The 144,179-nt window shown below is 44.8% G+C and overlaps 3 protein-coding genes across 6 annotated transcripts; 2 read left to right on the top strand and 1 right to left on the bottom strand.

The window, feature by feature from the left end:
* Nucleotides 1-73,111: 73,111 nt before the first annotated feature.
* Nucleotides 73,112-77,575, top strand: PCBD1 (pterin-4 alpha-carbinolamine dehydratase 1). The gene is made up of 4 exons (XM_061447571.1): nucleotides 73,112-73,273; nucleotides 76,239-76,370; nucleotides 76,718-76,798; nucleotides 77,346-77,575. Exons 1-4 carry the CDS (start codon nucleotides 73,127-73,129, stop codon nucleotides 77,442-77,444), a joined length of 459 nt encoding a protein of 152 aa, XP_061303555.1. The 5' UTR covers nucleotides 73,112-73,126; the 3' UTR covers nucleotides 77,445-77,575.
* A 1,275-nt stretch (nucleotides 77,576-78,850) lies between these two features.
* On the bottom strand, nucleotides 78,851-124,319 carry SGPL1 (sphingosine-1-phosphate lyase 1). Of its 4 annotated transcripts, none has more exons than XM_061447547.1 (14): nucleotides 124,099-124,319; nucleotides 101,537-101,702; nucleotides 99,501-99,568; nucleotides 97,519-97,666; nucleotides 95,859-95,938; nucleotides 94,236-94,364; nucleotides 87,239-87,327; nucleotides 86,264-86,369; nucleotides 85,686-85,784; nucleotides 84,450-84,599; nucleotides 83,955-84,193; nucleotides 83,191-83,337; nucleotides 82,025-82,145; nucleotides 78,851-81,924 (listed from the first exon to the last, which is right to left on the bottom strand). In XM_061447547.1, the coding sequence occupies exons 1-14, from the start codon at nucleotides 124,174-124,176 to the stop codon at nucleotides 81,784-81,786; spliced, it is 1,761 nt and encodes a 586-aa protein (XP_061303531.1). In that variant the 5' UTR covers nucleotides 124,177-124,319; the 3' UTR covers nucleotides 78,851-81,783. The 4 variants fall into 4 exon arrangements, with proteins under 4 accessions (XP_061303531.1, XP_061303543.1, XP_061303549.1 ...); XM_061447559.1 differs by lacking the exon at nucleotides 124,099-124,319 and adding an exon at nucleotides 110,232-110,343; XM_061447565.1 differs by lacking the exon at nucleotides 124,099-124,319 and adding an exon at nucleotides 107,270-107,597.
* A 5,082-nt stretch (nucleotides 124,320-129,401) lies between these two features.
* Nucleotides 129,402-142,188, top strand: LOC133266334 (microsomal triglyceride transfer protein-like). Its single transcript, XM_061447543.1, has 18 exons — nucleotides 129,402-129,754; nucleotides 130,907-131,088; nucleotides 131,290-131,430; nucleotides 131,933-132,040; nucleotides 132,626-132,742; nucleotides 134,357-134,496; nucleotides 134,792-134,945; nucleotides 135,613-135,770; nucleotides 136,325-136,490; nucleotides 136,951-137,058; nucleotides 137,179-137,391; nucleotides 137,507-137,724; nucleotides 138,357-138,454; nucleotides 139,518-139,639; nucleotides 140,076-140,303; nucleotides 140,641-140,765; nucleotides 141,023-141,193; nucleotides 141,474-142,188. Exons 1-18 carry the CDS (start codon nucleotides 129,688-129,690, stop codon nucleotides 141,616-141,618), a joined length of 2,661 nt encoding a protein of 886 aa, XP_061303527.1. The 5' UTR covers nucleotides 129,402-129,687; the 3' UTR covers nucleotides 141,619-142,188.
* Nucleotides 142,189-144,179: the final 1,991 nt, after the last annotated feature.

The following is a 144,179-nucleotide window of genomic DNA, read 5'->3' as shown; positions in this document are numbered from 1 at the left end:
TGACATCATTTGGAAGGAAATGATGAGTTTGAGAATCAGAATGATAGACGTGGAATGACATTCAACAGTAAAAAATCCAAGGCCATGTTTAAAAGGTCGGTGGCAAGGATGAAAACTCAGTGGACATGACAAACAAAAAAAAGACTGTGTGGTTTAGGTGTCCTGCAACAGACTTGGGGGGAAGATGACACATAAAAAGGCATCTACAATTCAAAAGTATTTCCAGGAGACAAAGAGAAAAACCTATTAACTGCTAATGAAGAACATCTCTGAGCAATCATATCCTGAGTACTGTGGTGAGGTTGGAGAGAGCAGATATAAACCACTCATCAGCACATTTAGGTTGGCTAATTAGTATTCACTATCATATGAGCCAGGGCCTGAAACAGCCTCCATGGGAACAGCAAGAGCAAAAACCCACCTGCTATTGAGATAGCTCTCAATAAAGTTTATGACAAAGGGGTATGGTGAGTGGCTCCTTGTTATAGCAAGAAACTGGAAACAGTGAGCCATGAGATCCTGCCAGTATCATGTTCCTGTAAAACACCAGTAATTATCAGGGCAGCAAGGATATTCCCCAGCTGGCCCCATGCCCATAATCATCAGCATGCTCACCAAATCCCTGTGGTGTGACACAGGGACACAGAGAGGCAGTAGCATGATTAAGCTTATAATTAATTTCTGGTGGCACCAGTTCGCAGGCATCTCATTGCCCACTTCACCAGAAGCAGGTGAGACCCTTTGCAGCTTGAAGATGCACTTCTCATCCCTCAGCAGTGCTTTTCCAAGAGTTCAACATGCTTTCCAAAACATCATTGAAGGGCTTCTGGGCTTTGCTCTTTCAAGGTGTTCAGAAATAGCCCCCCCAGTGTTTTCCTAGATCCAAAACAGATAAACTTGAGGCTTACTCAGGGGTTGATGGTCCTTACTGCAGCTGAGCCAGCCAAATTTAGTCTGGAGTTAAGTACCTCTCACTCAATATAGGAAGACTTTACAAGAATAAAGATATCAATAGCTATCTCAAAAAGCAAAACACTAAGAAACAGCTGCAGTACAAGCTTGGTCTTATGCCCTGCCAGCATCAGAAGGCACACAACACAGCATCTCCAAAGTTCATGTCTTCACCAGCCCTCTCCAAATGCAACAATCACCTTTGGAGACACCCAAAACTGCAGTTTCTCCTTCCTCAGGCAGCCCTACAAAGTCTTTGGAAAGCAGTAAGGGATGAAGCAATGGAATTTCAGCAGAAATTAAACTAAATATACTCTGGTGAATTCTCACAAGATACTTTGTGCAAACATTATTAAGCCTCCCTCAGTAATGTAATTGGAAGTTCTGTCCCTTGTATCTAAAGGTTGCCCACAAGAACAAACAAACAAAACAAAAAAAAAAACAAGAAAAAAAAACTAAAATAACTCCACAAAACCAAAACACTGCGTTAAGTGGTAAAAATGGCTTTTTTCCTTCTTACTAAAGGTTTCTTTTTAAAGCCTTCTTTAGGCAAGTGAACATTTCATGAGGAATCCTGGGCTTGTTCTGAGTATACTTGGATCTCTCCCAAGTATATCTAAAGCCACATCCAGGTTTTACATCAAAATATGTGACAATAAGCCTCAAAATTCAGGTGGCTATTTGAGGGAAGAGAATGCAGCAGCAAAGGCCTCTAAAAGGAGAATTACTCAGGTTTACCCAGCAATATCTGTGTTTCTGGGCAAAACCCACTCACTGTGATTTAACGATGGTCAGAAATTGAGACAAAAATGGGATTTAGTTGAGAATGCCAACTTGCCAAACCCAAGATCTCACACAGAGCAGGAAGAAAGGCTGTTTCAAATGACAAATTTATTTACCTAGGTCAGGGATTTTTCAGCATCATCGCAGAGTTGTCTGCAGTTGAAAAAAATCTAAAAAAGCAAAACAAAAAAACCCAAAACACACACAAAAAAAAAACCAAAACAAACAAACAAACAAAACCCTAAAAAAAAAAACAAAAAACAAGAAAACAAGAAAAAAGTAGCTTCACAGAGCACAAATAACTTAGTGCATTGGGTGCTGGCCAGGGATGCAGATGGCTCTGATTCAAGCCCTTCAAAGCAGGCATTTGTACCTCTGTCTCCAACATTACCACCAAGGCCCCAGCCACAAAACAGTCCTGGGAGTTTCACCCTCATCTTCTGGTTAAAAAAAAAGTAATAAAAAAGTATCTTGTATTCATCTTGATGTAGAATAAGCACCTCTTTCAAAATCTCTGGAAGGGCTATGGGATGAGAAAGGTCCCCTCCCTCCCTCCCTGTTTTTGATTACAGCTTATTAGCATCATTGTTTGGCTTAGGGTTTCCCATAAAAATTCCATTCCCAGAAAAAAACTCAACCAAAAATGTAAGCAAGCATTAGTAGGAGCTGCCTCTCATTAAGACCAGCCTCCTATGAAACGGGAGCTCCTATGTGTCTGTGCACACATGTCCGTCTCAGTGAAGCCACTGTTTAATAACTTCCAGTTTTGACATAGGGTAGAAATAGCGAACTATTATGCTTCTGAAAGCTTAATGAAAATAAATAGCTGGACAAAGGAGACTGGGATAGCCCCATAAAGAGGGCTGTCCATAAAGGACAGCCTGCTCAACCTCACTGTTAGCCATCAGAGAACCCACACCAAGGAAAGTCATAGGAAATTAAGCTCTGCACCTTCTCCTGCCAGAAACAGCACTTGGCTCTTAAAAAACCCTAATAAATTACTGTCAATAATAACCTGGACTAGGAGGCAAGGGGAAGAAAAGAGGCTTTTCTGATGAGCTTGTCCTTGTGAGAACGGCTGGTTCTCACAGCCGGTCCCCGCTCCTGGTGGGGTTGAGGGCTTTGCCACCACCAGCTCCAAGCAGATGGCGTGGACACACCTGAGCTGGAGGAATCTTTTGTAATAAAATGCCTCTCTCTGAAATCGACTTTAATTAAGGCATGAGTGCTTAATATCTATATTTGAGGTACTAAACCTTCAGTGGAGAGGCCGTTCCCAGCCTCTTGTCTCACACATTCCCCAGCATCTCCTTCTGTCCTGAGTGCTGTGACCCAGCCTCATGCCCTCCTTGAAGAAGGTGGCCCCACCTGCTAATCTGCAGGGAGCTGTACAGGAACTTCACATCTTGAAGCTCTCTATCCATCCTGGTAAATTTGACAAGAGGTTCAAAACTCATTAAGAGGAGGGTGGTGGGAGGAAAAGCACTGACAGACAGTACAATCACATAAGCTAGCTTCTTTTCCTCAGGAAACCAGGCTAAAAATAATACCCTGCAATTTGACAGCCTCAGCCCAGGAGAGCCACCAGTGTGCAAGCAAGGATGCAGGAGCAGAGCCTGACCAGGTGCTGGCTCCAGGCTCCCGCAGCACCGAGCTGGCTCAAGTAAGGCACAAGGACAGCACCCATGAGTCAAGATTGCGTCTTCAACCTGCGATGGCACCCACTGCCACTCCAGACACCATGGCCCACCAAACCCAGAATTCTGCAAGCAAAAGGGCTCCTGCAAGATTCCCTGGTTACTTACCTACAGCTTGCACAGTTTCACTGTGCTGCTGCTGCATTAGACTTAAAAAAGCTTTTGTACTGCCCAAAACCACGTTCCCCCAATACAAGAGGGAAATCTTGCTGTCACAGACACTCTCCACATCCTGCTCCGGTGACAGAGGAGAAAACTCTTTGGTAGTAATTGCTATGCAAGGAGAGGGGGAAGAGATTCTGATAGCTTTTATTATCAGGGTATCCAGACGTTAAACAAATGCCTGCAATATTTATATATGTCATCACTTATAATAAGTAGCCTGGTTTGTCAAACAGAGACAAGATTCAAAGATGTCAATTAGGAGGAGATGGAGGCCAAGGCAGGGGAGAAACAGTGCGTGGGATTTATCAGCGTTGCAGATGCTGTATCCCAATGTCAGACACAAGTTTGCGAGTTTGTGTCTGACAGGTGAAGGCACAGACAGAAACCCAAAACAAGGCAGCGAGGGCAAGGCAAAGGCTGCGGCTGGGTTCCACTTTGGAGTCAACCCTCTGCTCCCGGGATGGGTGCAGGCACTGGCTGGCAGCCTGCAGAGCCGGAAAAGAGGCAAGGTTTCCTTTGACTGCCCTCTAACGCCAGGTAGAGCAAAAAGTGATGGATGCTGGAGGACATGTCAGGGGCCTGCCGGGAGTGAGCACGTCTGGAAGCAATCCCCACAAGGACGTGAGAGATGCTGCCATAAACCTCATGGAGCCCAAGAGCAGACCAAAGAATGAATTGCTTCTCTGGAGGAGAAACCAGCACCACTGCACTGTATGCTGTTATGGGGTATTTTAGGCCACTGTTACTGTAGGGATGCTCCTTTTCCCTCAGAAATCATTAGCCTTGCAGAGAAGCTATGGACAAAAGTCTTGCTGAGGGATGGGGTAAATGCTTTCTCCACTCCAGCTGCTGGAAGCTTCACCCATGCTTGTGCTCACTTTTGGCCAGACAAACTCCCCTGCATTGGAAAGTAAGACTCTTCAAGTCTTACCACCAGCAAGACCACCAAGGCTGAAGAGTGCAAGAATTCATTTAGAAGTTAGCAAGCCCTGGTCTCCAAAACCCTCCTAGAAATTCACTGCCAGCCTTAAAACCTGCTTTCTGTAATGCCCTTCACTGGTGGCACCAGGCACCAGAAAGTCCCTCGTGGAGCAGGGCAATGGAGAGTGATAGTCCCACATTGAGGTCATAGCTTTGGGGAGATTTATACTCCAATGCTTGTGTAAGCTTTGAGCAATGGTCCTCAGGTATTTTCACCTTCGACTTCTGCAGTCAAGCCCTGCTTCTTCCCCCCACCCAGCAATAGGTGGCAGCAATGAACTGAGCTGGCCTCGCTCTGCAGGACCACTGCCCCTTGCACCCCAGCACCAGGGTCCTTCCCTCAAGCGGAAGCTTCTTCTGCACAGATGGAAACAGCTTGTGCACTTTTGTTGGAGGCCTGAGGCTGGAGCCATGGAGAACATGGGTGACAAGGGAACTGGGGTTAAGTGGCCCCACTTGTACCATTATAGCAGTATTGGTGTAGCAGGGATGAGGGATGGGGGCAGAGAAAGAGAGGAGACCTCCATGGAATTTCATCTTCCAGCCTGACAAAGCAGAATCACCCCAAAGCACCTCAGCCAACAGCAACATTAAAGATAAATCAGATACAAATGTCTAGTTGAAATTCCCCTAGAGATGCAATTACGTGTGATGTTTGCTCATCAAGGCAAAGGAAGGACACTGCAAGAAACACCTCCAAAAAGCAAAAGCTTGCTCCTCAGTCCCAAAATTGGTAGGGAATGAAATAACTAAGGTGTTTTGTGACTGAAAATTGTGACCCAGTCAAGTTTTGTTCATCACCCTCTCAGAGACTCAGGACAGGCAACAATCTGAAATGCCAACACCCTACATGCTGTTTGAATAACATTTAAAAACACATCCTGTGGCAAAGAGCTATACAGGAGGAAGCTGCAGTGTGGGGCTGCTACAGAAATATGGCCTGAGAGCGTGCCTCCTTCCCCCAGGAAGCTATGTCACATCTTAGGCAGCAAATATCTAGCAAGTTTCAAGACTCCCAAGAATGTCACTCTGCATCAAAGTCACCACGAGGAATCCCTACAGGAGAGGGAGCAAACCCCTAAGCAAAGTCAAGGGAGATGCTGACACCAGGATTTGTCTTGCTTAACTTAATAACTGCAGACACCTACATCTGAGCTACTCATTCTGCACACCTGTCTCTCTGTAATGAAGAGAAATAGGCACTTTTAGGATACAAATAGATTTTAAGCATCCATTCGTGGATAAAACCTGAGCTGAAAGCACTTGCACCAGTTAAGTCACAGCCGTCAACATACAAGCTGTATGTGGAGTAAAACCCTCCCAACCACACAACAGGGAACAACAGAAGAAATCAGCCCAAGAGCAAGACACATCTTCGCAAGATGGGAGCTGATGTCTGGAGACAGCTGTGGCTGATGAGTGAAGGATGCTGAGCAGAGATGCCCTCTCCTCCACTGGAGACGGAGCACTCAGGCTTCCACCTCTGAGGACTGGCCAAGAGGGATGACAGACACATTAGCACCTTCTTCTTGTTGACAGCTTGTTTTTGTCCAAGCTTTCTTGTCCTCAGCTAATTATTTCCCTTTGATTTGGAAACTTCTGAAGAAAAGATGCAGTGGTGGCCTCCAGCTACCCCTCTTGGGGCTGAAGAAGGGCAAAATAAGCCCTGAATGACAGAGGACTTGGAGAAGAGGGAAGCTCACTCTTGTCTTTGCATAAAAAAAAACCAAAAAACAAAAAACAGGAGTTTCTCTTTAGAGGCATTTGGTGCACATGAAAACTAGAGGCCAGACCTGAGAGCTACAGTATGTTGCACTGAGATTTAGGGCAGATGTGAGGAAACCAGAAAGAATTGAGGTCCTCAAGCAAGGAGCACTGACCAGGTTACCCAGGCTGGGGCAAGGAGGACAACATCTAGAGGTGTTCAAAAAAGGATATGATGGGTAATCTAAAGAGTACATTTTCAAACTTGGAGGGACACTCTACACACTCAGGCCCCATGCTGGGTACAAAGCATAAATCTCTGCAATGCTTCTTCAAATTAATCCATGGGAAGAGACATGGCATAAGGTCAGCACGGATGATTCAGACCAGTGGTTTGGAGAATTCTTGTTTTGACTGATAACCAAAGATCAGAAAGGAAAAGGGCACACACGCTCACAGCAGAGGGAGGAGATGGTCTCCACTGGAAAATAGAACAGTCTGCATGCAACCACAGCCTCTGTGGTGATTCGGAGAAGACTCCAGGAACAAACTCGCCTGCAGAGTTTCAAGTTGACAAGCAGGTATTCTTTACTGCGGCGCCGGGAGACACGGGGGATAGCGCCTCCTAACGTGTGTCCCCGAATTGCTGTACAGGTCATCCTTATATGGCCACTGAGCGTATTACATCATTTTCCAAAAAGTTTCCGGCATGCATACTCTGCCTTGGTGAGGCCGCATCTGGTTACCCTGCTCTTGCAGGAGGGGTGGAGTGGACTAGATGATCTTTTGAGGTCCCTTCCAACCCTTAGGATTCTGTGATACAAAAATGTGGTGGTCTTTCAGGGTCGTTTACTTTTCCCAACAAGCTTAATTAACATTACAGACATAGCGATCATCCTGCCCTTCTACTTACCAGTTAGTTTAACTGCTCTCATCCTGGACATCTGCTAGTCCGGGATACTCCCTAGTAGATGCTTACACCAGTTTAAGGGGTTTATTAACACCCCAAGCATAGCAATCATCCTGTCCTTTTACTTACCAGTTAGTTTATCTGTGCCCACCCTGGACATCTGCTAGTCCGGGATACTCCCCATCCCCAGGTCCTGTCCTTCTATTCTGCTTTTCTCACACCTTTTGTACTGAGGTCCTGAGGGCCTGAAACTATGTCAACTACCTTCAAGCACCGCAGTTATTTTCCATTACAAAGCCATCAAACTTAACATTACTTAGAACTGATTACATTTTGTATTTTTGTGCCTTGTTTCAGTGAGTTCACTGAACCATTCCAGTGCTGCCACCGGCATCACCCACACTGATGCTCATAGCTTCGGGGTACTGCAAGCAAGAAGCCGTGAAGATCAACTTCCCACCCACCCCAAAACAATCACAGCACACAGAAGTGGTAAGAAAGCACCCAAAGGAAATGAGAGCAGCCCAAAGTCCATTCCATTGCTCTCCTTGTATGTTGTAATACAGGTTGAAAGGCCTCTTTGCTCTGCATCCTCCTGACCAGCAGAGCCACAGTGACCTGAGACATCAGTGCCCTCCCAGCATTTGGGACCAATGTGGGACTGGCCAGGGATTTGCATGCAGAAGTCTTAAACCAGCTTGGAGCTTTTCCAGGCCCATGCGTTTGTATTAAATGGTCTGTTAGAGATTTGCCGGTACTTTTCAAGCTCTGACAGGCCTGTTTTTATTTCAGTTGCCTTTAAGCCACTTTGTGGGATTTTCATATATAAATATGGAAATATGCAAAAGCCCTCAGATTTATAGGATCTGACACTACAGTTTAAATGAATCCATAATGATATTGTCTTCTGCTCATTCCCCCTCCTGCAGCACCCTTTTTTCCAGGCTCCAGCATGCCCAATCCACAAGAGCAGCAATTCTTCCCAGGCAAGCCAGGAGACATATCCATGCCCCCCTCTGGCTCCCAGCCTGGCAATCTCCCATCATTTATGCTAGCTGGACCACTGCTTTGCTGTTCCTCTGATGCAAACAGGGGTTGTGCTTTATGGCAGTGGTTCAGTTTTGAACCAGGCAGGGCGAGGCAGCCCAGGGGATACAACAGTAGTAGGCAGTGGAGAATTTACACCTGTGGCTGCAGGAAAAGCCGTGGTCACATCCTGCATGTTTTCAGAAAAGATAGTCCAAAGACAAAAATTTGGGCATGCAGCTCCCAAAGGGGAAAGCTCCTCACCCTACAGCCCCCACCATAGGAAAGCCCTGTCATCGCTTTGGAGTTATATCAGAAACAAAACCTGTCTCTCACCACATTTTCTCTTCCTGCCCATCTCTGTCAGAGGATCACAAGGAAAGAAGGAAATGGGTTTCCTAGCTGTGATGGGAGCCAAGGGCAAGCTGAGGTTTCTTTCCCCTCTGAGAACAGGACAGGAAAATGCAGCATGCCCCTGGGGAGGCAGGCAGCTGACACTTGTGGCTCCCAGTGATGCTTTCAGACTGGAATCCCCGCAGTGCCTGCTTGGAAAAATGCCTTTCCTCTATTTCAAATCACTCCTGAGCAGCTGAGCACAACGTAAACCAACCCTGAGCTCACAATGGCAGAAAAACTACCCTGAAACCTTAATCCCCTTCAGCAGGGGCACGGAGTTCACCCAGCAAGGGGCACAACCAGGGGCTCATCCAAGCTACATGGCCATTGCTATCCCACGCATGCTTAAAAAGAATTTTAAAAAACTTGTAAAATATACAAAACAAGATTAGAGTAATGATAGACTATATGAGGTTTACGCTTACCCTTGTTTAAACCAGTGCAAGTCAACTGAAAAAAGGAAGAAGAAATACACATTCACTAGTCGAGGGTTAAAGAAAGTCAAATCGACAACCTAGAGAAAATCACTAGCCCGGTATGTGCAACAAGAACTGGTTAAAATAACCTTCCGGCAGCCATATATTTCTCTACAGGTGCCCCACGTTCTACCTGAATACTAACTTGTTTAATCAGCTTGCTGCAGTCCAGGAGGTTGTTCCTTCCTGGCTCAGATAGCAGCTGGAAAGTGGCTGTGGCATTCTGTCGACCTCCGCCTCTCACACTTGTTTTGAGAGAAACTGGAAGTTTGGCTTTGCAACAGAGCTTGGTTTGTAAGCTTTGAGGACACACAAGAAGGAAAGCCCAGAGGAGATGGGGCTGATTTACTAAGCACAAGCAATACTGCCTTTGTTTAATGAACTGGGTAGCTGAAAACACAAAACATCTTTGACTAGGAGAAGGCAGCCCCACCTACTCAGGGAATCTAGAATTTCTCCTGGACTATTTTATTTTTTTTAGGGTTTTTGTTTTGTTTTTTTTTTTTGTGGCCTATTTTCTGCATCAAAAGAATTTCAGTTTCCACCCAAAACCAACATGATACAGATCATGAGAAGGAAAAAAAAAGTGGGGAAAAAGTGTCAGTGCAGCTTTTACTGAGGGAGATGCCTATAAACATCTGTACTGAAGCTTGTAATTCTTTCAGATAAAGCATATTTATTATTTTCTAAGAGATTTTTAATTTAAACCTGTACGTTTGGTTTAGGCCTACACTCAGTTATCAGATTGACACATCCTGATTAACCAAGGAGCATTAACCTCTCAAGAGGACAGGAAAAGTTGATTATTTAAAATAAACCAAAGATTCTTATCCAGTTCAGATCACAGGGACAGTCAGTTGTTTTATGTCAATCCACACAAATACGTTTGTGGCTGCACATGTTCTGGCATCCACAAGCTTGCTAAGGTGCTCCACCAGCAAATCCCTGCACACCCTGGGCTTTCCTGCAGCCAGGGTGGCCACCTGTAGCCAGAGCGTTTCCCCCTGCCAGGATTTACTGGGGTAGGCTAACAAAGGGCAAAGCACCTCATCCTGACTTGTCAGTTTCCAGCAAGGTGTGCCCAAACCTCCACCGCCACGTCTCCTTCACTCCTTTCCAAAACTCTTCCACAATCTCCCCCTTCATCCCTCAGGATGAATCATACCGCTATTAGCTCGCAACACCATGAGCTTTGCTGTCACCAGAGCTGGCAATTCAAAAGGCCCTCCAGAGCTGTCTGCAGAGACACAATAAATGAGATCTCTTAATTAACACCTCCCTTAACTAAATAAATTAATTTTATGCAGCTGGTAGTCTCATCTTCACAGCTTGAGGGTGACTGAGTAGCTGAAAGCATCTCACTCCTCAGAGCTGGTGAAAAGACTTTTTGCTTGACAGTGTTTCTATAAACAAACCTGGCTCTGAGGTGGCTGTAGGTGCATGACAGGCAGCGAAGGGAAGGAGAGAGACCGATGGAAGCAAGCCAGTTGGCATCCTTCTGCTCCAGCATCCCTCAGCACCTAGGCTTCCAAGAGAAACACCTCACCCAGACCAAGGAGGGAATGAAACCCCTCTGCAAAGACAAGGATATGGGACATATACACTTGCATCCTTAGCCAGCTGCAGAGACCCACCTCTTTTTCTTCTCCAGAGCAAAACCAGCTGCAGCTATGCCAAAGCATGGAGGAAAAAGTCAGGATGCTTCACCACCCCAGTGTAGGCTCATGAACCCAGTCTTGCAGTGAGTGTTATAAAACCTAGATCATAAAGATTAAAAATAAAAAAAAGGTGGGGGAGAAGACTCTGGCACACGAGTTAGGATTTCAACCCTTGACCTATAGGCATCTAACGGTCAAAGCAGATTGCACACCCCCAGCTAAATGCAAACAGCTCAACACACTGAGACTTCACATCCAGCATGCAGCTCCTGATGGACTGTTCACCCAAAACACTAAGTGCAGCATACCTTAGGTTTTATACACACAAACACCTTTCCAAAGTAATCTAACTTTTTTTACAGGGCAGATGGCATACACACATGCATGCTTCTCTCCAAAACACCTCTTAAAGTTTAGCCTTTTCTTTCACTTCCCTCCCCTATCTACCCACTTTTTAACCCAACAAGCAGGTTCCTCACTGTGAAAGAAGGAGACTGGGCTCCGGTCAGCATGCCAGCAACCTGTTTTGTATAAAGCAGCCACTGGTAACGTGATAAAAGCTTCCACTATAGGCTTTGATGGCTGGGGGAAAGAAAAAAAAAATAAATGGACGCTTACCACTAAAAAAGACATTCTCCTCCAGGTCTGAATCACTAGTGCAGCGTTTGGTCCTTGAAGAGATGTGATAATCCAAGGGAACAGACTCAAGGCCAAAATCAGATTGTATTATCCAGGTTATCAACAGGGCACCCTGCAGAGATGTAGCCAAGAATTATTTCCTCCTCCTTCTCTTTTGCCTGGTGGAGCATGACAGAGAGACAGACTCTTCCTATTTTTATTTTTTTTTTTAAGGAAATTAATTAGATTTTTAAAGAGGGTAGGATTTAAAATCAATTTCTCAATTAAAAAGCATAAGGTTTATAGTTGGTGCAGGATTTAAGATGGGTCTGTTTGTTTGCATTATGGGATCAATGCACAAACCCCAAGTGCCACGGCTGTCACTATTTTGACAAGAACTTTTTAAGTAACCTTTGGGGGAACTGTTTTCCTACTCAAAACTGGTTTAAAGGAGAGACAGCAAAAAAGACTATGCTACTGTCAAGTAAAACAGCACCAGGCAGCTGATATTGAAAGGTATTACAAAGCAATGCCCATGTTCTTAGCAGGAGCTAGGAAAACAGTCTCCAGTAAATCAGAGACTGGTGTAGGTGGATTCTCTGATGTGTTCTAAGGGTTGGATGACTTCAAATTTCTCCCCTGATAGGCCACCAACAGCACCTCCTCTTTGCCCAGCTCCTTCTGCTCACCTCCAAAGGAACTGGTTCAAAGCTAGACTCCCTTATCTCCTACAAACAGAGCTTGACCTCTGCCATATTATCAGCAAGACCTATTACTTTGGGGTGATTCAGAGCTAGAAGCTGATTATTACCAGCCAGGAAGGAGCATTCTGGCTTCTTTGGCATTTACTGCTTTTATCACAGGAAAATCCACCTGTGCTAGCTGTAAAAATAGATAAAATCTCCCAACAAAGCCTTCTCTACTCAAGATCCCATGTCATTAACAAGTCCCTGTATGCTCTGGGAATACCCCTTTTTTCTCCCCCAAGACAGCAGAAGCTCTGCAAAAAGCTATAAGGTTTTCCTCCAATTCAATCTGGCCTGTGATCCTGGCTTACAGAAGCTTTTAAGAGACAACCTTAATGCTGACAGTACAGCACATCACTGTGTTGAGCAGGGTCACGCAGCAAGTTGGATCAATGCCTCCATCATCTTGACACAGCTGACACAGCAGCCACAAACAAGCACTGGTAGCAAAGAGCACACAATGCAACAGAGAGAAGGAAGAAAAGCAGGTTAAAGGAAAAATATATATATTCCTTTTTGTGCACCAGTGGAGTTACTTTCACGCCCAGAACACAGGAAGCTTGCTCATGGTGGTATTTTCACTTGCTTCCAAGGCTTCAGGGAGATTTTGTCCTCTGCCACTACAACATAGTGTAAATGGTAGATGTTGGTCGGCAAGGCCAATGGTAATCAACAGTAGGACATTCATTCAAGCACATTTCTGCAGTGTGCGATATTTACTGTTATAAGAAAATGGTGACTGCTTCCTGGTGACTGGAAAGGGGCTGGGCAGTGGGGAACTGGGCCATACACCGGCATGGAGGTACCTGCACCTCCATACGGGGAGGAGGTGTGGGGAAAGGAGAAGAAACATTTGAAGAGCTGCAAAGCCAAGACATGTGTTGAAGAACAGTCTGAAAGAAAAGCCAGGAGATGAAACAAAGACAGCTTGGAGGGAGGAAAGGGATTGGAGTAAGTAGCAGCAAGCAGTGCTGAGGGACCTGCAGTAGCGAAAAGGTGAAGAGATGTTGGAAAACCATCACAATAAAGTAAGGTTGTTGGAGCAGGGAATGCTGGAGATTGGTATCTGAACAAAATGACACTGCACACAACCAGCCCCAAAGTCCTTTAGTGTTTCTCAGAGCCTTGGCACCACCAGAGAGGATTAACACAAAACCAACCAAACTCACCTTGCATGGAAAAAAGTGTAAATATCCCATACAAACTGCAAGGGAAGGAAGGAATCAGGAGATATACAGAACCCCAAGCTTGACTCATGTCTACTGATAGAAATAACATGAGTTTGCCTGTAACTGCCTCCTTGCCACACTTATATCCAACCCATTAATTGTTTTTTCTCACTCAGAGAGCCCCTAATTCTAGCTAACCCATTCCACCACAGCTTGAGAAGACAATGGGGCTCCCTAGGATACACAGTTCTTACCAGCTTTCGTGAAAATCTACATCTAGACTAGTACAGACCCAGACAAGGACATCAGCAGAGCTGTGATATTGTGCAAAGGGTATCTAAAGGCTCTTGACATGGTCAGACAGACCAGAGGAGTGTGGTACAAGAAAGGTCCACAAGGGTGATGGAGAAGATCAGTTTTGTTATTTATTACCTTCCCCTCTTGCTATTCCTGCTGCTCACAACACAGCTTGCGTTCTTCCTCCTGCCTCTCTCAAGGAAAATCATCCCCCTTTTTATTACCCTCTTGAGTGAAGGGCTTGCCTTGGTCCCGCCTAAATCCCAGGGCTAGAAGTTGCGATAAGCCCAATTGCCAGCACTCAGCTCAGGTTTTTGATCAAGAATGTCCCTCCAAACACAGGGAGGGAAGATGCTCCAGCTGCTGAAGAAGGAAGAGTTTCTGGTTTTAAATTTTTATGGAGTTAGTGCTTCCACAGGAGGAGATAATAATTAAAGTTCATTTCTCAGTGAAAAAAATCCCCAAGATAACCTGGAGTCCCAAGGCAAATAAGTCAAAGCACAAAGCTGCATGGGACTGCTGGAGGGGACAGGAGCTCCTGCAGCACACTGTCATCACCACTGTTTCAATGCCCTGAGATGACATCACTTCTGTTCTCATCTCTCCTTTCCAGTTCCCAGAGCTAAGTGAAAAAATAAGTTTTCAGAGAGGCAGGCAAGCACAAGTGCACCTTAACAGTGCTACCGTTGCCTGTAGCCACTGTTGCAGCTAAAAGCAGCAGTGACAACCTTAAGAGAAGCACAGTACAACCTTAGCTCAGGCAAGACTGCTGGACACACAATGTCTGGGCCCCCAAACCTATTGACATGGTGCTGCTTGCTGTCTCCACACTAGATGAAGATGAAATGTATCCTCTTCATTTGAGGATTTACAAGAAAAAGCAAAAACCCATTTTCTGCCCCAGTGCCATCCTCTTTCTTTCTCCATAAGTTGTTCTCAGGTCTCAGCCTTACTGGGTGCTTGAGGACCATGTTTAGAAGCTCTCAAATTCATTATGCTGTTTCAATGACATATCATTCATCCAAGGCCAGAGATGGAGCAAAGAAATTGTTCGTTCACCTCACAAACAAGCACAGGAAAGCCAATATTCCCTCCCATTCCTGCTATTTCATTAAACTAATTTTATGCATGAGGTGAGATTGCATCTTTTCTAAAAATAGTAATAATAAGAGTAATGAATACATTTTTCTCCAAAGACACTGATGAGGTCTTGCTTTAACACAAAGACATTTCAAGAGAGCATATCTAGAAGCCACCGGGTTAAAAATGCACCATGAAGCCAGAATTAGTATCTGAAGGAAATTATGAGGGTTCTCTTGGTTATTCTGGAGCAGAAAGGTTAAGGAATCACACCATGTAGAAGATATACACAAACCTTTTTCCAAAGCAATGCTCTTCTGAGGGTGAATCAATACCCCTAGGGTCCACCCATGCAACATGAACAAGCAAACTAAGACCACCAAAGCAGAGATTCATAGGTACTAACTCTGGGAAAGCATAATCCTTCACAAGTCTATAATGTGACACCAGACACAGGATGCCAGACAGCACCCTGCTGAAGAAATGCAACATCCAAAGAGACCAGGGAACCTCTAATCCCCACATCACCTGCAGAAAGGTCAAAGATGACTCTACCCTGTCTTCTTCCCAAGCTCCAAACCCCAGTTATAATGAAGAAGGTGGCATAGAAAGATAAATAGATAAATCAAGTCCCTGCAGAAATGGCAAGAAACACAGAATGAGCTTTGGGCGGAAAAGAGCATCTCAGGAGAGAGTCTAACTGTGCAGCACAAGGAGAAGTGCAGAGGATGGAGCTGGGGGAGAGAAGCTTTTAGCACCTGTTGGCTTGCACTTAAAAATAAGAGGCAACTGCAGTTATAAAGGACAGTAGACACCCATTTCCCCTTGAATCTTGGTTGCTGTCCCCTCTGTGAACTCCACACTTATTCAGAGCTGCAGCCAGAAAAGCTGCATCTGTGAGAAGGGAAAAAGGCAAGGGGAATCACATTCTGCTTCCTAACAAAGGCGGGCATGGAGGAGGCACAGCCCTAATCACACATGCAGACAAGTTTCCCAGAAAGGGAAACTGAGAAATGTATCGCCTATAATTAGAAGGCAAGAGTCATAAATACAATAGCTGAATTAAAAGCATGGATAAGTCTAGAGCAGAGCAGCAGAGCTTGAGCACAGTCATCTATGTGCCCAGCTGCAGCTTTTGACCAGTCCTTGAACCTGGTTTGCACTGCCACAGCTCTCAGTATTTCCAGCTGAAGGACTCAAAGGAGATGACAAGGGCTTAGCTGACAGAGTAACTCTGAGCACACAGTCCCCCACGCCAGCAAGACGTAGGAAGAGCCCCTTTTCCACAAACAGGGAGGGAGATGTCTCCCCATATCATTAGTTTCCAGGGCTGAATATGTTTAGCATGGATGATGAAGTGCAGCCATTTCAGAAAGCTGTTAGAAGCAAGGTTACTGACATCACTATCACTGATTAAAGAAGTGAAGGAGCTTTGCTAAGGTAGGGCATCTTGTTATCTGCAACCCAGGACACAAGTTCATGGAGCACAGGTCCCTTCAGATGGAGGCCAGAATAAAACAACTCTTTAACAAAGAAGGGTGTCCAGACTACCTCTTCCACCTGACACAGGGCACCCTGAGCACCCAAGGCTTTTTATTAGGTGGTTATACCCCACAACTGCACCAGAGCAAACCTGCAGCTGTAAATTCCAGACCTCACCACCAAAGCAGCCCAGCTGAATCTGCAAGATCCACATCAGCTCACCCATCCTACTTGGAGTCCTGTATCACTTGTCTTCAAACCATCTAGCAGCAAAGGCCAGCGAACAGAACAATTTCCTGAATGACAACAAGTAACAAATAAAGATACAGAGAGGGAGAAAAGCATCAAAGGGATTTGCAAGCCCAGTTCTCTGGTTACGCAATGGACAGAAGACCACTGCAGCACACACAGCAAGCTCTTGGTTTCTCCTCTCCTGTGGGGCACTCCAGAAATTCTGTCTTGTCCTGTAGGAGAAAATTAAGGGTGTTTGCACACATCATCAGTTCACAGATAAGGAGAAGGAGAGCTGTACTTTAGACTACAGATACTCCAGACACCAGATCCTCACTCCCACTTGAGGATGAGGAGAGCAACAAAGCTGGAAGACTTCAGTCCCTCTGGTGTGAATTAAATCCATAGCCTCCTCATCCAGAGGCTCAAACAAAGCTGTGCCTGCAAAAGGCAATAAATGCCTGTCAATGCCCGGTTTCATAGCATAAGAGGAAAACCACCTCTGACAACCTACCAAGCCTGGCAGTGAAGCCATGGAGCGATGCCAAGGTGCTTTGACTTCCAAGTCCTGTTATGGAGACCAGCAGACTCCTGTCCTTGCCCAGCAGGACCCAGGAGCAGCCAGCCACAGGGAGCAGTGGTCCTGGCTGGAATCAGCCTCCTGGTTAATTCCACTAATACACTGAGAGAAGACACACCATCAGCTATTTCCCAGTTATTTTTAGTATCCAATGACTTTCCTGGAAGCATGCCACAGGGACGACTGCAGAAGGGACTAGCATGGCCCCTTTGCCAGGACAACACCAGCAGCAACAGATGCCAGCCCGGGTTTGAAGGGGTTGCTGGTAAATACGTGACTGTATCAAGTACAAGCCTCGGTTGCTTCTCCTTCATCTTCCTCCTCTCTTTCCCCATTCACATGCAGAGTGGCAGCCAGTGCCACACCTAGGGCTCCCCACCACCCACTCTCTCACCAGGCAGCTCCAGAGGGGATGCAGAGTTGGTAGTGCTGGCATTAAGAGGCAGGCTCATCTCAAGACCATGGACAAGAGTCAGTAATTATTACTGAACAGGGATACATTGCTCCTAAAATGAGATAAATGCAACTGCAAAAAGCCTCCTATGTCTGGTCCCAGTGCAAACTAGCAGCTGCATTGCAGCATCTGTGAGCAAATCGCACCTGCCAGGCAGGGTGACCACTTCCCACAGCTCTGACCAACACTTAAGATGTCCTGGCACCTCCTACACTGCTGCTGGCCATCAGAAGGAGCTCAACGCTTCAGTAGGGATTAGGCTGAAAATTAATGACATTTTCCTTTATGCTACCAGATAGATGCACCAGAGAGGCATGAAGGGAGGCAGCTGAGAGCTCCAACAAGGAATTCAGCCCAGTTTTCCACCCTATCTAACATATTCCCCCAAAAGAGTCTTTTAGGACAGTATCTCAGAAGCAGTGCATTAGGGCAATGGCAGTTGGAGGAGATGAGAATGGACTGGCCATGTATGGAAGGGCAGCTGGGGTTGTGCACAACGTTGCCTTTGGGTTTGAGTTACTGAAGAACTATCAATTTACACCTGCACTCAGGGGGCTGCAAGTAGAAATGCTCCCATGCACTGTACAGCAATGCTCAAATGGTAAAACTTTAATGTTGACACACCGTGACTGAGCAGAGCCAAGGTAATGCTATATAAATAAAGAGAAAGCGTGAGAATTTCAATCCTTATTTTGCTGGTTTAGAACCCAAATCAACAAAGGCAGGAATTGAGAAAAAATAGGAAACACAACACTCTGAAGTCCTTCTACAGATGCACAAGGCAAGGAGCTTGACGTGGGGGGAGCACAAGACACAGCCCAACCACTTCATGCTTGGCATATAAGGTTTGATTTGTTTTGGATCAGAATATGTATAGTTCTGACAACAATAAAGCTGCCTTGGGGACATATCCTATGGGCCCATACAAAAAAAAAAAATGGGGTGGCAAAGAGTTTAAAGGAGCAGACATAAGTTTTGCAAATTAAGTTCTTACCAGTTCTTCCCCCACAAAAAAGGAGTTTGACCAGTCCCACCTCAACGTTGTCCCCATGGCATCACCCCACTGTTGGGATTTGTCCCAGGTAGTGTCCCAGAGCTTGAGATCTCACAGCCCAAATTCCTCCCTGGTACTGCTAGGGAGGCAAACTGAGGCTTCTGCAGGGCTAGCTCATCTCAACTGGGAGAAGACAGCTTCAAAGTCCTTCCTCAGTGATCCATCCACGAGGTTTCAGCACTCTGTTGCCCCTCAGCATGGAGGGAAGCCCAGCAAGGCCTAATGAACAGAGGATTTCCTTTGCTGAGAAAGACCACATTTTTATCCTTCTGTAAATGGTTATTCAACTTTACATTCAGCACAACTATATTTAAGGAATAAAAAACTTTGATGTGTGTAAACTTGCTTTCCTAGGTTAGTTTAGTTGGTTGTATTGTTTAGGATTATTTTTTTAATGCATCCCAATCAGATTTCTATTTTGCTTTATGAAAAAAAGAATTTCTAAGAATGAATCTAAAACCTGCAATAAAGACAGGGAAGGGGAACAGAATTGTACAAAAGGTAGGCGTTATTGGGGTTAGAAATGAATGCTTCAGAGACGTGAGGCAGTACATTAGGAAATGAGGTGAAGTGTCACAGCGAAGGGGTTTTATTTTGTCTGCCTGAGAACTTCCACATCCCCCCTCTCCAACTTCCCCATGTGATAAAATTGATAATGATAACTAAATATATAATGGAAATGAAATTAAGGCAGTGTAAAGTTCAAACAGATGCACTTGCTAGTCTTTGCAAGAGCGTGTGCATGCAGAATAGAAACATTAGCACAAAGCTTTGCTCCCTCATCAAGAGGAATTGTTTGAGTATATGATGTAGCACACGTGCAGTTAAGGCTAGTTAAGTGGTGACACTTGAAGAATATGAATGAAGGCAGGTGTTTCTAAAGGCCTTAGAGAAAATAGGTGCCCAAAACACCCACAGGCAGCCATTTGATTCCACTGAAAACACAGTATTTCAACTATCTTGCTGAAAAGATTTCTTTAGATAATCCAGAAAGCTTTCATAGTACCTTACAGAGATTTCTTTTTTCCTTTCTCCTCTTAGGGACGCTTGGGATTCAACACTGTGATTTGGTTACAGGAGGAATTTGATCTTGCCCCTCTCCTCACAGGCCTCCAGCTTTTGGGCAGGTTTCCTAGTTATTATGGTAATAAATGAAGGCTCCAGCCTCGTGTAATGGGTGCAACCTACAAGCAAAGAAATCCCTTCCTCACACCTGCTTGCATCGATCTACTGCCCATATTTTTAGCAAAAGGGCAACTTAAACATATAAACTTCATTGCTGCATTAAACCAAATAGAAGCATCCAATCTCATGACTCAAGAGCATCACTGAGGCCATCCTTGAAACATGCCTGCAGACAAAGTGAGCTCAGTGACCTCGCTGCCTGCATCCCCTCACAGCGGTTTGAGGGAAACATGAGCAAAGGCACCCAAAAAGGTGATCAGGGTATTACAAAGCATCTCTCATTTCCCAGACCTAGAAAGAGCTGTGTAAACAGGGCATCTCCCAGAACCCAGACTGCAAATTACTGCCATGTCTCCTGAGGCTGTTCAGCATCCAAAGCTCCCAGGCGTGCAAATAGGAGCATTTTGGATTTCCAAAAAGCCCTTCTCCATCAGTGGCATGAGTTATTTTCAGGGTCATACTGTGCAAGGGCTGGAAATAGGTTCCAACCACTATTTTGTGCCTATTTAAACCAAGCAGGAAATAGCAGAGTCCCTTCCAGGGGCTCTTACTCGTGTGGGTTTTGGCAGAGCCACCTTGATTAGAGGACACTGTGTGTCCCCTGTCTGGCTTTCTCCATGCAAGAAAGGCAAATGGACAAAGAGGGACTGGACACATAGATAAAAAATTAACAAGCACCAAGAATACTGCAGGCTCCTGACCACGTGGGCAAGTTATTACAGTTAGAAGAAAGCCACCTGCATCAGAAGGAAGTGAAGCCAGGAACCAAGACACATACGAGGGGGCAGGGAGGAGGGTGCGTTGTGATGAGAATTGGCATAAATATGAAGCTAAGGAAGAAATCATAGGAAAATAAGGAAATGAGAAGGAATGTGGGGCTACACAGCATCCCTGATTCATCAGATCTGGCCCTCCTGCAAGCTCTCACTAAAAGCAGGAAGGGTTTTATCCCTTCTATTCCTGGGGGAAGGCTGGTCCAGAGTCTGATTGCTCTCTAATTGTCAGAAAAGATCTTCCAATTTCCAGGCTGAATTTATTCTAGGCCAGTTTACATACATTTGTTCTTGTGCTGACACTGTCCTCAGGCATAAATAGTTCTCTTTTGCTGATGCCCTCCCCTCCCCATCTTCTGCCAATGTATTTATAAGCAGCTATCTTCCTCAGCTTTCATTTTGTTAATTTAATTAAGTCAGGCTTTCCTCACCTTACCTCTGAACATGAACTTCATTTCTTTTATCATGTTAGCAGCCCTTTTCCAGCCCTGGTTCGTTGGTCCAGCCCCGGTGACCTTTCGAGGAAAACATGAGCCACACAATCGCCAGCAGTGATCTCTCCTAGAAAACAGAGACTTGTGAGCTGAGTGCCTAATTGCAAACTAACAGAGACAGGCTCATCTTTTATCCTGTCAGCTATTTTGAGTCAGTTAAAGATCATAAATAGAGTTCTGGAGCACAAGCAGGTCCTGTAGTACTCAGTTTACATTTTGGCTGAGTCGTGTTACCTTAATCCTGAACCGTTCTTCTTTTTCCAATTACACTACACCACTTTGTGAAACCATATGATGTCCATCAGATTAAATATTATCCTATTTGGTGTTAGACAGCAGCTCATATTGCAAAAGGAGAAAGCTTTGTCCAGTGAAGTGGAAGACAATAAGAGGTTTCATTTCTGCTTTCTTTTGTGAAAAGAGAGAACTTGTCAGCAGACTGCATGGGATGTAAATATTGCTGTTTCACTTAGCATTTGGGGAATAAGTCAGATCCATGCACTTTGTAACAACTAAAGATACTGTAAAAGTGGCAAAATGTGGCAACTACAACAGCATGATATATTTAAGTGATCACAGCTGGGGAACTTGGATTCAAGAATTTAAAGACAGCCAGCCAAGGAGCTATTTGGACCATTTAATGCTAATTTTATTAAGAGCCATAATACCAGAAAAGCTTTCAAAAGATGGGAAAACTTAACATCACCTCAGTATACATACATAGTGTATGGTCAGCAAACCCACAGAGCTTTAACAAAACTAGCTTTTACACTATTTTCTTTCAATATTTGATGAACAATGTTAATAACGTTAGATTTTTCCTGCCACTAGTATTTCTCATTTTCTAACTACATGCTGGTACTTAGCCCGGCCTTCCTTCAATATGAGTGAAAAAGGGACACATTAATGAATACAGCCAACTGCTTGAGGACTCACCCAGAGTATGGCTTAAACCCAGCTATGAGGCAATCGCCACCCTAGCTATTTCTGGGAGGTGGTTAGGTCCTGGATATGACACGTTAAGAAAAGCGGAGGCACAAAAAAATTCAGTGTCTTTGCAGCTGGTATTAGGCTGACACTAAAAAAAAAAAAAGGCTCTGTCAAAGAGCAAGTTCTTTTCAACCTATCTAAAAGTGTTTGTTAACCCAGCAAAGACTGCTTTCTGCCTTCTGTAAGCGTAATTTTCTCCCCTGCTCACTGATGATCTAGACCAGCTCTCCAGCTCAAAACAGCTTCATTGCACTCCATACAGAGTAACAAACTTCCCACGTTCCATCTGTCTCCTCTTGAGAGCAACCAGTGCAAGCTGTCCTTCCTGTCACCAAAAGCTGAGGTGAAGGGGTACATGACTGTTTCAGTGGCCATTAACCCCGGGGAGTTGCCAGCACTATAAGGCAGTGCAGAGGAACATGATATTGTCCCCACACTCCATTGCATCACTGCTGACTAAGGTATTATTTTAATACTATAACCCCCAACAGGTCATTGCAGGACTGGGTACCATTTCGTGGGATGATTCTTGATCACCCAGCAAGCAAGTTAGGCTCCCTCCAGCCAAAACGGAGGAGAAAAAGTGCAGCTGAAGACCAATTTGCTGTAGCACAACAGCTAGAAATAGCAGAGAAAAATGGAAATATCCTCAAAGAATCCCTCGTCTTTCAATAAATAAGGAAAGCTGTTGTCAAGATTTAAAATAGGCAGGTGTTATTCATAGGAGAGCAAATCATAGTGGAGTGCAATAGGGCCAGAAGAACAGTTACCTACAGGCACTCACTCTCATTTCTCTGCAGAAATCGCATTTGGTGCCGGCACAAAGACACAAAAGCCATAACCATTTCCAGCAGCATTAGAAATATAAGAAACACCTCAACTATTTGTCAGAATAACAAAACTACCAGGAAAACAGAAGAGGAAATAGGTTCTTTTCAAGCACCTCCACAGGGGATTTGCAAAAATTGGGTGTTAAAAATAAAGCAAATGTCTAGTGTCCTCCAACACAACTCACTTCGTTTGTGACTTTACACTTCTGGGTTGCTGGGGTTACTCAGACCCAACAATTTCTGCTAAAAGAGAGAAATGCAGGCTACAGAGGATTCAAGATGGTCTTGTAATGGGTTTTCTTTCAGCTAGAAACAAGCAGATCTAGCACAAACATCTCTTAGGTAAAAGGAGATTATTAATACTATGAGAGCAATTGCAAAGCATCCAGTGCTTTTGAAATATTAACTTTCAATTGCAGTGCTGCAATTCCCTACAACCTGCACCCTTCTCCTGCAAGATGCTCGTGAGGAACCTAAGCTCAGGTTGTCCACTGTGCCACAGGGGTGGCCAAGCTTCCCCCCACTCCTGTAATGCAGCCGAGGACAGGGCAATGCTGGCAGAGATGGATGTCCAGCCCCAGGTGGCATGATTGATTTCTCTGGTTAGCCTGAGCAGTTAAGTGGGACGGAAGGGTGGTCACACAGCCAACAGCGGCCCAGGGACTGTGTACGGGGAGAGCAGTTTGTCTTGTTCAACATGAGCAATATGTTCCCAAGCGTGACAGTGGGCAGGAGGAGGTACAGAAGAGCATAAAGCCCCTGCAGCTTCTAGCATGGAGCTTTAGCACATTTATGGCAAGGGTTATGTGTTGCATCACAACTGGGAAGCCAGGTAGGATAAGCCCTTCCTCATAGGGTAAATTTGATTTTATTGTTACTTCTGTAGTGAGCTTTCCCCTTTCCATATATGAAGCCCAGGTGGAATAAAGGCTCAAACAGCTGATGCTGGCCAGGTGTGGCACAGCAAAAGGACCTCTTGGTGATGAAGCAAGACATGCCTCCGAGTTGACTCCAACCGTCCTGAGTTAACGCTTACACAGCTTGGCCCAAAGGAAAATGTTCCCAAAAAAGTTTATTTCTAACTTACACTGCTCAGTTTAGCTTGTGAGGTTGATCCTTACTTTTCATGTTCAGATTGCTCTATCACTCCAAAATAAAGCATTGCCTGAGAACTCAATGCCCATAATGTTGCAAACAAATAGTACAGTGAAGCCACAAAGGGGAAGAGTAAGAAATCACTAAAAATGTCTCCACTTCCCATGGAAAATTCTCCTGCAATCTCAGCTTTAAAGGTAGGTCAAAACTGTTTTTTCTTGGCTTTTGGTGGTTTAGGGGGAGGATTTTTAGAAATCAAACAAAGGCACTAGCCATCATGCTGTGACGCCCACAGCATGATGAATGTGTGAAGGAATCACTAAACGTGGCTGCCGTGGGCCATAATAGAAATTAAATATGGGAAATGGTAAATCAGCATGGACAGGAGGAGGAAAGGGCAGCAGAGGGGTACCAGCCCTTTTGCCTTCATGGTGGGTTGCTAGTGAAGACCCCCTCACTCAGTGGGCATTAATGGATGTGCAGAGGGGAGACTGGCTTGAATTTTCATTGCTTCCTCCAAACTGCCTGCATTCCTCACTCCAAAGGCAAATAAACAGAAGCTCGGCTAAACACATCACTCCAACCCCACTGAGCTTCTGCCGAGCCCTTGCCCTCTGCTCACATCCCTGAATCCAGAGTGTTTGTCAGGAAAAAATCTGTGCTGGCTATTTTTCTTGCTGGCACACAGCTGCACCGGGCTCAGCCCCTTGCTATGAGGTGGGGAAGTGGGCATCTGCCTGTGTGTATAATTGTGCATGTATATAGGTCAGTGCTGGCTCGTGGGTCTGGTGGAGACACATATGCATTTTTCTTGCATCCTTAGGCAAGCTGGAAAATGTCACTTGCTTGCTAGGCAATCACTAAACATTTTGCTGCCCTAAGTGACCACCTGCTCTGCATATGCAGCTCTGCGGCTGTGGGAGCAAGCTGCAAGCACGTGTCTGTATGACTGAGAACAGGTTTCTCCTTTTTTATACATTGTGATTGATTTTTTAATTTATTTTTTTTTTAAGGAACACAGAGTGATTTAGAGCCCAAAACTGGGGCAAAAGTCCCTACGCACATACTCATCCCCGTTCTCATCTGTGCCGCTGCAGTATCCTTCACCTCTCCTTATTTTAACCCTGTAAAGGAAACCCTGCCTGCTGCCTGGCTTCCTAACAGCAGCACCATAAAGATTTTATCTGAAGCAGGGCTGATGCCCAAGTAAAGTCCACCAAGCAGAGAAATGACTGCAAAGGGCTGAGAAGCTGCTCAACACCTTGAAGGCGAAGTCCTGATGAAGGAGCTGGTGTTCCCCATGTAGCCCATATCTGTATGCAGAGTGAGTCGCACGCATGCATGCCAGAGGGGCTGCTTTTCCTTAGTCCTGGCTTCTCCATCATTGGAGAGGAACACAAGCATCCGGCACAGGAGTTCAGTTCACAGGCTGGTGTCTGCTGCTGAATCCCATGTTAATTAAGCAGGTTTGGGGAGAGGGCTAGCAGCACTTGGAGCAAGCACCTTTCAGCAAGCACAGTGCCACATTACAGCAGGAGGGCACAATTAGTCCTTCCTGACCAGTACACAGAGGCAAGGGGAGAAAGATAAAGGGAGAGGAAGAAAGGAGGAAGGAGACTGTGCAAAACTGAAGCTCTCCAGGAAGGCAGCGGGCAGTTGAAGATGCTTCAAAAGGAACTGTGCTTTCTATCTCCTAGCAACAGATGCCAGCAAAGAGGCAAGGGATATGGTCAGAAGATAGTCTTGGTTGAGGAAATAGGTGCTTTGCCAAGTCTCACCCTGATGGATCCCTACCCCTCCCCTCCTTGGGCTCCTGATGGACACCAACACCACTGCTCTCACCCAGCCATGCTGCTTTTTACTCGCAGTGGCCCGAGTAAGATGTTTGGGTATTTTCAGCCCGGTTCATATAATCTCTCTTGCTCTCCTCCCTTCAGGATGTACCCAGATCAACTCGAGGCAATAGGACCACAATTTGGGCTGTAGCCATGCACAGGTGACAAAGCTTGGTAGCTAAAAGGGAGACCCCAATATTATACATAGGATGGTGCTTAGCTGGGAGAGAGCCCTCAGGGCCTTCTGTTGCTCTGTATTTTGGGTTCCATCTGCTTCCCTGCAAGTGTATTAATCTATGAGCAGCAAACAGGGAAATATTTACAGACCTCCAAAGCATCTGGCATCAATACATTTAGCCAATCAGTAAATGGCTGGAGGACACCACACTTAGTGCTTTTAAAGACATTGGGTGGGGAGGGAGAACCCAGCATCTACAGGAAAAAACACTCCTCACATTGCTGTATCAATTACAGAAGATGCATTAAAAGGTTTTAGTAATGATTTCTTGTCAATAATATGGATCTTCAAGTCCCAGTGTCCTTATTCAAATTCTCCTGGGAGCAAGATGTCCCAGCAAAAAGCGACACACCACAGATCTGACAGCAAAGGCAGAGGAAAGATAATAGAAGAGATATTGAGCAGAGAAGAAAAGATCAGAGACAGCAATCTGTACGAACACAGACAGATCGCAAGTTTAAAGGAAGGTGATTCTTCACTCTACGCCTATACAAATTATTTCCTTTCCTCTGCAGCTCCCTCCTCCCCTTCTCCCCTGTTGATGTGAAGGCTTTGGGAGCTGCAGTGTGTCTTTTTCCATGCGAGTCAGCCAAAGATTTAAATAGGCAGGAGGAAAACATTCTCTTTTTCCACCAGTGTTCAATAGAGAGACAGTGAAAAAAAAAAAAAAAAGAAAACTCAGGGAATTAATCCAAGCAAGGACATAAAAACCAGAGATGATGGAGTGGAAAAACACATTCAGGTGATCCTTCCAGCACTAAGCCACCCCCTGACACCTTTCAGGTATGTAAGGTCTTAACTCGGAGATTAATCTGCAAACTGCTGAGCCAGAGATGGGCAAGTTGGCCTGGGAGGAGCCTTCACCACACCAAGCAAGATCTTCTGATAATTCCCAGTAGAGAGCTAAGGAGGAAAGTTGGCCAACACATTTGCTCAGTCCTTGGGCGATAAAGCCAGGGGGAGCAGAGGGCTGCTGCTGGTTATGATAAGGCTGCTCTATGAATGCTGATTATCAGCCTGGATGCAGCTTGCTAATCCAGACCTCCAAGTCCATAACCCTTTTCCTGACCCCATAAGGCCCTCATATGGGGCCCAGGTTTTTTGAGGCAGGCATTCTTGTTGTGGATGCTTTGTGACACATCCAGGCACACTTGCTAGCCTGGTTTCCTAAGGAAACTGGGTACACACAGTCACAGCACCCATCTATCCATCCCTTCACAAATTATTTCCAAATTTGTTAATCCATTTCACATTCAAAAGGAACAGAAGAGATCCCCTCCAAAAAAATCACTGGGTACCACAATGTCATCTTCCCTGATGAAAGCAGACAGGGGAGACTTTTTTCTGACTCAGAGGAATAGCGAGCAACTGGAATTTCTCCCTTGTTAAACTCTGGAGAAACCACACAGATAAGAAACTCCATGATGACCCCAAACACAAGGAAAAAGTAGGGGTTTAGTCTTGCAGGTCATGGGATGGGCTTATTTTCACTACACCAGGAAAATTCAATAGGGTGGAACAGAAGCAGCTATTCTTGATGCAATCAAAACTCACCCTCAGACACATGATGTTGCAGGAATGCATTTTTTCTGTCCTTCTCATGCTCCAATGACATTCCCAGCTCACAGGAACAGGAATATTGTGGGATGAGGGCTATGCTGATATTTTTATTTCTCTCCAAGACGTTCATCCTTCTTCGCCACCAAACATTGCCTGGAGACCATCCAAAGCTTTCCAGGAGCAGTGTCTTGAGTATGCATGCCTTGCAGCTTTTCCATTCTTCTTGATGTTATAAAACTGTCTTGTAAAAGCAAAATTAAATGTTTGAGTACTGGCCACAAAGCCCTTACCATGGACATGCTTTCTGTTGTATGCAACTCCAAGACAGAGGAAGGAGGGTGGAAGGGGGGGAAGAGAGCTTTATGGATTAACCTTCCTCATAAATCTATTAAAGGTATTTCATCACTTCCCGATATTCCTCTATAAAACCCACTCAGCTACATTTACAAATTATAAAATTAGTTTTATGTGCAAGGTCCAGCTAACAGCACAGCTAAATCTAGGGAGCAGGAAGATTTGATGCTTCTCCCTTCCTCACGGTGGAATTTATTTTGCAGCATCCCTGTGCAGGAAGCAGCGTCCATCCTGGGGTAAAATATTTTCCCTCCCAAGCCAAAGCTTTCAAAGGTCAAAAGAGATTTCACCACAAACTAGAGAGTTTTGGAGAAGCCATGCCTGCAGGGAGCAAACAGACCTGGGTGGCTCAGAGGGACATTTGTGATCCACAGAAATTGTTTCTGGTAAATTAGGGAATGCACGCTGGAGAACTTAAATTCCATGCAAGATACTTTAAGCATGTGTTATGGAGGGACAAGTGTGCAATACTGAGAATTTTCAAGAAAAGGGGACAGTTTTCATTATTTTCCTTGTTTTTGTAAAACCGGCGTATGCCCCACGCTGTGCTTTCAGCAGAAGACTGTGACGGTGGTAACCAATTAACCGGGTCTTAATATTACAGAGGTGCATTCTGCTATGCACCGAGGATGTAAGATACCTGGCAGCTGTATTACATGTACTTGGTACCCTGCCACATTGTTCAGAGAAACGTTGGGCAGCACCAACCTTGTTCCCAGTGGTCTCCCATTGCTTGGCTACAGCCTAAGGCACTACTCACTACAGCTATCTGGAAGAGTGCTAAAAGACCCATTACAGAAACAGGACCAGCATAAATATTAATCCAGCACAGCACAACTGCCAGGGAGGGAGTGAGGGAGTGATGTACTTGAGGCATTCCTGCCCAGGGCCAGCATCCCTCCTGGCCAGCTCTGTGCTTCATCCCTGCTCACATTCCCTCCTCAGACCCAGTCCCTCTCCAGACACCCCAGGCATTGCATGGGGTGCAGAAAGAGGCTTGATGTTGCTTACCTGGTCCATGGGGATGCTGCCTGCTTCTGCATGGCAGCCCAGCAGTACAGGCATGCAAGGAGGGATCTTACAGCAGAGCAAGGTCAACCCCTCATGAATGTGGCCCCTTGCTAATCCTCACAGTACTGGGGATCAGCATTGCAGGGGAGGGAGAAAAAAACCCACAGCAGTTCTCTCATTTAATGCCGGGGGAAGAAACAAAAGCTAATCAGCATCGAGCACAGGGGACATGAATGGAACAAGCTTCTTTAAAGCACGTTCTCAGCTTTAGTTCTTTGCTGCCTTTAAAAAACGTAAATAATTTCCCTCTATAGCATATTAATCACCACAAGTCAGCCTCAGGAAGAGTTATCCATGGAGCTGTGCAGGGGGCGCGAGACACTGTGTTATAGCAGGATTATTTACTTTTATAACCCTTAAAGAAACAAGAGATAACCACAGTAGAAAAACTTACTCGCACACATCAGCAGCGACTGCCTGATTCCTTCCTGTGCCCTCCCATTTGTGCACATGTACTGAAAGAGCTGATGCTTTGGTTGCTACTATGAGAGCCTCACAAAACAGCACTGGCACCACATAGGGGTGGCTTTGGAGGCAGCCAGATTTGGAGGGTGGGTTTTCGTGGGTTTGCCTTTCAGAGGACCAAGGGGTATCTGTGCACTGGGCAGTGTCACTCAAGGGCTCACGACTGGAGGCCACCCATGGTTGCCCTGTGCTTCCAGGGATGTCCATGATATTGCTTGGTGGCACAAGACAAAGTGGCTTGTGCAGCAGGACTCTCAGAGCCTCCCCATTGCTCCTGTTGGGTTTTCCTCTCCAACAGGCATCAGCCACAAGTAGAAAGCCTCCTAAGCAGTTCTCAGCAGCAAGCTTTCCAACGATTCAAGTCATTGCAGGCCAAGAGCAAGCCTGCAATAAACTGAGAGCCCTCAGCTAACAACCACCCCCATATGACCCACAGCTCTAGGCATGATACATCCCTTGAGCAAACAAATGAACAAGCTCTCTTCTGCACTGCCCTTTTCTTCTTCTCCCTGCCCCCTGATGCATGGCTGAAGTTAGCTCTGACTGGGGTATTTATTTCCCTGGTTTCTGGCACTGGGACCATACCCAGAGTCCAAGCACCAGAGGCAGCTATTGCACCTCTCTGCCTTTTGAGTAAGGCACTGCAAGTTTCCAACCAATTCACCAGCAACAATCGTGCCAGCAGTGGCTTCACCCCATCAAGTCCTACAGTGCAGTCTGGAACATCTTCAACAAATCAAAATGGAACATAGGGAAAACAAAGCAGTTCCTCCATCTCTACTGTGGTGAGCCAAACCTTGACATCAAAGTGCTTTACATGCAGGACTTCCATTTGACCCTGAACCTGTGGTCTTGCACCCTCCAGAGCCATCTTACATTTCCGCAGCGCTTCGTGGGCAACATGATGATCTACAGATGTATAAAGAAGTCTTTATTTACAACATAATAGTCACAAAATACAAATCAAAAGCCCCAAATAATGCAAGATCAACCATGGTCCATATCTACCTAATCAAAGGCATCCAGTCTGCAAAGCTCCCTATAAGCACTGGTTTTGTTTGGAACATTAAATATGATATTAAAAGCATCTTATGTGCAAAACCAACATGAATGTGAGTTTGTTATAACTCAAATCTTTCCAATAATAGGTCTTTAAAGTTCATTTTAGGCTGAAAAAATAATACTGAGTTATGAATTAAGGTGCACTGGGTTTGCATTACTAGGTTTTGGTAGTGGGGGAGCCACAGGGGTGGCTTCTGTGGGAAGCTGCTAAAAGCACCCATGATGTCCAACAGGGCCAATGGCAGCAGCTTCACAGCAGACCTGCTGCTGGACAAGGCAGAGCCCAACAGTGATGGTGGTAGTGCCTCTGGGGTACCATGTTTAGGAAGAGGGGTGGGAGAACAAAAACTTCAGCCAGAGGCAGGAGTGAGAATATGTAAGAGAAACAGCTCTGCAGGCACCAGGGTCAGTGGAGGAGCAGGGCAAGAGGTGCTCCAGAACACGGTGAGGCAGGCTGTTCCCTTGCAGCCCGTGGAGGTCAATGGCAGAACAGAGCCAGTCAGGGTCAACCCACCACACAAGGCCTTAAGAGGCTGATAAGGAACAAGGAATCATTGCAGAGAGTGTGCTCCTCATTTAAAGTCTTAAACATACTCCAAGAAACAAAATCTATCCACCCATCAATATGATTAAAAGACTGCAAGTTCCCTTAAACTCACCCAGCCACCTCATGAATCTCCTGGTTGGAAAAGCGAGGAAAACTGCGGTCTTTTATCACTTAATTCTTCAAACCAGCATTTAAAAATAAGCATAAGCCCTTTTGCTGCTCCTGGGACATGGTAATGGGAGGTGTATCTGTGCAGTGAACAGGGAGGAAACTTCAAAGCCTTCTTGCAGCAGGGGTGCTGAAAAGCCCAGGTCCGTAGTACCTATCCTGTAGCCCACAGGCTATGTGTCACCTCCCTTCCAGATGCAATTCCTCCAGAAGCCCCTGTGCCATCAGTTTTCTTGTGTCCCCTGTCATGCAAAAAGGGATCGAAGATACCTCCAGGATCTGTCACACTGTCAGGAGTTACTGTAGGACACTCCTCTTCTGTACTAGGACAGCCTGGGGACTGCTCTGATGTTGTTATCTTTCCCACTTCTCCTGGCTTTCACCAGCTTATTCTCCATTTTCAGAGCAGCAAAAATTCAAGTAATGTTCCATGGACACATCCTGCACCCCAACAGATGGTTACAGCTCAGATGCCTGAGATGGGAGGACTTCCCCAGCTGGACCTCACCTCTGAGTCTGCAGGTACTCCAGCAGACTGCAGGTTTAAATGGTCTCCATGAAGGAGCCTTTTAGCATTCCCAGGTCAGGGGGTAGAAATGGCCTGACTCACCTGAAAGGAGAGAAGCCAGAAGGATTTAAGCACATACTTACCATTAGGCATGCACGTGATGTTTTCCTGCATTAGAGCTTGGTTGACCAAATGAAAAAAAGCAAATATTTACTACAGTGAAAACGTCAAATGCTTGGTGGCTTCGCTTCTGCCTTTTTGCCTTGTTTTTTTGTTCATGGGGGTTTCAACCAATTAATAACCATGTAATTTTACTTTCTGGTTTTTGTCAGGGAGGTGGGGACATTCTGAGGCAGCTCCAGACAAAGCTTTGATTTTTCTTCCATAAAAGAAAAAAAACTTAAAGCAGGGAGGAAATGAGGAAAAACCGTTCACCAGGGAAGTGCCAAACATATTTTTAAAGTTAGCATTAGCTTCACTTTGGCTCCAAACTTGCTTGAAAAGATGTCAGAGCATCTTATTTCAAAAACGCACAAAGAAGTGGTTTGATTTTTTTTAAAATTGCTACTTTCTGTTATAATTTTTTGTTGACTTCACCACAAATAATTTCAGCTGACCTGAAACCCAATTTTTCAACAAATGTGTTTATGTAAGCTTAAAAAAAGAAAGGAAGTCTAGTTCTTTAGCTTGTATTTGTGCAAAACCACCGATTTTTAGTGGTTGGCTTTCTTCTAGAGATAATCACACTAAATAAAAGGTTGAATAAGATGATTCTTCTCACAGGTGTATCAAAAGACAAGAAAGAACAATATAACAAGACAGTGTATCAGAAAAGGAAAAATATAAAGTCTGTATAGATACAACCCACCAAAAATATTTGTAGAAACAGCACTGGCATCAAGACTGGAATGGTGGCGTTACCAAATCCCTTTTTGCATTTAGGTTTCACATCTCTTGGCATTGCATAGATCCTCCCTGTAATTGAAAAGCCTCAAAATAAGGAGCCTAATTTTATCTGGAAGAGCTTGGAGTGACCTCAAGAACAAGCACTCTTCTCTTGGAGCCAGTGTTTGAGCTTCTTTCTCTCTTAGTCCCCTGGGTAACCCGTCTCCAAGGCCTGAGGGACGGCTGCTTTAAATAATCCTGACTCAAGATCACATCAGAAAACTTGCTTTGTGGCCTTTGACAGTTCACCTCTATAAAGGCAAATTTTATCGAAGAAATCATTTTCTGCAAATCATTCACATGGCATTACTCATGTTCGTCCCTTCCTCCCAGCCTCACAGAGGCAGCTCCAGTAATCTGTATTATTTTCATTGCCTTCCCCTGATACCTCCATCTATCTTGACTGAGTGAACTTGTAACTTTATCTCATCTTCCTGCAGCGGCAGATCAAGACAGAACTGCTTGTCCTGGCCAAGAGAAATGGGTTTACATATAATTTTCATCTTTTTCTCTTGCAGACAACCTAAATGCCACTAATACCCCAGCCTGGGCTGGCTCTTGGTTTTCAGAGGGGTCTGATCAACAAAGAATAATGGACATGAGCACATGATTGGAAGGTTGAACCTTATTGATTATATTCACCTCCATTGCTTTTATTTGTATAACTCTGACTGGCCTCCCCTTCCATTCTGATCCTATTTTTAAACCAACCAAACTACTTACAGGCATCTCTGATGCCCATGCATGTGACTCTGTAAGCCACATGCAAAGCAGAGCACTGAAAAGAGATGAGTGTGATAAAAATGCTCTTAAAGGTAATTTTTAAGTTGCTCAAACTTGCACACTTCTGGGCCCATGAGCACATCTTTCTTGGGTTACATCCTAAGGTGAGAAAACAGTTTTTGAGGAACATTTCCATGCAAGAGATAAATGTCCAAACACCTGGTATTGCACTCCTCTACTCCCCCCAAACCCTGGTGTATTTCTGTACATTTATATCTGGCTGCTTAGCAGGGAAATGCTCTTTCTGAGCTATCTACACTGTCTATTTTCTTCTGACATAAATATGAATTAAAGTAATGGCCCAGTATGATCTTCCCAGGAAAAAGTGCAGATTACATCAATGTGACCCATTAAAGCAATCTTAAATACCCGCTGATGGTTCATTATTGCAAGTTACTTTCCTTCCTGATGTGGAATTTATTCAATATATTGGAGGAAAAAAAAAGTCTCCAGGAAGGCATTGCCTGTGCACTGCATTAATAAGAAGGGACAATACAAGGGATGGGTTTGACAAGTTGGAAGAGGAGTCTCTATTTTCCCAACCCCACTGGATGAATTAAAATACCCCTCCTGAAGGGCATATAGGCCAAAGGGAGGATTTTGACTAGCAAACTTTCAAAGGAGAAGTACATTCTTACCCCACATGGCAACAGGTCATGCTGTGTGATATATGAGAAGACAACATAGGTAAAATACAATGCCTGCCCGAAAATGCTCAGACACCCAAGAAACCTGAGAGCAAACCCATCACCTGTTGTGTGCAGTCCATATAGCAGCCTGCCTGGGACTGTATTTGCAAGCAGTGGATAATCACTTATGGGAAAGGAATGGTGCTCCCACGCCCCAGCAGCAAAGGGACTTCACAGACAGAAGTGGCCAGTGGCTCACCTGTGACTCATACATGATATCAAATGTTACCACCTATTTAGCCAGTCGGTTTGTGGCTGCATTTTTAATACTTTTACCCCACTGCAAGGCAAGAAACAGCATGCTGAGCTGCAAACTGGATTTAGTTGCAGAAGAGAGGGTGGAGGGCTCCCCAAAGCATTGCTGTTCATTCCTTCCCCATCCCCTGAGCAGAAAGCAGTAACAGAAGAAAGCTGTGAGGCTTTTCCAGCTCAGGGGAGATGGGACTTCATGAGCTGTAAAAAAAACCTCTCTCTCCCTTTATTTTACGCTTTGCCTCTGCAACCTGAATCTGAGTTTATAAACATTTTGCTGTGAATCAAGTCTAGAGGGATTTTTCTTCTTTGCACTTATATGATTCAATAATAATAATAAAAACAAACAATCAAACAAAAAAACAACCCAAACAAAACAAAAAAGTAAACAAACAAGAAAGAAAACCACAACTGTCTGGAGAAAGAGGAGCTTGTGCTGTGGAAATTAAACCTTCCCAAATTCAAGGCTGAGAGAACACATACGCTTAACAGCTTTTTTCCCTTGCAGAGAGCACAGGGCCAAAGATACATACCAATAGTTGACTGCCAGCTGATGGCTCTGAGATATGCTGGCTCACCATCCTACAAATTGTCCCCCCAAAGGCTGATTTTAGCTAACCTCCAGTTCATGCCACCTTGTGCTCAGGAGCTCTCAGTGCCCACCACAGCCAAGGAAACCAATGCAGGGAAGAAGTGAGGAGGCTGCAAGCTTGCCACCAGGTCCTGCCACAGTGCAAAGTCCAGAGGCATCACTGGGGCTCAGCAAACTCTAAAGGGCCAAGCAGAGCACAGGAACCAAAGGTATCATGTACCCCTCCCACATGCCCTCTATCTCCTCTGCCTTCAACTGGGGAGGGCAAGGCAGCAAACAGCACTGCCAGCTTAGCGTGGGAATACTCTGTTCACAGCCTGGCACATCACCTTGCCCATTACAGCAGGCTAATTGTCTCCTACACTCCCAGGGATCCACAGACCTCCCAGAGACAACCCTGCATTCATAAGGTTGAGAGTGAGACATGCTACAAAGCCTGTGCTGCACAAACCCTTCGCCTAATAAGATGGCCCTTGCACACCAAAATCTGCCCCAAAGGGCCAACAAGAATCCTGTGGGTACCTCTCATGATACATGTATCAGAGGGTCCCCAGGGAAGAGCACCCTGAATCATTCAGAGGAGTCCAGGCAGCTTGTGGGCTGCAACTGCAAGGTGAGATGTGGCACATCTTCCATTCCGTTAATTCATAATATTGACAAAACATAAAATATTAACGCCAGAGAATACAGAGTTCTCTTTAAAGAGACGGATTTGCAAAGGTTGGCAGTGGGTCCTCTGCCGTACAGAACAGGTCAGGCAGAAAGCCTTCAGCATCAGGCAGAGGGTTTTGTGCCAAGAGGCAAGGCTTGCCTTCTCCCTCCTCAGTCTACGGGCTCCTGCTTGCTGGGGCTTTGCACAGTGCCTGCCCCAAGGCTTCAACAGGCTCCCAGAACATCTTGACTTGGAGGGGTCTCAGAATGTCATCTCCTCCCACTGGCCCAAAGCAGACGATCCTTTTCAGGCCAATCTGCCAACACCTCCCTCAGATGACACCCCATGCTGTCACACTCTTCCTCCCCATCAGCACCCACTGGGAAACAGGGGACACCTGCCCATGGGGAAAGAGTGTAGGGAGCCAAGATCAAATTGAAGCCTTCCTTTTTCCCAAAAACAATCCCAGTTGCATCAGCTGCTTTATTTGGTCCAGCTTCCTTCCAACTTTCTGTATTCTTCATGCATCTAATTAATGATTCATTAATATTCTTGGAGCAGAATCCTCTTCCCATCTATAAAGTGGACTTGCCAATTCTTAGCCCTAATTTTAAACAATATATTTTGTTTAAGCTTTCTGCAGAGAAAACAGCTTGATACCAAAGACTTTTCTGTCTCTTCACAAGACAATTACTCAGAAAGTTATCAGCAAATCTTAACGCACCTTCATCTGTGAGGAGGATTTCTCACACCACTGCTACACAGCCCACCCACCTATAGATGCACACAGGACTACAATCAATACATGTTAATTAAGCTGTAGCCCACTCCAATTAAAATTATAGGATCTGAAGGACAGACATTTATTTTTGTCAGTAAATTAATTTAAGCATTCATTAATTTTAACTTTAATTTTTAAATTATATAGCACTTTAATGATAAATAATTCCTCTCATTACAGGGGAAACATATGGAAGAGAAAGATAAAATGGGAGAGACTTGGACCCAGTGAGGAATATGTTCTACTGCGCTTCCTTCTCTTTCGACACATCAGCAACCCCATTTATGTCAGCAAACTGGGCTCTTTTGAAAATTTGGCTGGCAAGTGCAGTGCTGAAATAAGAACAGAGATTCTTTGAGTATCTCACCTCCTTCTCTGCTGGGAACATGAAAGCTCAGCTGTGAAATCTCAGTGTTTTAGAATAGCTAAAACTTTGTACATGCTACCAAAATAAACACTTTCTATGGAAATAAAAATATTACCATGTTAACAGTTTCTTTAATTTATATCCAAAAGGGGAGGTTGTTTGATAGCTTAACCGTTTCTGCACTTACCCCAGGCAGAGAACACTGACTTTTTTAAAGTGAGGTTTGTGCAGTGTCCTGCACCCAGAGTTAAACTTTCCCTGGCTTGGGTACGGCAGTTAATTAAATACCGAGCAGACCAGCAATATGTTGGGCCTCATTTTCCCAGCAGATTCTGCATGGCAAATGATGTGGGCTGATCCAAAGAAGGGCTTTTTCTTAACCTCCAACGTCTTCATCCCAAAGGATGGCCCAACAGCTCACCTGTCAGTGTCTGTCACATCTGTGCTGTGAATTTTCTCTGCCCTATCTCAGTGCAAAACTAAGCAAACATCCCAGTCTTTTCCTTCTGTATGGAGCAGAATGCAAGAGTGTCTTGCATCCTAAAATGGTCTCTCTGAGAGCTTTTCACCCTGCCAAGCACATCCACAGAGTATTTCCCATAGCTGGGATGCTGTATAAATAGCAGCACCGCGTACCAAGACTCCTCCACACAGACATACAGTGTCCTGCCTGGGACCTGTCAAATGCCAAAAATCAAAATAGATTAACTGAATAAATTATTCAATGGAGAGTGTCTTTACTCCTCAAGGGCTGTACTGGACTGGTAAGAATTGATCAGCTTCACAGCCGATGGCAGCAAACAAATAGCAAAACAAAGCTGTTCAGTGAATAGACTAACTGGCAAAAAAAAAGAGCTACAAAAGCACCAGGTATAAGCCCCTGGGGAGCTTTAGACCTGCAGTGCAATTACAGCCTCTTCCTACCATATTTCTTCCCTTGAAACAACTACTTAGTCCTCTTCACAGCCTGGTTTTGCAGCTATCATCGCAAACCATTGATGCTGTTTTTTAAGGATACTGTACCTGTTACAAACTCCTGGGAGACAGACAGCCCCTCTACTGAGCCCCATCACAGAGGGCGCATTGCAAGTGCGATTCACAGGCACCATTAGGACAAACACCTCTCCGGTGCCTTTTAGCCAAGACAGTAGCACCAAAACAGGAACAAGTCAGTGGCACAGCCCAACAAGGACCTCCAGAGATAACGCAGGACTCCCCAAAACCAGGGAAATTATAACTACTCACACACACTAAGCAGAGCAGAGCATCCCAGCCTTTTCAGAGCCAAAATTCACTTTTTTTTCAGCTCCTCTGCCTTTTGAGATACCCTGTCTCACACTGTGTCACCCTCCCACAGTGCCAAAATTAACTGCATTCCCTTTACATGATCCATACCCTTCCCTCCCCATGGAGAACCATCCTTAGCACAGTGGCTTTGCTGAAGCTGAAGGGATTTCTCCTGCAAGGAGGAGCCCTGCCACCTGCATTTCCATGTACCGGTATAAAAGCAAGCAGCAGATAACCCAGTGTTTGAGCAGGTAGGGATGCAAATCAACAACTTGGAAAACCTCTTTAGCAGGGACATGAAGTACCTATGTAACAGAGAAGGTTCAGTCGAAAGGGGAATGAGGCAGCAAGAGAGAAATGATGCAAAATATTGCTTTACTAGCAATCTTCTGTTTACTTAACTACTGTACATATTTGAGCATTTAAAAAAAAGTATTTCTCCCCTTTTGTCTATTAGTTCTTCTTCCATCCAGCTGTGCTGCTGAATTCCCATATTTATGACATCAGTGTATGTTGCTATAGAGATAATTAATTAATGCAACATAATAAAGTCAGCTATTTTATTACTTTGCAAGTTAACACAGGACTGGAAATAGAATGGGGAGGATAGAAAACCATACATCTAAAAAGCAGTATTTTTAATGATCCTTCAAGCACTGAAAGAATGAGCTGGGCCTGAAAATGATTTCCAAAGTACATGAAATGTGCTGCATTTGGTATAATCACTGTCATTAGGAACCCAGACAAGAATGAGAAAAACAGCAATAAAGATGAATGAAGGTTCAAGTGAACAATTGCAGATGGAGGAAAGAGCTCCCCAAGCACCCAGCAAAACTCTTCCTCTCAACCTGGCAAAAATGTACCAGCTCACCAGGTATTTGGCCAAAGATGATACAAGCTGTGATGTCCTCTAGGACATCTGGCTAGTCGCAGGTGCACAGGACCTTTTTCCAAGAGCTCTCCAATACTGGCCACCCCAAAAATCATCTTTCTAGAGGCATCTGTCTTCTATAGAAGGGAAGCTGAAGGCAGCTTAAGAGCAGCTCCTACTTTTTGGGACCATCTGAGCAAGGTTGTTATGATAAGAGGGTGGAAACAACCCCTTTGTATCCCAGAAGACTTGATGCCATGCTCAGCCACAAGCCAGTGGCCTTCCCAACTGCTCACCTAAGCAAGATTTTCCTGCCTGTCACAGGTGGGCCACACAAGGAAGCAGAAGGTGAGACCAGACGCTTTCACCTCTCTTATACATAGCTGCCTCTTGACAGTTAGGTTGACATTTACAGCTGACAAGGACATCGGTGACTTGTCAAGGTGTCCAAACAAAACAACTCTTTGATGAGAGCTGTAATTCCAACCAGCCCCTTGCCCTCCTACCAAGAACTAGGCCAAAAAAAAAAAAAACAAGATGTTGCAGAGCATTCAAGTAGGTGCCACAATTGTAGTTTCGTCTAACTCTACCCTTTTGTTAATTTAGAAAATGAAACCCAATCCCCTTATTTTATTATTTGTCCTGTCCTAATTAGACTCTTCTTATATAATTTGCAGTTCAGGGTCTCTGCTTCTGAGGTTAGAAATTAGAAAGCAGCAGATGAAATGAGGTCTCTTAACCCTCAGGACGCTACCATTCTTCAGCAAAGGTTGCACCACACAGAATGGAGCAACGGGGGAAATGTTTTAAAATAAAGACATGCGGAATAAGTGAGCAAAAGACTGTGTTCGGGGACAAAAGTGACATTATCAAGCAATGTTTGCCATCCATAACTGTGAAGGCTTTATCATGTTGTGATATTCTCATGTTAATCTTCACGGTCATGTCATAGCTGAAGACACCTGCACTTCTCCAAGAACTGCCCAATGAACAAACAACTGACCAAATTATTAAAAAAGTTAAAAAGATCATTTAACAGAAAAGTCAGAAGGATGGAAAATACTGTTCCCCAATTCATGAGCCATCTCCATAATACAGCATTTCAATGAAAGCACAGAAAAGCGTGCAGCTTTTATGTCGCATTCATGTGTAACACAGTTGAGGAAAATTAGAACAAAAACAAACCCCCAAGTATTAAATGCATTATAATCTTTTTGGAGACTTCAGCATCAGCTACAAATTCTTTATGGGCTCAGCTACTTTCAATAGGATAAATTGCATGGAGTCACTAAAATCCAGAGCTTATTGCATACCATCTGCAGACAGAGATAGTTTCTCTATTCACCAGTCATAGCTGTTTTCCTGGCTGGCTGCTGCTTTGACCTGTTGAAAGACTACTTCACATCTGCCTGCAACACACTCCCCTAGGAGAAGTGTCCACCCTAAAGGGTCAGTTTAGCTGCAGAAAGAAACTGGCAGAAGTCTGTTAGACCATTTTCATGAGACAATTTAAATGGCAACATCCAAGCCACTGAAATACTTGCTTGATCTGCACAAAAAATGGAGCAAAACCCACTCTTGCAACAACCAGCTGCTGCTGCATAGGTTTATAACTGGAATAAAAGAGAACACATTTTCCCTAAATCCAGACAACAACCCAGCTCATATAGCAGAGGCAAGAAATCATCTATAGCAAGAGTAACAATGGGCAATTTAGCTTGATTATGTCCTTGCAGATCTTCCTATTTATAACAGTTTGCATTATTTTGAATGGAAACTGTTTTTTTCCTGTGCATCGGCTCTTGCAAACAAAAGTTGTCATTAGCTCCTGATTAAAAGAGGCTTTAAATAAAGAGTGGAAACAAGCCCAAACAAAGAAGTGCTGCTGCATCCCAGTCCTGTTGTATCAGACTGACTGCTGCAAATGTCATTTTTACTGTTTTACACATTTACATATTTACTGTTTTGAGTCCCCTAAGCTTTTTTCTTGTGTAAGAGGTAAAACTGGGAATACTGGGCAGATGGGAGAAAAGAACAACAGAGGAGAAGAGGTAAACAAAAAAGCAACCATGGGCCCATGTGTCCAGGAGGGTCCTGATAGTTCATACCAGCAACATACATGCAAAGTTGCCCACAGACACAGCAAACAAATTAAATAAGCTTCACTAGTGAAAGCCTGACCTTTTCCATCTTCCCCGCAGCAGAAATCAGGCTTCGATGGGGACCAAAAGAGGGTTAGAAATAGCAAAGATAATAAAATCAGTCATCAGAAGCACAGAAGACTGAAGGGCAGAGACAGGCAGGTGAAAGGACAACCTCAGGAAAACCTGAAATATTGTAAAACATCCTTTATTGCCAGAATACCATGAGACATAACCTATCCCACTAAAATACTGGTAACAGAGGATATGAGCAGGTGAAGCCAGGAGGCCCATTTCGATGCTGAGAGAAGGAGCCTGTTCTGCTTTATACGTTAAATGGCTCATTTTGGCACACGTTTGCTGTGTATTCTTTTAGCGGAACAGAAGTCCCCTCTAGCAAGGTGCAGGCAGGCACCAAACAAGATTACTCTGAATTTTCCAGTCTTGATGGCATCCAGACCACAGGAAATGGCACTGATTATTTTAAGTCATAGGTTCCTAACCCCAGTGATGGCTGAGCCACAGCCTTTAGGGGATGTCTGCACTGCACAGCCACCGATTCCTCTGACTGATGGAGAACCCAATCCAACACCAAGCTTTGCCAGCCACATCAGCACAGGGCATTGTCTGGGTTATTTAGCTCCTCCTTTATTAGCTAGGATGAGCACCACTGGAACATAACATAGCAGGACCTGAGCATAGGATGACACTTGGCTCTGCAGATGCACCAGCTTGGTTAGTTCAGTCTCCAGCAGATTCCAGTTTCATAGACTTCTAGTTAAAATGATGGGAAAAGGAGTAGACAGGAGGGGACCCTCCACATTAGCATCCTTCCTCACTGTACATATAGTAGACTGCCTACGCTGGCAGGCTAATGGCTTGCTGGTGAGCAAAAAACACTGCTCAGAGTTGCTCACAGCTACTCCTTCAAACCCCACCACCAAGCCCACACTAATGCACCACTCCAGACTGCCTTCCCAACCCAAACAGCACAGGTACTCAATCCTCGTCCAACTCTCAAGTGTGGAAAAAGCTAACTTCAATAAATGCAAAGCAATTCTGTTCGATTCCACCTTTTAAATGCAATACTTAATTAACTCTACTGGGGCTTCCTTCACTCTAAACTGCTTGCGTTTCCATGCCATCAAGGTTAGGAAAACACCTTCTCCTTTGCACAGAGGTCCCTGCTTCACATTGGCACTATATTAACCAGAGACTGGACCCTCAGGTGCAGAGCCTGGCCTCAGACATAAACAGCTTGTCGTTCAGAAACCTGCACCCATCCAGTAAATTTTTTACTGCTCTGGCTGATCCTCACTTGGACTCCAACCCAGTACCCTGGCAGAGTTCTAGCACTTGAGTAGAAGAGGAGAAACCAAGTTCCCACCCCAGTAGAACCAACATTTAGAGTCAGTAATGCTAAAGTCTCCAAAAACAGAGAAAGAACACAAAAAAGGTGGGGGCAGAGGGAGTACAACTAAAACCAGATGTTTCCAAGCAGCTGGCATCTCTGTTTCTCCCAAGATGCTAATGAACTCAAACTCTGCGGCTTGACAGACCCCCATTGGCCGCCCTCTTCCTCTTAACAGAAAATTCGAATCAGCTCTGCTGGATTTAATCATCTTCTCCCCTTTTAAATAAGAAACTATGGGAAGGAGAGGAAAAGGATTTATTCATGTCACTAACTGTCAAAAAAAAAATGTTTACTGTGCTAAAAAATAATGTGGGCTCTTGAAATGCAAGAAATGAAAAATAAGTAAAAAAGAAAACATCCAGGGGAGAGGGAACTGTGAGAACATCAGGTCTGCACACAAGGAGCATGGGCATGCTCAGGTAGACATTGAGATGGGACATACATGAGGTCTTGCAGCAGATACTCGTAGGGAAACATTGTGAAAGCAGAGCAGCAGGGAAAAGGGGAGTGCCTTGTTGGTTTAGCTCAGCTGTTTGAGCTGAGCTCTGCTTTTTGGACAGAGCTGAGAACATACATTTTACCAAGCAGAGTCTTGTGAGACTTGCACCAAACCCCAGCACTAGGCTCAACAGTCCGCACAGCAGCTCCCCAGCCCTGGCCTGCGGCCCTCCACGGGGAAGCAGACCTCCCTGTTCAAGACTGTACACAGAGGAAAGAAAACACTTCAGAAGCAGGACTACAAGGTGCTTCTCCTGCCAGAGACAGGTCAGGGGATCCAAGAGGCCCTGGAAGTAACAGAACCTCAACATACCATTAAAAACAAAGACTTTGGAGCATTACTGAAACGTATCTCCAACCCTGTCGCACAACGCATGACACATTACATCCCATCCTTCAAGACACATCACAATTATAGCACTGCAACTGTGCATTACAAGTGATAGTGTTACAAGTCTGCACAGAAGTAAGGATCACTTTGCTGGAGCACGGATTTCAACAGCCTTTCCGGAGTGGACATACTGGATTCTTTCAGGATGGTGAACGACTTGCAGTGAAAATATCCCAGCCCCCTTACAACTTATTTCAGTCTTCTCATGCAACCCAGCCTGCCTCCTTTCTCTCCCACAAGTTTCCAGTCTTTCATACTAATGGCCACAGCTGGAATCTTGTACAGGATATTTTCTGGTGTTTTCAGCACGTTCCCAACCTTTTGAAGCTCTCCTGTGCTTTAGCTGTTATTTCTCAGCCTGGGAGACACTCTGCTGGTGGGATCTAACAGCACAGTGGAGGTGCAGCGGGAGCCAAACCAGCCTCTCTAGATAAATCAGTGCAAAGCCACAGTGAGGACAATCTTATCATGGGTAATATTTACACAGCTGAATCCGGTAACAAATTGTTTTCCACTATAGACCGTGCCTTTCATTGCAGTTCTTAGGGGACAAGGATGGAAGGAGATTCTCTCCTGTCAGAATTAAATCAGGACACCTATTACAAGAAAATGAACTGAACTGCTTCACAGTATCGTTTGATATTCCAGGTTTGAGATGTGGAGGTGGCTGAACCACCACAATTCAGCAAGAGCTGAAGGGCAGGCTGGCCTCCCACTGCTCAGACTGCTTGCAGACCACAAGGACGCTGGGCACGCAGGATGCTCAGTCTGGGCAGCTGCACGCACAAGCATATCAAGAGCAAGCATGAGAACTGGGAACCACAGGGAAGCAATTACTCTGTGACAACCGATGCCTCATAACTTATTCCAGCAGCAGGACGTCATTCCAGCTCCACCTGCAGGAATTTCTGCAGGTGAGAAAGCCTTGAAGGTTAGGTGAGAAAGGCATTGCTCAGGGAGGTGTGGGGACTAGGCTGAGGTTGGTGGGGAGAAGCAGGCTACAGGTTAGAAAAGTGAAGAAGGTGGTGAGTTTTGGGGCTGCATAAAAATACTTTTAAATAGCTTGGAGGCTCAAGAGGCTTGGGTTCCTTGGTATAACCCCATAAGGAATTCCAGCTTCTCAAGAGTGCCTTCTAGCAACCTTCAGTAATTCTCTGCTCTAGCTGATACTCTTTCAGTGTTCAGTCTCTCTGCATGGTTCAGAAGCCAAAGTTCCCAGAAGGAATATTTGCTGAAACTGAATTCTACAGGAATATTAGAGAACATTTTCAAAATGCAATCTGAATTGGCAGAAGGGGGCATTAATGATACAAATGCCATTCCAAAAAAAGTTACTCCTCTAAACCAAAGAACACATGATTGGTATGTCCTTGCAAAATTAGTCACCTCTCTACTTACAGGTCTTGAGTATCAGAAGCTGACAGTGCTTTGGAATCTACAAGCAAAAATCACTGTTTTGCAAATAATCACAAATGAGAGCATGTGGAAACTGCGGTCATCTTCAGAATGTTTCATCTAGAGAGAGTAAAAAAAAATTTATCACATAAATTGAAACAAGGTACGTGCTCTACAAACACACCAACACCCTAAAGGAACAAACTAACTGCAGGAAGTGCTCGTCTGGTTCTCACCACCCACATAGAGCAACCTTCCCTTTTTTCCCAACACAGAAGAAACCAGACTGGAATTCATCGCCCAGTAGAAACAGCTCCTGCAAAAGGCTTCTTCCCATCACACAAGAGCACAGCTCCAGAAGAAGTAGGTTCCCATGGCAGAGCTACAAATCTCTATCTTCAGAATGCCTCAGAGGTGGCAGATAAGCTTTTGGCTTCAAACTGGAGTCAAAACCCAAAGAGGTAAGTGAGCAGCCCATGGTGAGCTTGGGCATCATCAGTTAAGCCTCAAGCAACCTGACGTGTTTTGGGTATCAAGCTCAGGCTAAAAGAAGGAGCAACGCAACTGGTTTCATAAGTAACCCATCCCATTGAATGGGGAACACTGTTAAGAGGTACAAAAAAGACTTTCAGTGCTTCCCCACCAACAGAAAAGCCTCAAACTTATTTGATGATGGGGGCAGGGGAAGGATGGATAATACAGGGACCCTTCAAATCTGCACAATTAAAAATATATATATATTTAAATGTTAGCTATGCAGCACCAACAGCAACAAGGAAATGCATAAGTACATTATGGCTCTCAGGATAAATCCCTCCAGGTAAAAGACAGCAAAACAGGACCTGAAGTATGAGAGACAGGAGAGTTCATAGCATGGATCGCCAGTCCCAAAGCAAGCATAAGGCATGGAGAGAAGCAGCAAATGAGCTACATGCAAGAAACGAAGAAAACTGTGACCTTGAGCTGAGAACACGTTTGTAATAGATCTATAAAGATGTCAATCTCCTATTTATATAGTGGATAAATACCTGTACAGCTACCCAGGAAGCCATGCATAAAAATTCTGCACCAAGCTCTGTAGAAAACCCCACACCAGAGACTTCTCCGTTTCCATCTCCATATCAATCCACTGCAAAGCTGTACTAAACGCCTCTTTTCATCCCCACAGCTAACAATAGAAGGCCTAAATGCTGTGCATTTTATCTGAATTATCACACTTGCTGCGCCTGGCTTTACCTATGTGGACAGCAGTCAGGGAAGTAAAAAAAAAGGAAAAATCCCATACAGCTTATTCAAAGGCTGGAAATGTCTCACAGACCTGATTGCTGTGGGGTGATTTTCTTGCATCTTTCTTCAAACAGAAGAACTAGAGATCTGAAGTGGCAGCCAGACTGACCAAGAAAAATGTTTGTTGGAACAGCAAAAAAGACTGAGGGCCAGGGTAGTACACACTGAGCAAAACCAATAGCATCCTAAATTGGATCGTTTTTACCAGATTTATAAAACAAATTTAGGCTTGTAAAGAGACTCCAGAGAGCACTGGTGATTCAGACTTAAAAACAAGCCTTTTACCATACACTGGCTTTGCAGGGGTCTCAAAGAAAAAATGGCAGTAGCAAGAACATATAGAAGGACAGGATGAAGAGGATTTCCACAGATGCTGCCATCACAGGTTGTCCATAGTGTTGGTCTTTCAATGAAGAGGGAGGTGCATTTTCCTCTTCCCACTTTGGAAATGACCAACTGTTCTGGTGTTCCCATTAAGAGAAGCCAGTGAAGCATGAAGAGCTAACCTTTTCCCTCTGATGCCAATATACCAACAAATTGATATTATCCTCCTTAAGTAATGAAGTACCCTTAAGTAGCCAGGATTAATGCAGGCTCAGCTCAAAAGGCCAAGCAGGCTTTAGACCAAACAGTACTCATGAAAATTAAGGCATAGGCTGAGATGGTTTAAATTTCCTCTGGGAACCTGTGCCAAACCATTCCTGTTAGACAGGCTCCTCTGAATGTCCTTGAAAAGCCAACAGGGAGCATCAGGCACAGACACAAGCTCAGATTCATGCAGTCTGCATTTCATGCCCCTGCCTTCCCAGCTTGCTGCTTGCTTCCTGGTGCTTTCCATTCTCCAGCCCCCAGGAGGGGATAGGGGGACCCCTCCAGCTGAATCACTGCCCACAACCACTGGGACAGCTCTGAAAAACGACTGCATTACTGACATGAGTTTTGAGAAAGCATCAGCTCAATGCCACAAAAAGCCCTGAGAGACCTTACCCCACATTTACCCCTTTAGTGTTTCAGGGGCATTGACTGGTGACAGATGCAAAAAAAAAAGAGAAAAATAGCCAAAAGGTACTTTACAAGGGCAGAACCTGTTCTCAGAGAGCCTTCTGGGGTAAACAACCCAACCAAACACACAAGAAACTACCTGCTCCCTGCTAAGTTCCAGCACAGATCCACCAAGAGCTTAGTTCCCCTTTGGATGGGTTCAGAGAGGTATAGATGTCTGCCAGAACAGCAGTTCACAAACTCCCGTCACCCTCCTTGGGCCTCCCCATCCAAATGAATACACACAATTACAAAGAATCAATTAAAACCTGCAGGAGTGAAGGAGAAGGTGCAATTCCATCCAGTATTAAACTTCTCTATCCCAAGGCACTTTTTTTTTGGTGTGTGGATCAGTACCTATTGCCTGGGAGCAATGGTAAAACTACTTATTAAACTTTAAAGGGGGAGTGTCTTTGAACCGGAGGAGAGGCACAGCAGGGAAGAGATGCATTATTTAAAGGAGGGTTTGTGTTTTCCACCCCAGCAGCCACCATGAGATTGCCAGGCAAAGCACGGTAGCACAGAGTCAAAATCCAAGTGCCCCGAGACGAACATTATATGGTAATGTATGCTGAAATAATCCATTTATTACATCTTCTGATTGTAACTTTAACAAGGAACAAGTTTTACAGCGAATATTTTGGAGAACTGGAGAATGAGGGGTTTTTTTATGGCATTCCAAGAATTCACTGGAGACTGAGCCTCACCTAAGTTTACTTCTTCCATCAGGGAACTAAATAGATTTTTCACATAAAATTACCTATCACATGGTGCCTATAAAAAGATGCAGCTGTAAACATCCCAGTTTCAACCTCGCAGCTGGAAGACAGTATCAGAAGGAGCAAAACAATCCTACGGAAAATGGCTAACCACAATACATTTTACACCTGTCTGGAAAGCTTTTCCTTCAGTGCTGTGTTATCACGTATGCTCCAGCCCCCTGCGAGATGCTCGAGCAGGGCTGCGCTGTTGATGTGGAGTATGCACTGCCAAGGAGGCACTATGTGTATCTGCCTATCATTTAAAGTCAACGTTTCACACTTTCCTTTATGTCAAAGAAGAATCAACCTTGCAGGCAGGGGACTGAGGGGAATAGGGGATGACACCAAAACCAAACCCTCCCCTATTTGCCCTCTCAGGCATTTTTCTGTTTTGCCTTTAAGTGGGCTCACGAGTGTATGTGTAGAGCCACTTTTGTTCCCTGGATTACCCTCTGAACTCCTCTGACCCACCAGTTGTTCCCTGTGACGGGGTGCCTGTTCTAGACAACACTATATATATAAAAAAAAAAAAAAATAGAATTGGACTTTTAAAAAGGCTCCCATTCAGGGAAATCCATTATCATTAAGGGCAAGCCTCCCAGAATCTGTTCTTCATTTCTTTTTTATTTTAAAATGTCAATGCATGTTGTCAGAATGCAATTGTTTTCCTTTATAATCCACAGCAGTGAAGTAGAAAGTACTCATCTTTGTGGTGTGGAAAAGTCACTTGCTTTATTCAAACCACACTCAATTTCAAAAGGATGCTTTCCAGACTGGTTTTACCCTCATGAATCAAGGCTTATACACTCATCTTCTGTACGAGCCTGTGTGAGCAATAAGGATCCATCCTGAGACAAGGAGGCACAAAAGTACAAAATGTAATCAGTTCTAAGTAATGTTAAGTTTGATGGCTTTGTAATGGAAAATAACTGCGGTGCTTGAAGGTAGCTGACATAGTTTCAGGCCCTCAGGACCTCAGTACAAAAGGTGTGAGAAAAGCAGAATAGAAGGACAGGACCTGGGGATGGGGAGTATCCCGGACTAGCAGATGTCCAGGATGAGAGCAGTTAAACTAACTGGTAAGTAGAAGGGCAGGATGATCGCTATGTCTGTAATGTTAATTAAGCTTGTTGGGAAAAGTAAACGACCCTGAAAGACCACCACATTTTTGTATCACAGAATCACAGAATCCTAAGGGTTGGAAGGGACCTCAAAAGATCATCTAGTCCACTCCACCCCTCCTGCAAGAGCAGGGTAACCAGATGCGGCCTCACCACGGCAGAGGATGCATGCCGGAAACTTTTTGGAAAATGATGTAATACGCTCAGTGGCCATATAAGGATGACCTGTACAGCAATTCGGGGACACACGTTAGGAGGCGCTATCCCCCGTGTCTCCCGGCGCCGCAGTAAAGAATACCTGCTTGTCAACTTGAAACTCTGCTGGCGAGTTTGTTCCTGGCGTTTTCTCCGAATCAATCCACAGGGAAATTAGGTTTCTTTGCTAGGGTTGCCTCTAAAAGAAAAGCAGGTATGAGGATACGTGTTAGAAGGTGTCAGAGAACCCTTAAGGGAAAGTCATCTAGAAAACCTGGTATCCTCTTGCTGTAAGCTTGAGAACTAGAAAAAGAACTGGAGCATTGTTGTCATCTCAATTTTCAACAAAGCCGGAAAGGCGAATGCAGAACACGGGTCAGGTCCATTATCACTTCTCGAGAGTTGTTACTCAGTGTAACAGCTACACACAATCTTTTTGGTAATTGTTGGGTTTTTTTATTCCCCAGCAATCACGAAGAAAAGCTGCTGAAAGGTGAGGGCAATAGACTTCATAAAGAGCTGTTGACAACTCCCAGGAAACTTTTACATTTCAAATGCATTCTGCCCACATTTCCTATATTTTGTGGTTCTTAAGTTCCTCGATTTAGCGCACAAAGCTATTTGCATGAAAATAGCATCTTGAGAGTTTCTTATGGAAGACTTACAATGCCTCTCTTTAAAAAACACTACATAATTGTAGAATTGTGTGTTGAACATCTCAGGTAGCTGGGGTAATAGGAGAATGAAGCACAAAACTGATTGCAAACATTTTTCTTTCATTTTAGATCCCATCAAGTTCTCATTCTCCGGCTGTCACTCACAATGGCACTCCTGGATACATTAATCTAGTGCCATTATCATTCTCTAAAGGCAAGGAGTGTTTTTATTAAAGCAAAGACACATTAATTCAATAGTGTGGCTGTCCGTGTTTCTAAAAATACGTGTAGGTTTCCTCTTGACCTGCAGATAGAAGATTCCATAATATTTTTGGACTAAACCCATTCCCAAAGAAACATAAAACATCCCACCTGGTAAGCACCCCTTTCCCAAAGTCCCAGAGAAATGGCTAAAAGCTACAACGCACTTGACAGGCCAGCAGAGTGCTAGCCAAGAGATTAAATCTATTTCTAAATAAGATGGCCCTACACAAATCCATCAGGCTATGAACTCTACCAAGACTTAGATTTGCCATGGAGAAGTGTTATGTAAGCAAAGAGATAATCTTTTGGGTAGCTAGCAACCATCTCATTTAAGACACTGAACTTCCAGTCAACATCTAAAATTGCACAAGACAGTAAACAGGACAGTTAGCATTTCAACGTGCTCCGGAGGAATAAAAGCCAAAGTGATGTGTTTACCCAATTTTATACTTGCTGGTGTCTCGGAATGTGTTGTGAGTAGTCTCACAAAGAGATTGCTCCCAGTGCCGAAGGTTGGGATAAACAGAGACAGGTCACAGCTAGCAGCCAGTATAAGTTTCTGTGCCTGTGCAATGGCTTTGGACAACAAAAGCTCCCTGGACCCTCCTGGACTCAACATTTTCTCAGATTGCCCACAGATACAAGGGGTTGGAGCAAACAACTTGGACCTGTCAGCCCCACCTGTCTAAATCTAAAAGCAAGGACTTTCTAGCCAATTCTGTATCACACAGATGATTCTACTGATTAAATCATCTGGTTGCATCGGGTAGTTGAAACAGCAGAACTGAAGGAGAAATACCAACTATGTGCCTTAGACAGCTATAAACTCCAAAGACGACTGAAGTCATTTCCCTATACATGGCTCTATCACTGTCAGGAACTGGGTGAACCATTTGTGTGGTGTCAGAGCAGTTACAGGAGGTGAGAGGAGACAGAGCATGATGTAGTTTACCTAGCTGAAGCCTATCTAGCTTTTATCATCCATGAAGCAGATGATGGTGTTATTTCAATTGCCCATGACTCACAGAATCACAATGTTGGATTTCCACAAAAATGCCAAGGAAGACAAAGGCAAACACTATAGATGTGGGACTACATTATGGAGAAGCTCTGGAGACACCCTGTAGTCTATTTCATGTCTCAGGCAGGTCACAAGCACCTTTCTACAGCAGCCTGCTTAGAGAGATCCTCATGCACTCCCACTTACCTGGACCTGGGTCTTAGAGCCATTCAGACACCCAGACACAGAAGCCACTCTAGCAAGTGTCGTACCAATTTTGGGTATTTTATACGCATTTTGCTTGCTGAATTGAGCAGATTTCTGCTTCAAAATTACTAGTAAAGGAGGCATTTCTTGCATAGAAAACTTGAAGTTAAATGGAAAAATCACTGCAGGAAGGTTAATAAACCGTTTACTCACTTGACCAGATGCTTTGAGAGAATTTGTGAGAAATTAACAGCATGTTTTGGATATCCATTGGAATGTGACCTGCCACAGGCTTGGAGAGATCCTAGTAAGGGAGAACTGACAATTAAGAGAGTAATCAATGTTCTTTCTTTCAAAATGCAACCATCGCCCTCAAGATCATTAGAAAGGTATAAGAAAGGATTACTGCAGCCACCTTTTAGGTCAGGCCACAGGAACTGAGTATGTTTTTAGGTATCAGTAAAGGAAAAGGAATCAAAAAAGAAAGAGCTCAAGAAGGAAGTATAAATAGCATTTACTCCAAAACTGGAATTGCAATAGGGTTAGTATTGCAATTTATTAGTTAATATTGCTAGAGTATTCAAAATCCTTAAAGGATTTTAATATCTGGCCTTACTGTCCTTTGATCTGCAAGATGTCCTTTGATCTATAAATTTTGCTCTACACAAATACCTCTGAACAAGACCCTGGAGTTTGTTCTGAACAGGTACCAGAGGCTTTACAGATCACTATGAGTGCTCAAACCCTCTGTTTCATTCCTCACGCAAACTCATATACACATCTTCAACAGCATAGAACAGCAGAAACATGGGGTAAAAAAAAATATAAATGTAAAAATAGCAAATCATTTGAAATAAAGCCAGGTAGCCTCCTGGCTTTTCTTAATGGACATCCCAGCTTCAACACTGCTTTTCTTCAAGAACATTACCAAGATCATCTCCTAAAATGGCACATAGGAAGAATCAATTTTTGTGTGGACAAATGGCAAATTCTCTTGCTGGCTGGGACTATTCAGCACATCATCACAGAACGTAATTTGAAAAATTACAAGGTCACCTCTAAGCAACTCTTAAGTAGCTATTCTCATGCAAATGTTTGTGCAAATGTAAGAAAAACACCAACAACAAGAAATATACTGAAATGTTAAAAGAAATAATAATTTAAAAATCACTGCAAGTAGAGGAGCTCTCCCATGAGACAGCAGGTTATTTTTTTTTTAAACACTTCTGACTGTTATTTCAAAGGCAGGAAGAAAAGTCGTATTAGAAAGATGAGAAGGTACCAAAACACAAGGTCAGCAATAATGTGACTCCAAGGTATTATTGAATTCAGTCAAGGTTAATCAGAGAAACCAAGTTTTTACCTCGGTGCCTTCAGCAGGTGCCTAAAAATGATGTAAGGATCCAGCCAAAGAAACATTAGATTCTCTCATTTCTTCCTTACAAAGAAGTCTTTGTAAGACCCTGGTTAATTAAACTGATAAACCACAAGTGAAAGCCTCGTGCCACAATTTTACTAGCACGTTGTGCAGGGGTACTGCATTAACAACTGTTACTGTGTCACAGGGGCACTGGGGAGACGAGAGTGGGGAACAGAGAAGGAGAAGCAGCAGTAGCAGAAAGAAAAAGACAAACCAACTGATTTTCAATTAACAGCTGAAATAAAAATGAAGTGCTTTTAGCGCTCGGCCTTCAAAGTGCCAATACTCTTAAATAACACAGATACCTGGCTGTTCTATAGCCGTATTAAATCAACTTCATTTGTTTTAAGCAAAGCTGAGCAGTACTTATTGAACAAGTACTGCTTCAAGCATGACTCAACATGCAGGGAGAAATCCTTTCAGAGCAAAGAAAAGTGTCTCAGAGGAATGCTGGGAAAAGAAATTTCCCTTTGGAAGAGAAATCACGCACCACAGCAGCTTCTGGCCAGGCTGGGAGTATTTGAAGATGGCTTGGATCATCTGCTTCTGCTCAGGCTGGGGTACAACTTACATTGTCCCATAAAGGTATGTTGATGTCCCCAGACATTAAGCAGCTGGTAAAGGGGTGAGGTTATGATCACAGACTCCTGGAGGAAGAAGCAGACACCTCAAAAGGTGGCCTCAGTCAGGACAACTTAAATATCCTCATCAATTACCCCATTCTCCCTAGCATCATCTGAAACCTTCTACCACCCTGGTTTTAATTGAATGATGTAAGTATTGTATCATATTATATAATATTATGTTACATTCTGATTCATTGGATACAACATCCACAGGATACACGGTGCTGTGCATCTGACCTCAGGTGTGAGGAAAACTGAGCAAGTGATAATAGCAACAGCCTCGATGACTGCTTGGAGGCTCACTACACACCAAGCTTGCCTGGGAGTCCTAGCCTTCCTTTTTCTTGGAAAAGAACCCAGCAACTTCACTTACCAAATGGGTCTGAGGAGGTCTGAGGAATTCTGCATCCATGCTATATGCAACCAAATCCTTTCAAATACCGTTGCAATCCTTAGCCACTTAGACCATCACCCTGTCCAGCCTAGGAGCACATCACAGGTCACTTCTCACCTATCTTGGTTATTTAGGGCTGAGTGAAGTTCTTGGGGCTTCTTCACCACATTTTAAGTACTCAGGGCTTCAAGTTTCATTAGTGGTAACTCCTACCTTTCATTATCTTTTGCTTTAGTTTCTGTGTCCTGTTTCTTTGATCCATTGACCATAAGATCCACTTTACCCCAATCCCCACCCCCTCATCTTTGCTACAACACACAACCAATTCTTAGTTGGAGCCTCTTTCCTTCTGCCAAAGAGCACTCCAGCAACAGCTTTGTGTTACAGCCAAATCCATTCAAAAACCCCTTCATACACTTAGCCTGAAACTCTTTTTCAATCAGTTGTCGATTCTCCACATGCAAGTAACTCTTGTCCACACGTGACCAAGGCTCTCATGCTCTCAATACAAAGCCTCTCAGCGCATTCAGAGTGGTGTTTATGAGCCAACGTGCATTAACCTTTCCTCTCAGAAACCTGAATACGGAGAGTGATGGTTATCCAAAAGGCCTAATAACCAGTTGAGAGCATGAGGCACAGATAAGCCTTGCAGAGTGTTGAATTGTCTTCCCGGATGGTTTGATGAGGGACATAATCACAGAAGTATTTTGAAAGAGTGCATCTTCATCTCTCTTAAAAGTACCCATAATCAGTAGCTAATTTTCTCTGTCCTGTTAGAGGTTGTTTTACTTGAGAAATTAATACCTGTCCTTAAGGTTAGGCTGATACAAGCACCACTGATTTTTCAATGGTTCAACTTCAGGGCTGCTAGAACAGCAAAATTATCATCATTTAGAGGTATCATTACTTAAAGCCATAGTTTTCTTATATAAAAGGAAAAAAAAAAACAACCAACAATGCATGAATATTGTTTGTGATACATGCACACCTCACTTCATGCTTTTGGGTAACTACATTTTGGAAAACAGCCCCAGCTCACCAGTACTATCAATGTAATCCAAAATACAGATTAAACTGAAGACGTGGGGAAAGAGCAGCACCACACTGGGAACACAAATAGTTTACTTCTCACCTGCCCCCATGCATCTAATTTTAGATCCTCCTCTACACCTTGCCTGCAGGGCACTCTGAAACTCAGATCCTGGGTTTAAAGCTTCCATTGTCCACACTACATGGTCCTCTCCCTAGTGATGTACCCATGCTCCAGGGACAAACAAAAAACAACAATAAGAAAAAGTATTGGTGAAGGCATCAAATGCATTAGAGCTAAGAGCACTCCACTTCTCCACACACAGCAGCCCAAAGGGTAGAATGATGCCAAAACCGCTGCCCCGCTGGCCACCACCGGCTTTCCATTTCACTGATGAGCTCCAGACCACAAAGATCAAGGTCATGCAAAGGCACCGCCTCTGTTCCCCCTGCCATGAGCTGTTGTTACAGCACCACAGCAGACTGGGCACACATACAGCCTTGAGAGGCAAATGCCTCCCCTGCTTGCCCAGCTTGAGGCTGACCACATCTGTGCGAACAGGAAGGGGGGTCTCGCCTCATCTCCCCTCTGTTTCAGAAGCAATAAGTAGAAAAGGGGAAAAGGCTGTGATTATTATTCAAGGTTTTGAATCCGGAAGGGATGGGGGAGGCTAGAAAATGTCACAGGTTTCTTGCAGACGTGACACAGTCTGGCTCGTGGGCAAATTAACACAACCGGGAGAATTCACTCAGGCTCATCAGGGTAATGAAATGTGATATCCACTGGAGAAAGCAGGGGCAGGGACACGCTCCACTTTGCTATAGCAGCGATGCCCTTTAGACAAAAAAATTCCCTGGTGAAATGCAAAACAACTCTGGGATGGGGTATATTCAAACAGGATCCAAACAAACCCATAACCACATAAATAGATCCCTTCCGCTTATTTCTGTGCTGCCAATGTGTATTTGGAGAGGGGATACTCTCAAAACATTACCATTTTGCTTTTTACCTGCTGCCTGCTCTCTAATAGTCTTCTTGTGCAGGGTGCAGATAGAAAGGTCTCACCCAAAAAAGCCTAGATGACTATATCTACAAGACACGTTCATCAGTCACAACTTCTTTGAGATTGACTTAAAGCAACTGCTGCACCATATAGGGAGGCAAATTAACCTGGCAAAACACCTCTTCCCATCCAGACTCCTCTTTTCTCCTGCCGATCAACCTAAACTTGCCAGCACTCCTTTCCTTTAAAGACAGATATATTCCAGCTCTTTTTAAACCCTCCTGTTCCAGACTGCTGACTGCTAAGATGGTCTGTGTCATCTCAAGACCAAGTAAGAAAATCTTTCTTGATAATGTACAGGGTGACCAGCAGTTCCATCTCTTCAAAAATGCTTTTTGGTGGTGTCCCTTGCTTTCATTCCATTGCACATCCTCCTAACACATTCCATCTCCTACAACTGACTCTCTTCATCTTACAGGTGAAGACTTGCTATTTGACCTGTTACTGTCTTGCTGCAAATCAACTTTATTTCAGGGCCCTCTGCCTTGTATGTACATCCCCATCTTCTGTTGTTAAAGACATTAGATTTATTTTTGCATAAGCAGGACTCCTGGAGAGCTCTTTTCAGAGGAACTTCAAGGGGGTCCTAGAAAAGGTTCTCCAAATCAGTAACTACTCTTGTCCTAGCATCATTTGAGTGTTATTAAGTATACATACAGAGTAGGAAAATTACCCCATAGATAACATTACCTGAGAGCTCCTTTATGCAAATCTGTTATAGCTCTGAGCAAAAGGGAGACACCAGTCCTAAGGGGGGCGGGGGGGGGGGGAAAGACATCACAACTTTAACTTTACTTTTCACACCTTCCCTCAGCAAAGGAAATGTTGCATTAAGATGTTGGGTGAAGCATAACACATCCCACACTCCCCATCTCAGTTTGAAACATGTAGCCTTCCAATACAAAATTGCAAATTGTTGCGCTCAGGGCAGGTCAAAATAAGGCAATTCATTTGTTCATTTGGTATTGCCTGGACTTGAACTAATTTTAAGGAGCACTTTACCAAAGATGCCAATGTTTGTCCATCTAAGACCAGGCTGTACTGACACCTCGACATTGGCTTTCTCTGACATGGGCAGCCCCAAAACCATCTCCTGGACCTTGATACCAGCAACATACAAATAGTTTTTCCCCCTACAGTTTGTTTGGGGGTTTTTAAGGACTTTTAAAAGGCTGTTGGAAAAACGTTGACTTTGCAAAGGTTTTACACAGAGCAATTTATCTGACAAGTGACATCTTAATTTGGATATGTGTTTTAAGAATGCTTCTGCAGGCAGCGAGTAGCTAAGCTTTAGGAAGTTACATAAATCAGTACATTGGCATTTGTATGCACTAACAAGAAATGAATGTCTCTTTCCCTTCCAGTTAGCATTTGCATGTGTCATGGGTGCTGCTCCCTCTCCTCACCTTTTCCACTGTCTTCAGGATATGACCACAGAAATTGTCATATTGAATTACACTGATAATGTGTCTAATTTAATGCCCTCTCTACAGTAATACCCCACACCAGCTGCTACAGAGGAACTTTTAACACGCTTTATAATTGACAATGATGGAAAAGCACCACCACAAGGGACATGTTTCCTTTGCATTGGGGACCCCCTCCTTTCCTTAAGCATTTTGTCATGCATATTTTTATCCCAGCTCGCATACCCGCGAATGTTACACATTAAGTAAGTCTGCTATGGTTTTTGGGGGGTTCTTTGGGAATATCTTCTGCCAAGGAGTTTTGCAGGTTAGCATATTAATGGGTATGTAATGTATTGACCCCTATACTGCCACTCAGTTGCAAGTGGCCATCTCTTAGGTCTTCCAGAAAGGGCCACAAGAGGGCATGGGGTGTCTTGTGTCATTTAGCGACTTGCACATCATGGTCATGTTCTTTCTCTTCTGCAAATGGAAACAGTCCTAGCAACCAAAGCAACCTCAGAAAGGACAGCTTTAAAAAACATTGATGCTTGCTGTAGCAGGGAAGCCTTCACCTGCCTCTAATCACTGTCAGAGCCTATCTTCCAAAACCTTCTGTTTGTGCTGGATCAACCTGCCTGCCTGCTGGAGGCCTCCAGGCATCACACCAGCTCCCACAGGTACATACACCAATGGCTTTAAGACCTCCTTTCACCCTGTGGCAAAAAAAGGACTAGCCAGGCCAGACTCAGCCCAGCTGGATGTCTTCCTCCTGTGGGAGAGACGTGCACCATGCTAACATACAGCCCTGTGACTTGGATGAACAAAAGACATGGGTAATTGGATATTGCAGTGCTCCCATGGCAAGGAGGGGAAGGGGCTGGGCTGCCTTGCAGAGTTCAGCTTTCTTCCTTGACAGGGAAATTTGCAGTGTAATTAAAATGAAATGTTGGTGTCTGTGTTGTATGTTGAAATATTGATGGAGGGAGGTATAAAGCATTTTATAAATGCATGCTTTCATTTTGTGATTTACTGCCCCCAAACACCATTTTCATAGAACCTACTCAGGAAGGAAAAGGGGAGAGATGAAAGAGCAATAGTAGTTTTATCACTGCAGAAAAAGAGAACAGAATTGGACAGAGTTAAATACAATGTATTGAAAGATAGCATTTTTCTCTGAGCTTTAAATACAGCAGGAGCTCCCTCACACCTGGAAAGGGTCCACTGAAGTCCATGGAGGATTTTTCCTTTTCCTCGTGCCAAACCAAATAATGCTGAGAAGCAGCTATTCTGCTTTTAACTGTGGTTAAAAAGAGGTCAAACCCCTATTTATAACAAGGCTTGGAGTCAAGTACTTAACAGCTGTGTGAGAAGACACAGAGGTAAGACTCTCCATCACCTGTATTTACTTGCCACTGTCTCTTTATTACTCAGCCCCACTAAATACCCTTGGGCCAAATGGAAGTCTGACTCCATCCATATTTCAGAAAAGGGGGAGAGGAAATATTCACTGTTTTTTAATTAATGACCTAAGTACAGCTCAAATTAGAACCGAGGCCCTTGCTGCTGTTATGGCATAAACTAACTCTTCCTGAAGTTTGTTTGCCATGGGAATTGGTGGAAAATTTGCCACTAGGATGAGTGAAATTCCAATTCTTGGCCAAAGACAAGACCTCAGCATCCATCAAACCTTGGGCAAGAAGAACGCAGAACAGCAAGGTACTGACACAATAAACAGCTCCAAAGAGGGTAAAGAAAATCTTGCTGAGATCCAAGAGGACAGTTTAAAATCTGTGGTTTCACTTTACTTAGTCACTACTGTTTTCCCTTTTGCTCTGCCAAATCAGTTAATGAACTGCAATGAGCACTCGGGATTCAGAGAAAATATTATTAGCCCTGGTGAGGCTCAGGTGGGGAGATGTCCCATGACCCAACCATTCGCACTGCCCATCAAGAGCCCTCTTCTACCATTCCCCAACCTCGGCTTCTCCTTTTATTCCCTCCCCTTCCTCTCCTCTGCTCCCTATAACCAGGTTAAAGGAGGAAAAATTAGTGCTGGCCACGTATTTGGGCTGGGAAGGGGCTGTGCCAAGGTGAGGCTGTGCCTGCACTCCAGTGCAAGGCGAGACCCTGTGACCACTGATGTCCCCTGTTTGGCACCAGACTCACAAGCAACTTTCTCTTTCCTTTCCATTGAACCCCACAAGCAGATGGGGCTCCAAATTTGCCAGCTGTTTCCCAGAAATTGACACACCAGCCTGTCACTCCCCATCTCTGTACTTGTTTTAGGGTTTGCATTGCTCACTACCAAACAGATTGCAGGTTCCAACTGGAAGAGCAAGGATGCACGTGATGTTCTATTTATATAGAGTAACTGTGGGACTATCCAGGCAGCTCTGCAACAGCAGGGAAGGCTGACAGGTCCCCATCAAAGCACACAGAGCTGAAGCTCATACCTTTTCCCCTTCAGTGCCCCTGGCTGCCTCCTCTCCTTACCAACCCTATAGAAATCTACAGAAAGGGAGAGACTTGTTCACTCCAAGCTGCCTAAGCCAGTCACAACCTTGTTATGCAGACATACTGCAACATTTTACTCCAGACTAACTGAACTACAAACATTAGATGCACAGCAGAATATACCAGCAAATTCTAAGCTGAGGACACACAAATCAAGCATGGCTCTCCAAACTGACCTGCACACCTGAAAAGGAGGATTTGCATTGTACATGCACAGAATTATTTGAATCTCCAGGTTGGCATCCAGCCTATCCAGTTCCAGGCTCCTAGATCACAGTCCCAGCCACTGTAACCTAAACTGTAGTCATGAACAGACCTTTATGGAGCAGTTCAATGCACCCAGGATCTGAATCATCCCTTCAGACTCATTCAGGCCACCTCTCTTGATCTCAAGGTGAGATTAGGTACCCAGATGCTTCACTTTAGGGTCTATGCTGGTTTTCAGGGCTGGAACATACTCCTACTTCACTTGAAGATGCAGGCATAATCTTGTTTCACTTCTTTTAATTACTACTTGTTCAAAAAATGAAGTTCATTCGGCTTCAGCTTCACATTTTCTACCGTTTTTCTTCCAAGTTTCATTTCCTTCGATAAGCTCAAGAAATCTGCTTTCTGATCCAACTTGAAAGTATTAAATTTGGACTGTATCTTTGAATTCAAGCATTTACATGTACAGTTTTGAACCCCTAGTACAAAACAGATGTTGTCCTATAAGCACAGTATAAACTGAGGCAGAAGAGGCAAAAACCAGAAGCAAACCAAACAGGGTTGAATATTTAAAGCTGTCTGGTTGGAAGAGTCCTTACTAACTGCATATGCTGTGAAAATACATTTCATTTTATGGTTTGAATCTGTTTTAACTTGGAGAGATGGGATTTATACAGCAGGGCAATATTTTTGCAGGATGTCTTTTTGTATTGTGTTCCCTTTACAAGTAATTCATCCACTGTAGTGCCACAAAACACTTTTTGAAGTCTTTCAATTTACTATTTACTCAGCAGAAAATATCAGCAAGAGAGGTCTGTAGAAAATATATATGCATACATTGCATACATAGAAATATATGCACACGTTGAGAAAAACAGTAAGGGATGGATACCGCTCAATGAAATTTTATGCAACCAATAGCTATTGATGGATATGTGATTTAAAGGCTGCATTAAATACCTGAAGCTTTAACTAATCACTGTATAAATAACTTACAGTGGTGGCTTCAGGCAGATGCAGACACATACCAATGGAGGTGACTCCAAGCTCTCCAGAAAGAGGGGAAAAATAGAATCCTAGAAACACCACTAAAAAACAGAGAGGAAAACACAGAAGCCCAAGCAGTGCCTACACACAGCAGCCTGGAAGGAGCAAGATGCAAAAATAACACTTCACCCACAGTGCCGGAATGAGCGAGGCCCAAACTGGCCTGTGAGAGGCAATGCAATTGTCCACTGCATGATCCCTCCCTCTGCCACCACATCAATGTGCAAAAGGTCAAAGGAGCACACAGAAATTTCCTTGTGCTCAAAATGCACCTTTCTGCTGTTCTGCCTCCTCAGATTTCCAGAAGTCTCTTCTCTGGGGAGCTCTCACTTTCAAGCTAGTGAAACAGCCTGAGCCCACGAAACACCCTCAAGTAAACACTCTCAAGTGATTTATTTGAGCAACTCACCCTGTAAGTACTGCAGCCAAGTACAAGCTGACTCCTCTTGGTTTGGTAAGCCTCGTACAAAGCCCACTTCACATTTCTGCAGTTCTTACTGAAAACAGATGGATAGGGGCTCCCAGCCCCACAGACTGCCACCATTCGCAATGGCCAATGGGTCTTTGGACAGCACAGAGTACCCCTCCTCATGGTGCACAACACGTGACGGCAACAGCAAAGCTGCTCAGCCAGCTTGGCTCTTCAAAGCTCGGCCTTTACTGTCTTTTTTTATCTCCACAGCCAACAGGAAAGGATGTGCTTTAAAAGAAAGAGAAGTTAATGAGGCCAAACCCACCACCCCTACACCATTCATGGAGGACTACATCATATAATCCAATAGCAGGGGAGAAACTTCGCCATCTCAAGAGGCCTGAGTCCTTTTAGTCATTTTAACACGTTCACCTTAGAAAAGGAAGAATCGTTTCAGGGCATATTCAACTAGGAGGAAGGAAGTTACATGACTCCACAGCACGACCGAATATTTGCCATCTTACACCAGTGTTCAGGAAATAACCTCGCAGATGAGCGAGGACAGTGATGCCCTGTCATTCTGGACAGCAAGGTTGAGCACACAGCAGTGGCTTCTCATCGCTTCCAGGAAAAAAAAACAGATGTTAGGTGAGATCAGGAAACACTTCAAAGAAGTATAGCTCCTTCCTGGTTTTGAGGTTGTGCATACAATTTTAGCCAATTTAGTGTTACCAGTGTGCAGATGCAGCTACACCACTAGCAATGTTGTATTTTAGAATGGAAGAAGGTAATTCAGACATCAAAAAGCATTGGCTTTCATTTTCTTTCCTTTGTGACCTGAGAGACATTCTCAGATTACTTACAAAGTTAGGATAATCATACATTATTTATTCACCTTTAAAGAAGAGTCTGTCCACTTTTTTCCCCAAGGATGGTCACTTGGGGTACGAAGGAGAGAAGCTGAAGTTACCATGTATCTTTTCCTTTCAACAGCATACAACCAACAGCGGGGAGAGGAAGAGAGAGAAAAATATCAGCAAGGTCAGTTTTCACCAGGATGCAGAAGGGACTAGATGGGAAACTGCCCTTTTGATGTCACTTTTGGCTCCTGTTCTGGTGTTGAAATGCGAGAGCTAATGAAGATAGATGGGTTCATCCATGCTCTTGGGGTCTGGATAGTAATGAGAATTATTTGATGGTCAAGAGCTGTCGTGGGGTGCATTGATTAATTAGCAGAGTAAGGAGGAGAATGACTGTACTGCATGTCAGCTACTAATAATAGAGCCCCAATCAGGCGGGGAATGTATCCAAGCGATGAGGTAACTGTAGGCTCACAGCTCACCTTCACAGCAAACAACAAAGGCAAAAACTCTCCCAGTGGGCTTTTCTGACCTCACACCTCCTGCTAAAAAACGGATGTGTCCAGGATGAGCTGCTACAGGGCCAGGTGTCCTCAGCGAGGAACAGTGCCCTCAAGGTGGAGGTGGCCCCTCTCTGCCAACCCAATCATGTGGCTCTAGATAGGCAATGGATAAGGTCAGCAGACAGGCACTCTGTTTCTCAAAGGATCTGTTATTTTAAGCACTTTCTGCAAGACCTGCAACCCTTAAAAGACCTGCCCAACAGACCTCACCACAGCTGCCCTATACAATTTTCTGACTTCTGAGGATAAGCTTTCTTTTGCTAAGAATTGAATCTTAAACACCTCCGAGGTCTTGATTTCTCCTTGCTTCAGTTTCCTACCTGTATAAATAAAACCTCCCTACACCCATTTCAAGCATAACCTACTCAGAACATGAAATCTTTCTCCCTATGTGTCTACAGAACCTGGGGAAAAAAAAAAAAACCAGGAAGCTTGTTCTAGGGCTTTTCTGCACTACTGGAAAACAAACAAACGCAAAAAAAAGAATTAACAAAGTGACCCCTGGGAGAGGAGGGCTGCACTTAAGATGAGCTTCTCAGGTGTTTGGCGGAATGCTGGGAATGAGGATGAAATAGCTATATCATAGATATAGAGCGCATACTGACACAGCTGTGAGGCACTGACAGCTCTGCAGAGTAAGACTAATTTCCAAGCACTGGAAGTCATCTTGGTGGAAAGCTTAGGAGTAAGAATTGTCCAGCCAATCCGACAGAGTGGTCATAATGTCAGCATCTAACATCTTGGTAATGCCCGAGCCACAGATTATCATTCTGCATCAGTGGAATGCAGAGGTCTTGCTACTTTTTGTTGACATAGAATCATAGAATCATGGAATCATTAGGGTTGGAAAGGACCTTAAGATCATCTAGTCCCAACCCCCCTGCCTTGGGCCGGAACACCTTACGCTAAATCATATCACCCAAGGCCTCGTCCAACCTGGACTTGAACACTGCCAGGGATGGAGCATTCACAACCTCCCTGGGCAGCCCATTCCAGTGCCTCACCACCCTAACAGGAAAGAATTTCCTTCTTATATCCAACCTAAACTTCCCCTGTTTAAGTTTTAACCCATTACCCCTTGTCCTGTCACTACAGTCTCTAATGAAGAGTCCCTCCCCAGCATCCCTATAGGCCCCCTTCAGATACTGGAAGGCTGCTATGAGGCCTCCATGCAGCCTTCTCTTCTCCAGCCTGAACAGCCCCAACTTCCTCAGCCTGTCTTCATACGGGAGGTGCTCCAGTCCCCTGATCATCCTCGTGGCCCTTCTCTGGACTTGTTCCAACAGTTCCATGTCCTTTTTATGTTGAGGACACCAGAACTGCACACAATACTCCAGGTGAGGTCGCACAAGAGCAGAGTAGAGGGGCAGGATCACCCCCTTCAACCTGCTGGTCACGCTGCTTTCGATGCAGCCCAGGATACAGTTGGCTTTCTGGGCTGCGAGTGCACACTGAAGCCGGCTCATGTTCATTTTCTCATCAACCAACACCCCCAAGTCCTTCTCCGCAGGGCTGCTCTGAATCTCTTCTCTGCCCAACCTGTAGCTGTGCCTGAGATTGCTCCGACCCAGGTGTAGGACCTCGCACTTAGCATGGTTAAACCTCATGAGGTTGGCATCAGCCCACCTCACAAGCGTGTCAAGGTCCCTCTGGATGGCATTCCTTCCCTCCAGGGTATCAACCGAACCACACAGCTTGGTGTCATCGGCAAACTTGCTGAGGGTGCACTCAATCCCACTGTCCATGTCAGCGATGAAGATGTTAAACAAGACCGGTCCCAACACCGATCCCTGAGGGACACCACTTGTTACTGGTCTCCAGCCGGACATTGAGCCATTGACCACAACTCTTTGTGTGCGGCCATCCAGCCAGTTCTTTATCCACCGAGTGGTCCATCCATCAAATTGATGTCTCTCCAGTTTAGAGACAAGGATGTCATGCGGGACAGTGTCGAACGCTTTGCACAAGTCCAGGTAGATGACTTCAGCTGCTCTACCCCTGTCCATCAGTTCTGTAGCCCCATCATAGAAGGCCACCAAATTGGTCAGGCAGGATTTCCCCTTAGTGAAGCCATGCTGGCTGTCACCAAGCACCTTGTCGATTTTCATGTGCCTTAGCATGCCATCCAGGAGAATCTGCTCCAAGATTTTGCCAGGCACAGAGGTGACACTGACTGGTCTGTAATTCCCTGGCTCATCCATTTTCCCCTTCTTGAAAATGGGGGTTATATTTCCCTTTTTCCAGTCATCAGGAACTTCACCTGACTGCCATGACTTCTCAAATATGATGCCAGTGGCTTCGCAACTTCATTCGCCAGCTCCTTCAGGACCCGCGGATGGATCTCATCAGGACCCATGGACTTGTGCACGTTCAGATTTTTAAGATGGTCTCGAACCAGTTCCTCTCCCCCAGTGGGCCCAAGGTCTTCATTCTCACAGTCCCTGCATCTGCCTTTCAAGACTTGGGTGGTCTGGTCAGAACCTTTGCCAGTGAAGACCGAGGCAAAGAAGTCATTCAGAACCTCAGCCTTCTCCAAATCCTGTGTAGCCAGTTCTCCTGAGAGCTTCCTGAGGGGGCCTACATTCTCCCTAGTCTGTTTTTTATTTGCTATGTACCTGTAGAATCCCTTCCTGTTATCTTTAATACCTCTAGCTAAGTTTAATTCTAACTGGGCCTTAGCTTTCCTAACCTGGTCCCTAGCTTCCCGGACATCCCTGTACTCTTCCCATGCCACCTGTCCTTGCTTCCACTTATTATAAGCCTCTTTTTTCAATTGAATTTTCCTCAGGAGCTCCTTATCCATCCAAGGAGGTCTCCTGGCCCTCCTGCTGCACTTCCTTCTGGTTGGGATGCAACACTCCTGAGCTTGCAGCAGGTGATCCTTGAATATCAACCAACAGTCTTGGGCCCCTCTGCCCTCTAGGGCTGTATCCCATGGAACCTTCCAAAGCAGGTTCCTGAAGAGGCCAAAGTCTGCTCTCTTGAAGTCCAGGGCAGCGAGCTTGCTGCACACTCTTCTCACTGTCCCGAGGATCTCAAATTCGAGCATCTCATGATCGCTGCATCCAAGGCTGCCCTGGAACGTCACATTTCCAACCAGCCCTTCCCTGTTGGTGAGCACCAGGTCAAGCATGGCACCTCTCCTTGTCAGCTCCTCTATTACTTGCAGAAGGAAGTTGTCTTCTACACAATCGAGGAACCTCCTGGATTGCTTGTGCCGGGCCGTACCGTCCTTCCAACAGATGTCAGGGTGGTTGAAGTCACCCATGAGAACAAGGGCCTGTGAGCGTGAGGCTTTTCCTATCTGTCTATGGAGTATGTCATGGCAGACTTGATCCCTGGCTGTAGTGATTTAGAAAATAAGACAGGTGCTTTCTGTGCCATGCTTACCGCCAATGAAAATACAGGCACAAGGCAAAGAGGGGAATGATCCAGACCTTTTCTCCTGCTTGTTGAAGCATTCTTCAGGCTCTAAAATACTCTTTCTGGGGCTCTGTAAAGAAAAAACCACAATTCTATGCTCCAAAGTGCAGCTAAGCCTTCCAGCAGTGTCACATCTCCCAGTTGCACTGGACCTGTTGATCCTTTTATTAACGCAACTTCCTTGATCCATGAATAGGAGTCTGGGGAGAAAATGTCCTGGTTTGTTTTCCCTGTTCTGCAGCTTGGACAAAGCCATAGCCACCACCTTGGCTGAGGAAGTGAAAGCACCAGTAGATGATAAAGCATGTGAGCCTGATAATGTCAGATGTGGATCCCCCAATTCACCCTTGCACTGGAAACCCTTCCATCCCATGAACAAACATTGTCCCCCCATTATGGGGCACACTTCTGCTCCTCACCTTCCTTTTGTATGACCAGCATGAGGACCAAGCTCTCAGAAAGACCCTTTGGAGGGCTCATGGTTGAAAGCAGTCCTACAAGACATCCTCCTTTCTGTAGAAGTGAGGTCACTTTCCCGGCCAAATCCTCCTTCCCAGCACTACAGCACTGTCACCAGCACCTTGAGTCTTCATTGTGCCTCAAGCAGGCTGCGGCAGCACTCAGTGAAAGCTCTCTTGCCACAGGACATTAGCTGTGAGGTAACAACACAGGGCAGTTGGTGCCACCAAGCAATGTCCCATCGGAGTTCACAGCACCAGGGATTTTCCACTTGTGGTCAGAACTGACCACCTCCCTTTCTCCTTCCTTCCTTCCCACCAGCTTCAACACTTTCAAGGTCATAAAGCCAACCTACACCAAGCAACAATTTCCAAGACCACCTCAAGGTACTACTCAGACAACCTTCAACAGCACTTCATAAGGATTTAAGTAGACGTACAGGAGCTGAGGGCAAACCATTATGAGTAACAGGGCTTTTGAGCCCAAAGGCGCTCCGAGATACAGCTGTTGCAGGAAGGAGCGGCAGTGGATGTAATGAAGCACAGCTCCATTTTGCTGTGGCACATCAGCAAACTTGCCAGCCTATGCTGTGAGTCACTGATAGTTCGTAGCATTTCATCTCTCCCCTCCTTGCCATGCCTGCCACAGGAAAAAGAGTGTGTTTAATGCTAACAAGGAAAAAAAACAGCACTATACCTGACACGGATTTCACACATTAGTTTCTGTTATCAGATTCTGCACTGTTTCCAGTAGTGTAATCCACTTCAGCCAGCTCACCTACCGCCCTTCTGGGAAGGCTGGAGATGAAGCTGAGCACCCGCTGAACACTCAGACAGACTTCCACAGAAAATCTGCAAGAGACAAGCACACCCTGCAGCCAGTGGAGGACCCTGTATCACAAACAAATGTAAATCACTCCCTCTACTCTATCAGCCCCAATCTGAAATAACACCCAAAGGTAGGCCCAGGAAATAAAAATCACGATGCTACCATAGAGAAAAGCTGCTCCTGCAGTTGGCCACTGACCCCTCTAGCAGCCTCACCGTATGCCATGGCCAATTACCCATCCCTGTCTCCAAGGAAATCACTGGTTGGCACGTTTTTTTTTCTCCACTCACCTGTCATCATTTCCTGTACATTACAGTCACTCTTTCCTCATAAAGCAACCACACGTGGTAAATACTTCACTAGTCTCTGAGCAAGTGTTTTCAGCTCATTTGGCTCTGAAGCCTCCTGTTTCTAGTTTTGATCAGAAGGGCTTGTATGCCCATAAGCTTCTCTACCTTCTCTAAGCCTGTCTTCTAATCCTGTCCAATAAAACATCTGTATGGACTTTTTACAGCTGTTTTACAGACGTTTTTTTCTGTACATCGCTCCCAGGGCCCCACTCCTGTCCCTACATCAGGGCAGCTCACTCCAAGACCTGCAGTTAGGAAGCTGGACCTAAAAGAGGAGGACTTCCAGGCCTTGAAAACAGCCACGATAACCAAAGACCTCTAGCAATCTAACTGAACAGACATCCTCAATGCTTACATATCTGCAGGCGAGCACATCACATCCCAGGAGTGGCACTAATGCTTTGGTGCACACCAAAGGATCTGGAGGTGCTTCTCATGAGAAACAGTTTGATCATGAAGGCCAGCTGAAGAGCCGTTTTGCTGAGCACTACCACTCCTCAGCAGAGCTGATCATGTCAGCAATCACTCCTGGATTTTAGGATCAGACGGGTTTCCGAGACCCTCAAACCATGTGCCCTCCTGCCAGGAGCTCTGGTTTCAGGGAACTGTCCCATTTATCAGCATTTTCCTGACCCCTAGTGACAAGACGTGGCTGTACAGCAGCCTCTGAATGCAGAACCAAACTCTTCTGCACAAACAAGGAGCAAAACTGGCTCTTTAAGATGGGAGAAAGGCTTTCAAATCTGTCAAGATACTTACCCTCAGCAACCCTTGCAAATTTGCCAGAAAATCCAACCTGTTTAGCAGAGAAACTCAAATTTGGACTGAAAGTCAGGAAACAAACTGAATACATTAAGCTTCCCTTGCACCAGGCTCCAGCTGTGCCCAGGGAAGCCGAGTTACAGGATTAATCCATCAACAGACTGGACAAAACAAGGGGTGGGGAGAAGGCAGTTTTGACACATTACCCTCCCACAAGGGCGAATGCATCCTGTTGCAGGGAACTGAGCAGCCTTGTCAGGGCAGCAAACTGCATGATCTCACCACCATCTGCAACGGACCATGGAGCAAACTCCCGGGGACCTGAAGGACATCACTTGTGACAGAGGAGTACATTAGCTGCCAGCACCTCTGGCCCTTGTTTTTGTCATGCCACTTGGTTTCAAGGACAACCACTGAGTCAAAACAGGATTATTCTGGTCCAGCTCTGGAGTTTTCAAATTTAATTCATGCCAGGCTTCTTTGTGCATTAGTTAGCAAAGGGCTGTCTCTTCCTGCACCAGTATGACACAGGCACCCATGGCAATGCGCGCTCAGGTACTTTGGACTCCTCTGGGAAACATCCCTTCAGCACAACATTTCTCCACTCCTAGATACTATGATATTCCACCATCTTGCACACAGTCATCTTCTACTTTGATATCCACGTTTTCTACACATTTAAAATGGTTATGCCACTGCACATTACCTGACATCAAGGCTCTTTATCTGAGCAGACCACAGAAGCTCCAATTTCTACCAGCCTCCAATTTATTTTGTTCACTGTGTTGAGGCCAATTCCCAGCCCTCAGTGACTGTGATAAAATGATGCTACAAGAGGAAGCCTCACACAGGAATAATTAACAATTCATCTCTCTTTATGGGCCCTTTTGTCAACTTAAACTTGTCACAACTGCCATAAATCCCTTCCAGTGCTAAACAAACTCTTTAATTAAATCTATTGTGCCACAAGAGCAATGCTTCAGATAGCAGCAAGTAGTCAATGATGAAAGAGTTTGGCCCACCCTGGCTTAAAAAAACCCTTTGTGGGGGCTGAGGTTCACCAGGGGATTGTGACCCTGTCCCCAAGCTAGTTGTTCAAATGCATTTAGTATGGATGCAAACTCTGAAAACATATTCCTGGTGAATTCCTGGGGCACGGCAGCTGGTTAATTGTTTTCCTGCTGACTCTGCAGTTGTTCCCCCCTAGCCTACAACATGAGATTCAGTCTCATCAGAGGAGCAACCTCAAAGCCATAAATACATGGACAATTCAGTACCCACCAGGCAAAAATCTGTTCCCACATCTCATGGGTTACTAACAATTCTCTGGCCCTGCATCTCCCCATTAAGGGAAGAGAGGTGAAGCATAGGAAGCCCTTCTCCCTCCTGAATGGAGGGAATAGGGAATGGCAGAATGTGCCAGACCTGAAGAAGAGCCAAACACAGTAGTTAAATGGAAAAAAAAAAAAACAAAAACAGTACACCCAGGGTTTCCCAAAGGTCTTTAAGGAGCAGGGACATACTGACATAGGATCTAGTTCACACCCTGTCCCCAGATGCAACCAGAAGTGGAGCTGGGAAATGCAAGAACAGAGCAAGCACAAAAGCAGCTCCTCCCTTTTCCTACCTTCACCTACTTTCACAGCCCAGATCTTCACATGATGTGCTTTCTACTTAGCAACCCCCTGCTGGGTTGCTCCCAGACATGACAGACAAGCCTCTCCCATGCAGTGCTGGAGGACACCCACCTTTCTTCCAAAGCACAACATAAACCAAACACATAGCCCTGTAACGCACCTTGCTTGTGATAAAGACTCCTTCTGCCAGTGTCATAAGCAAACATCCTGCTGCCGAGGCAGCAGCTCTGCTAACAGTTGCTCCAACGCAAACTTGCATTGCAGCAGAAGAGATGTCAGGAGCTACCACTTTGCTGGTTAATCCCATTAGCCTCGTGAGAGGGTGCAGGAAGCAAACTCAAGAGTGAATTTACCATGACTTGAACCATGCTAATGCTAAACCCCATGGGTTTCCAGGGATGCCTGGAAAAGCACACTTGTGGGATGATGGCACTGAGCACGTTTTTAATACTTTCAAGTGAGGAGCCAGCACAGACTATGGAGAGGGCGGGGGGGTAGGAGAAGCGGGAAAGGAGAATAAAACCAAACCCAAGCAACACTTCTTGCTGTGTTGCAGAATCATGGGCTCCTGCAGGTAGCTTCCCTCCCCCTGCAGCAAGGCCCATGCTCTCCACATCTCTTCAGTGATTGCAAGCAGTCACCCGTTGCAGTCAGCACTCTCACGGAAGGAAGCTAGCGTCCCTGTTCCCTCAAAGGGACCATCAAAATGTTTCAGGGAGCGTGAAATGAGAAAGGAGGTGGAATTCAAAAGGCAGATCTTGAGATGGGAGACAGTACACAGCTCTTAACCAAAGCAGCCTTCAGGGTCAGATACGTTTTGTTGAAAATTTACTGGCTAAATAAAAATAATAGTAAGCTAGTCATATGAGAGCTCCCTTCAAACACACAGGAGCCCTTGCAGGTATGTAACAGTAATGCATGCATGTCAGTTTGACCTTGCCAAAAGAAGCACAGCTCTTGACTAGACAAAAAAGGATGTTAAAAAAGAGCAAAAATCTGCTCCTAGGAAATACATGCCCCTTACAGAGGGGCTGCAACCTGCCCTGAGTAAACACCTTGACCAACATCACTCAGTTATTCACTAAAAGCACATCTAAAGGGTCCCATCTCAAAAAGAGAAATTAAAGCTGGGCAGAGGGGGAGTTTGTGCACTTAGAGAGAAGTTCAGGAGTTATGTCAGCGAAAGAATCCCCTCGACACAATTTCACACCACAGTCCAAGGAAAAATCTCAACTGCCCTGTTGACACTCTCAGCAAAAGCACACCAGAGATCTCTCACATGTACGGTTGGCAGTTAAGGCTTGATTTATAACCTAGGAAAGCAAATGCCATTAACAAAGGAGCTAAGTAATCAGTATAATTAATCGCTTTTCTCCCGGTGTTCTTCAACCACAGAAATTCTTACCTCTAATGAGCTGAGGTGTCTGTCAGTTGTTCTGTACTGGCAGCACATGTATCGGCAAGGTAAGCAGGACTGGCTCCCAGCTGTGCTGGAACAAAATCCAGCAGAGAGAAAGCAGGATACCATGAGAGATGGAGCATTTGCTTCCTCCCTGGTCTCAAGGGAGAGGAGGAGGCCAGCAGCAGCACTGTCATCTAGCCAAGGTGCATTCGAGGCCCTGACACGTCACCACCAAAACTCTCACTGCGCTTTCTTGAGAGAACTGCAGCTCAGAGCCCCTGACCATGGCTGTTATGTGCAACCCCCGTATCTCCACCTGCAACTTTACAGCAACACTGCCTTCCTTTACCTCTGCTTATTCCATTATTTACAAGGGCACTTCTGCTGAGTTGTGTTGATGAAAGTGCCAGGCCTGGCAATTTAAACTTATGCCAAGGAAATATTCTGCTGGCCTTTCCCACCATTACAAACAAACCCACTTCCCAATTTCGTTGCTGGCAACCATGTAGTACACCTTTCTTTTCATCCATATCAAAGCTTCCAGCTTCATATCTGCACACAATTATTTTCTTCCCAGGTGATGCATTGCTCTCCAAGTCTTTTCTCCCTGGACAGACACTCATGGTCTCCCAGGATACAAAAGATGCTCATTTTCCTTTTCATTACCATCACAAGCAAATCTATAGAGGGGAAAAAAAGGAAAGGAGTAATTTCCTTCCCTCCAACTCACCTGCTGGAGAAACAAATCATCTCAGTGGCACACGTGAACCCGAACAGTAGAAAACAAAATGTGCACTGGAGTATATACAAGGCATGCATGTCACACTATATTAAAAAAAAAAATCCAGAATCAGTTGCTTCAAGGGTAAAAAAAAAAAAAAAAAAAGCCATGAGGGTATAGCAAGATGCTGAATTTTTAGGTACCATGTATATCAGCACAGTACAGAATTGTTGACAACACTAGAAAATGGCCTGTCACACAAGTGGGTTTAGCACATGATGAGCTATGGGACATGGGCACAAATCCACAGAAACAGGCCAGGGAGCAGCGCACGGCATCCACGCAGACATGGTTCCGTCAGTAACAGCAGAAAGCACCTTAAAAATGCTCAGGAGTGCTGTCCTGCACACACACCCCCCATTACCCTAGCTCTGAAACACAAACCAGGCTGTCCTCAATCAATGCAGCCGACAGCCTGTGATTACCACCGCACAGACCTCAAAGGGCGGGGAGGCACACATGTATGCTCAGGCAGGACGCTTGTCACATTCACCACGTGTTGCCAGCAGCATCCAGCGGTGCCCCAGTTCTCACTGCCCCTCTCCACCCCGTTCCGCCTTTTCCTCGTTCAACAGGTGAAAACAGTGACCCTGCAGGAGAAGGGCGGGTGGCTCGGGGTGGACACATCCCCGCTCCAGAGAGACCTAGGTTTACCCCCGCCCAAGCCCCACGGCCCCGCCGGCGGGTGACGGCTGCAGGGCAGCGCTTGGGAAGGCATGGGCAGCGGTTCGGCGTGGGTAGACCCGGCCCCCTCGCCACGCCTCCCGCCACCCCGGAGAAGCCGCGGCACCACCGGGCTACGGCTCTGCGTGCAGCACCCAGCCCGGACCGCGGACGGAGGCCGCAGACACCCACGGGCCATGGTAAGTCGATGCTGGGAACTCCGGCCGGTGCTTTGCAGGCAGCGGGAAAGGACGGGGCAGGAAGGTTCGAGCAGCAGCTGCGGCCTCTGAGAAGAGGCAGGAGGAAAGGGAGAAGGGAGCAGAGCTCTGCGCTGTGGTTAATAAGTAACAGCTCCGCCGGCTGCTGCTGTTGAATGACCGAAGCCAGCGCTCTCCAGGCTCCGTGCCTCTGCAAGAGGGAGGGAAAGGGTTCGCCAGCAAGGCAGCTCTGCCAGTGTGACCCCTGCTCAAATTCTGCATGGCATGTGCTGCATCTGCACAGCCTGTCCAATCCACCCTGGACAGCTGGAAACCAGCTTCTTCACAGCAGTGGAGAGGGGACAAGAGCAAAAGACATTGGGCCTTGTGGCATACCTTGTTCCAGCCCGGCCTGCAGCTCCTGCTCGCACCAGGGCTGCCCCCTTTACCTTCTTCTAGGTGACAAGTCACCCTTAAAAGGGAAGATACTAGTTTGGGCAGAGAGGGTTGTTTCATCTCCAGAAAACCCAAAGCTCTCCCAGTTTCCAGTGCTGGTTCCTTTCCATCAGTTGCACAATCCATCTACTGGTTTTCTGCTGGTAAAAAAACAAAACAAAAAATCCCAATGCCTTGGCAGTTAAGAGCCAGCAAAAGAAAACAAAATAATTAAATTTCCCTAATGAGGATAGCGTGTTTTAAAGGAGTACATGCACATGCAAGCAGTTAAATGCCACACCGATAAAACCAGCAGGCTGGCCAATGGGGTGCTGGGGCAAGGAAGAGGGGAAGGGGAAGGGGATGGGATGGAGGGTGCTCCAGGCAGTTTGTCATCAGAAGACACAGCCAGAGGAGGTGGCTTTTTTGTGGTCTGTTGGCCAAACCTCAGCTTGGCCCCGCCTCCCACTGGTGCTAGGCTCTCAGAGAGGAGCTGGACCTGGAAAAAGCCCCGGGGCCTGTCCTCCCATGTAGTCGCAACCGCAGAAAAGGGTTCAGAGGACAATTAAACCACGTCCCTCCCAAGCAGCCTGGTTTCTTGCTCTGTCTGGGAAAGGCTGGCTTGGAACCCAGCCACCTGCATCCATATCCATCGACTTCAGGCAAGCAACAGCTCTGGCTTTACATAGCCTTTCCTCTCTTCAGTACCAATACACAAGCAGGAGGTCTCAGCCCCTGGTTCCAAAACCTGGCATAGTCCCTACACCATTCCCAGCACAGTCCCCCAGAGCAGCCCCCACGGGTGCCCCCCTGCCAGTGGCCCCATGCAGAGCCAGCCTTCTTCCCCACGTTATCCAGTTGCTAAGCTACCTGCGCCCGGCTTATCACACCATCAGCACAGAAGGGCAACGGCTGAGAGTTTATTGCACTAAGCCATGTTTACTCACTACCTTCCCTCCAAACCCAGAGCTCGGGAAGGGACGGGATTGACATTAGTGGGGAGGTGGTGAACCTGGGTCTGGCAGGGGGCCATCCAAAACACTGCACAAACTGAAGGGCAGCACAGGGTGGTTTGAATGCTACCAGCAAGGCCAGAGTATGAGCAGGTGAGGAAGGCTTTCCCCAGACATTATGCAAGAGAACAGGCATGCAGCTACGATGCCAGGGGGACAGGAACCATCCCACCTCCAGCCACTCCTGAGCTAAGGTTCAGCGTACACCTTGGCACTTCCCATTTCATGACGTGCTCTGCAGCTCACAGCTTTAAGCATAGGGGTCACAGCTATGCAGACAGTTAGGCACCCACACAGCCTGATCCATGTCTTAGCAGATCCAATAACACTGGAATAGGACATAATCTTTCCAGTCTTCCCCAAAACATGCAAAACCAAAAAACCACCCACAAAAACATCAGCTCCGTGGCTGCCTCTGGTTTTGTACAGCCTACGAGTAGGCATACTATAGGAAAGGACTATTTGCCTTAATTGCTCAGCTGCTTAAGATGCTACTTCTGAGCACCAATGCCCAAGCAAGCATCTCAAGGGGCTGCTGACCAAACACTCACCAGAAACAGTGTGTTGGTCATTGTCACTGAGAAACAACAATCCTCACCAACTTGAAAGATCAGATCACCCACTAGGAAAGAATTTTAATTATCAGAACATAACCTGTCACGTAGAGCAACAGCCCTCTGTGCTCACTCCTTCCCTACTGAGCTGAAAGATACACTGGCTCGGTTAGCTCCCATCACCAAGAACTCTATTTTAGTTTCATCTTTGCTTATATTCACTTCCCAAGACGAAGAACTGAACTTTCCTTATCCCCCCCTTCCCTTTAAAAAAAAACAAATAACAGCAGTTCTGCCCAAGAGCAGAAGACAATGCTAAATCACAATCCTTCCCTCTGCCCTTTGTTACTTATAGACAGAAACAGCCTCTTAAACTCCATCGTAATGTAAGGGAGATTGAAAAGGAAAAGGAGCTGAACTCCAATTTAGCGTGACTCATCTCTGATTCACACCACTTCTTTCTCCTCTAAAGCAAGCTTCCAGTGCAGATGACCTGCAAATAAAGCCCTCCTGCTTTAAGAAGGTACTTCACAAACCTTAAATGCAAACCATTCTTAGTTCTTGAACCATTGCAGTTTCAGGTTTTCTTTTCATAAAATTCTATGTAATGTATTTGGGAGCTTAACCTTACACAGCTATCATTCTTATTACCTCAGGTTATAATGAATCCACATTTATACTGGTAAAGTGGTAGGTGTTGCAGGTTAGAGGACAAAAGTGGCAAGTCGGACTGCCCTTGACCTGTGTGCCCAGGGTAGGGAACAGAGGACAGCACTGATATCCCCTGTCATGAGTACCCACCAGTTCAGGTCTACACAGACACTAACCCACCCACCCAGCCTGCAGCTGCCTCCATGGACCCGTAACTCCCTGACCAATGGGATGCCTTGCTGCTTTGAACATTCACTTCATCCTACCTCTGCCACACTGATCTTCTCCTCTTCCCTTTCCTTTCTATGGTGTCAGGCAGGAAAAGCCCACAGGCTGAGCACAGAGGAGAGGGAGCAGCTGCTGCCAAACCTGAGAGCTGTGGGGTGGAACGAGGTGGAAGGCAGAGACGCCATCTTCAAAGAGTTTCACTTCAAGGACTTCAACCGGGTATGAGCATCAGTTGTATGCAGATTTCACAAAGTGGGACACCTGGTTTGCAGAGCAGGGAGTTCCATCTGCAAGGCTCAGCAAAAGAAACCCCTCTGTGTTTCTCCTGAAATGTAATGACTGAGCAATATAAGACACCAAAGTGCTTGACCAGCACGATTTCTCTGGGAAAAGCTTCCCCAAAAGGGGAAAATCCATAGAAAACACTAGCAAAGATACAGAAAATCCCAGGCCTTCTATTTGGTTAGGTTGCCTAGAAACATGTGGTGTAAAATTAACAGTAATGGGGTGAAAAACAATATATTGCCAGGTTCAGAGCTAGCTTTTCTTCTTACTCCACTGGGCAGGCCTTTGGCTTCATGACCAGAGTGGCTCTACAGGCAGAAAAACTCGATCACCACCCTGAATGGTTCAACGTGTACAATAAGGTAAGAAACAGGGATGGTGAGGGAAATGGAGATCTGCAGGGAGCACATCCTTTTTTGCGGCATAAACCAGCAGCAAGTCCTCTTCAATGGGACCTTTTCTGTCAGATGCTATTCCCTTCACATATCACAGACAGCCTACAGCTGTCACTTAACAGATCCTTTCCTCCTCCTCTTTTTATGTGTCCAGCTGAGCAGTAGCTGCCTCGGTGCCAGCACCAAGGTTATGGTTTTTAAATCAGTATCAGAAGCAGCAGCAAGGGGAAATGTTTTTGAAGAAAGAGTGAGTTGTAAAGTGGGCATAGGCGGGTGCTGTGACCAAGGCAGGGGTGGCAGTGACAGCTTGTGGCCAGGATGAGCTGTAGGAAGGAGAAAACCAGGCAAAGTGCCAGACCACCTCTTTCTATCTACCCCAGGAAATTCTGCAAACAAGCCTAGAGAAAGTAATAGCCCTACGTGCCTTATCAGGTGCAAACTGTTTCTAGTGCTGGGGAAAACCATTCCTGCTCTTTCTGCCAGCAACACTTGTCGGTCTGTCTGTCTGGTTTAGGTTCACATCACCTTGAGCACCCACGAGTGTGGAGGCTTATCGGAGCGAGACATCAACTTGGCCAGCTTCATTGAGCAGGTTGCAGCATCCCTCTCCTGACCAGAGAGAGACACACAAAGCCAAAAATCAACTGTGCCGCTGCCACAACCCGTATCTCACCTAGACAACTGCACCTAGAGCTTTCCCCCACTTCCAAGCTAGTTCCTGGATCCAGACTGCCTAACACCACGCCACAGCTCAGATGAAGGAAGGCACTTCTTGGGCACTGTGCACATATCCATCTCTGATCTTGCCACTTCCATTCTTAAACCCTTCGTTAGCTGAGCGCCACCAGCCTGCAAGCTGTTGAGCCTCTGGGGCTTTCAGCATACCTGCCCTTTTACCTGGAGTCATGTTACACAATTGCACCAGTAAATCTTTCCAGTGCCTGACGCCATCTAGCCACTTCCCGTGTTATTTCTTCTTACCTGCTGGAATATGCTTTCCACCCAAAACATGGTACATGAACCCGTTGGTTTCTCTGTAACATACCAGCAACTGTGATGTGCAATTTGGTTATTACTGTAACCTCTCTCTAGCAGTATTATAAGCAGGCATGTGATCTCACCCCTGTTGTAACTGGCCTTTAGTAGGATACCAACTAAAAAATGTTTACAATAAATGTCTTAGTTAACCCGATGTCAGTTTGGAATGAGGCCTCACTGTCAAAATTATGCCAACAGGTTTTCCCAAGGAAGGTACTGTCCTGACTGCTCTCAAGAAGGTGCTTCTGCCAGGAAAAAGCTTGATGAAGCAACACAGGGAAATGACATGTGCCTTCACAGGCTTACACCTCAAAGTGAACGGGATCTGAAAGAGAATAAGATTATCAAAGCCAGAGCAGATCAGATAAAAACTGCATGTGCTGAAGTCAGAAGTGTACCATAGCCAAGGCACAAAAACAGGGAAGGCACAACCAAAAGGCATGAAAGCAGCATAGCAAGGAGCCAGGGGCTGCTTATGGTGGGATACCTCCCAAAAAGGTTGTAGGTGGATTTAGTGGTGTAAGATCTTTACTCCAGTAACAATGATCACTACATTCAAGGAGTCTGCAGCCAAATCTCTGTGTATCTGGTACAACAGGAACAGTTTGCTATGAAACCAGCAGTAGTTGCTTTAAGTAGAACCATCTAGGAAAAATGCTACAAAGCCCCAGCAGAGGTTTGTTGGTGTTTGATTTTGGTCTTTTTTTTTTTAACCCTTTAAAGTTCTATAAAGTATTAAGAGAAAATCATAGCTCTTAAATGACAATTTCTAGCATCTTTAAACATCACGTAAGATGTAGCCATGAACATCACCCGTATCTTAACAGAATGAAAAAGTAGTCCTCAGGCAGAGTTTGTAACATTCACAAACTGCTCTCCCTGCAACAGACTAGACTGCATGAGCAAAGACCAGGAGCAGTAGGTCTCCATTCTTTCAAATGAGCATCGAAACAGAAAAACAAAGAGTTCAATGAGACTAAATAACTAAATGCATCATTTTAATACAAACTAGGCCCATTTTCACAATCTCTTCATCTATTTCAGCCTAAAGTTTTACAGTGGCAAATTAGAGCAATACAGAATACTGCCATCAGATGAACTCATCCCATTTGTTCATTAAAAAGTCAATGTGTATTTACTGGGCAAGATATTGTGTCGTACACAACCTTTCCACTCCCCTCTCCCGAAGTCATCAGAAAAGTGCAGATGAAATCCATGGCATGAAGACATACATCTCTTCTTGGTCCATCCCATTGGATATTCTTCAGTCTAGTACCTAGGAGCATGCAAATCCCTTGGGAGCGCTTTGTAAAAGCACAGATTAAGTCTCTCACTCGAGCACCTGAAGGTCAGAAATCTCACAGGAATTAATAGTCATGAAAATCCCCTCCAGGTCTAAAATATCATCCAGTTTCAGATCATAACCCAGTCCATAAAATTCTTTTTTGTCTTTTAAATAATTATACAATCTTTTAATCACACTTATTTTTCCAAGACCACTTCGCATGATAAAGGAGATGTAGATTACATGGTAGATGACAAGGATGAATAAAGACTACACACCGGTAAATTACAGTAGCCTATTCCTGATCAGAAGATTACATTTACAGTATAGAATACACATAAAACAATTAAACCCACAAATATTACAAGTGAAGCCCAGAATAGAATACATTGATTTACAAATAACATCTTCAAATACATCCGAAAATGTGAAATGGAGCACTGATCTGTTAGTTCCACCTAATTCCTTGGAGGAGGATGCAACCGGGGAAGAGAGGTTTTCTCTCTCCTTCACCTAGCCCAATCCATCCACTTTCTTTTAAAGCAGAAACAAAAAAAGTACCTCCCTTTTTGTTCTGTTTTTTAAATCTCAGTTCAAAAGGGAACCATCACAGTAGCCAGACATTTAAGACTGTCTCCAAAGTACTGCAAACTCAGGATGCAGTAATGGTCACATTAGCAAAACATTAATAGAATAAATAGGTCCAACATAAACGCTGACTGCCAGAGCTGGTAACACCATCAAGAGACTATCAGGCAATTCAAATGAGATGTTTTCAGAAGGGCTCAACAAGTCACCAATTTAAGGGCAGATGGCCAAAATACTTTTGTCTCCTAGCCCGGAGAACAAACCTGTTAAAAACTAAGTATTCTTCCCACAGTCACTGGGCCCAAAGCTGCACTGGTTTGAGCAGAGACTTGTTAAGTAAACTTAGTAACCTTTTCATTAGGTATAACTATTGTACCAGTGTGTGCTTCAGCTATGTTAAGCCAGCAAGGGTCAGGTTTGGGCTAACAAGCCCACTACTGCAGAGAGACAAATGCCTTCAGACACCCTGCACAAGTCTGTGCAAACGTGGTGTGAAGTCTTCTCCCAAGTGGTGAACTCTGCCTGGGAAACTCCCAGTAGCATGCAAAAAGCTGAGAGGAAACACATGGGAAAGCCCTGCAGCAGTAACTCTACTGCTGTTTAATAACACAGAGACTCTTTCCAGCTTGTCCCTAAGGCCGCATACTGCCTCACAAGCTGCACTGGGAAAAACTCTCTCACCATAAAAACAGTGAAGAAAAATAGGAAGCGTAAGTCACATGCCCAAGGCTTGAATGCTTCCCACTTGCTGCATCCTATCTAACATCTACCTCTCGGAGCTATACAAGCACCTTTATAATACTGTGAAGGGATTTGGCTCAATACAACTAATATTCTACCTTATAGACAAGAACGTTCTCTGAGGCCAGTCTGCCTTTGAGGTTTTATTCAGTATAGTACCATAAGAAAATGACCACAGCGAAGGTTGTGGTCAACAGCTGAACCTTCAAACCCTCCCTGGCATCCCACAAAAAAAGCCAGAGAAGCATCAAGGCACAATGGTGAATGCCCTTTTGAGAATGTGCCTTAAAAGAATCAGTGCAAAGAGCAGAGATTACTACTATTACAAAAGTCACTTTTTTATACTAAAAGATCATGGTAAAAAAAAGTCAGCTTTGGCGCCATCTGTTTGCACATGAAGTCCATAGCCATGACACATGCCAGGGCCTGACTACTACAGCTTTGTGAGATAGTGCAAAACCTTCAAGATATGAACAGTGAAATCACTGGTTTGCATATCCCTCCAGAATTGTGCGAGGTACAATAGCACTCCAGGTGGCAAATGCATGTCTTCCAGAGGAGACAGGGAAGCAAACCAGTTAACTATGTACCAGGATTTTCAGTACCATCTAGTTCCCCTCCCTACACTACCTGCTTGGTTTCTATTTCTGATGTTCTGTAAACCAAGAGATTCCATAAAAGGATTTTGTGTTGCGTACTTTTCCCCCCTCAGTAGCTATTGATTGCAGTCTGAGATCTCTAGAGGGGATTTCAAAAAGAGTACATGACCATCTCTCCTTTGCCAATTTATCGGCTCTGCATTACAACAGCTATAAAGGCTCCCAGCACAGTCTGTTAAATGCAGTAGCTTGAAGGAATACTCGAAAGAAAACAAAATTTTCAATTTACTTTCTGCCTTTAACTTCAGAGAAGATTGAAGCTTTGGAACACAACATGAGAACTCAAATCTAACACCTGGCTGGTCATCGGCTGAATACCAGGTCTGTGGAAGAAGAAACAGCAAGGAATGAAGTGACATGCAGAATACCTGAGGAATTTGGAGTTGTGGAATGGACATTTGATTTACTATCAATAGTTATGTTGAAAATAGGCAGGGGGAATGGAGGAAAAGTCCTAAAACTAAAGTCGGGCATGAAAATGATGCAGATTTCAACACAGACTAAGATGGGGAAGTTTCCAAGATCAAGCCACCATGAGACCTGTAATTGTAGGAACAAAGGTTTACTGCAATCTCTTCCCCTAGGAAACCTTCAGAACCACCCCAGTGCTAGTTGGCAAGGCACCAATTGATGCTGTACAGTCAGCGGTGGCTGGGGGAGCCATTCATGTGCTTTTCACTGCAAGGAACATCCGTGCTGTAGAGACCATCCAAGTATGCCTGAGAAATCTCCGCTACCAAGCTCCTGTCTGGGACGGACTGAGCCATTCCATAGATGGCTCCCTAAGCAGAGAAGAGAAGGTTGTTACATAGGATCGTTAATGCCATCAGAGAAACACGCTCACCCAAACATACTCTCATACTCTATGGCTGGCTTCCTTACCATCCCTGTGGTCTTGGCATTGGGATCCTTCATGATGTCCTCAATGCTGTCTTTGACATCTTTCAGGAACTGTTCAGCAACACCAGGCTTTGTGTGCAACTGCGTAATGCAGAGATGAATGCTGGGCAGGCAGAGGAGAGATTAACCATTTTAAGTTATGTACAGCTCCACATTTTCTGAGCAACTGACAGCAATTTAGTCTTTCCCTGGCCAGCAACAACTGTGTATCTCCTTAAAACAGCATTTCAGCAGTATAATGGGAGAAGATGGAGAAGGGAGGACTCCCTTCCAATTAAAAGAAATCCCTGCAAAACACTTGCCAGTGTAAAGTTCAGCTCTTTTGCAGAATGGCAACTCCTCTTTTCCTTCCTGACTTCAACATACAGGGTTAAAGGCCTATAATTTTCTCATTCCAGGTACCTCCAGTGAGAAAAATGCAGCTGCCTGCCAGCATAGTAATCCTTGCCCTTGTTTCCCTCCCCTTCCTCTCCAGTTTAGATAAGCCATCAGCCACGCACAGCATGGAAGTTAGCATCCACCAGAAGTAACAGGGCTCCTTACACCTCTGAGCTATTGCTTCAGGCTCTCTAGGCTTCACCTCATGCTAACTGAAATCCAAAATTTTTTTCAGTGCAGCCACATCTGAGATCACTGGCCTCTTTCACCCACAGAAAAACCAATTACCTACTTAAGGAAACATTCAAACATTGAAAACATTCATTTCACACCAAGCTGGAAATGGAAAGATCACTGAAAATGATCAGTCTTTCACTGTTCTTTCAAGTACCTTCATCTTCAGTGGGCAGCGCAGGAAGATACTAAAAATAAATACATCTACAAACCTTCAGTTACCTAACATGAGGTAACACCCTGGCTATTTATATTTTTCTGCTTGTACTAGACAAATAGAAAGCAAGCCTCAGATCTGCCCTCTGCCAGGCTCATTAAAATTACCACTGCCTTATCCTCACTGCAGTAACTGCTATATATCAGCAATTACAAAAGTAATTCCTCCTCCTCTATAGAGGGAGTTTATCAGATTTGGACAACAATTTATCAGATACAGACAACACCACTCAGCAAGTCACAACACCTACATGGCCTGAAAATGACCATCTTGCATATCCTGGCTACGCACATCACTCCACTGGTCTCCACAAACTCACCTTGATGGAAACTGTAGGACATTTAAGTTCCATCCTTTTGCAGCTAAGAAATTGGATAATCGATAAATGTCAAAAGTGTCTGAACCGATGGAGAGGACAGACACCTCAGGCTTCCCAAGAATGAAGATGCTGTCAATTTTTCTCAACCTTGAAAAGAAAAAGGAGAAAAGAAATGACTGACCAGGGTTAGAGGGAAAAGACATTCTGTCCATCTCTCTGGAGCCCTAAGGGAAAAGCTACAGAAAGCAATAGATGACAGCACATTCAAACCAAAAAACCATGCAACCATCCCAGGCCACTGGGACTGGCAAGAGGATTCAGGTCATTACAGGCCCTAAAATCAAGAAAAATCAGGAAGAAATGGAAAAGACAGAAAACAGAGGCAAGAGAAGACATCGTAGCAGAGAAAAACAGCTTATCAGCTCACATAGCAACACAAGCATCCCAACAAGAGAGCATAACCCTTCTTTTGTCATCCAGACTCCCCCTTAGTTATGGCTGAGGCAGAAGAAACGCTAGAAGCAAAGCCAGCTAAATAAAGATGCCTGCACCCTTCCTCTCTGTGCCTCACAGCTATCTGGCACAGGGCAACACCCAGGAATAAAAAAAGCATCTTCTCCCGTAACTGCCCAGTAGATCCCTACCTAGCAGGCAAGGTGTTATTACTGCTCCAGGGAAAAGTTGCATGAAATAAATGCAGTCTGGGTGAAGGAGTCCAGAACAGGGTTAAACAGTACAATCAAAACACTAAGGCACGCACATACTCTGATTCGATGAATCGAGCCGTTTTAATGATCCTCTTCGTAGCTTCTACGTAACCCGATTCTCCTATGTGCATCAGAGTTGCCCAGCATGCAGCTATGATTCCACCAGGCCTGGAGCCTGCCACGGAGGGCGAGGCGTATATGCCCCCTTGCCAGTCGGGTGCTATAAAGAACTGGTAGCTCCTGTACTTCTTGTCGCTGTACAACACCACTGAAGAACCCTTGGGAGCATAACCATACTGCAAGGGGCACAGAAAGCATTAAAAAGCAGGAAGAGGGCACAGGAACACATTTAAGCACTCACCGCATGCAGTCACCAAGATCCCATTTGTACTCTAGGTTATTGCACAAAGCACCTGAATAGAGCAGCCCCTACCCCTGCACTTCAGTACCTCTCCACACAGCAGAGCAGAAATGTGCCTAAAGGCAGGGATGGCACTGGGAATCACTCCCCAAAAGTGAAAGCACTGGAAGACCTTTCTCCCCACTTCTTACCTTGTGGGTATCAGCAGAAATACTGGTCACACCTTTTACGCGGAAGTCAAATGGATGCTTTAGAGGGAACCCCGCCTTGTCCATGAAAGCAATGAGAAAACCACCCAGGCAGGCATCAACATGGAAGGGGATTTTGTACTTCACTGCAAGCTGTGTGCGAACAAGAGACTCTAGTGAGTAACATGCAATAGGCAGAAAAAAAGGACGTGGTTAGGGCACCCAAACTCCAGTCACCAAAAGGTACTCTGCATTCACAATTAAATGTTTCCTGGATTGTTTGGGAGCATCATGCCACTCTCTAGCCATTGAGGATAGGAGATCTTGAAGGGCTGGCTACTTGTGGGATACCTTCTCCTGCCTTCCACATATGTGAAGATTGCCAGCAAGAGGAAAAAGAACATCTCATTCTGGCAGTTTGCTGTATTTGCCAAAGGGATGTGACAATGTGGTCTGAATATCTGCAATAAAGTGTAAGGGTGTGATGCAGAAAGAAAAGAAGGTCAGAGGCCCTGGCTGGTTACATACAAAATAAATAATTGGAGCATGGAGAGAAAAATCAAGAGGCATGTTTGTAATATAAGATCCCAGCCCTGTGACTTCTACTCCCTCCATGCATCCCTTAGACTTCTGTGCCAAGTTTGCTATGACCAGTAGGGTGTAAATCAAAGCCTTTCTACTAGGTGGACTATTTTGCTGTTATTTCATTTCAGAACTGTTTTGCTGTTATTTCCTTTCAGGTAGCAAAGAATGAGCCCTTCCAGCTGGTTTCACAGTGGGTGCATCAGAGCAAAAAGCCACATACACAATATATACCTTCAGTTACAGAAGACGTTTATGTCAGACTTGAGAGTTCAGAGACAAAGCATGTGCAAAAGACTTGCTGCTTTGCCTTGCTATGACACACCAAATGCACCAGCTCAAGTCCAAAATCCAGTCCCATGCAAACAGCTTTACAACAATGCCCAGAGGTAATATCTGGTATTTAGAGCTCGCCTTTTCACAACAATTAAGGGTGGGAAAAAAAAAGTCCTATATTCATCCTCACTCCAAACTGTGTCCTATGTATGCTGCTGTTGGTTAACACCTGACCTGAGAACAATAATACTACTCTCCCAAGCAGCCTGCTCCTCCCACCAGATTCACTGGTTAACATCCTGGAACACCCCTGATGCTCTTGTACAGAAGGAGAAGCTGGGTTTATTGCTATAGCACCCAGAAGTCCCAGGGGTGCCATACCTCTGCCACCTCTTCAATTGGGTCCATGATTCCATGAGGGAACTGGGGAGCGGAACAAACCAGCATGGCTGTGTTCTTTGAGATAGCTCTCCTCATTGCCTGAAGATTTAAAGAGAGAAGATGCTCATATTCCATTTACCAAGTGCCTGCCAAAAAAGATAAAAAGTGAAAACATGCAGCGTCTGGTCTTAAAAACCAACGCACAAAAGCCTGTAAAAAGCAAAGCAATAAGCTACCAGAATCAGTAGGTATCAACTGAGTCATTTAACTCATCCACTTGGAAATACTAGAACACTTTTGTTCTGCCACATCAGAAATTTGGGGCTATTTCTGAAATACATAAATTATTGGATTCTATATGAATCACACAGGATAAAGAGATGGTTTACATCCCACTATTTCAAACAAAACATTATCTGCAATGACAAGTACTTAATCCTGCATTTTTATTCCCAGGAAACATTCATTCCTCTCTATCCACTGACTTGCTCCCTGGATAGGTAGATTTCTTGCTATTTGCTATACAATGCTAATGCTAATTTCCCACAGAAAGAGTGCTGTGCTGCCTAAAACAATACCTGAACATCCACTTCCATAGCCTTGGTCAACGGTATGTGAATCAACTTCAGTCCGAAGTAGTGTGCTGCTTTGTCAAATGCCGCATGAGCACTCACTGGGACCAATCTAGAAAAGTAACAGATTGCATGTGTCAACACAGGCAGCACCTAAGCTTTACTGTGAACAGAAGGGGGAAAACCAAAAAAATTCAACCTGTATATATTTGTATGTGATAGACATGTCACAAACAGCCCAACTGCATGTTTCAACTGGCTCAAAATCATACAGACCAAAAAATGCAAAAAGTTGGGGAAAATACTCTCTCATTTTCTGAGCTATCATACCTTATCAGGGCCTTTAATAGCATGCAAGTTTTAGAGAGGGAAGAAAAGAACTGCAGGAATTCAACAGAAGATGAACACCGTAGCGTTTCATCTCTTTTTATATTTTCCTCTCGTAAGCAATTAACAGAGAAACATTTCTTTTATGCACTATATAGAAAAAAGAAGGACATTAGAGAGAGCAAGCCCTTTATTAGCAGTGTAATGATTAGCACAGTTCTTCCTTTCAGCTCCAACCAGCCCCAACTTTAGTCCTGGAGTTTTCAGGCTAAACCTTCTTTGAACTGAATAAATCCAAACCCTTAAACACTTCAAAGGGCCTGACAATCTCTGCTCAAGAGGGGCCCAAAGCTGATATGAGCAGGCTTTGTCCAGAGCAGCTCATATCAAAAGGTATTGCCAAAATACATCTGCACAGAATAGCTACTGCAGCCCCCCCCGCAACATACATGTCTCCCAGGCTGTTTAGTTTCCTGTGCTTCTGTACTAGCTCTTTTGACTCAGGTTTCTCTCCTTCAGACACAGATAGACAAGGAGGAGATGGTAATGAGCTATGAAATGAAGGATTATTAAAATATAGCAGCCACCTCAACTCAGAACAGTAAATCCCACAAGCCCCCAAAGCAAAAAGCAAGATGCAGAGTTATTGCTCACATTTCTGGCTGTTTGATGCCTCTCTCATAAGCCAGGTCTCTGTACGCCTTGCAGGCCATCAGAATGCTCTCAGTCCCTCCAGATGTCATCTGTTGTAAAAAAAAAAGAAGCAAAGAAGAAAAACAACCACTTACATGGATGCTGTCACAGCATCACTGTCCAGAGATGCTTCAGAGGCAAGAGATGCACAGGACAACTCAGGTTTTTCAAGGGCAGCAGAAGCCGCTGAACAGCTCAAGGTAGTTTTGTGACATTCAGCTTGAAAGTGCACATTTAAGTAAATGTTGACTCTTCTATTTAAAGGTGAAGGAAAAAAGGGAAAGCAAACAAACAAAATTCAACTCAAAAGCCTAACAAGAGGGGATCATGCTGCACAATCACTAGCTGGCAAACACGACCACACCTCAGGAAACTGCCAGTACATACTTAGCTCTTGATTACCTGGGGATTGTTTATCTGGATTACAGATTAATTATGCCATGCATATGGAAAAAAACAAAGTTAATTCTGTATTAGTCAACTGAAGTCCAGCAGGGTTTATTAGGTCTGGAGCAGTGCCATGCTGGGGCACAGAGCCAGCTCAGGGTTGGCTCTGCTCCTGAGCCACAAAACCTTTCCAGAACCTGCAACACTGCAGAGCAGAGAGTTCCCTCCAACCTTCTCTCTGCAGAGGCCAGCACAGGTCTGGTCACACCAGGTCAGAGCTTCTAAGCTCTCAAGGACCCAAGAAATTTTACACCAGAAGGAATTTCTGCATTACTCTCCTGAGCAAGTCCCTCAGTATGCACACAACCCACCATTTGTGCTTTCCCAGCCCTCTTTACCCTGACCATAGGAGAATAAGGAGTTTTACATCAGGAGGTGGAAGAGAGGAAGGTACACATATAAGCCATTTGATCAAGTTTACTGTTGCAAGCTAGAACTCAAGAGCTCTTGCAAACAAATAAAAAAAACTCCTCACAGGAAGAAATTCCTCGAGTGGGAGGACTGTTTCTTGGCAAGCCTTTACAAGTTCTGACATGCAGGGGACAGAAAATTGTGTGAGCATAAACCTTCCAAAGTAAAATTTTAACCTAGTAAAGTGTGAGGTTGGTTTTTAGAAGCAGCCTGCAGGACTGACCAAATGCAATGATGGGCAAGCCATAGCTTGAGGACTAGGGGTACCTGGAACAGATATACAGAAGTACAAGTGAAAAAGAGGAATCAAAAGCTACTTACAGCACTTACAGAGGATTAATTTTGATCCCAATATCTGCTAAACCAACTGCAATTTCCCCTTTTAACCTCTTCTCCCCAGAAAATAAACATAAAAAAGGATCACATTTGCATGCCTCAAGACATCTGCTAGTCTGGGTTTTCCTTTGGGCTTTTTTTCCCAGCTGACATAGCTGCAAATCCCTAAAATGCAAAGGAGAAGTGTGACTGCATGAGAATGACTAAACATTAAGTACAGATATAAGGAACAAAGTTCACAAGCACACAAAAAGGCCTGCCACATTTGTTCCTAACATGATGCAAGCTACCAACAGCTGCCACCACAGGCAGTGTGAAAGTGACTGTCACACCACAGACAATTTCTGCTTTTATGGTAGTTTAAAAGCAACAGCTGTTGCAGATAAACCCTCACAGAGCCTGACACTGGATGAAGAAATCGTTGCATTTATTGTGAAGGAAATAGATGGCAGCAGGAACACAATGTCCTAAGAGTTTTATGGGCTGTGTCACTTAAACCAGGACAGTCACTCACTTCTCCACCTTCCCATGAAAAGATCTGCAAAGTTGTCAGCTACTACCTTTGGGGAAAAAAATCCAGCTGGTGTGATTGCCCTTCTACTGCCAGGTGGGAGAAGAAAAATGAGTTTATTACATGCTTATAACACTGCTTGCAAAATTGCTTAAAATTTTGCAATGATCATGAAAACTGCTAGGCATGATTTGGGGATCTTGGTATTCACGTTACTGAATGCCCAGGCACAAAGACAGGCATGCAGATGACCACAAAGAAAGCTCATTCAGACTTCCGAAAATCCACTGAATCCAACCTAACTTTCAGCCAAATCAGCTTCCTTAACTGGCCAAAAATCACCATATTGGTACCAACATCAGTCTCCACCACAGTAGGTATGCCAGAGCAGCTTGATCTATAGCAGCACCTTTGGTGTAGCTAGAGCAGCAAAACCACTTTTGGTCTATGCGGTTTATACCTGCAGAGAAAGAGCCTGCTCCTTTACAGGAGGCTTTGTCAGCCTAGCTCTCAACAGCAAACTTTCAGTTATAGCCAGGGCTTGAATCACTGTCACGGGATGGAGTTTCTCCACAGCCTGCAGTGCACCGGCAGCTGGCCAACATGCAGTGATTCAGCACCCGCCAATGGCTCGCACTAGTATTTTTTTCTCTCCTCTAAATGAAAGTCCACAGGCTCGAGCGATGCCATAGGGAGAAGGGGCTGGAAACAGGCACTGTTTCAAACAGCTTTCTAACCCTGCACTATCTTCAAAAGCCAGGCAAACTGTACGGAAAAGGGAAGCAGACTTCCTTTTGTTCCTGATTTATTTATTATTTTCCAAATGGGAGAGTGAAGGAGAAAGCACAGGGAAATCCCTGGCAGTGCTCAAGGCCAGGTTGGACAGGGCTTGGAACTGGATGAGCTTTAAAGTCCCTTCAACCCAAAGCAGTCTGTGATTCTAGGATTAGTTATACACTAACGGTTAACGGTTGGACCAGATGATCCTTGAGGTCCCTTCCAACCTGGTGTTCTATGGTTCTATGGAAAAATATCTCTCCTGCTTTCTAAACTCAGTATAACCCTTCTGTTGCATCAAACCATCAATAAGACAACAAACCAGCAATAAGAGCTACAGTCTCTGTTCAGGGATTTCTTTGGCCATGCCACTTGCATATCACTGTCAGACTGTCAGATGTAAAGAAACCACTTTAGTCCATGGTCTCTAATTTTTTCTAGTATTTTCAACTTAGGAAACACATCCATTCAGACCCTGGAGACAAAGCTTACCAAAAATTTCACAACATTTTACCCCATGAATAAGAAAGCAAGCTACAATTTGTTTCTAAGGTAGCACTGGAGTAAAAATATACCACAATTCACTGCATGGTCATAATGTAGTGACAGACTTGCATAAAACCTCTGTAAAGCTGCAGGTTGTAAATTCCACTAGTTGTCTCTCTCAAGGTGACCCACTCATCACTACAGATAAAACTTGACACATCTGCAGAGTATAAACCCCCCCAAGACACATCACTCACACTGCATTGTTAAAGCCCTACTTCATATGTGCAGCCAGAACTACAACAAAGTTTGGAAGCCCCAGAGTTTAGGGGGAAAGAGACAAGATGGTTTCTACAAGAGGCTTAGGTTTGCATTTGCTGATTTTGCCTCCTCTCTCATTTTCAGCTGCAGAGTAAGTACAAAGAAGAATTCAGAGAGAAACCAACATCAACTACACACGTGTGCACACCCCTTATTCCCCCACCACATTTCCCTGAACTTCAAAGCTGCCATTTCCTTTTAAGTTCAAAAATCTACTAAAAAAGCAAATCATTGAAGCTTGCATAAAAGTGATGAGTTCTCCCCAAATTAGAAGGGAAATCCACAGCACTGCAAAACAAAGCACCTTGTGAACAGGAACATATGCACACATCAGACAAGAACAAACTCCTCCATTCCTCCTCTACTTGCTGCGATTAATTAGTCCTTTCAAATCATCTCAAGAATATGATTAGAATCTCCTGGGCACTGAAAATCACCAATGCCTGCCTCTTTGCTCTCTTGTAACACGATTAAAAGCAAGAACAAAAGTAGCAATTACTGAGAAATAGGAAGCATCCATCCACTGCTGAAAATGATTACTTTTAAAAACTGCTTAAAACATGGAACATCTCTCCATGCAATTTAAGGCAAAAGACATGCCAGCACAACCCTCACCACAAGGGCATTGTTAGCAGTTTTATGCCCACGTTTAAATGAAGGAGAATCATAGCCCCCACGTTTCAGATAAAGGCAACTCCTGTAAATAATGCAAGCTGCTCATCTGATTTAACATTCAGAAATCTAAAAAGGCATGTTTCATTTTAACATTTATTAAACACACTGAAAACCTTCAAAGAGGAAGTAAGGGGACTGCTCTCTAGAGATCCTGCCTAGGAAGATGCCCGCATGACACAGGGCAGGACCACACAGAGGTCCCCAGGCTGTTGAAAGCCCTGGGAACAGCACAAACGTGTCACTGATGTTTTTCCCAGACAGCAGCAGAGTATAAGACCTAAAAAATGCTGGTTTGCAACACGGTGTGGAAATCAGAGCACAAAGGAAGTGAAACTGCCTCACTCAGAAGCACAGACAAAAACTTTTGGTGTTTTCCACATAGCACAGCCACACATACATTCTTCAGAAACACCAACAAGCTCCATCTGCCTTCAGGGACCAGCACCAGGCACCAGCAAAATTGGACAAGCAGTCCCAGCTGCTTAAATCAGATTAGTAAATCCGGTGGATGGGGATCTGGCACTAAGATGCACTGCTTCTCAGAGATGACAGTGATGAAATTCAGGAAAGAACACTCCAAACATTTGTCTTGGTTTTCATCACTGTAAGAGTTGAATTGAGTAAACAAGGAGCATTCTCAGCAGAAAAAGCCAGCAGCACCTCCTGAAGAGATCAGTTTGAAGATAAAGATAAATCACAGCATTGTGCCCTCCCTGGTTTAAGCCATCTCTCTGTTTTACAGCCTCACTGGTTACTGAAGCTTAACTATGGAAGTCTGAGCAACTAGCCACAGCAGGGCCTTCCAGAGACAGAAAGCATAGCATCAATCTGAAAAAAAAACAAACAACCCTCTTTTAAAATGACTTTGTAACTGTCTCAGCCTCCAGAAGTAATTCTGAAATGTTAATTCTGTTTGGGGAGAAGAAAATAAGAGAATTCTTTGAGCCCAGATACTTAAAGAGCATGTGACCTCCACATACCCACCCACATCTCTCCAATCAATGAGTAGCAACTCTGGACACTTCACAGTCAGGAAGGGTAACGTGGGAGGAAGACAAAAAGTCCACTGGAGAGACTCATCTGGACAAGATAATCACAGGGATGCAATCAGGGTATTGCAATAGGGTATGCAATTAGGTAAAAAATAATCTTCTGTTTCCGGCCAATCAGCTTTTCAATCCTCCCTCACATCATGCAGATTTGACTGTTCAACCAACTAGAATGTAACTGCCACAGGCTGCATGTTCATCTGTTTACTTTGCTTCTGTTTGAATCTTAACCATAGCTTTATGTCATGATCCTCCGGAGTGAGGGGAAGACAGGGAAAAGCTGGATTCCCCAGAGAGCATCTGTGGAGGTCTCATGTTAACTGTGATCACCGTCTTAGTGTTCTGGAGCAGTTTTTTACCAGTTCTGAACTTCCCCTCTTAGACAATTCTACTTTTAGATTTCAGCGAAAGAGCACACAAGGCCAAGGTTGACGCATTTACAACACATGCTTTACGTAACAGAAACTGCACACACACACGTTGCAGGCTTCAGCAAGCAAAGTCCTCCAAGCATACGATAAGTGTCACAGAGCTATCTGACTGTTGTATCAATTGACATCTCAGCTGCTGATAAAGTTCAACAGCTTGAGACACAGCCTCTTCCCCACTCCAAGGATAATCTCACCAGTGTTCTCAGCACTGCAAGCCAGGAAGGAGATGAGGTGAGCTTAAATGCTTTTCATAAGCAAAAGGCACATTCCTTCTCTAAACTTGAAGGTAATACAAGGAATACAATCCTAGGAGGACAAGTTAGGCCACAGGATGCAACCTCCTGCTATCAAAGGCAAATCACATCTTACACTCTCACTGCACAGTCAAGTTTCATCTTCAATCCAGTTGGAGTTTGGTTGAGCTACACGTACTACAATGGTACTCCAGTACTTATCTCCTTAACACAACTAAGACTCCAACTGCCAGGTTAAGGCCATTCAAGGCCAGTTCACCTCATAAGCTCTTGTGTTAGCACCCTTCCCACACTGATTTTCAGCCATTGCTGGCCTCCCTCCCTCACATATCTACAGACAGCAATCACCTCACACCCAATCTCTGAAAAGTATTGTCTGGATTCTTCTCACAAACAGAACTATTTCACAAGTTATTAAGCAGCTTGTTTGTATGTGTGCACCTGCCCACCATACTAGGAGATAAGATCTCACTGACCCCCACACCACATAAACAGGGAGGAAATTTGGCCTAAGGAATTGGGGATCCTTACTAAAAAGATAGGGCAAGAGAGAGAGAAGCATAAGAAGCCATAGCTTATTTTCATAACAGTAATTCACCATGCAACTTCACATCTTTTGCTCATTGACCAACTCTGAAAACATCAGTTTATAAACACCCACCTGGACTCTTGCTATGGACACTATTAAAGGCTTTAAAACGGGTTTCCACCGTCATTCACTGAAAGGCCACGTAAACGTAAGCCTGGAAAGTCAGCTTTCCAGCTGGACAGATGACAATGCCATGCCTGCTTGATCACCAACACTTGGAGCTGTTGGTGACTAGCCAGCCAACCAGCTAGCCTTGTCCTCAATCTAAGCATTCTGGCAGGCTCACAGATTTCCAGTTCAGAGATTGAAACTGAGGGGAGCTACTCAAAATGACACTGCTCTGTTCACCATCCATCCTTGACAACCAGAAAGGCTACATCACACTAGCTCTCTTTTCCCAACTGCCATCAAGCCTGTATCATTTAAGAGTGCGAAAAAAAGGCTGAAGTAGATAAGTCTTGTCCAGAGAACTAGTTCCTCGAGTTCAATAGTCTCTCATAAAGCTTCACCAAGAGGAGCAATTATCAGTTGTCTTCCATACAACTATATTGGCATAGCATATACCAGGACAAGCCTGACCTTCACCTAGACTGAATAGCAGAAGGCGTATTTGCACTTAAAGTCAGAAATATCCAAAATGTTCAGGGGACACATGAAGACTGGCTACTTACAGCACCACAAGAGTTGGGGCCGCCATTGAAGAGTGTACAGGCAATCCTCACTACTTCTGCTTCCATCTTCCTCAGACCAGGGAATATATCCGGATGGAGAGGATTACTCCAGGCAAACTCTTCATACACCTCCAGAAAACAAAGACAGAAAGTTAGCCTTGCAGATGAAGCACTGGATTATCAGTGCAGATTTGAGAACTTACTATACGCACTGTATAAGCAAATTAGCTGCATTTAGTTATAACAATACTGCAGATCTCTTTGGACTTAACTCCTGCTGCAAGTAAATACCACAAGCCAGGAAGTTACAGCTGAGGGGTGGGGGGGGGAAAAAAAATATCATTTGTTTTTCTAGGGCATTCTGACCTCTGGAGTGATTCTGTAACACAGCAACATTTCTTGTTTTAAAGACAGGTTTAACCATTTATCTGTTTTCTAAAAAGAACACAAAATGCACCCTATGATTTCTTTAGGAAAGGCAGGCCAAAGTTACTTTGAAGAACTAGTTTTCAAGTTTACTATTAAAGGAGAATTCTGAAGCAGCTAGAAAAGCACAAATGCCCACCCGCACCACAACAAAAGTGGCTGTGGAAACCAGTATTTTATGCTTGTTCTGCAACTGTGGACTCACAGGATAAGGCTGGAACAGACCAGTTCCGACCTCCTGCAGTCAAGATCAAAAAGTGACTGCAGGGATGTTAAAAGAAATACAGAAGAATAAACCAGCGAATAATCAGCACAGAGGGAATGTTTCCACAACATTCCATCCAAGCTGAGGCCCCCCTAGAAAGGCTGCTCTGAACTTCATGTTTCCCCAGAAGTGGCAAAGAAAATGTCAACACACAGAAGAAAACAGCAATAGCCACCACCAAACAGCACTCTTTACAGCTGTTATAAAAGCTTTCCCAGGAGCAAGAAGGCTAGACTTCCCTTGCTAGCAAAAACCCCTCTTGAAGTAGATATATTTGAAAACAGACCTTTGGGCTGTTTAGGTTATTTTCCAACCTTCTCAAAGGAAAAAGTTCCCGAGTAGGTAAACAGACCTAACAAAGACACCACTGAAGCATGCCAGTGCTCCATTGTTGGATGATTTTGATCACATTGTAATGCCAAAAAACCTTTTTCAAACTTGTATTTTGCTTAAACCAAGAGGAATTTAGTATTGCTTAGTGAAGCTGTTCCAGTCCAAGGGTTCCACAGCCTCCCAGTAACAGGACAGCCAAAGATACTTTCAACTCAGCCCACAGTAAAGGCTGAAGTTGATCTATGGCAATTCTATGCCTTCCACCATTCCCTGAGTTAGAAAGTCAGAACCAGTTTCCAGTTCACTTGTTACCAGCTTTGTACCTTTTTACATCTCATCTGATTTGATTCCAGTTATCTTTATTTTCTCAGAGACAGTCACTTGCCCACGTTTACCCTGCCTAAATGCTTTGCTTAATACCCCTAAATTCACCTTCCACCTACATTTGTCCTAGGCTCTGTCTTTACATTTCAGCAGTCTTAGTTTCAGCTCTTCCCTATTTATTTTGAAAGATGCTGCAACAGTGTTGAGGAGTTTCCAGTCACCCTGAAAACTCTAAGGATATCTTCAAAGATGCAGTTGTACCGTTTGCACTTTACCTTCACTAGCAGATGGGTGAGTTTTTCTTCACCACTGTACACAGTCCCAGAGACTTTCCCATCCTGCCAACGTACATCTCCTGAAAGAGAACACCACACTGCTTGGAAACACAGCCATTCGCAGAAAGCACATAGAATTGCACAGAGAAGTCCCCTCTGAAGATGAGGATTCAGCTTTTGAGATCTTTCTGATGAGGAACAAGTATAATTTTTGTGCCACACAGATAGATGTGTGTGACACTAAGCCTCTGGCATCACATATCCCATGAACTTAGCAAACTGCAAATAAATGATGACTAAAGAAAACATAAACATCTCGCTGCAGCAAGCAGTTATATTAATACGTAATCCACTTAATACCCATTTAGTCTCCCCAAACTGCTGTCCAACCAACTGAACTCTAATTTGGCTAAAGCTAAAGACACTTTCAAAGAGCACCCATCAACACTGTAAGCTGAGAAGAGATGGGAAGGCCAAGCTTGCACTGCTAAAACCTACAGTGCTGAGCACCTCAAATTTCACCTAAAATGATATGATGCTGAAGCTTTAACAAATGAGAGCAGCTGGATGGAACAGCATCAGCAACACACTCTGTTGAAAAGTGCTTCAGCCCCCTGTCCAATGTGATTTTACTTAAAACAAGTAGCTTTCTACCTCCAAACACCCCAGCAGTGTATTTCCACTTGTTTGGTTATTTGCTCCCCTCTCCTAACTGTTAGCCTTTATAAAACTCAAGGGCATCAGCTTCACAAGCATATACAATGTGAATATAGTCACAATCCAACCCTCATTTCTAAGGAGCTTTCACAGGGGAGTGTCTGGGAAGGGGGGGGACATGGGAAAATTAAAAAGGAAAGAACCAGGTGAAGGAAGGAAATAATGATTTGAGGGAAAAAGCAGACAGATGCTACATAAAAGTAGAAAAGAAGGAAGTTGTTATAGGATACTTCACTACAAAATGGTTTCTGAATTTGGAGTAGATGCACTGTTCTAGCAGAAAATTGAAGATATTTCTCAAATTTTGAATAGGAGCAGGGCAGTCATATCTTCTCTGCACAGCAAATCACCCAAATTTGCTTATTGGGAGTAACAGGTACATAAATTGGTGTGGAGGTATTTACATGAGTGAGGCAACTCAAGTTGCAGACTGCTTATGAAGCTAGAAGAACATAATGACCCTGCCTTCCTTAAATGGCTTTTTAGGTGCAAACCATTGTGACTTTGATTAAGAGAGACAGTCTTGGAAATTCCCTAAAACTCCTACTTGGAAGTTTGTTGGTTGGGTTGGTTTGTTTGGGGGGTTTTTAATTGTGAGTATTCCCTGGAGCTTCACAGAAAACATGTTTCTGGTAAAGTCAAACATCAAGGCAACTCCTCAGAAACTTAATCAAAAATACATCCAAGTAACTTCCTCCCATCATGAGTCTAGAATTCTTGGGGTAAGAACAGAATTTCAATGTAAATACCCAAGTGCAGTATTAGAAGTCATGAATACTATTTCCAGAAAGAAAAGAGACAAAAATTTGCAAAGAACATCAGGGAAGAAATATTTAAGATTAAACCATGAGCAGGAGTCATTAGAACTCATTTAAGAAGTAAGCCTAATGTCAGAGCTATGAAACAGACCCACCTCTGCTGCAGTAGAGACTCACATTCATACCTTTTGAGCTGTACTCTTTCATCTTCTTCAGTACTTCAGGCTGACTCATGCCTTGTTCCGGCAGTGCTTTGATATAATCCTTTTCATCTTTCAGGAAGGATAAACTGGAAGTGACATCATTCAAGGCTTCATCAATCTTCTTTTGAATCTACAAAGAAAGGAAAATACTATCAACAAAGGCACTGGACATATTATAAATAATTGTTGAATGCATGCAAGATTGAACTCCCTAGCTACATCCATACTATCGAGAGGAACAGACAGGAACTTTTTCATCTCTATGAGCAAAAAGCATAGCAGAGTTCACCGCTACACAGTTCAACTTCCCCTTCCTACCAACCTCTCCCTCCAAAAACAAGCTGACTAGAATAGCAAACTGGCATACACTAGTCTCTAAACCACCCTGGGAATTCCCTGTGGGAATGGTAGCTGGTTTCAGCTGGGATAGAGTTAATCTTCTTCCTAGTAGCTGGTGCAGTGCTGTGTTTAGGCTTTAACCTGAGAACAATGCTGATAACACACTGATTTTTAGTTGTTGCTAAGTAATGCTTACTCTGATCAAGGACTGTTGAGTCTCTCATGCTCTGCCAGTGAGAAGAGGTGCAAAAAGCTGGGAGGGAGCAGAGACAGGACACCACACATATTTAGAAACTTGTGAAAATAAAAGCAATAAAGAAATCTCCACTACACAGGAGATTTCTTTCTTCCCACCCCCACCTTACATTCAGGAGGCCCAGACTTCTTCTCATAACACATTCCAAAGCTGAGATTCTTCTTCCAGGCAACATAGGGATTGAGATATTATCAGCTTTAAAGACTTTTGGACATTGGAATGCCTCAAAGCCAAGGCCTTCTGTAAGCAACTGAGAGGTTATCAGGTATCAGCCTACCAAAGAGCAGGAAGAGTACAGAGATAGGGCACACCAGGAGTCGTCTGGCACAGGACAGCTTAACAGCTCTAGGGGCTGGAAGGTAAGTCTGAACAAAATAGGGATTGCTTACAAGGGGCCCAGAACTTTTCTAACAGGCAGACAAAAATACAAGCAGAAGAGAACAATTCATTAATTCATCTGATCAAAGGCTGCTCAAGTCAGAAGGTGAAAGGTGGAGCACTTGATAAGACATAAAGAGGGGATGCAAGTCCCTTTCAGAGGGCTGGAGAAAAAACTTGACAACCACTTCTGTGTCCAGAGCCAAAGGAAAAAGTTCCTCTTTGCTACCCTCATTTGACAAAATTGCCTCTAACAGATCTGACCCCCTGAATCAATGTGTAAATATGGCAACACATCAAGCAGAAAGAAGCACAATCAAGTAGGATACCAGCATTTACTAGGTAAACCAAGCTGTGTATTTCTCAATCATTAAATCATTAACATGCTAAAACATGCTCATTTTGTAGTTTTAAGTTTTTATGCAAAAAAAAAAATCCCACCTCCCAAACATTAAAGTTTGTCTTGTTTTAATGATTACAAGAACTACCAATAACCTTGAACTATAATCCTAAGTATTGCTAATAGGTATCTGAGCTCTAAACTAATCACGCCAGTCATCTGATTAAAAAAATTGTCCTTCCATGTTGCACAACAGACACCTGGCTAACTCACACTTGCTCAAGAATAAGACAGTTCCAGAAACAACAAATTGAGTTCAATCCTGTCCCCTTCATTCATTGTTAAAATTATTTTCTAAAAATTAAACAATAAGGAAATGTTACTAGAAAATTCTGTAACCACATTCACTGACTGTTTGTTTAAAAAAAAAAAGTAGCACTCCTATTTATGAGAGTGATACTATGACAAAAAGACTAGGTAGAAATTATATCTTGCATTAAACCGGGTGGCAGCAGCAGATCTATATCCTCAGATCACTGTAATCACAGTAACATGACAACAAAGATGCAGAACTCTAAGTTCTCTGAGAAAGTTAAGCAGGCTGAAACAAGGACCTGGGATAATATTAAGAGAAGTGGTTCAAATACTCACTATAGCCCCGACAAATGGCATTTTTCTCAGTAGTTTAAAGAACTGTTTTTTAGCTCGGGATGCTAAACCTGAAAAACAAAGAGTCAGAAATTAACCTAAGATGACTCACGAAACAACAACAACAAAAAAACAAACAGATTTAGACCACAATACTTCAGATACAGCCCATGACACAGGCTCGGTATTTCTGATCCAAGTTAAAATAACACAGTGACCAAGAGGACATGGTGAGACAGATGAGCATAGCAAAGAGCGAGGTTCAGAAGTGGACCATGCTAAAGAAACATCTGGCTTGCAGAACAGCAGCCACCTATGGGAAACAATAATTTGACTCAGTTTTTTTACTAACAAGGGAACTTACATCCACATGTGGAATTTTACAGGAAAGAGACAGATTTTACAATTTGCTAAAATGAAGTTCTCCAGCAAAAGAAAAGGAAAATACCAGTTGAAGTTATTTTCTGCCTCTTCAAACAAGAATAGTACTGTAACACAAAAACACTCAGCAACATGAGGGTCCCAGAACAAAGGAGGAAACAGTACTTCAGCCACAATGTGACAAGGATCTGGCTGGTGTCTGGCCATCCAATACTGGAAACACATGATGCAATGGGAGGCAACTCGGGGGAAGGGGACAGAACAAAGGGAAGAGCAGAAATTCCACCACAGCCCACATACTAGAATGAGAGAAGCCACTGATGACAAACAACAGCAAACCCTAGGCTAGGTCAAAAGGCAGGAATGAAATCAGGACGACACAGATACTTTATAGCCACCAAAAATGCATTTTGAGTCCTACAGGCATTTCAATTGAGCAGCAGCAGTTACAGGACGCTTATACCAAGAAATAAGTAAGCAAACTTTAAAAATTGACCACTTTAGGACTTTGCAATTTTATGTATATTTCCCACACACACTTCCTATATATTTTGAAATGCTACGTAAGAGCAGTAATTGCAGTGCGGCACATTCTGTAGCAAATACTCATTAACATTCTGACAGTAACATTTCTATTGCGTATTTCAGTGTGCACAGTTTTATTAAGAACTTCCACAGCGAGAAGACTGCAAACTCCTGAAAAATTCAGACAATCTAATCCAATCTTCTAACACCTAGTCAACACTTTAAAAATACTGCACAGCAGTACAAATACTAGCCAAGAAGCTAACTTAGTCCTGTACTGAGCAAAAGCTTCATATGATTTTGTCTCTTTCATAGATTTTCTCACTATTTAGTTACTCCCATCCTTAAAATTAAAAAGGCTGGTTAAGGAACAGAGAGGCACAGGAGTAAACATCAAGTTGAAAACTTCTGTTTTTAACAAACTGCTATCGGAGTGTAACCCTTAGGCGTGCAAGAACTGAAAGGCACCATGTTCTCCTCTGAGGGCAAAGTAGTTATCTCTGACCATCACACAGCCAGAGAAAACTGTAGGCTCATCAAAACAGATCACACTTGAAGAGTTGTCAATATCAGAAATCACTCAAAACAGGTAAATGCTCCAGGGATGTGAAGAATCCACACACCACCACCAGATGCAATTATCTTGAAGATCCCGAGGATGAAGCATGCCTTCAACACTGAATCAAAACCACACCTTCTCCTCCAGCAGGAAGGGAAGCAGTCAAGAACAAGAGTTCTCTAGACGCTTTGTACTTATGACTCCTAGACACTTTGCATGTATGACTAAGTTCACAAGAACCCAGCTCTCATAAATTCCCCAGGTTTGGAGCAAGAAGAAAGTGTTGCAACAAGTAAATGGTCGAAGACAAGAGGAAGGGAAGGAGATGCAGGCACATGCCGGCTGGCCTACCACACCCCCTAAAGGAATGGGGGTGTTTCATTGATCAGACAGGCTTTGACCTTAATTTGGAAGAGGTTTTTGTTGATACTAGTTGACAGCAGAAGGTCTGTTCTAACAAGCGTTGGCCTTGTTCCACCTTCTTTCCTTCTACTACTTAGGAACAACTCTGTTCCCCCTCTTACTTCCCTCCAAACATTTCAAATACTTCCCTCCCTCCATTTCAAATACTTACTTTCAGACTGGAAGAGAAAGCCATGCAGCCATACACTTATAAGTGTAGAAGAAAGCGTCAACCCAATCAGTTGCCAGGGCTCAAGTCCATCACACTGGGCATTCACAAAGCCTGTTGCTTTCTCCCAGTACATCTGGAGGATTTCCTTGTATGGAGTAAGGGCATCCTGTGTAAAGCAAAATGAGAATGATACTGAGAAAAATTCAAATGCACTCAAACAGGGCATGAGAAAGGTCTGTGAGTCTAGCATCAGTTAAAGAGATGCTTTTCTGTATGCAGCCCCCATGCTTTCCTTAATTCCTGTAAGCAGAACAGGTTAGGAAATAGTTGGCACTCACTTCCAGTCAAGAGCCACTGATAAAAATACACTTCTTGACTTCCTATATTCAGAGAGAAATGCAAAGGGCAGATAAGAAAAATGCAAGCTTCACAGTCCCAAGACTCATCATAAGATCTTACCATGATGAAGAGAAGCAACTGTTAATGTTTTTTTCCTAAGAATTATCAGGTGGTAAGTGAAGGCTTAACTACTGCAATACACCAGTCAGAAAGCAGTCACCATTCATCAGGTACCACCAAAAAAGGTCTGTTACCTGTCTAGGGCTGGATTCTTAAAGATGCAAGTACTCAGCAACTCCTTAAGGTTAAGATCTAATTATTACTTTCCATACAAAGGGAAGACCAAAGAAACAAACACTGCTGCTGCCAAAAATAAATAAATAAATAACACACACAACAGAAGACTATGATGCAATAGAAACTACAAAGTCAAATTTGCAGTTACAGTCGGGACAGAGCCCAAGTACCTCATTAATAGCTTCAAAGCACACTCTCTTGAGTCTCACAACAGAGCATAAGGGGGGAAAAAAAGGCTATTTCCCCCAAAATGGGGGTCTTCAGTGCAATTCTCTGGAAAAAGTTTTCTAGAGAGACCGCAACCACACCTTATTTGGAGCTATGACCAAAAATAAGTATTCGGGTTGCTGCATTTTACAGACAAAAGCTTGTGCATGTTACTTCCCCTTTTTTAAAGCTCTTTCAGCCACCCCCAGAGCACTCCTCCAAACCCTTCTTCCCTTTTAACCTACCATCAAGCCTAGCTTTGCTGGGAAGCTTTCTGAGAGGGATCTCCAATACTACAAAGTTTCACCTTCCAAATGTCACAGAAAGTACACGGGGTCTTCTCAAAAGATTTGTTAATAAACCTTAGAAGGAATACACCCTTGATACCTATGTTGTCACACTCTTGGCGGGGTCAGAGCAACTTGAAAGACTGCTATAAATAAATCACTAAATTAAAAGCTGCTAAAACTTTCCTTCTCAGGACCCTTTACAGATTTCACTTTTTTGTTGGGTTTTTTTGTTTGTTTTTTTTTTTTAAGGTCACCTTTAGAGGTGCCATGTTATTCTAATACAACTGGAGAGGCTACAAACAGCCTTAAAAAAAAAAAAAACAAGTTCTTCCAAATAATCAACAGAAGGCAGGATTCCTTACAAAACCCCAACACTAATGAATATTCACTACTTTTGAAAAGCTGTAAAATGCATATAATGTGAGAAAGTTCAAAAATATTTAAGCAACCCAATCATAAAGCTAAAAAATCTCAGCAAAACAACAGTGTCAACACATCACAGAGGACTAATATCACCCATGTCCCAGGACAGGCTGAAGGGACACAGACTGAACTGGGCAAAAACAGGTCTGCTCAATGAGAAGCAGCACCCAGCTATGAGAAGCCAAATCAGCACCCATCCACTTGGCAAAGGGCAATTCAAGAATACACACCAGCTACTTCAGCCTTGAAAACAAGGCAGCCACATAAACCACTGCAATTAGGCAATGTCCTAGCTAATTCCAGTACTTCAATCCAGTCACCACAAAGTTGATCTAACCCTAGAATTTAAGGGAAGAGCTACCTTTTCCAACTAACCAGAGGTGGTACTTAAGTTTCATCGAGTTTGCACAATCTTCTTTGAAAAATCCCTGGAAAGGAGTGTTTAACCAACAACATCTTTGGTTCACTGCATAGGAGCTAATGCCAGGATATCATTCAGCACTTAAAGGATGGAAACTAAGGTGTCTCAATAACTGTTCTCAACTGATGGGAAGAAAATGCTGCAGCATCAAATATTAAGTGGGTTGTGCTTTCTTTTTCCTGAAGGTGGAGGATACTATAAGCTATAACCTCAAAATCAAAATGGAACATAGCCTTCTAGACAGCAGTCACTTAAGTCAATGGTCAAGTTACAATACAATAAATAAATCTGGCAAGAGACTGATCTCAGTCACAGAGAAAGCTCTGGACAGAAGACCCTAGCCAGCTACAGACTTTGCTGTTAAATCACACAATCCCCGCTGAAACCACTGCACTCTTCTCTCCACTAAGACAGGAGTTAAAAATAAGCTTGTTTTTATAGATACAACCAATACCAGTGGCACATCTTGCATCCTGTCACAGGTATAAGCAAACCCACCAGAAAGGTCCTCTTATTCTTTCTTTTCCAAGAGCACATCAAAGCAGTGCTCTGGTCTGTAAATTCAGGCTGCTTGACTATGAACTTCAGGTGACACCAAGCAAAGTGCAGATGGAACATCTGTGTAACCCCAGAGTGCTTCTGCATGAAAATACATTCTCAGCCACATTACCAGCAAAAAAAGGCTCAGGTGCATAAAGACATCACAGATGAATGAGCAATATCCACCTTTCTGCTCTTAGCCCACCACATACAAGGCACTATGCTCCGCTTCCACTCACTTTTCCATTACTGAGATGCAAGACAAAGTATTTTACCTTAAGTCTACCTCAAGCAAGAAGCATGCACACCAGCACTGACATATAGCAGCTCTGTGATACCTCCAAGTTTTTGAACAAATAAGATATCTTCACTATGTTAGTTCTAAGCCACTGAAGAATTTCTTTGCCCTTCTTGCTTTAAAAAACAATGAGATCATTCCACAAAGAATACATTTTGACAGGGTAAAGTTTTCTCTGTATTTCTCACTTTCTCCTTCTTCAGCCTTTTCATACAAGAGTCTAAGGATGAGATTGATCAATTTAGGAGAATACTAAAAAGGAGGGATTAACAAAAAAAACATTTAAAAAAAATAAATTACCTGGAAGACCATGCCAATAGGTGAAATACAATTTCTCAGCTTCCTGGCTAACTATGCACTCTGTTTTTAAAGTGCCTCTTTGTCCCAAAGTATCTAGCAAGTATCTACCTTCTGAATTACTAACTTAATCCTAGAGAAACTAGAGGACATTTAGAAGGCTGCTTGTGAATGTATTCTGGTTTTATTACATCTAGCAACATATGACTGCAGCCTCACTGCTGTGGCCCAACACCACTTCCTTCTTTTTAAAGCTTATGTTCAGCCGAGGCTTTAAAAGCTGAACAGCCCTAGAGGAAGCTGCTCATAACAGAGTAAAAAACAGGTGGATTTTTTTTCTGATCAACTTCAGCCAAAAGAAGCATTCATCACTTGCAGTAACAAAAGATGCTCTTTCAGCAACGCAGGATTATACCATTCATTTGCCCCTACTGTTACTGCTTTCCAGATGGACTAAAGAAAACAAGCTGGCCTGATTTTAAGCCTATCTACAGGACAGAATTTCATGTAAGACAATAACCTGCTTTTATGTGAAGGCATCAAAAAATAAAAGGTTTCCCTTCCCATTACAGCTGAGCAGATAAGTTGGTTTTATTTCTTTAAAAGAACCTTCCCCACACAAAAGCTTCACAAGACACAGGATTATTTTAGCAACAGTTTAAAAGCCCGATTTAAGAGAGATGGGGGAAACAAACTCCACTGGAGGATTTGTTTTTAATTCTCAGAGGATCAAGACTTGGCCAGGTATCAGATAAAATATTAATTGCTATCATTAGGACCTACACTGTTCATTTGTACAGATATTAATGACGTGGCAACCCAAGCAGTTTACATACTGAATTTTTAGCTCCACAGATTAGGAATACATCCTCAGTACTTTATTTCTAAAAGCCATTAGCTAGCTGAGCTGGTTCCAGGGATAGCACTTATGCCACAACAAAAGAGGACAAATTAACTGCAGTAATGCTTTCTGTCCCAGATGACAGAAGAGAGGGGGGAGGGGAGAAGGCCAAAGCTAATGAAAGCACAGTTTACAGTTTTGCCAGAACAGCATTTCCTCAGATTCGAGTTTTAGGAAGAGACAGGGAGAGAAAGAGTAAACCGGACGACCTGACGCTTTTGTTACAAGTGCCTCCTGTTTCTGACACTGTAAAGTAGAACCACCATTTATCTGTGGGAAGAGTAGAAAAAAGGTTTTATCAGCAGAATCTTCCTTCTCCCCAAAGAGCATTTAAAGTGGGACACAGAATAAAAGTAGCTCTTAAAGGAAAGTTTATTTTAAGCACTATAATAAGTCTTAGGTTCACTGTGCAAGTAGGAACTGCTAAGATCAAACCTCATCCTCACCTTTCGCCTGAATTCACATTTTACCAAACCAGAGACCCTCTGACCACCTCTCCATGCCCAAACCTTAATGTTTGTATTTGCCATTTGTTTTTTCTCCTTTCAACAGAGCTGATGAATGAGCCAGCATAACACACAATTCAGCACATAGTAAAACAAGCAGAGAGCAACTGCATGAGGTAGGTCTGCTCTGATTACGATAACACATGGAATACAGGTATTGCCACTATAATTAAGGCACGTGCTCCAACGCAACAAGTTTTTCCTAGGACAACACCTCCTGACTGAAAATAAACCACACAAAACGAGCAAAGACACAGCAACTTCATTTATTTATTCTGCCCGTAAGAAGAAGGAAGACTTCAATTAGCTGTGCCTTAGCTAACACCTTGTTTCCTGTGCCTGCTCTGGCCACAAAAGGCATGTCTGGCCAGCCTAACTACGCTGCATAACTGGTCTAGCCGCAGGTAAGTACTGGACTTGCAGCCTTCAGCCAGCCAGCTTCCTACAGGAGAGGGAGGGAAGGGGATTGAGCAATGCCACCTCAGCTTCAGATGGTGCTATTTGCTGCATGTGCCTACAGTGTTTTGATTCGCACCCCAGTAATGAATCTGCTCCTCCATCCCTCCCTACCACCCCTAGTATGACAAATACCTTTACATAAGCACCAGGCAAAGAATATTTGTTAGTCAGGTCCTAATTACAGCTCAAGGTTTGGAATGTGTGCTGCCCCCCTCACCAAAGGACATGGGCACACAGAACAAATTCAGCCACATGATCTCTCAGAAATCAAGAAACACGAACCTGTAAGTGTATGGGCTGAATTACATGACACAAAAACATGCTCAGGTCACGCTCATCTTACCACAGCTTCCTGTAACCACCAGTTTCTTCTGCGTTTTATTTTATTTCCACCACCGCCATACTGAAATGTTTCCCTCCCCCCACCCAGAGGGACAGCTTTCATTGGGGCTTTTTGGCCATATACAGTATCTGAAACGAATGCACATACTATCCCACCAGCCCTGAAAGTACAAGGGGAGTGGCTAGACAACGGCTAATTACAGCTTAAGCACAAAAACAAACAAGGCAGCAGCTCAGAGTAAGAGCAGCAGCATCCCAGCTTCCGCTGAAGAGAAGGAATGTAAAATTACTGAAACAAGATGGGAAAGGCTGACTGAAAGCTTGTAGTTTTACAACAGCTCAAAGGACACCAAAATTAGGTGCTATTTCAAATTTCATTTAACCAAAACCACGCACAAGATGTTGTTACCTACTGTTCACTTTGCTCACTCAACAAATGCATAAAAGCAAAGTTTCTGCAAACGTCTAGGCACGCTCCAGGTAGCACAGATCTTGTAAATCTTGTAAGAGACTGGATTCACTCAATAGATGCCCTACATGAACTCATTACAGATCGCTTTGTGGGTAACTCGCTCCAAGAAGGTGCAGTTTCTGTGAGGAAACGTCCTCTCTCAGCATCCACAATAATTAGGATAAAAGGAGGGCTCAGCTCCCCGTGTGCCACGACTCATCTGGACATATTTGTTTATTCCTCCACCTGGCATCCTCTCAGATGCAGATCACACAGCCCTTTCTGCATGCCTACTGGAAAACAAAATGGGTATCTATTTGAAACATTTTACAAGTAGCTCAGTGCCATTCAGAGGTACACACAGCATTAAAAGACAAAGTCTTGGCAGGAGCTGCCTGAAAGCAGACGATAGCATGGCAATTGTTCTAGGAACTGGCATCTGCAAACAAAGACAGCACCAAAACCCGGCACAGTTTCCTAACAGGGTTATGTAAGCCTCCAACAAAGCCCCTAGTATCAGCACAAACTGAACATTGCTATTAGACATTAAGGGCCCTAATCTTGGGTAATCTAACCACAGTGCAGGATCCTCAAAGACTATCTTAACAACACCAACACAAAAAACCCTTTGGTCTCTGTGACACCTACTCACATGCTGTTCATGGATGGCTTGCAGTGAGCTAGGAGGTGCAAAGGAAACTGAAATGCTCAGAACACAAGGGCTTCCAAGTGACTTTTACCTGTAAATTTCTAGGAAACACAAACAATTCCTAAAAAAGAATAAAGAAAATTATATTACAATCACCATAACCCACTGCAAAGAGACCAACACACCTGCATCAGTAGACAGACCCCAAATCTCAGTTACACATCATGCTCTTAGGACAGTATCAAAATGTACTTCAAAGCCCCTATTGCTACACTAACCACTAAAGGAACATAGACATTCAGCCAGTATACAAAGAGATTTCAGTACTAAATGCTCCAGAAGAAGGTCTGCTAATACTTGAAAGGGAATGTCTTTGCTTATTTAGGATACAGAGAATGACAGCAACAGTTCTAGGTCAAAAATGCAACACACCATTTCCAAAAACCAAAGAACAGATCAGGCCTTCTGAAACAACCTGCACTGCATGTAGGTCTGTGGTGGGATACTGCTGGTGCAGGAGGAGATCTGACTGGAACTATTTCCAGAACAGTATGTTTGGCAGAAGAGACAAGCAGCAACTTCAAAATCCTTACTCATGGAAATGGGCTCTATTGATTCCCTTTTGCCAACTTAGTCACAGCAAGGTTTTGATCACTGCCACACCAGTCAAACCACATACAACAATAAATGCTGTGATTAGGTTTATCTTACCACCAAACAGGGGAAACATGAACTGGAGAAATCAAAAGCAAGGAACAAAGCATCACCTCAGCAGAACCTCAGGTTAGCAGGAGATGTCATCTCTAACTTTTAAAGGTAGCAAGAGGATGGCAAACCCTTAGTAGGTTGGAAGTGCACACTACATGGGAGATGCAAGATTTTTCTTCATCTAGGTAAGAAAATTTCCTGTGCCTTGCAACCCATATTGCTAAGGTCACAGAAGGATCGCAGAGTAATATAATTTTGTAAAAACTGTGATGCATCAGTGTTTGTCCAGAGAAAGCTTTGGTCCCCGAGTATACAGCCAACCGCAGTAGCTTTCCAAACGTGAGGAACACTGTGCAGTAGCTACTGTCTAGTCTAACAAATAAAACAGCAGACCTGTGCAGGTCTCCCAGACAGTAAGCAGCCGTTTTCTCTGCAAAGCCTTGGCACGGAGTGACTAAGGCGAGAACAGCCTGACCACACAGCACGCTTCCAGCAACCCCAGGCCAGTCTAGACCACACCGTGTACAAGGTGTGCAGTATTTACTCAGTTCCAAAAGAGCTAACTTTTGGCAGCTGAAAGCAGCCGAAAAGCAAGCCATGCAAGCTTACGATGCTCTCTCATGCTACCCATGCTGACAGACACAAGGAATGGTGTGAGCCCTGCCTTTGTCCCCCACATGGAGGTGGTGACCCACTGGCTGGGCACAGCTCCATTCCAGAGTGGGAAGAGGAAGCAGCACTTGAGTGTTTAGTCATGGACAGCTGCTCCCCGTGACTGAGTGGAAAAGGCAGTTGGCCAGAGATTATGCAATTTTATCTACCACCCAGTAGCAGCCACGATTTCAAGGTACCTTCCAAGGGTACCACACCTTCCAGGTTTGAGGTGTCAGAAAACACATGCCATACCACTGCATGCCGGAGCCAACTATATCTCAGGTAATCCCTGTTGCATCTGAAGAGTTTGCTTCTCTGCTACTTCTAGCAAAAAAAACAAACAAACAAAAAAAAAAAAAAACAAAAAACCCACCACCACCAAAAATAATTAAAAAAAAAAAACCAAACAAGCAAAAAAAAAAAAAAATTGGAACAAGGTCTCTATTAGCCACATAACTTTTTGCAGAGCTCAGACTCCTTCCCCAAAATCCAGAATAAGCAGAAAATACAGTTTTTACCCGACTCTGACGAAGTAAACCCACAGACACAGCCGAAAATACCATTTCTAACCCTCCCTGCCCTGAAACTAGACACCTGTGGAAAACAAGGAAAGCACTGCACGGCTAGTAGGCCTGCAAAAGGGACCCCCTCCCCGGTTAGGGGCACAGCACGGGCTTCTCAGCGCCGGCGGGGGTCCGGGGCGAGGATGCTTCTACGGGAGGGAAACAGGAAGGGGGAGCCCCCGCCGACAGCCAAGCTTGGCCAGACGGCTCCTGAGATTCCCCGGTCCACCCCGCCGGGCAAGGCCCCGGCCTCACTGCCTGAAGGCCGGGACAGAGCAGACCGCGCCGCGCACCCCTGTCTCTGACCCCTCTGTTCGCCGGCCGACCCAGGGACCCACGACCCCGCTCACCATCGCTGCTGCCACTGCCACTGCCACTGCCTCCTCCTTGGCCTCCGCCTCGCAGGGTTCTGGCCCTGCCCCGCTCCTCCCTGCCCGGTACCGAGATTGCCCGGCACCTCCCCGCCGCTCCCGCACGACAGCTCCCCCTGCTGGGCGCGCCGCGGGCAGGGCGCGCTCCCGCCGAAAGGGCGGAGCAGCGCGAAATGGGAAGCGGCAGGCAGGAGGCACCGTAGCCTGGGGGAGCCGGGATGGAGGCCGGGAGAGAAGCCGCTCCCTCAGGTTAAAGGTGGCAAATCAGTGCTGCAGCATAGGGAAATGCTGTCTTTTAACTTCCCACTTCAAAGCCTGGAAAAGGGCAAAAATAATAAAGGCAATTTATAGGGTCGCCCTGGTCCCTGCCTGGAGTTGACCACGAGGTCTAAGGAGCTGCATCCTCCATAAATGACCAGGATCAGTTGTGACCCCATAAAACAAAGGCTGGGTTTCAAACACAACAAGGAAAGAGTTGTTTGGGACCAGCCTCCTACAAGCACAGCAATTTTTAGGAATCCAGGGCAAATAGCAACTGGCAGACATCCAAAGGGCAATTAAATCATGGGAAGCAACGATTACTAGAGTAGTTCCAGTTAAAGGAAACCTGTGTGATTATCTAGTCCAACTGCCTGGCCACTTCAGGGTTGATGAAATGTTAAAGCACGCTAAGGGCATCATTCCAAATGCCTCTTAAACACTAACAGGCTTGGGACATCAACTCAAGGAAACCTGCTTCAGTGTTTGACCACCTCTCTGGGTAAATGAATATTTCGTAATGTCAAGGCTGAACCTCCTCTGATGCAGCCTTGAACTATTCCCACACGTCATGTGCTATTACTGGATGACAGGGAGAAGATATCAGTACCCCTTCTCTCTGCTTCCCCTTCTCAGGAAACTAGACATCCATGAGGTCACCTCCTTTTCTTCAAACTAGACAAACCCCAGCTCCTTAGACACTTCTCATACACATGCAATGATCAACAGCTCAGGGAGCACACGCCAAGGCAGGACAGCATGGAGGCAGCAGGTTGCCTTTGGGGGACCAAAAGCAACCTGGAAGGAGGGAGAGATGGGCAGTGGCAAAAAGAAAGGGAAGCATTTCAAATAAGTAGTCCCTTGTGCAGTGACAGCAAAGCAACCTAGCTTCAAGTAGGGGTGTGCTTTCAGGGCACAGAAGTGGATTCTCTGATTGTTGATAAGTGGTGCAAATTGGACAAATATGACAGTAGTATCTGGCTTGTTTCCAGCCCAAAAATTAATGCATGGAGCAACTGCAGTTCAGTGTGCCACAAGGTGGTATCTCTGCCACCAGCCTGGTGCATTACCTGGAGCAACTGCCCCTTCTCCTTGGAGATAGCAGCAGGAGAAAGTGCCCATCTTCACCCAGGCCTACACAGGAGATCTTGGAGAGCAGTCTAGTTTGAGTGTGAACTTCAATTTGTTTAATAATCAGGCATGTGTTTGCCAGAGTTTAATTGAAACTGGCAGTTATTTGACACCCATTGTATCCATAATAAAGCGTTTGAGATGCACCTTTTACTGCAAGCTTCCAAACATATAAAGACATTAGGTTCAGTAAAACAAGCTGAAGATTTCTGGTCACTCCAGAGCACAGCTTTGTTTCAAAAGTTATAAACCTGTACATTCTCCTGCACATATTCAGGTGTGGCTGTTCAAGCTCTTTGCACTTAACCTCCCAACGCTTTTGTTTTTATAATGTTTTGAAATGGGTGTACAAGTATCCACTCTTGGCATCTGTAGCACAAATATTTAACTCTGCTGCATTACAAGTGGTAGCTGGTAGTGTTGGCCTTCATCATGCCATCCAAGCTGTGTCCTTGCAGAAGATGGCATCTTACATAAGTCACCAGGGAATAACTGTCTCAAAAAAACCTGCCCTCGTGGGATTGTTTTTAGAAGTATCCCTAGACATCGATGTTCTTTTTGATATCAAAGGGAACAAACAGACCTGTTACTAACCCACTGTCACTCTCACAAAGTAGGTCTTCTTCCCATGTGCTTGCAAGAAAGCTTCTATTTGAGATAACCCCGAATGAGCTGTCTTTTCCAATTGGAACAACCTCTGCAACAAGCACTGAGGTCCCCAAACTTCCAGAAAATGTTTCTATTTGGAAAATATCCTAAATATTTATGTCTATGTAGTATCTTCCTCTCAAGTGTGTGAAAGGAAATCTTGTTTGTTCCTTCAACCCCGAAAAAAAAAGCCTCTTAGGATAAATCATTTCAAGCCTTGCTAATCTTTACACACCTTCACATAATGCCAGGAAACAGAGAGCTTGGTTTGTTTAATATCTCTAAAAGCAGAGGTAGAAGGGAATACTGTATCCCACTATAAATACATGGGTGATGGAGGAAGAGACACCAAGGAGGGAAAGGAGCCATTTGAGTGAAAGGACAATAATGGCACAAGAACAAATGGATGCAGGTTGGCCCTGAACCCATTTAAGCTCAGAACTATTAAGAGGGTTTGTAGCCATGAGAACTGAGGTTCTGCAACAGCCTTTCCATTACAGTAATAACAATTTGAAACCCTCAAAAGATAGAGCCACTTCCTTATAGCACATTACAAAGGACCACAGCTTCTTCATAGCTTTACATCAGAGTTCAGAACCTATCTTGAAATTGGGAGACTTACTCCACAGAGATTAGGTTTTCCATATTCATTTAAATGAAGGCTTCTGTTTTCCTCTGGTCCATCACACAGCCCAGGTAGAAATGGTTCTTGCCACTGTTCAGAACAAAACCATCAAAGTAACTTGTCTTCTCTTCATGGGTGGCAGGATTAGTGTTGTGGCCATGCCAAAGCAGTTGCTCTCGCACAGAAAAGGGAGTCGCCTTTCCCAGGAGCAGCCAGCCATTGCCTGAGATCCTGGCCCTGGTCTTTCATGTCTGCTGCTGCTGGCACCCAAGAAGTGCTGGGAAGAGGATCCTGGGGCTGAGGAACAGGACAGCCAGGTCACTTGCATGGCCTGAGCTGACTTGAAGCCTCATGCAGACTAAGGCCAAGAGTGTAGGTTTGCTGGAGGATGATCCCTCTTAGCACTTGTAGTCTCCTAGGAATGCCAAAAGGACCTCTCCCACAGAGCTGCAGTCTGGACACTTCCACTCTGCCAACGAAGATGGCTGCCAGCATTCCCCAGGCTAAAACAGAGCTCACATACCCTTCTTTAAATGGGCCTTGGAAAAGGGGCTGGAGAGTTAAAAAACAAACAACAACAAAAAAAACCAAAACAAAATGACAAAACAAATGAGTCCTGGTTTTCCAATGCCAGCAGGGCTGTTAGCATTACATCGTGTGGGGGTATTACAGGTTACATATTTATAAGGGATGTCATTGAGACCAATCCAGCAGGATCAATCAGTTCAAGGGCTGATGCAAAAGTCAAGTCTGAAAGCAGCTGAGTATGAAGAAAAATTAGGGCTTTTTCTTCCTTCCACAAAGTAATGTGAAGAGGGGATTATAGTGACTTCCTAAGTGTAAAAAAAAAAAAAAAAAAAAGAAAAACCACAAAAAAACAACAAAAACTCTTCCCTCAGCCACAGGCTTGCCTGCTCACTCCTTCAAGCTAGCAGCAATCAATTGGCTGGGAGGGACAGGACAAAAGAAGCTGCAAGCTTCTGAGAGGAGCAATCACCTCTCAGTTCAGGTGTCAGCAGCATCCCATCTTTAACTTGCATTGATGGGACACCCACACAAGGCATAAAGAAAAGCACAGATTTAAATTTGTATGATGATTTTAAAAGGACACTGCATTCTTGAGGTAGTTTAAGGTAACAACAGCTCTACCTATTCAACCTCATTTTCCTTAGATCTGGCAATCCTAAAGAAAAGGTATGGGCTAACCTTTAAAAGACGGGGAGAAGTAATGGGATTTGATGTAGATTTAAGGTTCTTGATCTACATCCAATCAGGTCTTCTTTTAGAGACTGAATTACTTATTCCATAGGACTTATGATCATTCATATTTGTCATTTACAAGCGGTTTAACTTTGCCACCTAAGCATATCACCAACACCACTGTAAGAAATAAATCAATAGGTAAGCCATTAGCAAGCCTTCAGCTGTAATTCTCAGACATAAAGGAAAGTGCAATAAGCCTGTGCTCCTACAAGAAGTACTGCTCCCTACTTCAGCACCAGCCAGGAATTACAATCTGTGCTCCAGCCAGCCATGGCTTGTAAGAGATGAAAATGAGAAACACGTTGGCTTCCTAGAATAGATCACGATGTGCACATTGTGTCTCACCCCAGACTCATTTCCTTTCCATGCATTCCCTGCTGATTGACTGAAGACCACAGTATGCAATGCTGGGAAGTGGGTAGCAGCTGCCAGCCACACCAAGAGAACCAAGTAGCTGTTAAGTCAGCAGATCTGGACCTCCAAATGTTCCTCCACCCCACTGCACTGACTAAACCCTCTGTGCTTCACAGCCAGGAATCCAGAGCATGCAACTGAGAAAAACCACACAGCCTAGGACCCAGCCCTGCCGGAAAGGATTGTAAACAAGTTCACATGAGGATCTGGAGTTCACAGTTGTGCAGCAGGAGCATGGAGCTGCTGTTTTGTTTGGTTTCAAGAGGACATGCCTCTGAAGCATAAAAGCAGTGTCAATAGAATTAGTCACATGTGGCACCTGCTAATGTTGTTTTATCTGAGGCTTAAATTGTGATATAGTCTACTGACCACATTCTATTGCTTGTTTGGAGGATGTAAAAGACCCAGGAAGGAGATACCACCAATACTGAGGGAGATACTGATCCCCCCTGCCTGATCAACAAAGAGAGCACTATCACTTGGACTAGTTATGCACCACAGAAGTGTCCATAACTAGTACAGAGCACATGCAGTCTGTACTCATCAGCAATGCAGGTAATCTCACAACCCTGGTGATGTAGTGAATCAAATAATTAAGAAAATGGCCATTATTTAGGAGCCAAAAGTAGAAGCAGCAAAACTAAATAAATGTAGTGTTCCCCACAAGTGATTTGTGAGGATCAAGACCCATACTTCTGTCAAAATGTTAACATCATTCGTGATGTTAACACAGCCAAAATTACACTTCTCCTGTCATTTAGTCTGTTTTCTTAGTGTGGTTCTGTACAAGTCCGGGAAAGCAGAGGATAAGATTGATTTGGTGGTAAAGGGGAAAATTTTCTCCCCCTTTCCCTTCCACTGCTCCATGGCTCACATCAGGCAGATGGCCACAGCATGCGCAAACCCAGACTGATCAGCCAAGTGGCTGCTGGGGCACAACCTATCATGTAAGATCCCAATTCATGTACTCATTGATCAGCTTTTGCAAACAAGAATTATCTTTATTTTGCAAAGACTGAGTGGGATGTATTGCAGCAAAGCATGCTCTGAGCTGACTACTCACATCCATATTACATGGGACACTAACTCAACTGCAAGATGCTGTTATAAGAACAGCCCAGATGTAGGCTGTTTACAACCCCAGACTGCCCCAGGAAAAACTGCATCAGTGCCCCTGTAAGATTTGTTTGCCATGTTGCATGCAACGTCAATACACACACGGGTGCAATGTGTTGCAAAAGCTGAGCCTTACTGCTCCATGGAAATGTGGTTATTTAGACTTCCATCAACAGGAGCTTCCTTACCCTAGCTTACCCTGAAGATCTAGAAGCAAGCCTAGTCTTGAACAGATGCTCTAAGCCTTAAATCAAGTACTGCACAAGCTTAATAAAATTTACAGTGCATAAAATTAAACACATGAATGCACCTTTGAGGGATGAGGACTGGAAGAAAACTCAAACCTATCAGAGGAACAGACTTTTAAAAGGCAATATAAAAATAAATGAGCTCAAAGGACTCTCACAATGAAAGCATAACATGGGTGTGCATAAAAAAACATTGTCTGGTTAACTTAGAATTTTCCAGTCTGTTTGATTTATAACTAAACAGATCAAGAGCAGTAGCTATTTTCTACACTAACAAAGTTCTTTCCTGTTATCTTCACTGATGCAACTTTAAATAGCGCACATATGGGCTCGGTTCCTGAATCAACTGTACAGTATTCCTATTTGGCAGGCATAGGTTCTCATCTTCAGAAAATTACACCAAAATGGTGGAATTAAAAGGAATCCTAGTTCTTTTCTTGTTTCCAAGTTGCTCAGGACAGAAGCTACTCAAAGTGCTAAAATAAGAGCTCTCGGGAAAATAATATTTATGTTATGCATTTTGTGTATGTATTAAGAAAGAAACACAAATCTCTGGGTTTACATAAACTCTACAGAAGTTAAAGAGCACAGTATAATACCTACACACCCCCCACCCCCCACCCCCGAAACTTAGGAAATGACTTAGTTTAGTGACTGCACCACAAGATTGGGAAATAGCAACTCGGACAAAGAGGTGCAGTTTTCTAGGAAGAAAAAAGAAAGAGCAAGCAACTGCACAGGGGGTTATTTCCCCCCCTTTCCTGTCCGGTTGTACAGCACCACCTGCAGGTCCCCAGTAGAAATCTTTGTTGCTTTTCCAAAAAAAAAGAAATCCTATCAGGTGCAGAGCCATCAGCATTAGACACCATCTACCACAGGCTGAAAACAGGAAATATTAAACTCCTTGAATAATCCAAAAGCAGATTGCAACATATACACTTTCTGGACAGCCTGAGGGTTTCTTGCAAGAGCTGACCCCAGCACTCTCAGCCCAGACACTTCCAACAATGTTTATGGCAAGAGCATTTCAGGTTTTGCTTTCCAAAGGACAGTTCTGCTAGAAGGACACCTGCCCCAGTTAGCACCCAAGGGTGACATGTTTGGGATCAGCTAGGAAGCAGCACCTCATGGCAGCACTCCAGGCACATCCTAGTGGCATCCTCCAGTCCTCCCCAGCTTGTCCCTCCCTTTACCATTATTGCTCTGGGACTCTGACCTTGTTCCTGTCCTGGTTCTGTGTCTGATTTTGCATCACTCTGATCTCTATAGGTGTGACAGTTGCCACACTCAAGACACACACTTATTTCCAAAGGCACTGGATTTATTAAAGATCAGTGTCATAAAGGATAAAATAGACCAAACAACATAAGCACTACCTTCTAGTGCATTTGCATGCATGTGATTTTACCATAAATCCCTTTCCTTCTGCTCCAAGAAAGCCTCTAAACATGCACTGAGAGATACCAAAAAAATTAAAGTCTTTATTGCTGCTAGGAGGCAGGCCCAGGGATTCTCAGATGCCTTTAGGTATCACATTGTTGCCCTTTCTATTAAGGGTGCTCTAGGTGCAAAGAGCTGAAAGAGTCATCACCCAAAGCAGGAGGGTTGCTTTTTGCATAGCTACTTTATTACTGTCACCTCTTCAAGGCAAGAAGAAGACCTGAAACACTCACAGAACAAAAAATATCTGGAAACTTTACCTAACAAATCCCCTCTTCTCCTCTCATGGCTCCCCGCTGGTCCTCAGGTCTCAATGTGGAGCTGGTTAGACACTCAGGAGCTGGTAGAGCTCAAGTTATGACCCTAGGCTTTCTTCCACAGCTGCAAGAGTTCAGATGTTTGAGTTATTTGTGAGATGCTTCCCAGCACTATGTCCTTCAAACAGCTTAGGGAATCACTATATCACATTCTGGTTTAATTGCATAGTACAGGCTATATGCAAAAACGTATCAGACAAGGTCTGGGAGAGATCCTCATGCTTGCAGCTGTCTTAACAGTTGGTGCTTACACAAGCACTTTGACACTTCACCACCCTGAGCACCAGGATCCAGCCCAGTTTGGAGCAATTCCACGAATTACCATATCCTACTGTACACTGGCTTTGGTCAGGCATCCAAGCATTTGTAGCATCACTACAGAAAATTTGGTTGGGTTTTTTTCTTTTCAATATTGTTACAATCAGGTGATGGTCTTGAGAATTGCAAAATAAACTTTAAAAGTAAACCAGACTTGTAAAATCAAGAAGATGACAATTCCCAGTGTAATGGCAACCATGTTACCACCAGACTGAATTAGTCCTATAAATATTACAGTATTTGAGTACAAACGCCTTCCCACTCATTGGTAGAAGAAGTTTAGTCCAGGCTGGAAAGCAATACAGGCTGTTACTGGACAATTAGACCACAATGAGACAGCTTCTAACACTTTTCCAGCAGCAGCTGTCCGAATTTGAAGACAATCCTGCTTGCCAAGAACTAGGCAGAGGCACTGCTTCCTGCCAGAGGCACCTTTCCAACCAGATTTGGATTACTGCAACAAGTACCTCATGGTCCTGGCTTCATGGTGGCTGTAGTAACATTTGTGATTTCAGCTTGCTCTTTTTGTGCTGCAATTTTTTTACCACCAATTTCTTCAGAGCTTCTTGTTAGTGTAAAAAAATAAATAAATAAAAACCACCACCCAACTTTCTAGCTTCATTCTGGAGGCAGGGGAGAAAGAAGTAATGACCTCTGCCATGAACACAGAAACCCCAGCATTTTGCAAGGCACACAAGCAGAAATTAAAAGCCATGCTTTTCCCAAACAGAGCCAAAATTCTCTCACATCATGTATATGCCAGGATTTCCACATTTGTTACTCTCCTCTCACATGCTGACACCAAACATACTCAGTAACAGGGAAATAAAATGTTGACTGTCCCATATGACACAGAAAATTGAGCCTCAGCATGATGAAACCCCCACAAAACAACATAGAGCAAGATGGGTACCTGGAAGTCAGCTACCAGCCCCATATTTATAACAGTAGGCCCTGTTTTGAAAAACAGCCTTCTGTTACCTGCACATTATTTTATCTCCAAGTCTCATAAGGGCCCCACTCCCATAACACAGCCACGGCTGCAACCACTATACTTGGTCCGTAAACATGTAATAGCACTTACAGTCCCCTTCCAAAGTCCAATGACAGCAAACTACTCTCAACAGCCCCATGGTGGGAATTAGCCTGAGAAGACTGTATAATTGCTCCTTGCTATCTGTGTGGCACAGAAACCACAGCCTGGATTTATCCTGCTTCACTGAAGCGTCCAAGATAGGAGCAGTATTATCTGCAGCTGATGGAGAAGATTTAGCAGTAGGATCTTCCCAGTCATGAATAAGCTGTGTTGCTTTCCAAGGTGTCACTTCCTCTCCTGCTCACAACAGAGCAGCTCAGAGGTGATCAAGCTCCTGAGCATTTTAATTTAAGCCTCCAAAACAATGGAGAAGTAACTGCTGCCCACATAATGCCATACAGCCCTGCTAAGAAGCATCTAAATCCATGCTCACTCAGCAGCTGCGGATGTAAACCCAAAATCCTATCTCCACATCCCTCTGCAATTCTTTAAGGGGTCCATTTAAATCTGGTAAATCATAACCTCATAACTGCAGCAAATCCACACAGGCTCCTGGGTGTACTTAAAGTTCCTCTGCATTAGCCTCATCCCACCTCCAGCAGCTCCTACACAGGCTGCAGAGAAGAGTGCCTAACATGGTTGAGCACCTCCATTTCTTGACAGATTTTCAGTGCAATACAAAAGCATTTCATGGTCTATTGTCTTTTAAGGCAGAACACTGTTTCCATACCAGTCCTCATCATTGTTCATTCATTTGCAAACACTCTTTGCACTCTAGTCACATCATGGTAGGTGTATTGGCCCAAGCACATGGTTCAGTTCTGAGCCCATACAGTTGAGAGACTTACCAGCTTGACGGGGATTTACACCGCAATTTCAGGAAGAGACAAGACTTCAGCTACTGAGCAGAGAACACCCAACTCGAAGAGCATAATCTGGAAATGCCTCATGAAGGAAGGTGTACCTCCCTCTTTTGACCGCAGAGGGAGCTGATTCTCCGAGTGTTAACCTCTTAATGAGAACAGAGGAATCACTCGACCTCCGAGTCCCAGTACGCAGCCCAGAAATTTTATTGGCCCCACTCCCCGGCACAATGCGCAAATCTCACACATAGAGGAAGAAATGCGGATTAAATAATTAATGCTCCTGGATACTGTTTCCCCTCAAACTACAGGTGATTATAGAGGAAAAAACACTTCCTTAAATATGATTGATTGCTCTTGCTGGCACAACAAGGGGAGAAATCAGACAGGAATATTCTCCATCCTTCCACTGGGGCTTCGTCAAACGCAAATGCTCCTGCATTTCAATGAATGATAAATTGCTTTTAAGAAGCAACTTTCATGTCAGTGAGCATGTTATTATTGATTACTCTAATCTCACACTGGAAAACAGTCTTCATACCCTACTGTTCTTTAAATCACTCAAAGAGTTTAGAGGTTGCTGTCTAACAAGCTCTTAAGTCATATATTCCTTATCAATCTTATCAACCCCTTGTTTAATTCTAAGAATGTAAATAAAATGCAGCAAGCATTGGCCTAATGCCTCATGGCTCACATCCCTCTTCCAGAGGGAGAAACAAGAGATTTTTCAGCTTCATATGAGGCTTGTCAAGCATCATTTTAATTGCAAGCAAGTTCTGGCTCTCTCAGAGCCACATCCAACACCAGAGCACAGCTGTGGTTTGATGAGTAACATGATACACACATCAGAGTCATGAAAGCCTCCATGATTTCTTTATGTCTGAGGAAAGTCAGTTAAAGAACAAGACCCCCTTGGACCAACCATTACTTTCTCCCTTATCCTCACTATGCAAGACAGCCATGCTGTTGGTGGCAGCAGAGATTATGAGCAGCTGGAAGATGACCTCAGCACTGGCTTTTCTAGCCACTTTGTCTTTGTTAGTAGAGCCTGCTCTTATCCAGCCAGCTTCAATTACCCTGGTAAATAGAATACCTTGCTTTCCACATCAGGGTGCTCAAACTGATCTGATATCAGCAGCAAGAGGAGACTGGTAGTTACATCTCAACACATAAACAAAGACATCGTTGATGGTACTACGTACATTGAAAAATTAATGGCCACATAGGACTTGAATGCATAGTGACATGAAGCTTTTTATGCCCTCCAGATACTCTTACTTCTGCAAGCCCAATGCCAGCACCTCCTTATCAGGTTGCAGGGACTACATGCAATGAAATGACCTCCAGCATTTGCAGAAAGGTATCCACAGAGCAAAGGAGCTCCCAGCAGATCTTACTCAAGAGCAATCTGCTCCCCTCATGTCAAAGTAAGAAGTGACCACACCATTGTGCTGGAAAGGTACACAATGTTCTAAAGATTTTCAATAAAGTTATTGCTATGTCATCAAAAAAGCCTCAAGTTCTCTCAAAGCAAGGCTTTTGACCTTCTGAAAGCTTGAGCGTTTCAAAGGACCTCAGTTCAGGAAACCATCTGATGACAAGCAAAAATAAAGCATGCAAACGAAGAAAACTAGCCACTAATATCAAACAGGGGAAGCAGCAGCCAGATTGTCAGGTTTTTCTACAGTGTTTATCCCAAAACACTGTGGTGAAAAAGTTATGTTGAATATATAGTTTTACTAGAAACAGGAACACTGAAGTATCAATTACTGTGCCAGTGACGCTCCGAACTTTCTGTTCTCTTCTTTCACTTGAGGCACCTCTAAGATTTTTTTTTCTCTTTTTACCCTGAACTTAAGCAGAACCAGAAGTGATCTATCTGGCTGCACCACCCAACCAACAATAAGGGAGCTCATCCCCTCCACAGTTTGCAGCTGGATCCAAAATAACTGAACATCAGACACATCAGTAGGATTTCATGTGTACAGCACACCACCTTGTACAGCTTCTGCGTTTCCTCTACATTGCTGGGTTTAGCTCAAAAGAGCTATTTCTTGGGGAGACTGGCCCTCTGTTGATCAAAGGACATGCTTGCCATCCACATCAGGTGAACAGCATCTGTCCACAGTTCACTGTGTGGATCTATCCTAAATGGATCATTTTCCCAAGTAATTCAAGCGCCTTAATTTCACTGAATGCAAGTTACACAAAATGGCTTTTAAAGAAACCTAGCTTAATACACTACATTTATAAACAACCACTGGGCAACACTTCTTCCCTCTCTGTGAATATTATTATTTGACCCTTGAAGAAAGGCATTAAAGAAGCACAGCAAAGATCTTGTTAAGCAGCAACTTACTAAATCAAGAATTCAAATCAATAGCATGGGCACAGTGTGACTTAAAAACCTATTTTAAAACTAAATTAAAAAGCAGTTGCATTGCCAATTGACAAGATTAGAAAGGTTTCCCTAGCAATTGTTGAGATTGCAAACTAATGAACCATGCAGAAAGAAGACGGAATACAAGGGGCCAGGAGGGGGAAACGTATGTGCTTTTGTACTGTTGGTTTTTAACAAATATGGTCATGACTCAAGGACTTGCAGAAAGCATTATAACCTTAAAAAAGGAAAAGTTATTGGATATTTTTCATTTCAACAAGTGCTTTGTACTAACCCAAGGAATCCCATCAGTGTCAAAGTCCAAAACCAGAGTTACAGAAGGAGATGAAAAAAACTGCAAGGCCAGTTGCTTGAGCAAAAGGAGCAGGATGGGCTCCTCAAAGTCAGATCCTCATACACGGCTCTCAGAAGATGGAAAAGCAAGCATACACAAGAGACTTAACTGGGGAACAGGACCCTCTAGTTCAGTTGATTACCAAGGGTTATAGGAAAAGAGCAAGGTTCTGGAAAACAGGACCTGTGAGGTGAGAAAGGAAGAAAATGGGGTTGCAGTTGAGATATCTTCAAATTCCTCTCTTAAAGAAACAACTTTCCATACTGCCTAGGGTTAGAAGCAGTAGGGTAAAATTGCAGCAAAAGGAGGCATCCCTATAGCAGTAAAGTACTGTGATAAACTCACTAAAGAAACTGAGAAATCTCTATCATCAGAAGCTCTTTACAAAAAGGTCAGATGTCATGGTAAAGGCAACCATGGGGAAATGGGCCAGGGGACCTCCTGAAGTTGATGCCAAGCCTGTTTTCCCATAATTGCACAAGATACCACTTTTGTGTATTAACACAGAAAAGTATTTTCTTCAGCTTATCAGGCCTTGGGAGATCTCAGATTGAGATGTAAAAACAGTTTATACCACTTTGCTATGCTGAGGCTCTCCCCACCACCACTCTATCGAGGTGTGTGGTCCATCCCACAATGTAGCCATGGTAAGCAAGCAGCAACTTAAAAAGGCAAGCACAGGGGTTATTTCACAGCTAGTTTCAGGCAGCAGGTGGGAGAAAAATGGGGCACAAAACCAGGCAAGCTTTGCTGCTGCACTGAGAAATGCAGCCTAGCAACCTCCATATAATAAAGCACAAAGTGCACAGACAAGCACCTCGCAAATGGGGGGTTCACAAGTCTCTTCACTAAGTTGGTGGAGAGTAGCTTTTCTTTTCTGTCTCATAACAGACTCATCACTGGTGTTAACAGCTTTCCTCCACAAAAGCAGCACAATCTAAGTCTTTTCCTGAGAAGCAACTGGGAAAAAACAGGTTGGGAAGAAAGCACTTCTGGCTGCCGGGCCCAACTTGTGTGAACTGTTTTTAAAAGGGCTGGGCCAAGACAAGAGCTGTATCAGAAAGCAAGACAAATTCACAAATAAAATAGCTCCAAATATTTCAGGGGCAAATATTTAGTGTTGCTACCTGAGCACGAATTTTTCCACTTTATTTTGAGTCTTGTTTGCTTTTTAAACAGGTAAAACTAGATACTTTCCAGTCCCTGCTCACAGGACATGCAACAGGCTGCTCTGCAGGAATTTACATCATTTCCTGAACAGTTTGTCTTCTAAAAAATAAAAATAAACCCAAAACCTAAAAAACAAAACAAAAAGTCCCCAAACTCCTAATATCGCATTGCATTGATATGATGAACTTGAGGGGCAGAGTGAGACTTCAGCTGGCCCAACAAAAAATTATTACACAACAAAGTCACAGGATACATCTCACCTACCTTAGGGACCTGTGAAAGTAGAAGCAGGAGGAAAAGGCAGACATTTTGGGAACAACAGCAACTTATTGGAGAATACATAGTCCATACAATGCAGAGCGATGCTCTAGGGTGACCCAGTACATATAGCACCCCCACCAACAAGGTCTGTCTAGAAGCATCTGAGGCTGGATCCTCACAAAAGTCTTCATCAGCAGTCCCCAAGACAGCAAGCACGTGAAGCAGCTTCAATTACTGTCCAAGAGCAGCAAATAGAGGACAAAAAGAACAAATACCAATACCACCTCACAGTCTGAAAAGCCCATCTAACTTGGAGGCTGAGTTTAAATATGCCTGTGGGTGAGGATGGAGGCCCCAGGTGAGCCTCCTTAGGGCTATTAAGGCCCTCAGCTTTACATTGGACACACTTGGCCCTGTGGGTGAATTCTCCTGGCCAGTATGTCCCATACAACCGCAGAGTACCTGGGCCATACCTGCTCCTCCCCCTCTCACAGATACTGCAGGGAAGGCTCCCTCTGTATTAAAGCATGGCTTTTAGCAGGAAGAGAGTCTGCACAGATTTATAAGCACTAGAATTAGAAAAGCACTAAGGAAGCCCCCATCAGGCACACCTGCACGACTATTTAGAAACAGCAATATGCATCCCTTTATCATGTACAAACTTTTAGTCTCTGAAGCCCTGAGAACCCCTTCCCCTTGGCATTGGAAACCTGCCTTCACTACTCAAAGCCAATGCCTCTAGCAACAAAAATGAAGGGGCTTGAGCCAAACCAAGAACTGGTTTGACGCAGTCGTTTCCGCCTTGAATCATGAGCCCGATCCTGCCTCAGCACACAGCAGAGCTGACACTCCAGAGCGGACCAGGATTTATCAGCAGCTGCAGACGAAAGACAAGGAGGACCACAGAGCATGGGAAAGCTGACATAGAGCAAGAGTGAAGTGACTTGAGCAGAAGCTGAGAGACCTTTGAAAATGAGGACCAAAGCATGACATGACACTTGGTGGAGGGCAAGCTGTCTTCCCTTTCTAGCAGCAAGAGTTTGTGGTAAGGAAAAGAGATTGGAGTGGCTGGAAAAGAACTGGAGCTGCAGTGGCTATGACAGACAGACAGGCAGACACCAGGATCTGCTTACACAAGCTTCCAGTCCATAGTAGAAAAATGAATGGCACCAAATGAGGTGTATAGTCACTGAAGGTTACTATAACATATCATCTGCCGTGTTTAGCAGAGCTGAAGAATTTCACTTAGTTGTTCTTGCATTGCTGAGTATCTTGCAGCAAAGCCAGTCTTCTGGCTTTGAGGCTACAGAGGAATGGAGCATCCCCTAGCTCCCTCTATAGTTTGCTCCATGGTGAATCATTCTCACTGCTAAGGGGACCTGCTGTGGGATGTCTTCCTTAGCAGCAGCTGCGGTATCCCTCGGGAGAATAACTCTTCCACTGTGCTGGAGATGCAGCCTGCATTCTCTGCCCTTTGCCTTTGCTCTTTGCCGCTGAGTCACCCAGTAAAGATTTACCCCTGAGGCCTGTTATGTACTCTGTTATCTCCTGCTTCCTCCTCTGGGCTATCTGCATATTTTATCAGTGGTTTTGTTGTTTTTTTTTTCTACTTGCTTCCAGGTCTTTCCTAAAAACTCCTGAATAAGAGGCTGGAGTGGATGTGCAAGTAAAGATCACATGCAAAAAATGGGAAAGGAACAGAGCCCTTAGGGAGTCTTTCCTTCCACCTTCCCATCTGCCCCAGGGTGATCAAGAGCTGGAAACTCTCCAGCTAGACAACAGCTGTGTTTGGAAAACCCTCAGATGGTGGAGTGGGCTCCCCAGTTCAGACCCCAGTACAGTCTCCAAGCCTAGAGACTGGCCACCTGTACTGGTATTCCCCTGGGTAAGGAGTGTTTGGGTCTCATTATTTCCACTAGACATTTTTTATGAGAATCAACACCTGAAAGTCCCCTGGAAACATGCACAGGCTTGCAGTCAATGGGCTTTGATGCAAGATGCAGCAGTCCTCATTGGCTCCATCCTGCTTTCATCTAGGCAAACACAGCCTCTGGGCAGGCTGACTACCCTTTGCCAAAGTCCATCCTGATATCACATCTTGGTGGCAAGGTCTGCCCATGTATCTCTGACCCTGGGGCACACTGACCTGGTTACACTGGGTGTACCTGCCTGCTCTGCTCTGCCCTGACAATGGGTTTTGGAGCTGCCACGTCAGGTCCTGCAGCCAGCATCCCCATGGTAATTTGGCAGACAGCCACTGGCAGACATGAGGTTTGGGGACCAGTGTGGGGGGATCAGCATCCCAGTTCTATCTGTAGGGCTTGTCACCATGTCATTTCCAAGGGAATTAGCAGCACAGTGTCCAAACAAGAAACTGAAATGAAGAAGTCATATCCTTGATCATACTACGTGAACTTAATTTATTAGAAGAGGATCTGCACTGGCAGGTTGCACCTGGATTGAAACAGGAGATCATGTTTCCCTTGGGTGATATGCAAGGGGCTGGAGAAGCACTCAAGATATCAGCAAACACTGTTTTTAAAACCATACACCTCACCATAGGTTTGCGAAATTTCATAAGGCATCTTTGTAAGAACATGACAGACCCAGATGTGAAGAACTCTTAGCAAGTTGGGGGCCTTACAAGAATTGGTTAAACTTGGAGTGAGTGGAAAGCAAAAGTGAAGGTTCAGAAAAGAGGATCAGCTGTGACACTATCAAAGTTTTTAATGCAACAGTGAAAGCACATTCACTTCTGCTTCCTCTGCCCTCCTCTTAGTGAAAATAGCATCGTTCTGGGGTTGCTGGAGATTGTAGCTGCCAACCTCCAGCCTGAGCCACAGGCAGTAGGGCAGAGACTGGGGAGCAGAGGGGATCTGACCTCCAGAGACTGGCACAGGAGCATTGACCAGCCCAGCAGGCACCTGCAGAACAGGTTCAGGGAGCCAAGCAGGGGCCTTTGGAGACCACTCCATGGTCCCCATGTGGGGAGAAAGGACCAGCGTGTGAGAGGAGATGCATCAAGGAATGCTGATTAGTCTTGCACAAGTACGGATTCAAAGCTCACTGACATTTATCCCATCACTTGAGCAGTACATGTATGAAAGCACAGGGTATGGGTAGCCATGCAGTAATGCTGGGCAACAGAACCTTTGCCTAGACACACAGCCATGATGTCCTGCAGTCATTATGGACAAACACAGCAACACTGAGCAATAGGGAAAGCTATCTGCCCTTCATTTTCATGACAAGCACCAGGAATTTAAAACATCTGATTTCTTCTGCTTTGCAATTTCACATATTCTTCCAGAGGCAGAAGCAAGAACTGGGTCTGGAGGAAGAGAAACCAGGTGAAAACTGGCACTGAAACTCACTGTTCATCCCAGTCTCCCCTCCCTAACTGACAAACCTGGGGGAGTTTTCTCTCCAGGCAGAGAAATTGTCACAGTGACTGGCAAAGCTGCACATCAGAAGGCAGGATTCATTTCAAAGTTACACATCAAAGTCTGAGCTAGGTATTAAATTTCCTACATAATTGATGGAGTTAAATAAATACTATCAGAGGGAGATTAATGTCACAGTAAGGCAGTGTCCAAGATAAGCAGCACATGGCATCCCCCGAAGACACTTCTCTCTTTCCTCTGCCTATGGAAGGCATCTGGGATGGCTGGTTTAGTCTAGGCACCTGATTTAGAAACCTAGAGATAAAACCCATCCCTCATGACTGTTCAGCTGCATGACTACTTTCTCTCCCCATTGCTGTCTTGTCATGAGGATGAGATTATAACAGGAGATGACAAAATGACAGCAAGACACCTTCCATGCAGATTTCAAGGGGGAGCTGAGCACCTCCTCACCGGTAGTACAGGCAGTGGATAAACTCTCTTCCTTGGAACTGCCAGAAAAGCTCTGCTGAGGGCTATCACATGATTTTGCCTCTCCAACTTCCCAGGAGGTAGCAGTCAGCAGTCTGGAGCTGCCTATGGGAAAGCAGGTTGCAGCTTGTCCCCTTCCCATAGCCTGGTTCCGGAAGGACTCATCACCCCCAAGTCTAAATTAACAAACCTGCTGAAGTCCAGTTCCTGTTTGAGGCCCTCTTTTCAGCAGGGTCTTTTTCACAAGCTGTCTCTGTTTCCTTTCATCTTCAGGTAGTGTGTTTAGGCTACAACCACTCTGCAACCTTATTTTCAGGATTTACACCCTCAACAGCCACTTTTTTCTTTGAAATATTTCATTTTTCCCCACCCTGGCTAAAGGGCTAAGCTTTCTGTGGTCAGCAGGACTCCCATCATCCCCAGTCCACTTTGCTCTCTCAGCGCATCCCAGGAAGAGAAGCTGATGCAGGCAGACCCTTGCAAATAACGGTGTCACAGCCTGTGGATACATCTTGAACAGCCGGCTCAAGGATAGCCCTAATGGTCATCCCTCAAAAGGAAACTTGAATGAAAAGCTGAGAGACCAGCAAGAAAGACAATAATAAAGAGAAGCAAATGCTTCAATCTAAATATGGGATATTTATCCATAAAGACCATCAGAAGACCAAGTGGAGACACCATGTTTGGGAAACCTATAGGTGGACTGTCCCCAGGTAGCTCACATCTGGATCTGTCCTGCTTTTCAGATCACATTAGTGGCCCAAAAATCCAGTAGTGATGCAGAGCTGGAGGATTGCCCTTGAAAACGATGTAACACCAAACCCATTGGGTTTTGGTCCTACTGCACAATGCAGATTGCTTCCATAATGACAGTACTGCCTCTCAAATCCATGTACAAGGAGGGTGCGATGTGCCCCACTCTCTCCCACGTGTCCGTTATTTTTGGTAAACAGACTTCACAGAACCCTAAGCCACCTCGTGTGGACTTCGGCCCTTTGCAGCCTGCAGTGTCTTTAGGAAACAATTAAACTCAGCACTCGAAAAGTTCCTGCACAGAAAAAAAAAAAACACAGTTAGTGGGCAAAGGGGTTAGCAGGCTATGTGGAGCACAACCAGCAAAGCACCCACCTCCTAAACCCTTTCCCAAGCTGTTCTGGGGGAATCACAGGGATGGATAAGGGCGTTCATAGTCCAACCAATCAGCAGGATCTCCCCAGCCCCCTCCAGCCTGGCCCTTTAAGTAATTTGAGCCTCCAGGCTGCAAATCCCAGTCTCTAACTAAAAGGGTGGAAAAACAGTTTTCCCCCTTCCCCTTCCAGGTCTTTTCTTTCAAAAGCAACCATTCCTTCCCCTTCCCCTTTTGGCAGGAAGAGATGGTTCACCGAGGAACGGAGCAGCTTTCTGAGCATCCCCCTCCCATATCAGGGCGAACTGGCAATTTCTCCACCTTGCAATGCTTCTGGCAGGTCTTTTTTGCAGCTTTCCTCCCCACCCTCCAGTCTTTGGCAGCCCTTAGCTGATTTCCAAACCCTCCGTGGCTGCTGGGGGTTGGTGAAAAGGTTTAATTATTTGCTTTTCTTTGGATGCATAAGGCGGGGACAGGGAGAAGGTTGGGCCCCATCGCCTGACGCTGCAGATCATTCCCACTTTTGTTGTATAGTCACTCTCCCACCCCCTCCTTCCTTCCCTGTCTCCTGCCCAGCTCTCAGAGCCCACCATGAATCTGAAAGCAGGTTTGGGATGCATTTGCCTGCTTTGTTTTAACTTCGTGAGCGCAGCAAAAGGTAAGAGATTTTGGGCTGTTTCGGGTCCAGGGAAACAACTGGGTATGGGTGCCCCAAGAGGTAGGATGCTTATCCCAGTACACAAAAAACCTCCTGGAGCTCGCCATAATGCAACACCTCCCTAGTCTCCAGACAGGGAGGGAAGAGTTATTGCCAAAACTGCAAATGGACTGAGCATCTCCCAAGGCAGGAAGATTTTCTGGGACTGTGGAAGTCCTCCCTGGGGCGTGAACAAAATTGTAGAGCTGGAGCTTTTTAAACTGTGCACAGTGCAGAAATATAGAAACTCTTCAGCCTGAGTCACAGGGCAAAGCCCCAGGGAGAGAGCTGGACTTCCATCAGTTCCTTTCATTTGTTATTACAGCAAAAGTAGCAAAACTATAAAACATTTCAGAAGCCCAGCAAGATTTTCAGGAGAATTTGAAGTGACTTAAGAAAATAGATTAGACTGGTTATATCATGGCAAAGGCGACCCTCCTCCCTACAGTCATATTCGTATAGGAACAAGAGAAGGGGTTCCAAATAATTCTAGACAGATGAGATTAAGGCAAGGAGTTCTGATCTAAAGCTGCCACACCAGATTCATTTTGCCCCATCACAAAGTCAGTGGTTTAATTAAGAATTAGCAGTTCTGTTGGGAAACACACAATATGAAGAATATGGCCTCTCTTCTGCTCTTAATAAAAATGTCAACATTGCCCCAGTTAATGTACAATGCTGAAAAGAGTCTTTGAGATATCCCTCCTGTCTGGATAAGTTTCCTGCTCAGGATAATTTACTTCAGGATCAAAGTGCATTTCCCTGGCACTTTCAAGAAGTCCTGAAACCCCCAAGCAGAGCCAACACTCTGGACAGCTTTTTTAAGGAAGGGCTGGAAACACAAGCAGGAATCAGCTGCCATCCCAAGAACACACAAATATCCAAATTGCAGGCACAAATAATTTCCCATTAAAACCTCCCTATGTTTTCCCTCAAACACGTCGGTTATACCTACTGCTTGGTGTAAAAATGACACTTTGAGGGGCAAAGTGATACAGGTTGCAAGCATCAGTGCAAGTCCAGGTTCTTTCTACAAGGGAGGATGCTGACTGCAGCATGTGGAAGGACTGACATCTGCAACCTTATACTTTCAGCATTTGCATCTTTCCTCAGGGGATTTGCAGCTGCTTTCTTTCCAGCCCAAGACCCTGTATCAGTACAACTATACCCTGGATGTCCAGCTGGACCACACATCCACACCATCCCTACGGGGAGCCTGGCTGCGGGCTGAGGCATTGGTCCAGCTGCGCAGGCTCTGGAGGGACCAAGACAGGGAAGAGCTGCTCCAGGTGCAGGTGTGTGAGTTGGCAAAGCCATTGTGGATGGGTACTCCTCCTGGGACTAGTGACGCTCTCTTTAGCTCCTTCCCTCTCCAGTCCAAGCCACCTGAAAAATGACCTCTCTGACAAAGAGGCCATCACCTGCAGGTAAAGCACATCGCAACTTCAGGGCAGACATGCTTGGTCACTGTTTTCTGCCATCTTCTGCCATCATAGGTCCGCGACCTGAAAGCCCAACATGAGCCAGAAGAGGAGAGCCAGGATGGCACTAGAGGTCCCCCTACAGAGATTGCACTGAGCCAGGAATCACAGGCAGAGCTCCAGCAGCCAGTGTTCATCTCCTGGAGCAGTGGGAAGGTCAGCTGGATACCTCCTGGGCTCGCTCATATGCTTGCAGTGCACTCCTATCCACATTCCAGATTCTCCCAGCTATGAAGCCCATACAAACATCTGCTTCACCTCCAATTTCCTATCAGGACACAAGGAACCAGAGTGGCAAATGTAGAAATATACAGCCTCCCACAGGGTCCAGTATGACCATAGGTGGAGCCTCATCCTCCAAAGGGGCTGCAGGCTCAGCTGGAGATGCAGCTTTACATGTTAAAAGGGCTTCAGTCCTAACCATGGGATACATATTCCTTTCTGATCTTCTCCTCTAAGGCTTTGGAAAAAACAGGGAAGTGGGATTTCATGAGCATGCACCCACAAAGATTGTGCTATTGAGGGATACAGTCCTCCTTGAGAAAAATCTTCAGGTATCTACAGAGGCAGAGGAGATGCCTTTCAGCAGGGAAGGCAGCAGAGAGCCTGCAGAGCCTCCAGAGCTGTCCCTGCAGCCAGCACCTCTGTGCCCTTCCAGGTCAAAGCTGCCTATGGGAATGAAGCAGAAAGCATCCTGATCTCCAACCTGAAGCGAGGTATCATCAGTCTGCTCCAGCTCCAGCCTCATGCTGGCACTGCAGTGGAGGTAGGTGCAGAGCTGGGGCCAAATCCTACCCAAAAGCCAGGGACCATGCCACAGCATGAGAGCCAGCCCCACAGCACAGCCAGCCCAGGTGCTTCAGCAAAGGAGGCAAAATTCAGGATAAACACCATGGGCTTTCTGCTCCAGCAAAATAAGTAGATGATTTTCAGGAATGGGCACACTTACAAAATCATCATTTTTCCCTGGACCGCAGGAATAGTGGAGAAAAAACTCCATTAGAATTTCTACCAAGCAAGATTTGTTTTGCCTAGCCAAGCCAATAAACAGCAAGGAAATCCCTTCCTCCAGAGCTCAGCTGGAGTGACCTGTGACCAACATGAAATAACTTCAAAACCCAAAATAGAGGCACAAAGATGCTGCTGTTAGCCTGAATTTTCAAGAGCAGATTTCCCACCCAGATGGACTTGGACTATCCACCACCCTCAGTTAAGGCCCATTTTCTAGCTTTTAGATGATTTTTCGATTAATTAATTTGTCCTCTGTGTCTGTTCTCTACATAGATCATTTTATTCAGGGTCAATCAAAGCCAAACACACTTACGCATGGTCACTTACTTTTGTGTTTCAGGAGGATGTCTCTGGGAGCTGCCAAGTCACATACACTGTGTCCAACCATTCCATCACAAAGACAAAAGATCTCCTCAGCTGTGTAAAGCCAAACTCTGGATTCACCTCCATAAACAAAGCAAGTCCATTTCTCTTGTGGTGGTGGGCTGAACTTATATCAAGTACAACAGGGCTGGCCCCAAAATCTTCCTGCAGGTGGGCTTTGAGTCCCAGTCACAGCTGGCTTCAGCCTTTTGCACCAGTCTGAGGTAGGACTCTAGCTCCTAGACCCATACCCAGAGTTGGATGTGCCAACACACCTCAGGAGAAGCATATGTTTTACATCATCCCACCCTTGTTATCACTTCTCACCTGTCAACTAATCCTCCTTGGGAAGGTGAAGATACAGAAATGCTTTCTGCACCTCAGACTTACTGGATTGGGGATTAGGTTGACAGGGGACAGGGCCAAAGACCACTGCTTGTTTTATTTAAAGCAGAAGCCTGTGTTTAGCCCTGACTTAAATAGATGAAACTTGGTGGATCTTGATGCCATTACACCTTCTGTGATTAAAATCAATGGGTCTTTTAAAATACATAAATTCTACTGAATTCAATATAAAAATGGACATCACCGCACAGATAGCCCATGGGTTTTGACAGAGGTCTCAACACCTGGCAGTCAAACTCCAAGTGTTTATATAATAAAAGCTTTCTGGGGTATGCATCATGGCAAATTTACCCAAAAAAATAGCCAACCCTGCATAGCACATTTTTGGCAACAAGTTTTTCCCACAAGCCTGCCGTCTGGATTGAGGCAACTCTCTGGACCTTGCCTGTAGCCGTGACAGCAAAACAATGATACTGTCCACTTCTGTAAAAGGCAAAGCCTACGGATAAAAAAGCTCTATTAGAATACAGATGTCGTTACTGCTAATGCCATTTGCTGTCAAAACCCACTCTTGCGCATGGTTCAGCTCTTCTCTTCCCCAAGGCCTGCAGTGTGCAAGCCCAGCTGCTCTGATAATATCTCCCAGCGTGTCCCACACTCCCCTCATCATAGCTGGTTGATGAAGCAGAGGTGAAGTCCAGCAAGTGCATAATTTGTTTTGGAAAGAAAACACCCAGAGATCTTCAGAAAGGCCACCATACAGCATGGTGAGGGAACTGAGAGGTTTTTGGCATGAGCTCCATGGAAATTGGTGTTGCTTAGCTTCCACTTTCACTTGGAGAATGTCCTTGCTGATGCTTGTCAGGATGAGGCAGGTTTTGGCACTGAGGGCCATACCTCTTCCCATGCCGTGCAGATGTGTTGGGGCAGCTATGGAGCACTAGCAAATAGACCTGAAGTATGGGCAATGCTTTTGGAGGCATTTATTTCCAGTTCTCAGTTTCCATGCATTGCTCAAGCCAGGCAGGAGCATACCCTGCTCCCTCTGCAGCCCTTTTCTGTGGCTGAGCCATGGTGACACCATCTTGTAATGAAACAGAAAGTCCATATGGTGTCACCAGTCTCCTTCCCCCACCAGCCACGGGCAGAAGTATCCCCTTCGCTGTGGTCCTTACCTGGTGCTGCCTTCCTCCCACATATAGGAAGAGGCTAGGCTCTTCTGGATCTTCCTTTCCTACATTTTGCAAGCAAAGCAGGTGACTTTGTGGACTGGAAAAATTTTGCAGCTAACAGAGAGGAAAGAAGTCTCATGGGGAAGAGAGAAAAGGTTGCATTTTTTTCTCTTTGCCTTTCTTTTTTCAAGATTTTTGGACTGAAGTGGCAGCCCACAAGCAGAAGCCAATACATGGTAAAAGACAGCCTCCTCCAGTCTGTGCTGGCAGAGGAAAGCCACACGATGTCTCTAGCCCTGAAGTCCACCACTGGCATCAAAATCAGTTCAAGGTGAGTGATGTCCCTGTGCCACTACCGTAATTGGGCAGCCCGGCATGGGATGAAGGTGCATCTGTTGGATGTGTCCAAGTGCTCTCCTACCAGCCCGGGTGGCACAGCCTGGTGCAGGTAACAATGAGGATAGAGTGCAGCAGCTGGGCATGGCACAGGGGGAGCACCAGGCACCTTTCGACAGCTTGCACCCACATCTCCTCTTTCTCCAAGTCTGCATGAACCCAACCAGCCTTTGAGCCATGGAGGCTGTAAATGATGAAGCACTTCCCAATGTCTTCTCCTCCCTCCACAGGCAGCAGCTCCAGCTAGCATCTCCTCCAATACCTGGCCCAGCAGAGGTGGCTGCACGAAGCCTTAAGGATGCACTAGCTGGCATGGAGGGACAGCACCAGCCCCTGAGCATGGCCAGCCTGCCCTTCAGGAGAGTCTGCACCCACTGCCCATCGGTCAGTGATTCTACCCAACCCCAAAACTCACCACATGCTCTCCCCCAAGCTGAGTACCTGGGCAGGCAGGAGAAGGCTGTAGGATTTGAAGTTATGCCACAATGGTGCATTTGGAGAGGTTGGTTACTGCTGTCAAGGCAGGATGTGGCCCCAGAAGTGCTGTAGAGAAGCCGCCTGACCTATTACCTGTCCTAGTGTGTAATGTTGCTACCTATGTTGGAAGGATTCCCTGACATAGCTGCATTTCTGTGGTGGGGGAAGAAACCTGGTGCACAGCTGTCACATACAGCTGGGTTAAACTCATCACAGGTCTGAGGTCAGGAAATATTTCCACTGCAGGTTAGGCTGACAAGCACAAACAAGGGTTTGGGTTTTTTTGTGTCCTCAAGTCCTCCATGCTTTTCACCTGGGAAATCTGGAATTGCAACTTTAAGGCACCAGGGCTGCTCCCAGTTTATCCTGATCTTTTCCTGACACGTACCACAGATTGGGGAATTTGGGCTTCAGCACAAGTCCTCAGCAGTGGGGGTGGGAGGCTGCAGTAGAGGCCTGCAGGTAACTGCATGTCCCCAGTGGACCCTCTCCACTCCTAAATATTTCCCAAGTATAAACTTTATCCCATGATAATGAGGGTAAAAATCCCACCTAGCAAACCTCATCTTTGCAGCTGAGAGCCTACCTGAAAGCTTTTGACAGCCAGAGAGTCAAAATGGACACCTCGAAGGCAGCGACAGCCTGGCAGTTCCAGAGGTTCATCCAGATGCTGCGCAGTGCCAAGAAGAGAGATGTGCTGCAGCTGCTGAGGACAGCGCCCGAGGAGATGCTGTGAGAATCCCAGGAGCTATCTTGCCAAAACTGATTTCTGTGCATGCAGAGCGCAGGCATGTAGGGTCGTTCCTGGCCCTGGCAACTAGGGTCATTTGGTGCTGGTCCCTACACCACACCTGGTCCAGGCAGCCATCCCGTGTAGTGTGAATGTACTCTGTTTTTTTTAATGCCCATTCTGTACAAACACTGCATGGCTTTGTTTTTTTCTGGCTTTGGAGCAGAGTGAATACTCCAGCAAGGCTTTCTGCAAATATCATTGGAGGTCTGTTATTTACACGCTGTCCACCCATGGCCATAGCACCCATTCCTTGCCAGTGTGGGCACTGAGGCCAGGCTCCTCTCTGCAGTGAGATACCTCAACATGTGCAACTTCAGAGCCAGAGCCAGCCTTCTAGGCTTTTTTAACTTATGAATTGAAGCTCCTGAGAGTTAAAGCAAGAGGAAAGCATGGAGAAGAGAAAGGGGGATGAGGAGCTGCACAGGGTACCTTGTTTCTTCTCCAGCTCTTTTGGTGGGTTGTGCCACTGATGACTTCCCTTTTCTTGCTCCAGCCCCTTCGCTGTGGAGGCAGCAGTGGCCGCACAGTCAGTGGCATCCTTGGCAGCTCTCTCCGACTTCCTGGATTTCAGCAAGAATCCCAGTTCCCTGCTAGAAAAGTTTTTCTATGCAGCAGCTTTCTCTCCCCGGCCTTCAGGACAGCTTCTCCGCCTGGTGTCAGTAAGTATGGACATTTCTCTCCCTGCCTGAGGGTCCTGAGTCCCAGGTGGATCCTCACCCCATTTCAGGCAGGAGGGAACAGCAAGCATGTTTGCAGGAAAAAGGAAAATATTTTATTTGGAAACGCATCTTCCTACTTATGGGATTATTTTATGTGCTTTTAATGGGACACTGGCAATGGGAGTAGATGCTCCTTGGAGGAAAAGCATTCAGCAGAAAGTGCTTAATTATCAGTGCATTAATTACAGATTAAAAAAAAAGCTTAATTAAAGCCCACTGTGAAATAATCAGTATTTTATCCAATTAAACCGTGCGTTGCCTCCTTCAAGGCAGGTAAGAACTAATTCTTCTTTTTTTGGCAAATGTTTTTTGGTAAGAGATAAAACATACTCCTTCTCTCTCTTTTTACGCATTCTTTCTTTTTTTTCCTGCTTCATATTACCCTTTTCTGGATACCCAGGACAAGCTGGATGGGAAGCAGCTGGCTCCTGAGGTCCAGGAGACAGGGATACTTGCCATGGGCTCTCTGGTTGGCAAGCTGTGCCTCCAGAAACTGTGTGGGCTGCAGGTGAGTCATCCCATGCTTGGCTTTCTCAGATGTTCCCCCCCTCCTCTGTGGGTGCCCAGAATATCTCCTGTCCCCCACTTCACCCTCCTTCTTTTCTGCCCTCCTGGAAACCCCGAGCAGGAGGTGGAGAGTGGGGTGAAAACCATCCTCAGGGGGCTAAGAGGCGCTGAGGAGGAGTCCAAGATGGTCATTTACCTGCTGGCCTTGGGGAATGCAGCGCTCCCCGAAACTATTCCTATCCTCCTGGACCATGCTGAAGAGGGTCCCACCATGGTTGCCATTGCAGCCATCTCTGCCCTGCGGCGATTCTCCGCTCAGCATATCTCCAGCAAGGTACAAAACAAAGCTGCCAAAGCTTGGTGTTCCAAGCCATCAGGAGTGCAAAATGGAGCTACCATTTGCACATTACCACCCTACCACCACCATTTTAATTACCCTCTCTCATCAGGTGAAACAAGCAATGAGGAGGATTTTCCACGAGAAGAGAAAGAGCTATGAAAAAACATGTCGCCTGGGTGCTGCAGAAATCCTCCTGGATAAGGAGCCCTTGCCCATGGATGTTATCAACATCCTGCTGGCTGCCAATGAGATGGAGACAGAGATGGCAACATTTCTGCTGCTGAAGGTCCAGAGCAGCCTCTATGCTCACCACCACTACCCAGCAAGGTGGGTCAGGAGGGGGAAGGCTGCATTTTTCCCTCTAGCTCTACCTCTACCTCACTATTTTTTTCTCTTCCTCCACACTCCAGCTGTGGCTTTTTGAGCCAGCTAGCCTTTAAAGCATGCAAGCATCACTTCTTAGAGCTGGCATTGATGCTGTCTGGAAATTCCCAGCTGCTATAGGAAGAAAAGAGGAGGACTGCTAGTGCAGACTCCACACAGCCAGCCAAAACACATTGTCCCTCCTTGTCCTGCCCCATGGCAGCGGGACCCAGGCTCGTGGTTTCAGCAGAGTCCTTGGAGGCCAAAACTGTCTCTCAGAGGAGTGCACAATGTGTAACTGCATTCACCTTCCTATCTGCACAAAACAAACCGAGCACCAACGTTCTCCAGAGCTAAGCAGAAGCTGTACAAAAATATCTGACTGGTTTATCCTAAGCCGAAGGAGAGGGAAGTTTCAGGGGAGCCCATGTCTGCTCATTTCTATTTTTTGCTCACACTTCCCTGGGAAGTCAGCAACCAACAGAAATACTTCAGAGATTTGTACTTCCTTCTTTGTATGGCTTTCTGTAACAAGCACTGACATTTTCCCTTCCTTCCCTCCCAGTGCTGACATACCTTTTCCCTCTTGCTTCCAGGAAGATAATGAAAGACATCATGGGAGACCCACAGATAAATAATTACAACTTCTTCTCAAAAGCCGGCATCTCCTCGTCTTTCTCAGGACCTCTGACAGGTGACACCACAATGACCCCGTTGTCCCCTCAAATGGCTGAAGTAGGGGTTGATAGGGAAGGCAGCTTTCAGAAGAGGCCTCAGCTTTATAGAAATGCCCCAAATTCTCAGTGGAGGCTTCTGAGCATGTTCTCCAGCAGTAGCTGAGGCTGGCTGGCTGCCATCACCCGAGATAATATATACACCTTCCACTGACACCCCTACAGCAGGATGGCTGGGCTGTGCCACATACTTTTCCCAAATCCTGCTAATTTGAGGGAGGTACTTCAGCTGGAGGTGAAACAAATGGCAGATTGTGGGTGGGAGTTTCTGTGCTTTTCCTGATAAGTCAAGATACTCAGCTCCATTCCTCAGCTCCGTAAGTATTTTTAATAAACTCTTCAAAAAGGAGAATCCTTGTACTGACTTAAAAATCTTCAAACTTCAGAGAGACTGCAACAATCAATGCTTGCTAAATATCTGATTAAATCTTCACCCCTCAGCTTTTATTTCTGCCCCTCTTCAAATTATCTCAGCCTAGCCTTGTAAGGGGTAGGTGGGGGCAAAATAGCCATGAACTGGAAGAAAATACTGCAATGCTAAAGCCTTTGATTGTTGCAAGAATGGAAGGAGATGGCTGAGAAGCTTTCCCCTCTGAATCATTTAGCTTTATCAGCTATTTAATGGCTAACATGAGAGTTCTGTGCAGGTCAGCCACCCTGACCAGCCCATACAATCTATTGAGGAGGCTTACAAATTACCAAGGAGCTCTCGGGATCCTGCTTTTAGATGTATCCAGTGACCTCCCAGTTCCTACAATCAATCTTGGCAAGCTCTTTTAAGACACCGTCCCATCCTGCTGAGCACTGACTCAGCGGCAGTGGGCACAACAGCTGCACTTGCCAGAATCACAGCCTTCCACATCCCATCAACAGGCTCTGTATTTTCTTGTCATCCTTCATCCCTGCTGCTGCTGTCAGAGCATTTATGGTTCACCACCATCCAGCAACTCATTCACAGAGAGAGATGTGCCAGGCACTGCACATAAACACAGAGGTGCTTATGGATATCTCTCTGCCTTTCAGTCACCCAGGACCTGCTTTCCACCTTTGGCCTGGACCTGCTGTTTTTGGAGGGTGGATTCCTGAGGAAGAGTGTCTCTGACTTCTCACTGCTCAGCCATGGACAACAGCTTCATGCAGCTCAGGTGCACTGCGCAGAGAGTGGCTGGGGGCCACATACGTGGAAGGGGGTAACAGCACCAATCCAGTGATGCCACTGCTGCACTTGTGTCCCCTCATAACCTCCTTATGGTGCTTGACCTCACCTCTGCACTCAGTGTGCTCCATATCAGAAATGCATACATTTGTACCCCCATCATTGATGTGAATCCAGACAGACCTGCTCTGGAGAAGGAAAACCTATACTCCCCCAAAACACAGTGGGTATGACACCACTGCTGCATAGTGCTCAGGGATAGTTTGGGTGCCCCATCCAACCCACCCCATCGCTGTCCTCCTGCTTCAAGGGGTGCCAACACTATGGCTGGACAAATACAGAAACTCAAATAGAATTGCAGAGCAAAAATTAGACTCTCCAGCCTTGCTCCATACAGCTTTCACATCTCTGCTTCTGTGTTTTAGGTCACTATTGAAGCACAAGGGATGGACTCAATGCTAGGAGAAAACGTCTCGGATGGGGAAGAGGAGCCAGAGCTCATGGCCAGGATGTCTGCCATCTTTTTTGATGTTCAGTTGCGTCCAATCATCTTCTTCCAGGGATATACAGACTTAATGGCCAAGGTCCTGTTAAGCAGTGGAGAACCCACAAGCGTGGTCAAAGGGAACCTCCTGCTGATGGACCATCATCAGGTACCAGATGACCAGATGGGGGAAGGAGGAGGGGTGTGTGACCTGCCTTCACACCAAATCTTAGTGAATTCCACAGCACAAGCCAGTGGATTTCAGTTTTATGTTACTGCAGACACAGGTCTAAGAGTGAGGTGGCACTACCAGATGTCTCTTGGGACTGGTAAAACAGCAGGATGACTGCTTCTGCCATGGAACATACATGGCTTCAGTTCCTTTCTTGCAAGCCCAGCTGGGGTTGGGATTAGAAGTCCCAGCAGTCACAAGCTGTTGTCATTATCAACTGCTCAGCCAAGAGCAGTGCGTGGTCACAGCAAGGTCTGTCTTCTCCATCTTCCAGGTCATTCCTCTGCAGCCTGGCTTCCAAGTGGCCATCAGACTCCAGGGCGGGCTGGGGCTTGACATTTCAGCTGACATGGATGTGAGCATTTGGGAGCAGGAGCTGAAAACCAGCATCAATGCGAGGTCAGCAGGCAGGAAACTGCTTGGCTCTGGGGATGCAGGGTACCCAGTGGGCCCAGCACAAGGAATGCTCCACCTTAAGCTGGCTTTCCACAGCCTCTTGTTCTTTTGCTTGGTCCAGGCTTTGCTGGTGGACATGTTAGGTAGGGGTCTGGTGGGTGCTGGTTACACACTCTTTTTCCATGGCCAGACCTAAGATGCTTATGGGGTCGTTTGGAGCAATTGTTCAGTGACCAAACCCATGTGCTTCTCTCTCACAGGGGAAGCCTTGCCATTGATTTCCAGGCAGAACTAGATACCCCTTTTCTCCAAGCTACCCTGAGAAGCCAGACAGAGGCAGAAACCTCAGTCCAGTTTGACACCATGCTGAGGTTTTCCAGCAGCCCAGTGCTCATGTGCCTGCAGCTGAAAGAGGAGCAAGTCCCATACAGGTAGTCTCTGGATATGGCCAGATACTGTAGAAACATTGTGATGTGCTTGAGATAGGGAAGGACTTCTTGGGGAGAGGAGGGAATTAATGGTCGTACACTTACTGAGCAGGGTGGGTCAAAACCAGTCGGGATGGGGGAAAGACACCATAAGTTCATGCTGACATCAGTAGAAGCACCATGCCTAGACCATTTGCCTAGGAAATGATGAATATGCACATCTAGGAGGAGGATGAGGTCCGCCACAACCTCCTGACCATCTTGCTGTCACCTTGTCCCACAGAGAAATCTTCACAGCTTCCAAGTCTGCTGGGAACCAGAGCAGCACCACTCAAAAAGGCAGGCAGGGCACCATGCCTGGGAAAGAGTTTGCCTTACACCGAGCCAACTCCAAGGTCTGCAACCTCCTGCTGGCAGCAGAAGAATAGCAGGGTTGGACCAGTCTGGGACTGGATAACTGGCCCCCTCCTGTCACACACCCTAGTTCTCTGTGAACCCAAGAAGAGCCATTAAGGGTTCTGCCCAACTCCTCCACAATGATTTTTTTTAATAAGAAAAATGCTGCACTAAGGGCATCATAAGACACCACAAGAGGAACTGAAACTGCTCCAGGACAGCCAGAGGCAGTCCTTGCTTGGGGCAGGAGGAGCTAAACATGCCTCCCCATCCCAAAGGCTAAGATTTCCCTTGCCTGAACTCTTCCTCTTGATGGGGAAAGTCTTGCTTGAAGCGAGACTGGTCCCTGTGATAAACAGCCTTCTTTTGCTAATGAATGACTTCCTCAGAGCCCAAGGAACCCTTCTACAAGCCTGTACCCCAAAATTCCATGTTTTCTCCCTATTTATCAAAGCAGGCAGGAGGGAGCACATCTGCAGCCAACAGGAAGAAGGTTCCCCATGAGGGGAGTGAATGACCCTCCTTTACTGCAGAGTTTTGCAGCTGCCAGATTGCCCAGAAACACGGAAAAATATTTCTGGAAAAGCTGTGGGGGTTTAATTTTTTTTCAATACTGCCCCAGAATAACCTTCAGGGAGAAAAGCAGAGAAGCAAGAGAAAATGCTTTGTAGCCTATTGCCAACTATTCCATGTTCTTTCTGGATTAATTGAAGGTGCTTGCATTTATTTTCATATGAAGGCAGCTCAGCTGCCCTCACAGGTTGGGGCTATCTTCTCATTCCTGAGGGGAATTTGCACTCCGTTGCCAGGGTTGGGGCTGATGCCACATCAGGCAGCAAAGGTGGTGCTAGGGGGAAAGCAGCTTGTGTTTTACTGAGGGTCAGATTTACACTCAGAGCAAAAAAGGAGCAAGGCAGAGGAATGCAGCCCAAAGAGCTTTCCCAAGAATGGGGGAAATGAAGGCAAAGTTAAAAGAGAGCAGGAGACAGTGTAGTAAATTGCAAGAGGCCCTTCTAAAGAGCGTGGACCAGCATTCTCAATCCTCATCTTGAAACAGGGAGAATTGTCTTGAAGATGGAGCTTAAAAAGGTGGAAAAAATGCTGGAGATCCACAGGCTGTTGGGGGAGGCTGGAAGGAGATAGGAGGACTTAAGCAGCACCTGGCTGAAGGAAAAGGGGAAGAGACATTGGTGTCTCCAAGGCATTAATGCATCTCGTTGCAGCTCTGCATACACCCTTGTGATGCAGATCCTCAGTGACTGCTTCCTGATCTAGTGTCAACACTTGAATTTTTCCCTCTCTAAGACAGGCAGGGCATAAACCATAGCATAAGCTGGCAAGGTGTTTGGCAAGTTCTCTGTCCTTTCAGTATTATTTTTTTTAATGAGTTATGAGTGGCTCAGTCTATCCTGCAGGGCAAATACACATGTTGCTTGCCACGAAGGGCAAGAGATGAAGCTTGACTGACGTGAGCCTTTCTGGATTTGAGAATCTGTCACAGAGAGCTTGGACAAACATTACAAAGACGTTACATTAGGTAAACATCCTTCAAGGGCAGACATTATTCAACCCAAACAGGAAAAGTTTAGTGGGGTCATGCTTCCATCCCATCCCTTCCTCCCCTTTATAGGAGCCAGGACATTCTAGATGTGCCTTTTGCTGGTGCATGCAAATTCAAAACCCATCTATTGAGAGGTGGCTTCTATCTGGAGTCTCTCATCTTCCTTTTTGATCCAAAGTTTACATATTAATGGAGAAGCCTCTGGTCTCTCTTATTGCCTGAACAGCAGTTCCCCTTCTTTCCCCTTCTGTTTTAATCGAGGCCAGAGATGGAGATAAGATTGCCTTAACCCTACATGCAGGAAGGCAGTGTTCCTGCAACAGAGACAAAGCAGCTTCCCTTTTCTGATGATATCTGGGCTTTTTTTGGTGACCACTTGTGAAAATTACAAATAGCTTCAAGTAAATATTGTTCTTCTGTTTTGCATTCTTCTCTCAAGTTGGATTGCTATCAGCTACAACCACCGAACATCTTTCCAGCACTGGATCAAGGCTCACAAGGAAAAAGCAGTATTCCTTCATGCCTTCCCAATAAGAATGTGCCTTTTAAATATTTTTAGCCCTTTTTTTAATTATTAAATTTACATTTTAAGGAAAAAAAACAGGCATTGAGCTTTGTTTTTATTATCATGAGCCTGGCAACATAGTGCTTAATCTCCTGGTTTGTGGGGAAAAAATTGTCTGGTTTTCCATCTGAAGACACTAATTACAAGCGCTTTAATGTACAGAAATAAATGGCATGTGTTTTTATATTTCCTCTGTTTGACACTTAGCTTTTCTGGACACACAGTTGGAAAGAAAAGAGAGGCAGAGAGCAGCTCCTGTAGCACAGGAACAGCATGGACAAAGCTTCCCAGGGATCTGCTTTCTAAGTCCATATTTAGGCTGCCCCAGGGATGCATAGCTAAACACCCCATCAGGGCTGCAAGATGAGGGCTATGTCTGCTCTTAGAAACCCCTAGAGCACTGTTAGGGATGCTCTGCAAGAGGGTTCCCATGGGTACCCAAAGATGCTGCCTCTATCCTCTGTGCT

This window comes from Pezoporus flaviventris, unplaced genomic scaffold (assembly GCF_033815535.1).
Source record: "Pezoporus flaviventris isolate CSIRO_AGI_PZ_B2104156 unplaced genomic scaffold, CSIRO_AGI_Pfla_v1 ptg000001l, whole genome shotgun sequence".
Taxonomy (NCBI): Eukaryota; Metazoa; Chordata; class Aves; order Psittaciformes; family Psittacidae; genus Pezoporus; species Pezoporus flaviventris.
The sequence above is the reverse complement of the archived record's forward strand: the minus strand, read 5'-3'. Positions and strand labels throughout refer to the sequence as shown.

What these genes read in the sequence shown, in the direction of transcription:
- PCBD1 (XM_061447571.1), top strand. Translation starts at nt 73,127, where the DNA reads ATGGGCAGCGGTTCGGCGTGGGTAGACCCGGCCCCCTCGCCACGCCTC. An exon ending in GCAGACACCCACGGGCCATG is followed by an intron (nt 73,274 to 76,238) that starts GTAAGTCGATGC and finishes CTATGGTGTCAG; the next exon opens with GCAGGAAAAGCCCACAGGCT. An exon ending in ACTTCAAGGACTTCAACCGG is followed by an intron (nt 76,371 to 76,717) that starts GTATGAGCATCA and finishes TCCACTGGGCAG; the next exon opens with GCCTTTGGCTTCATGACCAG.
- SGPL1 (XM_061447547.1), bottom strand. Translation starts at nt 124,176, where the DNA reads ATGTATTCTCCAATAAGTTGCTGTTGTTCCCAAAATGTCTGCCTTTTC. An exon ending in TACTTTCACAGGTCCCTAAG is followed by an intron (nt 101,703 to 124,098) that starts GTAGGTGAGATG and finishes TGCTTTACACAG; the next exon opens with GATGCCCTTACTCCATACAA. An exon ending in TTTCTGCTGATACCCACAAG is followed by an intron (nt 84,194 to 84,449) that starts GTAAGAAGTGGG and finishes TGCCCCTTGCAG; the next exon opens with TATGGTTATGCTCCCAAGGG.
- LOC133266334 (XM_061447543.1), top strand. Translation starts at nt 129,688, where the DNA reads ATGAATCTGAAAGCAGGTTTGGGATGCATTTGCCTGCTTTGTTTTAAC. An exon ending in CTCAGCATATCTCCAGCAAG is followed by an intron (nt 137,392 to 137,506) that starts GTACAAAACAAA and finishes CTCTCTCATCAG; the next exon opens with GTGAAACAAGCAATGAGGAG. An exon ending in TGCTGATGGACCATCATCAG is followed by an intron (nt 140,304 to 140,640) that starts GTACCAGATGAC and finishes TCCATCTTCCAG; the next exon opens with GTCATTCCTCTGCAGCCTGG.